Below are 102,195 nucleotides of genomic sequence, written 5' to 3'. Positions count from 1 at the left end.
CTGTCCTTTAGTAAACATTTACTAAAATAAATGTTTTTAAAAATAAGGAAGGATTGCTTCAGGAAATTCCAAATGAATCCTTTATAGATATGTGGTTTAAACAAGTGACTCAAAAGATAAGTCAGATTGGAATTGATCCTGATTATTTATTCTGCAAGGGTATGTCATCAGCATTTCATTTCATTATATAAATGAAAATATTAAATAAAATGCATTTCACTGTATCAAACAAAGATTATGGGATAATTCAGTACAGGAATTAATGGCTAAAGCCAAAGTATCGTGTTCACCTATAACTTTTGGAATTAATTACAGATATGTTTTTCAACTCCCTAAATATTTGAATTGGTTATATTTAAGTAAATACAGAATAGACTTTTCAAAAGCCAGATGAAATGTATTGCCATCAAATATGCTATATGGTAGTTTTCAAAAAATTACCATCTCTCAAAGATTTTGTCCCTGTAATGGTACTGATCCTGAAACAGTGGATCATATTTTATTGTATTGTGAATTTTATAAGTGTCTTTGGCAGGAAGTTATCTGGCCTGTTTTAACCAGGAAAGGATACTTCTGAGTATGTAAAAATTTTACTTGCAGATGAAAATTCTGAGATTATAGTGGCAACAGCCAGATTTTTAACTATGGCTAGAAAAACAAGGTTTTTAGTAACAAATCAACGAGTTGGGGGCTTAAATGCATCATGTAATATTTGTTAAATATTTTATTTGGTAAACTGTTTTATCTAACACCAAGTCTAGATTATATCTGTAACTTGCTTCTGGGCCTTTTGGCTGTAAATAAAACTGACTATCTTCAATTCTAAAATAGCAGCTGTGGCTATATTTGCAGTCACATACATGAATTCCATTGGAGACAACAGTATGTGCATCAGGACGGGGTGAATACTCAGTTCGGAGATTTGATTCAAAGACACTTCTTAAAGTCATCAGGTCCATTTAGGCCACTGAGGCTGTTTATCCTCCACTTGAACACACCCAATAAAGGGGGACATTCACTACCACTCTGGGTAAATGATGCCACTGTTGAACTGATTTTACAGTTAGGACACTTTTTCTAACTTCCTGTCATGTTTTCACAAGACTAAATCCATCTCCTTTAATCTTTCTTCATATGAATTAGTTTCTAGCCCCTGATCATTGTGTTGCTCTTCTCTGAACCTGTTGCAGTTTGCCTGAAACCTTAAAGTGTGTGAGCTATGGTCTCACCAAAGCAGGATAAACTCAAACAATTACTTCAATGCTTTGCTGAAGTCAAGATACTGTATATTGTATCTATAGCATTCCCACCATCGAGGAAGGAAGTTACCCAATTTTTTAAAAAAATGAGATAAAAATTGTCTGGCAAGATTTGTTCTTGAGAAAGCAAAGCTGATTTTTCATAATTACTGCATTGTTTTCAAGGTGCTTTCAGACTGATCTGTTTATGATCTATTCTAGAATCTCAAGTATCAGTGCCAGGCTGGTCTGTATTTTGCTGGATCATTCTTTCTCCTCTTTTTGAACATAAGGACCACATTTGCAATCCTCCAATCATCTAGATTTCATCAGTTCTCCAGGATTTCTCAAGGATAATACATAAGGGTTTGGCCACATCATCAGCAAGTTCCATTAATATCCTAATATGTAATTTGTCTGGTCCTGGAAATGTAACATCACTCAACATAAGCAGGTATTCTATGACCATATTTCTGTCAGTCATAAGCTTCAATCCTGCCTGCTCATCCTGCTCTTCACAATTTCCTGGTGAAATACATTTTTTCTTTTTTGTTGTAGTGGTGAAGACTGAACCAAAATAAGAGTTGAATAGTATTTTGCTTTCTTCATGGAGCAACTGCTTCTTTTCCTTTTATTTCAAATATATCTAAATATTTTTTTATATATATTCTTAACATCATTCACTAACCTCAGCTTATTCCAATCTACTGCTTTCCTGACATCAGTTCTACAGTTTCAGGTTGTTTAAACTTGTTCTTGGTAACTTGGCTGTCTGCCCATTTTCTATATGCATTTTTGTGTTTGTGTTTTGTTTTGTCTTCAGCTCTTTGATGGAATCCCTTTGTGTTTCCAAATTCAGTTCTAAACTGAAGTGACAAGTCACTTAGAATTGTCTAATCTAATTGGGCATTTCAAACTGATTACGTTCAGACCGATTCAAATGCCTTTTGTGCATGTGCACAATCACATTATATTTATTTGGACATTCAGTTCAAATCAGTTCAGATATCCAAAATATATGTCAATTTCCTAAATCAAATAATAACAATGATTTTAATCAGATCAACTCAATTATACAAATAGACTCAACAATCCAAAGTGAATGATTTGAATTGGGGAAGACCAGACCTTGGGGACAAGATAACTGTGGAGTCCCTATGTTTTGCTTGATTTTGTTCTATTTTGGTTTGATCTGTTCTGGTATTCTGCTCTTCTGGTTTGTTTTATTTTTTATGTTGGCTTTTTAGCTGTAATGCTCCAGAGTCACTTTGGAGCTGGACAAACTATAAATTAAACAAATAAATAAATTTGTACCAGCCTAATGTGCATGTTCAATATCACGCTGCTCTAACTTTCCCCTATACCTGGTTCAGATAACATATATGTAAGGTTGTCAAAATGTGGACATGAAACGTACTGTGGATGGTAGTCCGACTTCTTCTGTCCATGCTGTCATGAAGAGACGTTAGGGTCATACAGAGTTTATAAGCATAGTCTTGGACTTTGGAACAAACCGTACTCATAGGTGGTCACTGTTTGAGATGAATGCATGATGGAAATTGGATTCATCAGGCATGGCCTGCCTCCATCTATTCAATGATTAGGCCATATCTATCATAGTAATGTCAACATGTGTGTTTTATTTTTGATAACTGTACTAATTTAACAATGCCATTTCTGAAGACAAATATAACTGCAACTGTTGCCCTGTACCACCTACTCTTTGCTTGGGAATAAAGGCAAGGGTCAGCCTTTTCCATCAAAGAACCCCACTGGGGAATTTGCTCTCCTTCTGACAGCCTAAAAGACATTCACATTTCAGTATGAACAGTGGAATGTAGCTCTTTGGTTGTATAAATAACATGCCAAAGGGGATCTGTAAAGGTGTTCTGAGGTCTTAAGGCTAGTAACCTTTGGCTGTTCTCGCTCATGTTCTCAAGAAATTTCAGCCAGAATGTTCTGGTCTTTGCTCTGTAAAGGTGACTTTGCTGAAATGTGGGAAACAGTGAATGACGATTTAGTAACCTATTCCATAAGCCAGCTATTCATTTTTGAAATGTGATAGTGTTAAATTTACAAGGAGAGAAACGAATTACCCTGTCCTGACATGAAGTCAGTCATGTGAATATGTATAATACCTATGGACTCTTACCAAAGTCACCTAGTTTCTCACTTTCACGTGGGAAGCCATTTACGCTCCTCCTCTTGCATATGAATTACAAGTAACCATATTGGAGCACCTATATTTCAATGGAATATCTTTAACATTAATATGGTGATTTTTCACATAGAGGCAATTTCAGGCAAACTGGTTCCTACTAGGAAATAGTACGTTAAAATGACTGATTGTTTGCCTACTTCAGATAGACCTATTTTACCAATGGAAGCGAATATGTGTAGCTCAGGGTTGAACTGTGGAGTCCTTGGGGTTCTCTGAGCTTGGTTGTTTTCTTGCAAATGTTTCATTACCCAGCAGAGTAACATCTTCAGTGCTAGAATGAAGTGGGGCTTGCTCTCTGTTTATATACTGTGGCATGCCCTGCCAGTGTTGGTGTTGGTGTTGGTGTGGGTGTGTGTGTGGGTTTTGTTTTGTTTTGTTTTATTTTTTCCCTCTGGTAGTTCCTTGATTAGGGTATTGTTTACTGCTTGACTGTACGTCTGGTGGTAATCTTGGTATTAATCTCTGCTTATCTGGGTGATGATTACCGGTGAGGAGATGTTCTGGTCTTTTGTTTTCCTTTCTATTGTCTCTTTTGAATAGTGTGTAAATGTTGCACACATGTTGTTCATCTCTATGTTGCAGCAACCCAGAACAGCAGAAAAAGGAAACAGACCACCTATACAACATCTTCCAACAAAATGGATATCCACACAACTTTATCAAAAAGTGCCTGACCACTCAACCCACTACAGCACAACCAACACAAGCTATGAAAAGGATAACACTTCCATACATCAGAAACATCTCAGAAACTACTAACAGTCTATTACAACCACATGGCATCTCCATAGCACACAACCAACTAAAGCCCTCCAAAACATCTTAAGCAAACCAAAAGACCCAGTAGCCCAAGAAGAAAAAACAGGAGTCATCTACAACATACAGTGTAAGGACTGTAACAATCACTATGTAGGACAGACAGGCAGAAGGCTTGCAGAGCGCATCCATGAACACCAACTAGTAGTCAGAAGACATGATGAAAACTCCTTAATCTCACAATACATGGACAGACTTAACCATAGTTTCAACTGGGAAGCATCTTAGACCAAGCTAAATCCAAAAATGTGAGGGAATTCTTGGAAGCTTGGTATTCGGACAAGGCAGCCATCAACAGGCACATAGAGATAAACAACATCTACATACTATTCAAAAGAGACAACAGAAAGGAAAGACCTAAGAAGACCTAAGTATCTAGTTCACATGTACTACAGGGTTTACTTTAGAAATCTGCAAATCTGTCACTTTTTATTGAATACATTTATATAATCCTAGCTCAGGTACACATTTTTTAAAAAAATTAGCACTATTTTTTACTTTTAATAGAGTGTTAGTTTTAACTAATACTGTATTAAAATTTATTGTACATGTTCTGGTTTAGGAAATGAATATGTTAAAATTAATGGGCTATAATTATGAGATATTTTTGCATGAATATGAAATTTGGTTCCTGAATGTATAAAAGCTATTCATGAGGGAATTAAACCAAGCATAAACTGAATTCTTAGTAAGTGATTAAACCTTGAGCAGGAAATAAGATAAGGATGTAGGATGTTCCCTTAACTGTTTAATGTCTTTATGAATAACTGTGTAAAAAATGCTTGTGGTGACATTAGACTATGTTGATTGGGAATGTGAATGTACATGTACAGTATTTTTGTATGCAGATGATGCCATATTGCTGGATGACAATCCAAATGATTTGCAGAAAATGTTGGATTATATAATGTAACAAAAATACAGATCTGAATATTAATTTAACTGAAAACAAGCTAGTTGTTTTTGACAGGGAAATACAGTGAAAAATGGGAGCAAGTGAATAATGTTTACCTTGTTAGGAAATAAGATGGAAAAAAAGAAGAAATGTTAAGATGTGCAAATACTGGTAGAAAGGTAGGGGATACCATGATAATAAGGCTACAGATGTAGGTAGTGTAATTAGAGAAAATCATGCTTGTTTGGCAGAGGTGCATTGACTGGGGACATAAATATACATCCATTTTTATATGCAAATGATGCCATGTTGTTGGCTGGGAACCAGAATGATTTGTAGCAAATATTAGATAGACTGTATGATGCAATGGACATATTATGCAAAAATCTAGTCATCTGAAGAAGGTTATAATGCTGGGAAAGGTGTAAGGAAAGAGAAGAGGATGACCAGCAGCAAAGTGGATGGATTCAATTACAGCAGCAATGGATGTACTCTCAGAAGACTTGAAGAACCTAGCTGGGGATAGATCATCATGGAGAAAATCTATCTATGTGGTTGCTAAGAGTCAAATCCAAGTTGATGGAACTTCATTAATGATGTAATGAAGAGTACATATCTGAAAATTAATTTATCAAAGACCAAAGTAGTATGTTTGACCGAGAAAACGGAGTGAATTATTGCTAATTATGCATGATTTTTTAAAAAAACTAAGCAAGTAAATTGATTTGTACATCTTGATAGAATGTTTACTAAAAATTGGAAAATTGAGACATTTTAAGATGTACAACTGCTGGTAGAAGGTAGTGGATAATATGCGTCTGAGGAATGAATGTTTGTGGAAAGAAGTGTACAGGTAGTCCTTGTTTACCAACTGCCTCGTTTAGCGACCATTCACAGTTATGTGATGAAAAAGTAACTTTGCTACCAATCCTCACATTTATGACCTTCAGAGGTTTGTAAAGCAAACGAAAGCTGAAGAAAGATTGTAAAATTATGTTTCACTTGGTGACCATTCCACTTAACGACTGTATTGCCAGTCCCAATTGTGATCACTAAATGAGGACTATCTGTAAATGGCTGTGTGTACATGTGTGCTTCTGCCCACTTTATTATATGGAAGTAAGCACTAGGTATGTCACAAGAAACATGGTAAGATGAATGTGGTGGGTTACTTAAGACATGCATGTGGCAAAACAAGAAAAGATGGGTGCTTAGTAAATATATAGTATGAAAGTGAGTGTTCATTATGAAAGAGCTACAGTATATTAAAATGGTTTCTTTGTATTGAGAACAAAGGAAGATTAAATTGCAAAACAAATGGATAAAAGAATGGTGAATGGGTTAAGAGAAAGTTGTGTTTGTATGGAGTTTATGAGTTCCTTAAAAAGAGAGTTTAAGGAACAAAAAGCAATGTATGAAACAGGGCTTTATAATTTTCATTATAAAACATCACTTTGTTAATAAACCTGAGATTCTTGCATCTTGGAGAAAGAAATGTAAAAATGTTTGATGAATCTGGGGAATAATGGAGGATGTGATTGAGTCATTTCTTTCACACCTGGAATAGTTCACACGAACAGAGTCTGCTTTGTGGCAATTCACTCCTACCTCACCAGGTAATTTCAGAGGCTAATGATGAAGCCTTTTGCTTCTGTTTTAATTTTTGAATTAACTTACAGAATATGGCGAAGAGAAAACTACACCCCCTATATGGCCTACCCATAGAGGCCTAGTTCTCGCATACTGCCAGTGGTATCTGCAGCAAACCTCAGTGACATCATCATGCAAATGCCCTCATTATGAACTTGTGTCCTGGTATCTGACACAACTATATAAGTCATGACATTTATGTGCTGATTCATCACACGTTTCAATATTAGTTTCCCTTATCCTCCCTGTAGATGCCTATGACTGCTAAGGTAGAGACTGGCTTATTTTGTCCTAATGTAATGTGTACCCCTAGTCATTCTATGTAGGGTCATGTGCAAGCCAAGCTGATATTATTTGTCTAAAAATCCTGTCTTAGTCTTATGTACCAATGACAACAGAAAGAAAAGGAACATAGTCACTGAGTAGGTATGAGCCAGAATAGCCTTCCCTAACCATAACTGTGTGTCCAGTACACTGAAGAACACAAGGTTGGGAAAGGTTGTTAGAAGCATTCCCCCACTCCAAATTCTCTACAGGAATCATTTTATTCTCATCATATATGTTCCTTTATTCAGTATTAGTACTGCAGGACCAAATACGAAGAGGCATACATGACAATCTTGATATCACAGAAAACATGGTAATTGCTATTTATAGAGCAAGTTCTATATGTTCCTAAAGAAGCTTCTGCTTTTGAAAAGCCACAGCAGTAAAATCATCTCTAAGCTGCAAATCCCATCTAGGAACCATAAAGTTGGATGTCAGAATCAAGTACTGCTCCAGAGCAGAGAATCCAAAACAGAGTTTTGCAAGGATCTGGCTGAAAGAGAAGTAGGGAAAGAGTTAAGATAAAGAATAATTCACAATGAATTCACAAGTTTGTGGCTAGATCTTACTTAGCTATAGCTGATCACAAAAAATATTTCTCTCTCCACTACTCAAGCATACATGCCTTTGATCTAACTGAAATCTCTCTCTCTCTTACATGCACATACACAATAAATTTGATCCTCATATGTGATAAGGAGATTTTCAGCCCTAATCCAGATTACCTCAAGTATCTGTTCATACTATTACATTTCAAAGAAATGAAACAAGGAATTTAGATCTGATTGCCTCTACATTTTTTTAAAAAGATCTTTATCTTTTCTGACCGTAAACCAGGGTAAGACTTAATTCATCTTGATGAGCAAGATTTGCCCATGTGATTCAGAAAGGAAGAACTGGGTTTTTTTGTTTTAAACATAGATAATTAACTATTTTTTCCTGTCTTCGTTCTTCATGTAACTGTATGAATGTAATGTATATTGGTATATCTTATGTTATGAAGGCTTTTCATTTTACAATAAATAAATGGCTTATTTTTCAGGACTTTATGATCTTCAGTCATATTCCAGGATGGGGAGTAGTCTGTATAATACAATACAATACACCCACTCTGCATCTTTCCCTTATTATAGTCTGTTTCTGCCTCAGACAATTTAATGCACCAGCAAGAACAGCAAACGGTGCTGGATTGATATCAGTGCTACCTCTCGGGTCTAAGATGGATTCTTGAAGCTTACATTCAGGCTGATACCTAATGATCTCCAACTGACTATGTGACAATCCATCCTACCTTGTTCTTCATCTGATTTCCCATATATCCTCATTTTGGAACTGCAGAAATAAAAAAACATCATGAACTAGTATCCAAGATTAAAACCCACGGTCCCTTTGTGCAATGTATATCTTTTGCCCTCCTGGCAATATTAACGAAAGAACAAGCTTGTCATTAAAAAAGAGAGAGAAATGAGAGAAATACAAAGCCTATTAACCAGTACTTGTAACACCGTGCAGAAAGATGCCATGACTTTCTCCTTCATATTGCTGGCATTGCAAACAGAATGGCAAGCGCTGCAATTTAATGCTCAAATGCTTGAAATGACTTCACTGAAATTGTGGTTCCTTGGAAGTCAACTATGATCAGCTGCAAATCAGGAAAGGGGAAATATTCCTCACCTAAGGACTTTTTGCTTTTAAGTCTTCTTTATGTGCTCTGCAAGAAGAAAATGCAAAACACAAAAAACTCCTAGGCTGATTCAAATCTGTAGAGGTGTTTAGAGGCAGCCTACTATATTTAACACAGCATATGCTTATTAAACTTTTGTTTCTAAATCTTTCTACTGCCAATTGGCTGTCTGTTTTGCTTCTGCAGTATGAATATCAATGGCTTCTTGAATTTCCTCTCATAGTAAATACGGTATCTGAGCCGAATTACCAGCCCTGCATTCTAACTTTTCCAAGGAATCATTCATGGAAAATTAGCAACATGTTAAGGGCAGAAAGTCATTTTTCCCCCACCAAACTTTGATATTAGCAATATCTCTTTATAAATATAAAAACTTCCAAGAATATAAGCATTATGAAGAGGGATCACTATGATGAATCCAAACATATACGTATATGATACATTCAAACATTACCTTTTTAATATTAATAAAACCAAGAATAAAGAACCTCTGCCATGAGACCCCTTTGGATTGCTTGCAACCCCCATTTTTCCTCCTTTTGCAACTAAACGTACCCCCCCCAAAAAACTTCCTATTTAGACCTATCACTTCTCAGTCTTTTACATAAGTGAAAGTGTAGAGTTTTACTCTGATCCTAATTGTACTGGTTTATTTGCTAAATTTGCATAACTTTTCCATAACATAGTTTTACTAGGCATTTCGCCAAATAAATACATAGTGCCTGATGAGTTTACCTAGTTGGGTAATAAAATGTCTGCAAGCAAACAACCAAGCTCAGAGAGCACCAAGAACTCCATAGATGGAATTTCCTAACACTTAATCAAAACCAACTTTGTTCTAGTTTAACACCATGAACCAAGCTAATATGACAACAAGGCTGGCCTTCCCTTAAGTTACTGCAAGCCACACTGTTCATGCAGCAAATCAGAAAAGATACTAGACTGTGCTCTGATCCACTGCTTAGAAAACAATCATTCACTATTTTTTTATTTTCTTTTTCTTGGAATGATGAATTGTGAATAAAGTCCCTGGAGTGTATCCAAACTGCTGTCTGTTTGCTACAGCAGCAGAAATTCCAGTTTGGGGATGGGTGGATGAGATGGCTGATATGGTTGCTGTAGCAATTAAGGTGATAGAAAGCAAAAGCTGATAGAGGAAGAAGAGAAGACATCTTGTGCCAATCCTGTCAGCAGGTATGGGCAATCTGGTGTCCTCCAGATTCTACGAATTACAACTCGCTTTGATCTTGGCAAATGGCAAAGGCTTGCAGGTGTCATAGTTCCAAAAATCTGGAGGAACCAGATTGCCTGAGCCTGCCTGCATGACATAAAAGATGTCAATTAATATTTGGAGTAATGAAGCCTTTGGACAATATCACCCACTTGATAACCCACAATCTCTCATCCCCATCTCTTGTGATAACAACTTCTAGGGCCACCTATATTAAGAGTTCATGGTGGTGGGAGGGGAGAGGGTGAACCCTCAAATAATCTATTATGGAGTACTCAGGGCTCAGTCCTCTTCCTCCTGCTGTTTAATATCTACACAAAGCTGCCAGTGAAGTAGCATCAATGTGTTGATGATACTTAGTTATATATTTCCACTCTAGGCTGGACAGGAGATGCAGTGGAGGTCTTGACCTAGTGCCTGGAGGCTGTTAGTAGAAACAGGCTTAGACTGAATTCCAGCAAGTGGCTATGGATCCAAAAGCCAGATGAATCCAGGGTTAAGCTCCACTGGAAGGAGTTGGCTCACAGTCTGGTGATCCTCCTGGAATCATAGCTCCTGCTTGAACAGTAAGTGAAGGTCATGACCAGAGAGCATTTGCACAATTACAACTTGTACACCAGTTGCAGATATTGTTGTGGCTGACCACTGCAACTTGCTCTGCATGGAGCTCCCATTGAACACTATCTGAAAGCTTGATCTGGTTTACTATATGACAGCCCAGGTTGTTAGGGACACACAAAGGTTCTCTCATGTAACACCATTACCACAGGAGCTGCGCTGGCTGCAAGTTAGCTTCTGGATGCAATTTAAGGTGCTAGTTGTCACCTTTGAGCACCTACATATTCTATCCCTCCAAGGCTGCCTTCTTTGAGTTAAATCTGCACAGTATGATCTGAGAGACAGGCCTTATGGAGGAGCCCATTACCAAAGGGATGTCATTTACAGGGACCCTGTACTTGAACTTCCTTAGTGACAGCCCCCTCTTCTGCAACAGCCTACCCTCCAACCATCTGGACCACCCCCTTCCTGTTACATGGCTCTTCAGGAAGGCATCTGGCGATGAATGAAGATCATGCTAACCCTGAATAGTGGCACTAGAAGTTTAATTCTGTCAATATGATTTTTAAAATATTAATCTTATTATGTTGTTATATTGTAAGCCTCTTGGAGTCATTGGAAATGGAGCAGCATATAATCCAAGACAATAAATATATAAACAGTTGAGGGACTCCAACCTCCAAAAAAGCACTTTGAAAGAATATTTGAAAGAGTTATGCAATAAGTTAAATATCATTAAGTTAGCTGGCAACAAAAGGCACCACTCGTATTTTATATAAGGATTGATACCACCATACTGTAATATCACTGCTGTATAGTGTTTCCTTGGGAAATTAAGAAATATTCTTTGCATGAGAGGTCATCTCTCCTGGAATCACTATCTGCAATTGATGCTAGTAATTCTGGAGATGTCCTAGAAGGAAGTAACTGTCAGCAATCAAACAAAGAGATGGCACACTGGGCTTCAGCTTTATCTAGGAAACACTCTCAACCTGTCTATCCTATCTCTACAGAAACTGAAGCACGAAGGCATTTCATTCATTTCGTTCATTTTAATTACTGTAACATATTTTTTTTCCTCTTCACTTTATCATCGCCATTTAATGTAGACTTTCTTTTTTTTTTTTGCATTTTACTCTTTTAACTAACTTTTTAATGATAATGCATGGAATTTCTATACCCAAAGAATCGTATGTGGAAATCGCCCAGAGGTTCCACACCTTTATTTTTTTTTGGAACTGCAACAATGCACGCAAGAGTAAACAAGAGATAAAATACATACATACCTTTTATATTCAACTTGCAATCTACAGAGGCTTCCCCCAAAGGGTTCACAGCTTTGCATGTATAGACACCACCATCAAAAGGGCTCGGCTTGCGGATTTCTAGACAGCAAATCCCCTGGTTCATGTGCACTAGATATCTAGGGTCTTCTTGAATCTCCTTTTGGTTTTTCATCCAGATCACTTTGGGCTGAAACCAAGTAAAGGGACTAAAGTGTACAAATATCTCAAAATGCAGTTCAGCAAGATAAGCTCCCCAGTAGTTAGCAATAAGCTGATAAACCATTTCTCTTCATTACTTTTCTATTCTTACCTCCCTTGTCTGTATTCAGTGAGGCTACTTTATACAAGTTATCTCCCTGTATGGCTGTTGATTGCAGCACTCATCCCCTATTTGCTGTGTAATAGCTACACACCTATCTGGATTCTACAACTACTGTAATTCTGGAGAAACTGCTAGGTATCCAGGGAGCCAGACATTTTTCTTTTACATGACTCTGCTAAATAAAACTTTAGAGGAATTGGTGGCTGGAGAGTAGAATGCATCTCTTTCAGTTTAGGTAAATATCGGCTTGAGGGTGGAATGGGAAGCCACACCATTGAGACAGATGCTCAAGGAATGTAACCTTTGCAAGATCTGATGTGAAGAATATGAGGATCTAATATGAGGATCAAAATATAGCTATTCATTAGATTTTGCATTTCCTGTTGTGATGCAGTTCTCAACTCAATAAAGTATTACCAAGAGGTATTGAAAAACATGTATTTTTATCAAAAATACTTAGAAACATATATTTGGGGAGAAAAAAATATTTTTAACTGTAAATTGTCATGAAAACCTTTATAAAAGAAAACACACCATTGTGGAAATATAGGTTAAATACATGACAAAGCATTATAGACCAGAAATAAGAGAGATGCTTATATAATTCTTTTTAAGGGCAAAAGGTATTAGTTATCTCAGTACACCACCCTTCCTATACCTGTTATGGTATCCTGTCTTGTTGCAGAAAACCACAGTTCAGTAAGCATCACACCCCACAACAGGACCCACCTTTGGGAAGCCTCGGACACAGCAGACGAGCTGGGCGCTATAGCCCTGGGTGGTGGTTCTGTCTATCAGTGGCTGAGTGAATTTGGGAGGTTCACAGAAATCTCGGCTACTGAACTTCTCTGGTTCGTACACAATTCCTACAAAAGCAGGGAGACCATATTTTGAGATTTTTGAACCAGAAAGTAGTTGAACAGAAAGTAGGGGCAGATAACCTTTCACTGAGGCTGAGGGTAACGATGGAAAAATGAGTGCAAATGATTTCATAAGGGAGGGGCCAGAATTTTTAAAGAATTGGAAGATTCTGCAGATGAATTTGGGGGTTCTTTTATTTAGAAGTGTGCATAGATAACCTTGAAAAAGGTATGCAGGAACAGTTGAGGCAAGAAAGAGACCACTCAGTCTTGGGAAAGAAGGTGTGAGAAAGGAATTCAAAATAATCATACCTTAAATCAGTTTAGTAGAAGACTGGGCAGTGTAATGGGTAGAAGGAATGACCTTGAGGAACAGGAGGAAGAGCCACTATGAAGACAATGGTCAGATAAAAGAAATCTGAGTCTAGGGCAGAACTGTAACCTGGGAAAGCGTCTCAGATAAGATAAAAGGAGGGTGGGGGGAAGTGCATTCAGACTTGCAAGATTGATGTCAGCTCTTTGAGGTAGACCAGACTAGGAAACCAAAGTCATGCAAGCTAATACTACTTTTATTAAAAGGTTATAGTAACAGAATCTTGCAAGTCTGAATGCAAATCTGCATTTTGGACCAGCTGTAACTTCCAAGTGGTCTTCAAGGGCACAGGCAGCTCCATGTAGAGCAAACTGCAGTAATCCAAATGGCAAGTGAGCAAGGTATGAGTGACTATGAGCAAAGTGTCCCGGTCCAGGAAAGAATGCAATTGGTGCACAAGATGAATCTGTGCAAAGTCCCCTCCCCAGACACAGCTGCCACATCTCCTTATTGAGCAGTAGCTGTGAGTCTAGGAGGACTCCCAAATTATGCATCAGCTCTGTCCAGGAGAGTGCCAGAGTCAAAGATGACATATCACCAGACCCTGGGGGGCCAAAACCCCAAAGCCACTCCATCTTACCAGGTTTGAATTGAAGCCTGTTCCTCCCCATCCAGACCCTCACAGCCTCCAAGCACTTGATCAGCATTGTGACAGCATCACCTGCCTGGCCAGGGCTGGAGATGTATAACTCAGTATCATCAGCGTACCATACCCATATTGGTGATTAACCTCACCCAGCCTTTTATGTAAATGTTAAAGAGGAGAGGAGATATATGATTACCGCAGCAAGACTTTTGTATGCACAATTTTGGAAAACCCAGACACTACCAACAATACAAGAATGGTTGCTAAAACTGATGGAAATGGCAGAAAATGATAAACTGACTTGTTTATTAAAAGAAAAATCAAATAATTATTACCTTAAGGAATGGAAACTATTGATGGACTATTTGCAAAATGCAGGCGGGGCGAAGCTTACATGGGGATTTGAAGATTAGATTATAAATGTAATGGGATATGTTTTGACAAAGAATTATTCCTATTTAATGCATTAAAAACTAGCACCTATGACACTCTTACTATTCTCAAGACCAGAGATAGATTGGAAGCTATCTATTTTTCATGCCTTTCTTCTTTTCCTTTACTTTATCTCACGTTTTCTTTTCCTTTTTCCTATAATTTGTATTTTTCATTTTCTTTTTCATTTCTGACTTTTAACCTTGTAATTTTAAAATTTCAATAAAATATTATTATAAAAAAAAAAAGAGGAGAGGAGAGAGACCTGAGCCCTGAGGATCCTGAATTACAACCTCTTCTCCTCCACCAACACTGACTGAAACCAGCCACTGACTGACATATGTGTGTCAGTCATTTCCAAAGGAGCTCCCAGCCAGATTCCAACTCTGAGCAAAGCTGAGTGACTTTGTCTAGTAGATGCTGTGAATATGCTTCACAGCAGCCCTGTAAGAGCCCCCTGACTTCTCCCTACTCAGGAGGGACCTGATCAGCTGAAGCAGGGCTGCTGGGCAGCCAACTGCAGATGCGATAAGGGCGGAGAGGTAAGCACACTTTGCCACCCTTATCACCACAAGGTAAGTCCTGAAGAGAAATCAGAGTATGCAAGGTAAGTCCTAATGACTTTCAAGATTCTGTTGTTACATGCTACAACAATAAATCAGCATTTCTGTAGTCCTTGTGCTGTCAGTTTCCTGACCTGACCTATCTTGAAGGGCTGATGTTTTAAGGCTTATGATCTTTTTGTTTTCCAGTTCAAAATAATAAGAAACTACTGCCAGTTCCCAGTAGTTGCTGTGAATATGCTGTGAAGAGTTGCTCTGGCAAAATGTGATGGCTTGATCTGAGATCTGGGAGCTTGAATAGGTTTGGGAGCCATTTACAGCCCTGGGGTTTCAGGTTGCCCACCCCTGTGATGAGGAAGGAGCCAGATCCTTATATTGTGGTACCATGCTTCTTCAGCCTTACCTGATTTTGTTATGTGCGTTACATCATTTGTGACAGCAGGCATTTCACTTAGGCCACAAGCATTTTCTGAGAAAACTCGGAAGGAGTAACTGTTGCCAATGATGAGATCAGATACTGTACAGTTGGTATGGTTGTAATGTTCCAAAACTGTGAACCATTGCTGAGAAGCAAGGCAGAAAGGCCCTTAAACATTAAAGCACCCAGTTCAGAGTATTTAACATTTTGCACAAAATAGTCATGCTTTTCGCGTGGCCTAAAAAAGGCAAGAGCAGTGATTTAGCCTTGATTCCCAAATTACATACACAGACTGAAAAGACTTAGCTGTCTCACATGTTACTAGGTAGAAGCATATATATGCTAACCATATGATATATACCTATGCTTTTATGTGAGATGGCACATCTCAGGACATACCCACAAATAGAAAGATAGCAAGGTATATTTCTACCAAACACTGAGTCACATGCCACAACCCCAGGCTTAAAGAAATAGCTGAGGAACCAAGTCTGTCAGAGGGATTTTGAATGGACAGCCAGCAACAACGTCTGTTAAAAAGGCAAACTATGTTCCCCTACTATTATTTCTGGAGGACTGAAGAAGGAAAGGTTCCCAGGGGAAAAATATCCTGGACTAAATATACATTGATTGATTGGTTAGCAGTTAAAAAAAAATCTGAACTATTTTTTTAAACATGATTTATCTTCATTTTCCACATAGAGGTACTGACCTAATTAATTGCATCTTTAAAAGATTAAAACAACTATTCCAGAGTTTTTCCATAATTTAATATTATTCTTTTTCTTTCTCCTAACCTCATTTCCACTCCCTAACCAGCTGGGGGCAAATTCTGTATAGATGGGAGTTAATTTTATGCCAAAGAGGATCTTAACAACTGATGGTAACAAAGGAAGACCAGTAACAAATTTCAAAAAAGGTATAATATTTGAATCAAATTATGTAATGAAAGGAGGGTATTAGAAATCCATCAGAAAAGTCTCTCTGGAAAAAAATATTCTAGAATCAGTATATGGTCCCTTCCCTTAGTCCCAGCCTATGCTAAATCAAGGCCTAAACAGATATGGCCTAAATAAAGAATATTTCTTTTTTAAATATAATTTTTAAGGGAGATTACAATTAGGAAAAATAAAAACTAATACAAACTACAAAAAAATATAAGAATAAAAAGAAAGAATAAAAAGTGTAGAAAAGGAAAAAAGAAGAAAAAGAAAAAAAATACTGTAAAGAAGTAACTTCCCTCTTCATCACAACAAGTATAAGCAATTTTAGTAACTAATCACCATCTCTTAAAATACAACAAATACTCTCTTCATCCCATATCTCATCTCTTAACTATAAACACAATTCAAAAGCCTCATCATTCGTTCCAGCAAAAGTCCAGTAAGGGTTACCAGAAATAACCTCATAATGAAAGAATATTTCTTGAAAGATAAATTGCATCTGTTGGCCCAGACTAGCTAGTAAATAATGCTCTAAGCTTTGGTTAAATCAAGGTAAAAATTGTAATAAGGCAAAATTGTCATAAAGGACACAGCAATAGGTTAGCTACATCCATTGAAGCGTATGCATTGACGATGGCTGTAGGACCACCACTGTCCTTGCAAGTTCTCCAGTTCCAGCTACCCCCTTCCCCACCCCACCCTTTTTTAAAAAAGGCTGTATTTCATCCACTCCATAATTCTTACTTTAGTCTTCATATCTGCTTTTTGGACTGTGTAGCCCTTGAGATCAGCATTGCCTTTATCTTGGGGTGGGCTCCACTCCAATGCCACATTAAAGCCCCAGACGTCTACCACCTTCAGATTCTCAGGAGAGCCTGGTCTCTCTAAAAAGAAGAGAGAGATACACAATATAATCACATTACTCTTGAAGCACAGGCTAATGCAAAAGAGGCACCAGAATACATAGCAAGACAAAATGCTATATCACACCATTGATTTCTCTAACCCAATACCAGGAATGCTGACTGGAAGCAGCTCTCAGGAGTTTCAGTTAAGAGTCTTTTCCAACCCTTTCTGAAGGTGCCAAAGATTAAACATGGAACTTTCTGCCTGCTTTAGCACTGATCGATAAACCATTTACTTTCCAGCAGAAACAAAACAAAATAATGGACAGGTAGTCCTCGATTAATGACGGTGATTGGGACCAGAGTTTCCATTGCTAAGCAATGCAGTCATAAAGCATAATAGAATGTGACCCCATCACTTAGCAATGGCAATCCTGGCACTCCCTGTTGCTGTCATTAAGTGAGGATCATAGGTCATTGAGTCCCAGGTGGTTTGCAAGCAGGCTGGCAGGCAGGCAAGTGGCTGCTGCCAGGTGGGAGAGGGTGTGCAGGTGGCCCATGAGGTGTGGTGTGAGCATGGCGGGGCTGGGGGTGACTGCTACCGAGTGGGGTGTGAGCGACTTACTGGCACAACTTGCAACTTTCCCTGCTGGCTTCCTCATTGACTTTGCTTGCAGGAAGCTGGCAGGGAAGGTTGCAAATAATGATCATGTGACCATGGAACGATGCAACCATCATAAGTGCAAGCTGGTTGCCAAGTGCCCAGATTGCGATCATGTGGCTGCAAGGGTGCTGGGACAACCAGAACTTCGAGGACATAACTTGGAATGGATGCTAAATGAGTGGTCATTAAATGAGGACCACCCGTAAGAATGTTTGAATACCTGCCTCATTCAAAATAAGACACCCTGTTAGCCCCATGTTCAACTACATTTTTTTGGTGTAGTTTTAATACTAGCAAAAACAGCTCCTAATCTTTCACATATAGAGCTTTCATTTAAAGAATTACACAGCAAAGTGAAGAATGTAAATAGAAGGAATAAAAATAGAAAGAATATAAATAGAAGGTCCAGTTAATCCCATGAAAAATTGTATTCCATGGATTCCCACTTTAGAGAAGTTTGCTTCAATAGAAGAAGCACCTATATCATTCAAACATTAAATAATTAATCAACCCCTATAGTTTCACTGTCCTTACCAATCACCTGGAGATCAAAGGTAGCCACATCTTCTAATTCATCTAAGATCTTAACACTTATTTGGTATTTTCCAGAATCCTTGCGTTGTGCTGCACGAATAAAGAATACAGAATCCTTCTCGGTGTTGCGTACAACCACTTGTTTGGGATCTAAAGGTTGGCCTTCTTTAGTCCAGGTCACTTGTGGCTTTGGCTTTCCCTAAGAAATGGACATGGAAAATAATGAATCAAATTAAAATTTATTCTATTTAACTCTCTGCTGAGGTTTACAGAGATTAATGTACTACAGCATCATGCAGCTTGTGGCTTTTCATGAGGATTCAGAGTAGGCCAGTGCTTACTAAAATACTGATGAGCAGGATACCTATGGCTGGGTTTCAAAGATTAAGCCAATCTACGTTTGATGACTAAAAATCTCATGGGGAAAAAGTTATTCACCATGATTGCACTGTAGCCAAATTCTACCCAAGAAACCATAGTTAATATGCTTTCATTCTCTGTGTATGATTTAGCTATAATATTAAATTGCATTTTCCATTATTCAGGAACACATTTTCCATAAGCTCATTCAGAGGAGGAACACTCACAGGAAGGCATTTATTTTATTTTTTTTACATTTTTTAATTTATATATCACATTTGTCACCGCCCATCTCATTAAAAGAAAAAAAAAAAAGACGACTCTGGGCAGTACAGAGAAGCTAAAATCAGTTAAAAATACAATATAAAATAGACCTAAATAAACAAGAAATAAATATAGTCCATGAGTTGATGTTAATTGGCAAGTAGATCAGGGAGCATCATCAGGGTGCCAGCCATTCCCAAGGTTGATTAAAATTCTTGTTGTCCCACGCAAGCTGGCAGAGCCAAGTCTTTAGCCATTTCTGGAAAGCTGGGAGGGTAGGGGCCCACCTCACTTTTGGGGGGAGAATATTCCAAAGGGTGGGGGCAACAGCAGAGGAGGCTCTCGTCCTGGGTCCTGCCAGCTGACATTCTCTCGCTGACAGGGTCTGCAACATGTCCTCTCTGCCTGACAAATTGATGTGATGGGGGTGAGACAGTCCCTCAGGTAACCTGGACCCATGCCTTGTAGGGCTTTAAAGGTAATAACCAACACCTTGAATTGGACCCAGAAGCAAACTGGGACTCAATGCAGCTCCCGCAGTAAAGGTGTTATATGTGCCCATCTCGGGGCACCCAAGATTGTCCACGTGGCTGCATTTTGAACCACCTGTAGCTTCCGGATAGTCTTCAAGGATAGCCCCATGTAGAGTGTATTGCAGTAATATAACCAAGAGATGGCCAGGGCATGAGTGAGTGACTGGGGAGCCTCCTAATCCAGGAAAGTGCATAACTGGCACACCACACAAAGCTGGGCAAAGGCCTTCTTGGCTATGAGCAGGAGTCATGAGTCCAGGAGGACCCAGGACTGTCTGGGGCAGTGCAACTCCCTTCAAAACCAAAGATGGTAAATCCTTGGATACAGAGGGGCCTCCAATCCACAGCTACTCCATCTTACCAGGGTTCAACTGAAGCCTGTTGCACCCCATCCAGACCCGCACAGCCTCCAGGCACCCCAAAAGGGTGGTCATGGCATCACTTACCTTACCCAGGATGGAGATGTATAACTGGGAATCATCTGCATATTGATGATATGGTGGTGGATGATCTCACCCAGTGGTTTCATGTAGATGTTAAAAAGGAGTGGAGAGAGTACCAAACCCTGAGGCACCCCACAATGGAGGGCCTGTGGGCTGGACCTCTCACTCCCAATCAACACTGATTGGGATCAACCTTGGAGGAAGGAAGAGAACCAGAGCAAAACTGTGCTGCCCACTCCCACCTCTCCAAGTCGACCCAAAAGGATACCATGGTTGATGGTATCAAAAGCTGATGAGAGGTCAAGAAGAACAAGGATGGATGCACTACCCCCATCCCATTCCTACCAGAGATCATCCATGAGTGCGACCAATGGCATTTCCATTCCACATCCAGGCCTAAAACCTGACTGAAAAGGGTCAAGATAATCCATTTCCTCCAGGATCCTCTGGAACTGCAACACCACTACCTTCTCAACCACCTTCCCTAAGAAGGGGAGGTGGGAGACTGGACGAAAATTGTGATGGTTTCTTGAGGAGGGGATGTACCAGTGCCTCTGTAAAGGCAACTGGGAACACTCCTTCCCTCAAGGATGATTTTAGAATTACCTAAGTCTTGAATTTCTTAAGCAAGAATATTTCCATTTCTACAATGTCAGTAGTTCTTGAGCTGTTATCAGTTCATAGCCATTGTTTTTGTTTAAATGTTTCTGTATGTGAGTCAGGAGATGGGGGGAGGGATACCTCTTCAGATGAGTAAAAAGCTGCCTCTACTGCAGAATGCAGCACGAAGAATACAGAAATGATGTAACATCAATTTTACAGAAAAAGCATTACCTTCCAAAACATTTCTGGTGATTTAAAGCCACTAAATGGCTCGGGACCCTAATATTTGAGGGAGTACCTGTCCCTGTCTATCCCTGCCCAACATTAAGATACATCAATGCAGTTCTCCTTATATCCCAGCATTGAGAGTGGGACATTAGGTAGAATTGCAAAAAAAGTTGTTTGGGCTGTGAGGCATCAGATATTTAATACGCTTTCCTGGGAGGTCTGGCTAATGGTGCCAACATTAGATTTGGTTTGGTGACAAATTAAGGCCTGGCCATTGAGCTTTAGTGATTATGAAACAGTTGTATTTTGTTTGCTGGGGTTTTTAATACTTTATTATTGTTTTATGTTGAACTCTCATCTACTTTGTTAGGTAGAAGATTTAATAACACCCATTTTGATGAACATATTTGCTGTTTTGATTCTAGAACCACCAAAATGTTTGGTTTGGTTTTGATTGTGCATTTTACATTGATATATGTAGTGGGTTAATTTTACCTCTTTTATTGCTCTTTCCTGATTGCTTGGATGATTTGTATGTTTCTTTTTGCTAGCTAAGCAGCCTGATACTACTTAGATGTTATAGCTATATTTTATGTATTAATTTATACAGCCTATCAAGAGACTTCTGCGGATTTGCTTACTATCTGCAAATAAATGATATACTCTGAATCATGTTATACATTGATAATAATGGTAACAGATTGTAATAAAGTTGTGTAATCTGTTTTCTTGACTGTATCCTGCTCTGAGATCTAGGTATAACTAAATTAAATAATGGAAAAAATATGTTTCCCTAAAATTCCTGGGTTCTAAACTATAAACAACAACACCAACAACAAAATAAAGGTTAGCTAATATTACTAGAAACGTGAGTCCAATGCAATTGGAGATGCAGCTGCTCTTTGAAGGGAGGGGTCTAGATCCATGGTAGATTCAGTCTACAAATATCCAAGAACCAAGGAAATGCATGGAGTGCTGCGCCCTTTCCAAAGCCTCTCTATGCTAATCCACCTGGCTTCCTGTTTTTGGCAGAGAACTATTCTAGACTCTGGGCTACAACCTTCTACTCATTGCTGGATTGAAGAATACTGCATGTGCTTTCTGAATGCAGATGGCAACCTCCTTTTAACAAGAGATAATCTGTTAGGTAAAAGAGGATCCAGTGAGAAAATGTCAGTATTCAGCAATCAGCTGTTAAGAAATGAAGGCTTTTACATGACTAGCAACATACAAATGAAATGCTTTTATGAACCCAAAACTTGTCAGTTATTCAGACCTTGCCTTAAGGTTTCATGGCTTGTGTAGCATTCTGTCTGTAGACCTAACTTGCTCCCCTGAACCCCATCATTTCCTTTTGTCTAAACCCATTAGTTTTTCCTCTCCCTCATCTGCTCATCTTCAAGGGCAGTTAGACTTCTTTCAACACTAAAATTGAGTCAACTCCTCCTCCACTAATTCTGTTTTGCCCAGTGAAATTCCATTTACTAAATTTCAGTGTATATGATGCTGCTATCCGTTTACATTTGTCTCTTCAGTAATGTTCATGTGATTAAAGTGCTAGACTAGGAGCAGGAAGACCCAGGTTCTCAAACCATCGCCAACCATAGAAGCTCACCTGGGTGACTTTGAGCTTCTCACTCTCTCTCTGTCCCAAATACCTCATAGTGTTCTGGGGAAAACAGCAGGAAATGCTATGTATGCTGCCTTGTGCTCCAGAATAAAAGGCAAGATTCAAAAACTTTTCCTCAGACAAGGCCAAAAAAGCAGTGATAATTACAAAGGGATTGTAATTCACATACCCGGAATGGAATCAAGAGATTTATCACATCCCCCACGGTCCTCAGGTACAATTCTCTCAAGTAGCGTGGAAGTCGGATCTTGGGCTCCTCTGGACAAAGCAAAATTACACCAATACGTTACTAATTCTGTAGGACTCTGTTGTGGGAACAACACTTTTGTACAACTTTACTTGGCCCAATAAAGATACTCCCTCTTTTGATTTTGGATTTTTTCCCTTATGATCAACACAGCTACTATTGCTTTTCATTAAAATAGGTACCTTCATGAGTTGCACTCAAGGAAAATTCTATGGCCTTTCACATTTTTTAAACAAAAAATAGAGATGATTACTCAGTATTGATGAAACTGGAATTTGTGATTCAATTTGAATTGTTGAGTCAACTTGATTTAATTTGACCCATGATTTTCCTCAGATCTTTTAAATTCAGTATTGTAGTCCAAATTATAAAAATTGACCTAATGCACAAAAGTCTGCCAAATCTTCAAGCTGGTACAAAGATGCCTGATTCAATGCACCAAGTTGATCCAAAGATTTGATTTGAAGGGGTGATTTGACTGAAATGTCTTCAAACTGAATCTCTAGATTGAAGCTTCCCACAGATGTAGAGAAAAGCCTCTTTTTTGGGTGGGGGGACACTATTTAGAATGAAGGAAAATCTGGACATTTAAGTCAAGCTACGCTATAAGATTTCTTCTGAGTCTCAAGTCCCTTAATCTCTAAAAAAAAAATATGTCAGTCATCTCACGTCTGCACTGACTTTCTATTCTTTTTCAGGCCCAATTCTAAGTCCAGGTTTTGACCTACCAGACTTGGTCTGTAGGTAGCTAAATGTAGGTAGTTCTTGGAAATACTTACTCAAGTGCCCCTCATTCAAGGTTCATAGAGAGGGGTATCCCTCCCCCTTTATGAGAGCAATCTGGCAGCCACAGTGCTGCCAATGTGTTTGAATTATATTAGCATTTCATTTTGAATTTATTTTGTCTATTTGTGCTCAGTTAATATAGTCCTGCAGTTTAATTCTCTAGTTCGGGTCTTGGATACTGCAGGACTGTCTTCTTCAAGGGGTTTCTGCCTATGCGATAAGATCTAGTGGGGAAAAGAACATTCAAGTCCCATCCTTGTGGTCTTGCAGTCATCAGGGGCCCCAATGGCATGGCTTTTTTTGCAGTTGTTCCTCTCCTTTGGAATAGTGTTTCATGTGAGTCACCTCAACCTCACTGGCATTCTGGAAAGCCACCAAGGCCTTGTGGTCCTAGAAAGCCTGTAGTGGGTCCCCTCCCTGCAAATGTTGCTGCTAGGATTGTTTTCAGTGGCTGAGAAATGGATGGAAGTTGGGTCTGGGAGGTTGGTTACTTCTTTTCCTAATTCTTTCTATTTTACTCTCATACCATTTGTAAACTGTTCAGAGCTTTTCTGGAATCAAGTGGCATATAAATTGCAGAAATAAATACTTAGTTTTTTGCATTTGTAGTTGATTTTACATTGCATGCTTACTGTGGGATTGTTACATTTTTAAATTGCCCATCAGCATTAGTTGTTTTTTTTAATTACCATATTAAACTGTGAAATAACACACACACACACACAAAAACCCCACTTTAGGTACATTTAATAAATACAATAAATAAATAACCTGGCTACAGAAGAGTCTGGAATCATAAGAGAGCAAGAAAATGACACCCAAATGTGACTATGGTCACTATAATCTGGGCTCTTACCTTATTTATTCCTATGAAACATTAATACTATTAGTGTCAAAATATGAGTTACATCTATTATATTACATTGAACAGTGCCCACATTATTTTTGTAAAATGGCATGAAATTGAACGCTGTCCATAAAGCTTCAAATATAGATTGTAAAAAATAGGAATAGCACATTTGCTCACATTAGGACTTGTTAAAATGGTCCATCTGCTCAGCTCTGACAATATAAATGCCAATGTTTTAATACTGCCGATGTTTTAAGCGGAATTCTAAATTACATTCTTTCAGATCCAGATTCCAGCACTGCAGACAAAGAATAGTTGCCAACAAAATGGTAATCCATCTGTCTCAACAGTTGTAGCATCTCTCATTGCTTTCACATTATACCTGCTTTATTGTGTACCATTGTCTGGACCTTTTAGTGCTTGCAGACTATTTTAAGTGACTGGCCTTTGGTTGTAATAAAGAATTAATTCATCCATTCTTGTGCTGGTAATCTGTGACAGATCTCTTGGCTTCTTAAAAATTTAAATGCATCACTAAGGATTGCTAGTGTGAGCGCAACAGTGACAGACATGGAAAAAGGTGTGGGGTGTTTTTGCTTTTCATTCCATATCATTTTTTTTTATTCAACTCAATGGGAAGAATGACTTTCTCAATGGATCAAAAGGCAGCTTGATTGGAAAAATTGTGGCACCTTTCCTCTCCCAAACTCTACCCTTGTAAACAAACCCTCCTGCAGTTACACTTCAAAAAAAACCAAACACCTCATCAAGGAATCAAACCCAGATGTTCTCCCAATAACCTATGTTTTAGCCATTTATAGTTTAGCCATTCATGGTTTCAATCCTGCTCTAATTGCTAAACTAATTCCTTTGAATAATTAATGGTAGTGCATATATACAGTTACAGATACATACCAAGAATTTCTCTGATGAGAACTGGCTGGTCCAGAAATGCTGGTTGACTAATTGCATTACCTTTCACAGCTTTCACACGAATATGAAGTTTTTCTCCAGATATTAAACTGCGGATTATGTAACGAATGGAAAGGAAGGGTTTATTGTTGGCTGTCACCCATTCTGTTGCTAGAACAAAAATGTGGAAAAAGATCAGAAGCAAGCAATTCTGTAGCAAAGAACTAATATAAAAACCTGTTCAGGAACAATGAGACCTTTATTTAAACTTTAAATACTTATCTTCCAAGAGGTAGCCTTCTGAAATCTGGTGCTCTTCAGAGGTATTTGACATGGATGCCTGGGGATAATGGAAGCTGTAGTCTAACAGAACTGGAAGTCACCAGGTTTGGAAATACTGAGAAAATCCACTCAGTTTACTTAAAAATGAGATTTGAAAAAGACTGCTGAGCACAGAAGATGTTTTTGACTAAGTATAGAGGAGATTGGGCTCTTTGAAATTATTTGTCACATGGAAGTTCAAAGTCATGTTGTCTAATAAACCTGTTTACTTCTGACCAAATATACATTTTAATTGGTTAGATTTATAAATAGATATATCCCAGCCTTCCCCACATAGCAATCCCTGTTACAATTATTCCCCACAACAACCCTGTGACATCAAATGGCTGAGAAAGAGTGACGGGTCCAAAATTACACAGTGAGCTTCGACAGCCAAGGGTGAACTTGAACCAGGGTGTCCTCAGTCTTTGTCCAACACCTTAACCACTGCACTGCACAGAATCTTAGCTCTCATATTTTGTTCTGTTTTGTTTCTATTGTCTCACTTCCTTATTGTTACCATGAAAACTTTTATGTGTATTTACACCTTCTTTTGCAGACATTTCTATCATGCTGATAAAAAAATGTTGCTTGGTTCAAGGTTAACAGTTTCTAACCAATTAGAAATATAATCAGGAAGCAAATATACAACCCATTGATAATAGGCCTCCAAACATATCAAGCAGCTATGCAATACAGTAATATATTCATACAAGCTGAAACTGGGTGAAATGAAATATTCCACAAACAATTTGGAGCACAGAAACTAATCTGCAAGCAAAACTAACAGCTAAATTCAAAATAATATATTTATGAGAAGTTATTCATCCTCCTGTATTTCTAACACCCTAGCTAATCAATCTATGTAAGCCATCTGCTCTTCAAAATGCAAAAGGAGAATAATCAACTATTTCATCAATGCTATATGAATTTAGCAGATTTCACTCAGACAATCCTTATAAAAAGAAAAAAACTATCAGCTATGATGGAATCAATCTATCAATAACTTTCTGTGTGCAGCTGCTTATAAATGAAATGTCCTAATCCAGGTTTTCCAAAGCAGATTTCATGAATTTTACTGCACGTTTCTTTTTTCATAATATAAATACTTCTCTGTTGTGCTTCTGTAACTCTTGCTCCCCTGAGAAGATCTTGACAAGAGCATATCTGAGCTGAACATCCTTGGATGATCATTAGAGGGCAGCAACAAACACTCACTCTTTGCCACTCACCGGTGGTAATCTGGGTTTTTGCAGGCCAGATATGGTATGCCTAGGAGGGACGTTATTGGCAGCTTCCATTATACGACGTCTAACATTCCTATGTAAGGGTTTGTTACAAAAATTCTATTTGGAAAGGGGGCATAATGATGCTCCACTGATGTAACAAAAATGCAGCAGATAACCAAGATTTGTATTTCCTGGTGTCTCTTATTTGAGTAATTGCACAGTTGAGAGGATTTTCGCACAACATTCCTTGCCCCGGTGTGCAACTTCTATTGCTTAGCAGTTGGACAGAAGCACTTCAACACTTGCAGAGTAGAACTGAGCTCTGTGAAATATCCTCCCACCTTACAGCTCTTCAAGAGAACGTCTCATATCAAATTCTAGAGTTTATAGTCTTATAATATGGTCCTTCTAGCATATCTGCTACATAGCATCAAGGAGCAAGTATATAAATTGGTGATCGGGTGTGCTAAGTGCTAGCAGGAGTACCCATTACTTTTTTTTTTTTTTTTGCACAACGGAGCAACAGTTTTCAGAATTTCAATGAACATTATATGAAAACTCTCTCTCTGCCATCCCATTCCCTTTGACTGTGGCTGCAACTATTAAGAGGAGAAGCAATACACTGCATACTATTTGATACACTAATGCATGCGGTTTTTCATGCTTGCAAGGGAATAAAACCCAAACCTACCTCCATCCTTGCAGTACTCCACTACATATCCATCCAGACCAGAAGGGCCCACATTTTCAGGAGCATCCCATGTTAGTGTCACAGAGCTGTCATTTACATCCTCCACTGCCAGATTCAGTGGTGCACTGAAAGATGCTGGCATTACAAATATAAAAGCATTCATAAATCATTTTCCACCCCTACCAGAGCAACCTTTATGCTATGCTAACTCACAGTTCTCCCTGAAAAGCTTAGCTAGACAATCTAAGAATATTTGCTGGTTACCATGAACACATGTACCACCTCCTTACCTGTTGCACAGAACTTTTAACTACGGTCAGTGTCTCAGGTGAATTTACGAGTAGAGAATTGCACCATGGACTAATTTCTGTGGATTCCAACTGGCAAACGACTCAGACATTCTAGGGGCCCTTGCGAGCACATATCCTATGCATGGGGATTTCCATATAACCAGACACTCTGGTTGTGCTGAGTTTCCCGCTCGGTGAAAGCTCTATGTATATAGTTAAAACTTTCTGTAAGAACAGACCCTTTCTCATATTCAGCTGTACATCCAGTTATTTCAGAGCCACACTCAAGGCAGACGTCGATATCTGTGATTAAGAGTGGCTGCTGTACACACATTTTATTTAATGAGAGCTGTGCATTCCCTAGATCAGTCCTCCCCAGCCTGATGGGTTCTAGATGTTTTGGTGTAGCCACCTCTAGAATTTCCAAGTATGCTCAATACAAAATCTAAAAGCTGTAGTTTTAAACCAACTGCAGAGTTCAAGGATGGGACAGGCTGATGGATATCAAAGACCTGACAAGCACTAGTTTGGGCTCACATGTTGCACTAAGATCATGGGCGTCTGCGGGTGAAGGAGGAGCAAATGACACGTACCCGATGACATACTCAAACAAATGCCACGAATTATGTGCTGGTGTCAGATGTCTTAACATAAGCATCTCCTTGCAGCATTTGTGTGCCTGTGTCATTGTGCACTTTGTCATCGTTTTGGTGTCATTCCACTACAATGCTTATCCTTTCCAGCCAGCTTCAGGGGAGTTGTAGTCTAGCACAACCCTTTTGCTGGAGAAGACAATGATTTAAAAAAAAAAAAAAAAGGGTCACCAGCATCACAAGAAATGATCGGAATATGAGCGTTTTAAATTAAAGCACTGGTTTTCTTCCTGGAACTCGAGTGGGATAATGCCCCCCTATTCACCCGCCACGCCATGCCATCATCGCATCACCTGGCTGGCCTAGAGGAAAGAGGACCACGCAGTCCTCCTCCCCGCCTCTTCATTTCACCGCCTCCCGTCCGCCGCCCTCACCTTCTTCGGGCTTCTGCGAAGCTGCCTCGACGCTTCTTGCTCCGGCCAGGTCAGGCACCGGGGGTTCCGCCGGAGCGGGTGGGCCTGCGGGCAGGGCGGCCTCTGGAGCCGCTTCGAGGTCAGACATCGGCGGGCGGAGGGGTTCCGTCCGCCGAGGGCATCAGCCGGCCGTCTCCCGCCTGTGGAAGCGAGCTCCTGTGGACGTTCTCCCTGTTGCTTCTACCGGAGGAGGCCGGTTTATAGGTCCAGGAGTCGCCCTGCGGACCGCCCCCTCCTCGCTCGCGGTGGCCCACCTGTTTGCACGGGAGGGGGAGCCCGGATTAGAGGGTCCGGCAGCTGCGAGCGGTGGCTTCGGTAACTCCGCGCGGGAGTAGCTGCGGGATACGCCGGCTCTGCTCGCGGGGCAGTTTTCTACGCAGACCTTGGCCGTGAAGTATCTATTCTTAATTCGTTCGGAGGAAATGTTGGAAATTAAAGGGCCTCATATGGGGAAGGACTGGAGCCTCCCACCCCTTTCTTCTGAAAATTCGAGCCCTGCCTTGAAATTCATGGGCTTGATGGATCTTCAGCAGTTTGGCATAAAACTCGAAGTGAAAGAAAGAAGATGGTGGAGATAGTCACTGGCTGGATCAGGGCAAGGGACCAAGGTTCAAGTCTCGCTCAGCCATGGAAGTTCTTGGAGAAATTTTGGGCCAGTCAGGTTTATTGCTGAGGGGAAAACTGGAAGAGCAAATGTTACATAAGCTGCTTGAGCTTCTGGAACAATGATGAGGTATAACTCTAAGAAATAAAATAAATATCCACTTACACACCTGCCTTCAGCCATACAATCAGTCATAACAATACCATTTCCCCTCTTAGATTAAGGTAGAGCCAGCAGGGCACAAGTGGTGTTTCTGAAGCCACTGTAATCATTTTAGTATAGAATGAACTTTTATTTATTTACTGACTGTTTATATACTGCCATTCTTTCAGAAATAACAAATACTGAAAATGAGAGACAGCCAAGGTACTTTGTGAAATACCTTGAAATATAAGGAACTTCAAAGTTCTCTAAAAGAAGCAATTACGAAGTACAATGGGATAACTAAATCAGGTGATTTGACATTGATTGCCTTTGTTGTATTTAATAGTACAGCTGCCTGTTTATTATAATGAAAGTTCTGTGGGCTGATTGCAAAATTACTTTAAACAGGAACCATTTCCAAGAAAAAGAGGAAAAAATATAGTAAATAAATAGCACAGGAAATATGATCAGTTAAAATCAAACTGAGTATAAAACTATAGAAATATCTATTTGATTTTTCTATTTTCCATCAGCCAAGACCCTAAGTATCTTGCATAGGATGAAAAGAGCCTTAACTTTTTAACAATTGGAATTTATATTATCAGAAAATAGGGGACTCAGCCCTTCGTAGCAACCTGTGGGAGAGCCCCTAGTTCAACTCAATAACACATTATATCTGAAAAGACTTGATTTGCCTTTCTGGAGGCTCCCCTATATTCCATCTATTGTGCTTTCCTCCAGTCTATGCTAGCAGGCTTTGTCCTCTTTGTAGAGCTAGTAATGAGGCCAATGACTGATGTTGTCTTTACAGATGTGATACTGGACAACTTAAGGAAATTGATTGTTGGATTCCTTTGGTGTCACCTGCTGGTGGGGAAAACAACCACCAATAGTTCCCTAAGGGAGTAGGAAATATTTAATAGACAACTAGATCATGGGTTTAACCATTTGTCAAAACTTGGTCCTGAGCTGTCAGTATTCTGCTTTGTAAGGCAACAGGTACCCCACAAATCATCCATGGGATGGGTTGAAGCCTTAGCCTGCTCTGCAGATCAGGTCCTGTAGATTTGCGGGTGATCACAGCTTGGTAAAGCAAGAGAGATGATAGCTCTAAACACAGCTAATTGGCAGGGGGTAGTTGATGGCTCCTTTCCCATCATCAGTTGTTTGTAAAGTTATTTTTGAACACAGGTTTAGTGCGCCTCTGGAAGAGTGCAAGATCTATGTTTAAACAGGTGACAGACAAGGGTGGGGGTAGACTAGCCTCTTGCCTGTCACCTGTTTTTCAGGCTGGCAGGAGAAGTGGAGAGTTATTTTGAAACATGGATCTTGCACTCTTCCACAAGAGCACCAAACCTGTCTTTAAAAGTAGTCTGAAAACAGCCTGACTGGATTGGGTGGGCCATGTGGTGAAGCCCTAGTATCCCCCCATGCCCCTAATCTCTTGTCAGCTCTTTTTTGGGCTGGCTGACAGGAGGGACAGAGCTGGCTCTTTACCCAACAGTTCTCTGATTCCATTGTTGGGAGAAGAGGGAAACACTACTTTAAAACTGGATCAGGTAAATATGTATCCGAGGTAGGCTCAGCATGAGAAAAGGGCAGCATCATAACAAAAATTTTAAAGGTACTGGTAAGTTTGGCATGCTCCATTTCCCTTCCGTTAGGAAATGTTATCTTGTGGGACCTGAGTCATGCCTTCTCTGTCATAGCACCTACCCTATGGAATGGCTTTCCCCTGGAGATCCAGCTGGCCCCAAACCTGTTGGCCTTTCATAAGACATTAGAGACCTGGATGTTTCCTCTGGCATTTTGGGCTGGGAAGTTGAACCAGCCCTTGTCTACTTCTCTTCTTCATTAACTGTAAATGGAGTGGTTTTTAGACCGTGGCTAGGTTTTATATTATTGTTTTGGATGTTGATTTGCAAATTATGTCCTGTTTTTTACTTTAATCCTCTGGGGGCCACCTAGAGTCATTGTTGTGAGATGGGTGGTGATAAAAATTGTTTAAATAAATAAAAACAGTTATGGGACATCTTCCTGTCATGGGTAAGGGGATGTGAGGATGAACCCTCAGGATGGCTCAAAAATCAACCTTCCCCCTTTTCTTTCTTTTTGGCATTTAAATATCTTACTTAATGAAGAGTTCCAAGAAACTCAAAAGCCTGTTAACTATTATAAAACTACAGTTGGCATAATAACGTCAATATCGTCTGGGTTATAGTGGGGGGGGGGGGGTTCCCTCATTGCAAACAATTCTACTATTTGTTTTGATTGAATTAATTTATAGAAGGCAAAACAACATACGTGTTTAAAAGCTCTGTATACACTGACATTAGAGTAAAACAAGGAACTATTCTTGTTGAGACAGATGCCGATTTGTTTTGTCTAAGGAAGTTTATAGGGAACAGGGTAGGGACTCTTTCATCTCCACTTCAGTGTTTAATTTCCTAGACACATGTCTTAATATAGTTCTAAAATCCTAACAGGTGTTTGATTTTATTTCCTGAATATTCATCTCCAATAACTCCGCTAAGAAGTGGCCAGCCAACAACTCTGCTATAGCCTGAGAAAGCAGTTGACATGGATATTAAATGTCAAAAAGTTCAAACCTGACTTCTCTGATGGGATAAATCTAATTGGATTCATGTTACTAAGTTGATGCTTTCTTTAATAACATTAGATTAGTCTCAAAGTTTAGCAATTGCCTCAAATGTAATTTGAATTTGCAAATTAATATATGAAGTTATAGTCTTCATTCAACACCTGGAGTACCAGAGGTCCTCCATCTCATATAACAACACTATGAAATCTAAAACCTAAAATAAAGTGTGGGATCTTATCTTTATTGGGACAAAGAATTTTGTATAGTTTAAACTTTTTTTGTTTGGGGAATTTTTTCCCACATTTATTGTGTTCCTGCATGTCTGTCATGTGCATGCTTAATATGTATCACTTGTGGGTTCTGTTATTTGCCCACAGAGATTGTCTAGGTTCACAGAATAAGATAATATGTGGTTTGCTTTTTTGTGACTTAGCATATTCTATAAGCCTGATTATTTTGGTCTACAGCATTGAGTGAACTCAAACAGTTGCATTTTATTCTATAAATCATGGGTAAACTAAGGCTCAGCCCAATGTGCAAATCCAGACACTGAGAATATATCTAAGAAAATACTGAACACTTGATGACTGCATATTGCAGGGGAGGATCACATGGGCAACCTATCTTTCATAAAAGCCTGTTTGCTATTGATAGTCCCATTGACGAATGTTATTTCATACATTTCTAGGCTAATAAGGCAGCATTTCCATGTCTGGTATCATTCATTTAGAGCATGGTGAATCATTGGTCAACCAACCAAGCAGCTTTTCAGCATGTGTATGACACATAATTATTTATCTACCTCACTTTTGATCAATGATGGCAGCTGTGAGCAAGCCTGAGCTATACGAAGAATGTATCATTCAGGGGATTGTCACTTTGGTAAGACAGTGTATTCTGGCCTGTTCTCAGAATTTGGGAATATACTTTATGTATTCTCTTGTTAACAATTTCATCCATTGAAAAACTGAACTGACAGGGTAGGTTTAAGGTAATTGAATCTCACTGAGTTCTATGTGATTTTTCTAAATCTGATCAGAATAGGGAACCCTCGTTGAAATCCTCACTTAATCATGCAGCTTTTGGGGTCTTGAACTTGTCAGTATCTCTCAGCCCAATCTATGTCACAGGATTGTTGTGAGGATAAAATGAGACTCCATATCTGCCAACTTGAATTCCCAAAAGAAAGGTGGAATATAAAAATAGTATATTTTGAACCCTTATTTGAAACAAAAACATTCATTATCAAAGGGGTATTTGTTAAAGTGTAATTAGATCTCTACTTCTTCATTTTTTTCTCTCTCTTAGGCTTCCAAAATCTGTTTTGAAATATGCAGTTTAACTAGAAAATGTTAAGGTACCAGCCTAGAAACCAGAAGACTAAATAAATAAACAAACTACATAATGTCAGAGAGAGCCAGTTTGGTATAGTGGTCAAGGTATCAGGCTAGAAATCGGGAGACCATGAGTTCTAGTCCTGCCTTAGGCACAAAGCCAACTGGGTGACCTTGAGCCAGTCACTCACTCTCAGCCCTAGGAAAGAGGCAATGGCAAACCACTTCTGTAAAACCTTGCCAAGAAAACTGCAAGGATTAGTCCAGGCATTCACCAGGAGTCTACACTTACTTGAAGGCACACACATACAAAAAAAAAAAAACCCCACCTGCCACAGAATTAAGTTAACAAAAGAAATAAAAATTTTACAAGGTATCCAACCAGTAACTGGATTCGTACATTGTGCTAAGCTATAAACCCTTGTTTACAAACCATGCAACTTGCTAAGCCAAAACTAAACCTATCTCATGGTTTAGGGTGTTTTGTGAACCTCAGTGTATTACCAGTGTAAATCTGGTGATTTGTAACTGCCGTGTAGGCCTTTCCCAATCTGATGTCCATAAAATGTGTTGGGACTACTCTCAGAATTCCAGGCCAGCCAAGGCAGTCCTGGGACATCCTGAAAGCACCTCTCTTTTATCATCCTCCTCCTCTGGCCACCTGGGGGAGTTTGATTCTTCAAAATTCCTGGCTCTGTTGCTGCCGCCTCCAATGTTTACTAAGTTAGACAAAGTAGGCTGAATATCCAAGAGCTACTAAATTTTAAGTTTTCCAGAAACATGAGTATCTTTAAGCGAAGATCCTTATGCTGTGAAATATTTGGTGAAACACCTGATGTTTCACCAAGCAAATAATGTGTACATAATATATCCGAATTTGGAGGCGAGTCTGGGAAATCTTCTTTATGGCATACATATATACACACACCTCTACATGTAAACTTACACTGATTTTTAGGGAACAGATTAGATCAAAATTTCTTTGGGATGTTTCTAATGTATATACTTCAATCTACCAGTTGCTTCTACTTCAGAAGCCCCCTGTCTGGGCTTTCCATATGTGGATGTAGTATGTGGTAGAAGCCACACATTGGGCATTGCCATATCCATCCACCTGTTTGTCCTCACACAAGCTACCTCACTCCCCTGGTGTGAGGCAGCAGCTGGGAGCTCTATTAAGGGTCTGACGCATGGAAATGCTGCCAGGCAACTAAACTTTGTTTTTGAGGAGGTGTTCATATGACCTGTGTAACAGGTCAGAGTCTGTCCTCTGTCTCAGAAGTACGTACATTGACTGACAGAAGACATCACTTTCTGTTTATAAAGTGGTGAATGCAAATCCTCTTCCTATTTCTGTTCTCCGTTTCAGAATCCCAACAACAAAAAGGAGACTTACTGACATCTGAGGACACTCAACAAGGCACCGATATGAAGTACAGTGTGTTCTCAGCTCCATAGAAGTATCCTTTGCTTCTGATGTAATGGCACAGGCAGTAGCCACATAATCACAGAATTGGGGGGAAACTCAAAGATCATCTCATCTACCACATGCTACAAAAGGAAATCCTAGTCTCTGTTTTAACTCCTCACTGGTGAGGCACAACTTTAAGGAGCAATGCTTTTAAGGAGCATTGAAAGAATATCTCCTTGCTCTAATTCCTTTCAAAATGTGCAGAAACAATGGGAGAGATGAAGGCCCTGGACAACTTTTATGTGTTAGTGGAGAAGCCTGGAGTAGGTATGTGCATATGCATGGAAATAATTGATTTGGTAGTTTTCAGTTCACACATCATGTTGAGCCACAGTTTGATTTCTTTCTTTTTTTTCTGGATTGGTATGATGTTTGAACTCAGCCAATGTTCACATGTTAATGATGAGTTGCATTCTCCTAGCTTTAAGTATCCATGTGCAATTAATGGTATTGCAGGATCATTTCTCTGTTTTGTTGACTGTAGTTTCTTATATTTAGGAGAATGGTGGAAAAGAAATTGTCCCCCTTTCAGTATCCAGTAGGGTCAATGAGGACTGCTTCAGCCAAATGTTCATTTGTAAAATACATATCATCCTTTGCTTTAACTCATCATATCCAAACATGGGCACTCGCCTGGATAAAATTCTACTACATCAGTTGCATGCAGACACAGTATCTTACAGTACTTGAGTCTGTGAACATTAATTCCTTTGACCTGGTTGATGATATAATATTGTTTATTCATAGCTGCAATTTCAATCACACTTGAACACAGTGGGTCCCACTTTTAGTCAGTATGTGTGGATTTATTCTGTGTGCTCATATTTTTACAAGAACATATTGTGATGCCAAATATATGGGTTAATGCCAAATAATAGAAATGTTTAATAGCTTAAATGACAAATGACAACGGAAAAATTAAGTTGGGATCATGTATCTCTGAATGCACTACCATCTGGAACACATTCCATAAATATTCAAACATGCTTCTGGGTGAATTGCTAAGCTGTAAACATTAAAAGCTGGGGATCCATTAGGAAATGGATTGAAAATAAAATTGCCTAAATTACGATGACCTCAGACAGATCTGTGATATGTCCACATTTGGAATACTGTGTATAGTTCTAATCACTGCATTTGAAAATGATTAAAACAGAGCTGGAAATAGTTCAGAACAGAGCAAACAGAATGATCAGGAATCTCAACCATATCCTTATGAGAAAAGGTTAGAATGCTTGGAATGCCTTTGCTCAGCAAAAAGGTGATTAAGGGGGACATGATCAATGTGTATAAAATCATGAACGTCATGGAGAAAGTGGACAGGGAAAATGGAGAGACACGTTTTTCTCCTTCTCTCAGAACATTAACACTAAGGATCATCCAAGGAAGCTGGAAGGAAATTTGGAACCAACAAAGTAAAACAAAACAAAACACCCTTCTTCACATAGCACATAATTAACCTGCTGCGTTCACCACCATATAATGTGCCAATGGCCACTAACTGGCACAGCTTTACAAGGGGATTGGATAAATCATGGAGGAGAGGCTATCAAAAGCTAGTAACTTGAGACTCAATGTTACCTTCAAGTTGAGGGCAGCATATCTTCAAATACCAGTAGTAGGGGAACAGCAAGAGAGGGATACGTCTCTATCACCTGCATCTGAGCACCCCAGAGCATCTGGTTGGCTCCTGTGAGTAACAAAAGTCTGGCCAGATCCATCAGGGCTAGGGTTAGGGTTATGTTCTTAAAATGTTCTGGAATAAGAGAATGAATGTCAGTGACATTGCTGGTTGAGAAGCAATAGCTCATATCACATGTAAACTAAAATAGCTCCAGAGCAATGTTTTATCTCTTTCTTGAACTGTAACCTCATTTGGATCAGATAATATAAGAAACAAAGACAAATCTTTGAACTCTTAAAAATAGAGGTGGGGTAGGGAGGAGAGAGTCCCATATTCCCCAAAACAGAAGTCCACAACTAAAAAAAACTTTTGAAAAACAAACCTATGATTTTCAGGTAAATTTGGCCTACAAAGAAGATGACACAAATAGAACTTATGATTTTTCTGAAATATGTAGTTTTCCTCCATGAATGGGGTAGGGGTGGGGATGGAGATGAGATTTCCTCAGCTTTGGCTCATGCAGCAGTTATGACTCTTATCTGGATCAGGTGCCCTGGTGATCACATCTTGATCACCACTTGGTTGGAATACTGTAATTTGCTTTATGTGCTTTAGGAGATGACCCCAAAGCTACAACTAGTACAAAATGCAGTGGCAAGGTTATGGGCAGGACAATTCCATCAGTGTAAAATAATACCTATTTTAAAGGCACTGTACTGGTTGCCAGTAGGCTTCCAAGCCCAGTTCAGGATGTTGGTCTTTATAGTTTAAAGCCCTACATGGTAAACCACCAGAGTGCATGAAGCAATGCCTTGCCAGAGTAGAATGAGCCCATTCAGTCCAGTCATCAAGAGAGGGCTTACCAAGGTAGACAAGGAATAGTAGCCCCCACTTTTTGGAACTCCTTGTCCTGAGGCATGTATGGCCCCAGCCTTCCTTACATTCTGAAAGCGAGTAGAAGCGTCTTATGACATTGTGCCTTTGGCCTCAGCTGATTGGGAGCACCAGTCCAAGTTTTTACTGTATTTGCTCAGTTAGATTATTTTATTGGAATTTTGTTTTTGCAGTTTGCTGCCTAGAGTTGTCTGTGATTAGGACAGATTAGAAATGCTGTTAATGCAAGAGTTTATGGTATTGAACTTTGTAAGACTGATTTTGAAAAAGAATTGTGTACAAATGATGAACATGTAGTTGCTAAAATGTATAAACGTTTACTGAAATTTGAAACAGAAGCACAAGTGTAAGAATGTATGATAAAGTGAGCCAAAAATGTTGGTTATAATGTACAGATTGAACAATAGAAAAATATCTGGTTGAAAGGATTGAAATTTACATTGTGTTATAATCTTAAAGATCATTTTTATAAAATTATGTACCGTTGGTATATGACACCAGAGAAATTGTCCAGAATGTATAAAGGCACTTCAAATTTATGTTGGAAATGTGAACAACAAGAAGAGACATTTTATCATGGTTGGTGGATGTGTAAAAAAGCTAGAAAATTTTCAAATACATACACTGATTCAGAGGATTTTAAAGATTAATATACAATTGAGACCAGAAGTTTTCCTCTTGGGACTGATGGACAAACAGTTGGAAAAAAGTCATGGAGCTTTGTTTTTGTGTATGATAATTGCAATGAGATTATTGTATGCACAAAGATGGAAACATTTAGCAATACCTACAGTGGAGGAATGGTTGGTGAAGATGACGAAACTTGTGGAGATGGCCAAATTGTCTTATTTGATTAGAGGAAAGACAATATCTATGTTTATTGCTGATTGGAAAGCCCTTATGGACTTTCTGCATAAAACAGAAAAAATGAACTTATAATTTATAAGTTCATAAGGGTCCAATTGCGGGTCCAATTCAATGTGCCGATTTTGATCTTTAAAGTCCTTCATGGCATGGGGCTGGGTTACCTGAGGGACCACCTCTCCCCGATTACATCTGCCCGTCCCATCAGGTCTGGCAGAGAAGGCATCCTGCGGGCCCCACCTGTCAGGGAATTACATTTGGCGGGTCCCAGGAGGCGGGCCTTCTCTGCTGTGCACCCACTTTGTGGAATCTTTTTATGTATTTATTCTTTTTAGTTGTTGTATGCCACCCAGAGTCACTTTGTGTGAGATGGGCAGCTATATAAATACGATAAATAAATATATAAATTTATGGTTTTGATGATTAGACAGGATAGATAATAGAAAGAAGAGAGTCATGATGTAACTTTAGAAAAAGAGGTAAATTTATAATTGTATTTATAATTGCTATAGAGAAGATCAGAAGCCACTTCTTTGTATCTTTTTTCTTTTCTATTTTTTTCTTTCTTGCACTTTTAGCTTTTTCTTTGATTTGTTTCTTTTTCTTTTTTCTTCCTTACTTCATAATAGTTTGTATTAATTTTTACTTTCATTTTTAAAATTTTTAATAAAATTACATGAAATTAATATCCTTTTATTCTGTTTTATAACATCCTTTTATTCTCTGTTTTGTTTTGCTTTTTATATTTTTAATGTATTTATTTATTGTTTTTAGCTTTGTTGTATGCTGCCCAGAGTTGCCTATGGTAAGATGGGCAGCTATATAAATTGGTTTAATTAATTAATTAATTAATTAATTAATTAATAACTGTTAATGCATGCATGCATGCATGCATACCTCAGGAGAGCACAAGCTAGTGGAAAAACTGCTTTTGAGGAGATGTGGAACAAAACATGTTGCTGAGTTGGGCCCAGACTTGCACATGTTTGGAACAGAAATTGTAAAATGTATTTATTCATTTATTTATTTAGTAGACTTGTCCCCACCCATCTCCCCACAATGGGGGACTCTGGGCAGTTTACATCAAATTAAAACCATAAATACATAATTAAAAGTTATAAAAAAGAACCACACTTACACAGATAGAAAAAAGATAAAAAATCCAAGAGGCCGATGGAGGCCACGCCAGGCCACTAAGGGGCTAGCCAACCCCATTTCTGACAACCTCTGTGCCTCTGTGATATTCCAGGGGTGCTTCCATGTGAGGCTAGTGTTGATATAAATGGCTAATGAGGACAGAGCCAAAGTTTCTTTGCTCCTAATTGCCTTTTCTAATAACTGTTCTCTTCTAAAAGGGCAATTCCTTACTAATTTGTGCATAAAGTACAATTTGATCTATGGGATCTTCTGTGCAAAAGTTCTATTGAATGAAAAACTCTAAGTTAATTATTGCTGTTGGTAGACATCCTTTGGATTTTCTGTTTTAGATACTTAAAAAAATATTGGGTTTGCGTTAGTTTCAGCTGAACATATTCAAAATTAGTGGGGTGATACTAAATTAGTGGGGTGATTCAAAATTAGTGGGGTGGTACTGTTTATTATCAACTATTTACCTATTGTATTTTTATTTTAGACAATTATGTCTTCTTAATCAGCATAGAAGATTGAAAAAAGAGAGAGGACTTATCTTCAAGTCTGCTGCCTAAAAAAGTGAGAACTGAAGAGAAGAATGGAATAAAAGGAGTTTGGTTCTTCAGACAAGTTATACCCGAGCTGAGCAAAGTCTTTGCTAATGTTCTTTATTAACAGTGGTTGGTTCTGCCCTTCAGAGCTTTCCTGCTCCAGAGTAATGTTCTGCAGAAACTGAGTGTTTTATCCAATAGTGATCTTCCTCAGTAAGGACAATTGCATATTAGGAGCTCTTGGCATACTGGTTGATATAGTGCCTGTTAGATTTTGCTCACTGACAGCCCTGCTAAAGGTGAGAGAGTATTAGTTGAAGTAGTTACTAAAGAGTCTAAATGCTGTGGGACTCTGCCAAAGAATGTTCTTGCAAGCATGTGAGGGATGAATTCCACTTCACAGTCTATAAAGTCCTTTGAGGTCCTGTTGGGTGACAACTGCAAGAATGCAAGGGATTCACATTATTACCTAGCCTATATCATTGGGAGCCCATCTTGGAAATCTGGATTCTAAACTTATTAAAATATTTGTTGATATGGAGAAGGAAGGGGAAGAAATTTCCTTGCTGTTTACTTTTAATTATGACATCTTGGCCAGCCATGATGGATTTTACAAAAAAATCCTTGGGTTTCCAGCCAACCAATATATCTAATGGAGAAATGTAAGGCTAAGTTTTCATGGCAGTCTTTTGTTTAGATGTCAGTTTTTCAGTTTATTATTCCTTTCCAATTCATTGATGGTCCAGTGCTGATGAGCACAGTAAACTGCTTAGACACCCCCACACACACCTACAATGCCAGCACAATTTTTTACTTGTTTAGCTTATATGTGGAAATGCAGAGTTAATTCTCCTGCCTTCTCTGTTTCATTCGCCTATAGAAATACTCCATTAGAGCTAACATCTGGGCAGGAACTACTGGGGATAATGGTCCTCATATTTTCCATAGAGATGCTACAGCACTAATCCCCATTATAACCCACTGAGGAACCCCTTTTGAGCATATGACATTTAACAATTTAACAACTGACCCCAACTGTTTGTGAACTACAGCTAGCAAATAGGCCAATAGCTAAAGATAATATATTTTCTAATCTTTTAAAATTCCATAAACAGAAAATAATGCAGTGTAGAAAATGCATACACAAACACAATACTATTGTTTTCCAGCTGCTTTTATTTATATTCAGGTTTTGCTCATATTTATGGATGCTTGAACCCTGACATTGACACAATAATCAAACATGTTTGTTGCCAATTTTGTTTTGACAACTTTTACTTTCAGCAACTACGTCTATAAAGTCTAAGGCAATTTCTGAGATTGTTATGATTGTTCCTCAAGTCCTCGTACATCAAGGTATAGATGACTAACAGTCCGTGCCGTTCCACCGGCCTCTCCCCTATCAACAGGAAAACAAAGAGCTTGTTTTGCATTCTGATCCATTTCCCCTCATCCAGAAGAGAACTAGCACAGCATGTGGTTTATGAGGCTCCAGGTGAGCTACACAAATCAGCCAGGATCTGCAAAGCTAGAGAAGGAAAGAAGAAAGCCATACACAGAGACACTCCAGCTGATACCTGATCCCACAAGCTCCAGAGTAAACTTAGCTTGGCTTTCTGATGGCGAAGCACACAGTAATTTACTGCTTCAAATGCCAACAAATACTTAGGGATTATCAACACTTATTAAGAGGTTCAAAGGAGAGTTTCAAACTGATTGGCCAAGAAGCTCCCCCTCCCTCAGGCTAAATCATTATTTCCTGGCAAACCTAGGCAGGAGGCTTATCCAGCCTTTTCATCGCTGCCATTTGACCAGGGACTCTTGGGGGCAGAAGTAATGTCTTGTAATGACTCTCAGTTTTCCTAGCTTGAAAATGATTCCACAAATGGAAGGACCACAGAATTTCACAAACTCACTGGAAATGTAATAGGATTTGTCTTAGGGCTACAAGTTTTGGGCTACAAAAGCTGGATGACTATGAGATGGTAGCAGTGGGATACAGAAACTCTATTTGCTGCCATCTAGTGCAGCCCAGATATGGTAGCCCTGACTTGTCCCCTGTTGCTGAGACCTTATAACAGCCATTTGTAACAAGCATTCCAATTGTACTTAATACGCAGATACTGTATAAATGAGGTTCATACATTGCATTAAACCATGATTTGCTTTAACTGAAGAAGGTATAGCAGCTTAGTTCCCACATAATATTAAACCATAAATCATGGTTTAAGGCCATACTAAGCCATAATATGGTTTGTTTACGTTTGACTTTATTGTGATTTATTCACCAAACATGATTCAATTATGATTTACTGCAATGTGAAAGTTCAGGAACTGTCTTAGGAAAACGCTGAATATTGTAGTGGTTTTTTGATTGATGAATAATTGTAGTTAATCCAAAACACAATTGGCTGATTCCTTGATAAGCTTGGGCAGAGACTGGGGAATATAATGGATATGATGGAAAATTGTTCCATTTTCTTTCATTCTCAACTAAGATTTCCCCAGCTCTGTCCTCCAGCATCTCTCACAGTCAGGTAAGGAAAATACACCATATATTAAGGTTCTAGAACTGGGCTGCAAAAATATGGGTGACCACAAGATGCAGCAAAGAGTTAGAATTGCTGTTCAGTACAAAAGCACATATCATATATGAAGCATTTTTAGATGTATATTTAAGTTCAGAATAATTGCAACATGGAATCCATTCATGTATTCAGGGATGTCAGCAGTGTGTGGTCAAAAAAAGGCAAGATATAGTGCAAAAACACTATATAACGTAACAGTGCAATTGAAGCTCCACCTAGTTTTTATGTGTGTTGCACATGTGACACACAGAGAAACCAGGCAAAGCTTCAATTGCTCCATCATGGTCACCATCTTGACTTGTTTGACCACGCCCTGCAGACATTCCTGTATGTATTCTTATTATATTATGTTATATTATATTGTATATTATACATGTATACTTTTGTTCACCTTGCCAACGTGCAGTTTCATTGTGGCTACCCTGACATCATGTGGTGAAAAATATAATGCATCAAATAAATTCACTAGGATTGTGTTTTTACATTTAGTAGAGCCCAGTTCCATCAGTTTTTTTTTTTAGTCAGTTATATTTTAATAAGACTTCAGATTTCTAGGTTGATATCAGATGCTTATTTACTAAGTGACACAGCACTGAAAAATATTATATTGGTCATAAGAAAAATGTCAAAATCTGTATTAGGACCATTTCTTTACAGGTAGTCCCCAGCTTAAGAACACCCATTTTACAGACAACCCATAGTTAAGAACAGAGCCTATTGCAGCAAAATTTGAGTTAAATATACAATGGTTCAAATTAATTACACAATACTACTTATACAGTATTATACAATAATACTGTTCCGACTTAATACAAATTCAACTTAAGGACAGACCTTGCGAACAGAACTTGTTCTTAAACTGAGGACTATCTATATTAGTCACAGAATTGACTACCTGTAAACATCTGAGTCACAGAATTGTGAGCAAATGTTTCACTTCTCCAGAACAATTCAAAGAGAGAATGTAAAGAAAATAAACACATATACTCAAAATTGGACAGTGCAGAAAGAAATGGCTGTTTAAGCAGTGAACTGCATTTATTGCTATTTTGGCTTGGATTTGGGATTACAGACATTTGAATAAGATCCTTAGATGCTGAAATGATTGAATTCACCCATCATGGTAAGCAATAATTTGCTTAATTATGATTTATTGAATAGGGCACAATTGGCTGAGTTCACACATCATTCTAAGTCATAAACCATGGTTTAAAATCATAGTAGCTGAGTTTTCACAACATGCTAAGCCAAAACTACAAACATATTATAGTGTTGTATGATGTATAAACCAGGTGCTTCTGAGTTGCACCAAGGACTTTCCCAAGAGTTCTTGAGAAGAATTATTTGTTTAAATAAATAATTATAAATTATTTGTTTTAAAAAAGATTATCTATTGTTCCAGTGTTGAACTGTTCTTACAGAAAGTTTTTCTTATCATTCTGCTAGAATCTGCTTTCCTGAAATTTAAGAAAGTTTCCATATTCTGTACAGTATTCTGGAATGATAGAGAACAGATCATTACCTTCTTGCAGATACTTGAAGAGTGCTATTATGTCCCTCCTTGGTATGATTTTCTCAAGGTTAAACGTGCCCAGTTTCCTCATTCTTTCCTTGAAGAATTTAGTTTTCAGTCCTGCATCATCCTTGTTGCATTTTTTGCATCAGTTCTAATTTGTCTAACTCCTTCTTAAATTGAATTTCTAGAATATGGACTTAGTATTTGAAGTGGGGTTTGACCAATGCAAAGCCACATCCATGACCATGTGTGACTGGCATCAATATAAAGTTGGCTATAAAGTTGATATGCAGATGTAAGAAATGAGTAAAACAAAGAATTAGAGGTTCCTATATTGCTTGGACAATGGGAAAGTATCTTAATTTCTATACCAAGAGTATCAATGGACCTTAAACTACAACTTATACAACAAAAATAATATTTAGAATTTATTGGACTCCACTACATTTGAATAGAAAAGGTCAGTCTAAGACAGCATTTTGTTGGAGATGTAAGAAGGATAATGCTTCTTTAAAACATGTTTTTACAATGTCCTATACTCACTAAATTTGGGGAGAAAGGAGTAGAGTATATAAACATGAATGTGCAACAAAAGCTAAATTTTTCAGAGGATAATATTCTTTTGAACTATATACCATACATAGAATTTGACATCTGGCAACGTAAATGGATTCTCTGTGCCCTTACTATGGCCAAAAGACTGATATGGCAGCACTGGAAAGATAAATGTATGGCCCCATTTATTCAATGGATTGAAGACCTGATTGCGCTTGCCACCTATGAGCGGATTGCCTATAGACCTTTGTATGGACAAGTATAATGAAATATGGAATTCGTTTATACAAAACACAGTAGGTTAATGACAAATGATAGTTATACCAATGTATTAGAAATAAATATATATGTACTTGAATAATACTTACATTAGATAAGTACATATAGAATTGTAACTGTTACAATGATATCTTACACTTTGGGGGGGGTTTCTGTGGATTTTTTCACTTAAAGCAATTTTTATGCATTGTTTCTTTCTCTCTCTCTCTCTCTCTCTCTTTTGAGAACGTATCTGCATTATAATTGTTTTTGTGTTTTATTTCTTTTCTTTTTCTGTTATTATTATAGGCAGGCAGGCAGGCAGGCAGGCAGGCAGGCAGGCAGGCAGGCAACCCATGTATGTCACGGACAATACATGCATCAGTATCTAACCGAGGGGATTATTCCGTATATTTTAGAGAGCTTTTTCAATGGATGGGTTTACATGTTATACTAAGCTGTGGTTTGTTGAATAAATCATAGTTTCGGGGTTCACAAATTGTGCTAAGTCTTAACATGGCTTGTTTGATTTTTGTCTTTATCATGATAATGAATTCAGCCATTGTGATTTATAAATCGTGATTGATGGCTCATGTGACAGGTGAACCTGGCATATTAGCCTGACTCTATAACTGCACTATAACTGCATTTATTATAATTAATAAATGAGCAACAAAATGCTAAAAGATATTTGGTCTCCAACTTTCCCTTTTTAGTAAGGTAGAGAAGATTTAGGCAAGAGAAGATTTAGGTTGAGAAAGTAGTTGGGCAACAGCTTTAGAAAATAATGGAGGAAGTGAATCATCTGGATACATTCCAGGTAGGTTTCAAGCTAAGATACAGTGCTGAAATGACATTGGTTGCACTTGCTGATTACCTTTGGCTGAGCCAGGATGGGTGTGGTGCATCTAACCTTGTGCTCCTTGATTTCTCAGCAGCTTTTGATATCACTGATCATAGTATCCTTCTGGAATGACTGCAGGGATTGAGAATGCGAGGCCCAGTGCATGGCCACAAGGCTTGATGTTTTCCTCCCTCCTGTTCAATATCTGTATGAAACTACTGGGTGAGGTCTTCCATCATTCGTATCCTAATAAAACTCAATTGTACTTCTTGACCCCAGACTGTCCAAGTGTTGCTGTCAATGTCCTGTCTCAGGGTGTGGAAGTTGTGTGAATCTGAATGGGAAGTAACAAGCTCAGGCTCAATCTTGACAAGACCAGGTGGCTGTGGATATTCGCTCCCCACCCCACCCACAGTCCTGGGGAGATTCCATCTCTTGTCTTGGATGGGGTAGTACTTCCCCATTCAAGACTGGTGCACAATCAGAAGGAGCAGGTGGCAGCTATGGTCAAGAGAATGTTGGCACAGATCCATCTAGTGTACCAGTTTTGTTTATTTTGGGATCAGGAGGCCTTCCAGATAGTCACTCATGCCCTAATTGCCTCACAAATGCACTACTGCAATGTGCTGTATATGAAGTTGCCTTGGAAAATCACTTGGAAGCTACAGCTGATGCAGAACAAGGTGGCAGGGGCAGTAATGGTCACTCCATGATATGCTCATGTGACTCTATTGTTCCACGAACTGCACTGATTGCCACTTGGCTTCTGGGTGCAATTTAAGGTGCTGGTTACCATCTGCAAAGCTCTTCATGCACAGAACCTGGTTATTTTGAGGGACCACCTGATCTCTGATAACGTCTACCTTTCTGACAAGATCAGGCAGTGTGGTTGCACTTCTGGTACAGACAGTCCCCTACTTGCAAACTTTAATGTTGCAAACTTTTACCGATATGAACAAGATGGACCCGGAAGTCAGAACTGGAAGTTGGGCTGGAAGTTGGAACCAGAAGGCAGGAGAAGGCAGGAAAGGGCAGGCAATGGCAATGGCACTTCTGAAATCATGCCAAGAAAACTGCAGGGACTAGTCCAGGTAGTTGTCAGGAGTCAGCATTGACTTGAAGGCGCACACACAAAGTCAGAGCATTAGGATCAATAGGAATTTGTAGGGTGGAGGTCTGATGTGTATTTTTGTGCATAAGCAAAATGGTGGACAGATCAAAACCATGCATCTAAAATTGTAAACATCCTGCAGCTAATGAACACTGTTTTGTATTTATCTATACTTGAAACTATGGAAAAGGAGATTGTAGATATGGGACACCTGTACTGTAGTATGCATGCATGTTGTGTGATTTAGTTAGCTTTGACTTAGTATGTTACATGCACAATTGTAATTTATTTGATCACTATGGATCAACACAATGTAACAGGCACCTCTAGCAAAGAAAGCTTCAGAGATCCCCATTAGAGCAGAACAGAAACACAGTTGATTGCAACCTAATTCCTTTCCTCTCTAATTAGAAAACTCAGAAGACACATTGACTAAATTTCTGTATGAGCACAACTTCCTTCCCCTGTGAGGTTAACTACACAGGAAGAAGCTTGCTAGAGGCTTTTTGTTTCAGAGTCTCCCCAAATAAAACTTAAGAGATGGCAGGTCTTTCCCTGAGAAATGTTCAGAACTCAGCAAAGAATCATACACAGGCCCCCCTCTCTCTCTCCCTGATCAGTAAGTAGTTATGCAGACTATGTCAAAATTTTGATTTTAGTTTGGATGTGCTCAAAGCTTTGCCTGGCTCCTTTCATAACTACTTTCCCATGCAGGTTGATTGACATTTTGGATGAACTCAACTCTGAAAATCCTATTCTTTTTCTCTAAGCCTGGCACCCTTATATATTTATCTTTATTGTTGCATGTTTTCAAATGAAATATATACTAAGCAGACATTTTGGTTGCCAGTTTCTGTTCGGGGGATTGTAACTTGCTAGCATGCCTTAGATAGTTAAGTTGTTGCAAACTGACTACCAATTACTGGACTTGCACTTTCCGCTAATAAAAGAAAGTACTAGAACAGTTTAAGGCATTCTCCTCTTTGTTCCCATGTCCTTGGTTGGGGAGGGGATGAAAAAGTTAACTGTAATACCAGTGAAAGCCATTTTCATTGCATTTACCCTGGACTGTCTTGCCTGAGCAGGATAGGCCCAGTTTTGGGGCGAGCTGGCCACCACTTTCATAAACCACTGCATAAAATAGATCATACCATAACATAAGCAACACTTAACCCTTTGGAATAAATTGTTTAGTCTCTAATGTTTCAAAATTTCTGCCTTTGCATATGAGCATTTCATACTAGGATCCTATGCAAGACATTTGTATTTTGCCATAGTGAGGTACTTTGTGCTACAGAGGTGAAGCACAGCAATGATGGGATATGCCTTGCAAGGCACTTTGTATGATTTTGGGAGCCTGCTGGTGGCTGGATGGGTTAGGAGTGCCAGAAAGTGAATCAACGTGACAACTTCTCTTTGCTCTTGGAGGGGAGGGTTTCATTATTTAACAAAGCAGGGGTGTTTCACTTAAGCATCCTTTCAAAGCTTTGCAAAACCTTATTCTATATAGTAAGAAGTAAATCCAGTTACATTCAATAGGTTTTACTGCCAAGTAAATGGGTATAGGATTACATCCTAACAAGATAAGGCTGGGTATGTTTAGGGGTCTACATGAAATCAAAACATGAATCAAACACATTGTGACTTGGAAGTTCAGCTGAATCATTGCAGGCAGGTCACAGTTCAACTGAATTATACCCTGGAACAGTTTGGTTCTTTTCAGATTTGATTATGTGCCATCAAGTCATTTTCAACTCCTAGCGATCACAGAGATAGATTTTTTTCATGATGATCTATCCCTAACCTGTTCTTTCGAGTCTCCCAATGGTGCACTCCTTGCCACAAGCTGTGTAGGGAAAGGCTGGTGCTCCTTGCCCCTCTCTCTTCTCAGCCTCTTAGCCCACTGTTTTTTTTTTCAGCATCTTCCTTTTTGGACCACACCCTGGTTGCTGTTGTGTATTGTTGCCACTCTTGGATTCAAGCACAGCATAGCCAACCAGCCTGGACGAGCCTACTGCATATGTTGCACTTACATTCAAGGTTGGTGGCAACACATGGCAGTGGTTCTGGTTAAGAGAAGATGGGAAAAGGAAGCTGCTGGGCAAATCAGAGGATGATAAGGTGGGCCATTTTTCCAGTGCCTTCCTTTCCTCACTTACCCTTAGATAGCACCACACATCATAGTTAAAGTGTGGTACATCCAGCTATCCCTTCCCTTATCTTCCTGGTGCTTTCATTTTCCTATCACCCCTTAGCCATTGCTATACTCAGTAACTGATGCTCTTCTCTTCCCACCCCAAAATATTTCTGCCTAAAATTTACAGTGTGGATCTACAACCAGTTAAAACACATGAGTTTTAGTCTGGGCATGAACCACCCAAACTGTCTATTCCATGCACTAAATTGCTCATGCATAGAATGTACTATTGCACATCCTTACAACAGTAACCACCTTCTGTTAAAAGGGGCTTACTCCCAGATACACATCTTTAGGGCTGCAGCATTGATTGTGAACTTATTACACAATTCAGAGTGCATGAACATAAAGCATTAGGCCAGAATGTGGTTTGCCTGGTTTGGGCTAAGGATGTTCTGCACACACATCCATTGTCTCCACTGGATATTTGGGCTTTATTTGCCATACAGCAACTGTGTTAATGCAACATGCTAAGCCATGGGTAACTTAACAGTGGTTTATAGAGTAAACTACATGGCAGGGTTAATATAACACATTGAACTGCAAGTAAGGACACCACATTTTAGCTCAGTATATTCTGTGAACTGAATCTGCCCTAGGCTGCCTGAACTGACCTGCTACAACAGTTGTACAGAACCTGAAAGAGGGTTCACACACATAATCTCTATAAATATTGAACTGGATGAAGCCTTTATTTTTTGTTCTTTCGAGTCAGTTTTGACTCCTGGTGACTGCCCCTGCAGTTTCCTCGGCAAGATTTTAGAAGTGGTTTGCCACTGCCTCCTTCCTAGGACTGAAAGGGAGTGATTGGCCCAAGGTCACCCAACTGGCTTTGTGCCTAAGGCGGGGAGTAGAACTCACAGTTCCCAGTTCCTAGCCTGATGCATTAACCGCTACACCAAACTGGCCCCTAGATGAAGGCTAAGCTGAGTCTAACTCCCTACTTGAAACAGGAATCAACATTAAAATTTCCCTGACAGAGGGTGGTCTTTCCTTTGCTAAGTAACAAATACAGCTGTTGAAGCTTTTTCTAAAATTCATTTGGTATCTGTCTTCCTATAATTTAAAGCCATTATTTTGAATCCTGCAATCTGGGACAATAGAGAACAAGCCTTATCCTTCTGTGTGATGTACCTTCAGGTACTAGCAGAATAGCAACATATCTCCATTCAAGTTGTCTTAACAATAAACATTCCCAAATCATTTAAAAACCCTTTATAGGAATTTTTCCTAAGCTGTAGAGCCTACAACTGGAGATAATACCTGAGGTGATTCTGACAAACTCTTCTGCCCCAGAAGTAGATATCCTTGGCCATCTGGGTAGGCAACTATACCAAACACACTACAGAATGACTGAACTTTAAACAAACTAAAAACAGTCTTGAAAGATAATCTGTGCATGCCTGTGGTAAAAGAGCAATGCTGTGCTGGTCTTTTACAGGTCTTGCTGGTAAGAAACAAGCAAATGACTTCATGACTTTTGACCTCTGCTGGAGTAAACTAAGTCATAGAGACTGGAAACAGTACACCAACATATTACAAAATGTAACTATTACTTCCTGTGATTTGGAAACTACCTCTTTTGATGCAATCTAATGTTGCATTTGCCTTTTTTGTAGCAACATCATACTGCTGACTCAGATGCAGTTTGAAATCAACTTTTCCAAGATTTTTTTCACAGAGCCAGATATCCCCCATCCTAACTCAGTGTATTGGAACTCTATTTCCTAAATGAAAGCTTTTGCATTGTCTGTTAGATTTTATTATGCTATTCAGTCCATTCTCTATCAAGACCAATCTGAGTTTTTGGTTTATTTGGCTGTCCCACTCAGATTATATCATTGGCCAATTTGATAAGCATTATTTCCACTTCATCCAAGCCCTTTAACAAAAATGTTACAAATACAGGACTCAGGACCGAATCTTGTGGCACGCCATTTAATACCTCATTCCAAAAATCCAAGTGAGTATTCTTTAAATATAATTGTCAGCTGTGTATCCAATAGATATGCCATTCAGCCCATATATTTTGCTAATCAGCTTGATTAGCTTGCTAATCAGAATGTCATGGCTACAGCATTTCCACAATTAAGTAAGGAAGCTACTTAGTCAAATAATGAGATCAGGTTAATATGACCAGACATTTTCTTGACAAATTTATGATTTGTTTAATCCTAGTTTATTGAATAAATTACAGTTGGATAAGCTTGTACAACATGCTAAGCCATGAACCATGCTCTGTGAACCACAATAGCGAGGTTCACTTAAAGTACTAAGTTGAAACAAACCTATAACTTAACGCATACAGATAACTAGAGATTCCACAGCCAGATCAATCCACTACTGTATATGGGGGGGGGGGATCATACCAATTTGTTTGTCTCAAACAGCAAAGTATCATGGGACAGCTCTCACCTGGGTATGTTACTGTGCATTTGTTTTTGTTTTTTCAAATTTGTGCCTTTAAGTTAGTCTTGAATCCTGGCACTTACATTGACAAGTCCATGCAGTTTTCTTGACAATATTTTTTGGAAGTCGTTTGTCACTGCCTTCTTCCAAGGATTGGAATGTGTACCTTCAAGTCAATTTTTGAGTCATCGCGAATGCTGCAGTTTTCTTGGCAAGGTTTTTTGGAAATGGTTTGCCATTACGTCTTTCCTAGGAGTGAGGGAAAGTGACTGGCCTAAAGTCACTCAGTTCATTTTGTGTCTAAAGCAGGACTAGAAGTCAGTCTCTCTTTCTCTGTGTGTGTGTATGTATGTATGTATGTATGTATGTGCATATATACATACATGCACACACCCATTTTTTAATTGGATATGTGTGTTATTCCCCCATGAGCTGCTTGGTTTTGCCCTGTATGGGTGGAGTCACTATTCAAGAAAAGCTTGGATTTATTTATTTAGATATATAATGGACCATACCACAGTGCTTAGGGTGGTTAGTGTACTTCTCCTGGGAAGTTGTAATTCAACTTTTTATAACTTTTGAATATAATAAAGTAATAAATATGCATGGCAAAATTGTAAAGAGACAGAAAACCAATTTCTGTACTATTGTTTTTTTTTTAATGTGTATTGTTATTGTGGTCTGACACTCTAACCAGTAATAACTATCTCTTTATGTGCATTCTGAGGTGCTGAAACATTTAATTAAGGATAAAGTTGATAAAATCTTTGGACAAAAAGACCAGAAGGTTCAGCTGTTGATTTAGATCATGTGTGTTTCATTTCACATTTGTTAAATTGTTATATTCTGTGCCTCTAACGGAAGAAATGTTAAAGAATAAAATCTTGCAAATTTCATTTCAGTTTAGCCCCACAGGACCCACATGAGACGTCGATGAAATTTGCGTTGTTTTTTTTAATTGTAAACCATTATGCGGTATTTTTTGTTAAAAAGCTCCTGAGAAGCATCGCCAAAGGTAAATAAAACAAGGAAGGGCAAAGACCTGCAGCGGCATACAAATGCGCGAGCAGCTTTCTTGTGAGCCTGAATGACGCCGCTGCGACACGGAGAGCCCGCACCACCCCACAACCAATCCGGGCTTCTGTCTTAATTGAGGCGCGCGCACGCGGCGGCGGTGGAGTTTTCTTGGCAGGCTGCCGTCCTTCAGGTGTTGCTCCTCCAGCCTCCAAGGGCTTCTGCCCTCCGCCTCGCTCGAGAGCCACCGCGCCGCGCGCCTCTTCCCAGCCGCCCCGAAGGCCCCTCCCGCCCGGCGGCTCTGCTGCCGCCGCCGCCGCCGCCGCCGCTTTCACTTTTCCCAGGTGTGAAGTTCTGCTCCACGCCGAGCCGCCCTGCAATCCGAAGCGCGACGAGGCAGCGGCAGGCGGACGCCTGGCGCGGCAGAGAGCGAGCCAGTTAGCAGCATGGCGGGAGAGAGGCTCGTCCGCTTCTTCCGAAATAGCCTGCGGAGGAGATCGTCTAGGAGAGGTGAGCCTGAGCGACCGGGCTGCGCGAGCTCCCCTCCTCCCACTTGTCCGTCCGTCTGGCGCCAGCCCAGCCACTGTCTCCTTCTCTTCCTCCCTTCTGCCTTCGCGCTCCTGCTTCCCCGTGGACCTTTCTCTTAACTGCTGCTCTGTAGTTCTAACTCTCGGGAAAAGCAGCGTGCTCGCGATCCCGTTCGTCAATTCGCGCCTGGGGGTGCGCCGTGCCCACTGCAGAAGTTTGTGGGAAGTGGGGGGGGGGGAATGGCCATGCCAAGCGTGCCCTGGGTCTACCTTAGCCCTCTGCCCCGGCCGGTTGGTCAGACGCTGAACTGTGGTGTTTTCCCCACACGCTTCCGGTAAGTTCACAGTCGGAAAGTCCCCTTGTGACGACATCGGAAGGAAACCTTTGGAAAAACCGGGAAAACTGGAAGAGGCAATTTTGGGAATATCACCGGGAATAAGAATGAATGACGTGCACCGACAATAAAAACAGCCAAAGGAGAATAGAAACTTCCAGACTGGGTTTGGTACTGTGATGATAAAAGTCTATGTGATAATTATTTAGAATAACTTTTAAGGTGCTGAAATATTCTTTGTGCTTGTTTTTGCAACTGGAGAGTAGAGCTGATAATCTTTTCAGAAAATAAGAGACAGGATGCAGAAATGAAGGTTGTTTTGTGCAGCTTAGTTTCCGCTTAACCAGGCTTTAGCTACTTCTTTTTGACAGTCAGAATGTGGAGTCAAGGTGGAGGGAAAATAACAATGAGATCTAGGAGACCTTAAGAAGATTGATTACAGCATTTTCTTTCACTGTATGCTTTTGGACAAGGTGTTGATCCTAATTCTGGTTCCTTGTTTGGGTAAAGCAAGGGAATTAAGGTTATTCTGTTTTATTAAATCAGTGTAAAAGGTCTTGGCCTCTTCAATCTGTGTTACAATGTACACTTGGCCTTTAAGAACACCTGAGACCTGGCAGCTACCTGATTTCTCCATGCTGAATGGCTGTTGAGCAAAGTAGCTTGCTGGGAAACTCAAGTTTCATTATTGAAAAGGATTAAGTGTAAATGTATGACATTGTGTACTGGGCAGTCCAGATGGATTGACTGACTCAGCATCAAGCCTTATGTCAAGTATGAGATCATCTCAGATGTATGGCAACTTTGTATCAGGAACCAGGATGTGCACATGTGGGGCAGGTTAACAACTCACCTTTCTGTTCTGTACACAGAGCAAACCCTTCCTGTCTATTACACAATGGCTGGGTTCATGCAACATTGCACATTGTAAACCATGATGAATAATTCACATAACAGCGAAAATCAAACACACATCACAGTTCTGTGTAAAAGTATTTGCCCCTTTCCAATTTTCTGACTTTGTGCATATCTTTGCCACTTAATGTTTTCAGAGCTTTATGTGGGGCCCACTGATATGTAAAGGGAGCCTGATGAACAAGTAACAGCAGAGTTGGTGGAGAAAAGAGGTGGGTGAAAAACATAGTTTTTGATAGTTACTGGCAGCAGAAGATAGGATGGTCTTCTGCTCTCTGGTCTCCTTTGCTGCAGAGCATTGTTACTCAACCTTGGCAGCTTGAAGATGTGTGGACTTCAGCTCCCAGAATACCCCAGCCAGCATGGCTGGCTGGAGAATTCTGGGAGTTGAAGTCCACACATCTTCAAGCTGCCAAGGTTGAGAAACACTGCTGTAGAGTGATCACTCCAGAACATCAGAGAACTGGCAACAAAGAGTGATGCTATTTCTCTTCTCTTTCCACCTCTCTCCCCTTCTGCCGCCATTCATAAGCAGAAAAGGAAGGGGGAAACAGACACAGCATTTTGGAATGAGTGAGCTGATGTCATGTTACTTAGAAGAAGTCTCATGTTGTGAACAGAGAATACCCGCATGAGGCTAATTCTAAAAGTCCTCAAAAAGGTCCTCATTATTAAAAGCATTGATGGTGTAGCTGGATTGCTGAAAAACAACTGAATCCTTTTTTTTTTTTTGCTCATCATAGTGGGAAGCATTTCGCATGAACAATGTCAATGGCATGAGGCTGACAGTGAAGTAGTTGGTTTAGGAAAAAATGACCAGAGCCTCTGGAAGTCAATCTCCCCGCATTAATGCTGTTATTAAGAACAGACAGAACAATTGTTTATGTTGCTATATGAGGACAGAGTTCTTTTCGTTACTTGGGCTTGAAGGAGCACAAGATTTGCTCTTTTCAGGCTAGGTGGGGTATTCAGCACAGAAGCTCATGGAAGGTAGTTTGCTTTCTGTAAGGCTCCTGTGTCAGCATCAAAGGATTTCTTCAGATTGTCAATATTTACAGAAATAGTTGTTATTTGCTATTACAGTTTGAGCAGTTAAAAGACAATATTTCACTAAACAATCTGAAGGATATGTGTGTATGGTTAGGGTGTTATTTATCTTGAAAGCTGGAGCATCGTTAGAGACGTAAGTTCAAATCCTACCTTCAGAATGGGTGGTGCGCTTACCAGAGGCAATATTTTCCTGGATGTTATTGGTCCGTAGGAGTCTGTTGTCCTCATTAGGGAGAGGAGAGTCTGGCATTTCATCTGACTGCTGGGATCACACTTCAAATCTGTTCACAGGATTCCAGGAAATTAAGTCTTCAGTAGAAACCTTAGAGGTGAGGAGCTAATTAATCCTCGTTTTTTTGCAACCTTTGCTGGTTTCAGAGTTCTAGGGCTGGTTCTGCATTTAAAAAAATTTTTTTTTACCTATAGCACTGGGTGCTTTTAATTTGTGAGTCAGAAGTTTTAATTCCTAAAATAAGTAAAGTATTAAGATAAGGTAAAGTGAAGTAAGATAAAAACCAGTATCAAAAGGAGGAAACAGTAACGAAAATGGATAAAAAAAGAGCTTAGTTAAAACAGGTGCTTTAGTCCATCTTGGGTGTGGGGTGTCTTCTGCTGACTGATCCCCTGGAATGAACCCCCAGAGGGATTTGAGAACTGGCACCATTTCCCCCCCTTCTCTCCCCTCCTTCTCCTACCGTTCATGGTAAGAAAAGTGTTGGGTGTAGAGCAAGGGGCAGTGGGTCTTTTTGGTGGCAATTCTCTTGTGCTTTATCTTTAAATTCACTGGAAAAGAGTGTTGCCCTAGAGTGGCAAAGAAGATGGTGTTCATATTTGGTGCTACTTTCGAATATTTCAAGTGCTCAGTCCAAGAAAGAACTTTGTAAGTCCTCTTCATGCCATTTTAGATCTATTTTCTTGTGAAATAAGATTATGTCTTAATCTTGACTATATCAATGTAATTCTTCAGTCTCTTTTTGGTTTTTAAGCTTATTTTTCAAAATAATGGAGGCTAGAGGTTTCAGTTAAAAGGTATAGCATTATATTAGGAAATCCTCATCTCTTTTGAGATGTTAAGTTACAATAATTTTATATTTATGTGTACCTTTTCTTTTGGAGTAAAATTTTACAAATAATTTTTTACATGAAATTAATTTTTTTCTAGTTAAAAAGACTGGCAATGTCTGAAAAAGTTATAGTAATTTGGGAAGTGTAATGATTTTTAGAGATGCAGTTCTCCTGAATAGATAGGTTTAATAAGCACCTAACTAAACCTGACCTTTAATTTTATGAATCGCAAATTATAATTTAGCATACCAATCTGAAAATATATCCTGGAATTAGCATTTCAAGATATTTTATGTCTATAGTGCAAATCGTAAAGCAAGATTTGTCCCTTAGCTCATTCTATATTTGGGGGGCAATTTTGATGAACATAGCCTCAGTCTTTTAAAAATTTATTGTAAATCCTGCTACTTCTTTTTATTTTAGTATTTCCTCTTATTTTAGTATTTCCTCACTAACCAAAAGGAAATCCTTGGTTGGCTTAGATAGTATCAAAGCCATGTCATGTGAAAAGGCGTTTACAAGTGGTCAACCTATGGAGCTATGCGGTCAATATTTAAATTATTCTATAGTTCCAATAGGAAAGGCTCCAGTGACATTATATAGAATAGAGGAGCAAGTGGAAAGGTATATGTTGTTTATTATTTTTATTTATTTTATTGGATTTCTCCACCGCCCATCTCCCCCACAATAGGGGACTCTGGGCACCTTACAAAAAACATTAAAACTATACATACATCTAAAACACATAAAACATCCAAAATTTAAAACAACACTAAAGAAAGGAAGATCCAAGAAGATGGAAAATCAGGCTGTGGAGAGCTGGCCACTACGGGGCTAGCCATCACCCTGCTTGAAGTATTCCCTCCCCACCCCAGGCCAAGTGGCAGAACCAGGTCTTCAAGGCCCTTCGGAAGGCCAGGAGCGAGGGGGCCAATCGCACCTCTAGGGGCAGAATGTTCCAAAGAGTGGGGGCTACCGCAGGGGAGGCCCGGCTTCTGGACCCCGCTAGGTGGAATTCTTTTACTGTGGGGGTCCGAAGCATGCCCTCTCTGTGCGATTGGGTGGGACGGGTTGAAGACATAGGGGAGAGGCGGTCCCTTAGGTAACTTGGCTCCATGCCATGTAGGGCTTTAAAGGTGATAACCAACACCTTGAATTGGACCCGGAAGCAAACTGGCACCCAATGCAGCTTGCGGAGCAACAGTGTTACATGGGCCCTTCTTGGGGCTCCAAAAATAGCCCACGCAGCCGCATTCTGGACCAGCTGTAGCTTCCAGATAGTCTTCAAGGGTAGCCCCATGTAGAGCGCATTGCAGTAGTCTATCTGGGAGATAACAAGGGCATGAGTGACTGTTCGAAGGGCATCCCGATCCAGGAAAGGGCGTAACTGATGCACAACCTGAAGCTGTGCAAAGGCCCTCCCAGCCACGGCTGCCACCTGCTCTTCAAGCAGGAGCCGTGAGTCTAGGAGGACCCCCAGATTACGCACTGGGTCTGTCTGGGGTAGTGCCACCCCATCGAGCACCAAAGATGACAAAGTCCCGGATACAGAGGAGCCATTAACCCACAGCCACTCCGCCTTACCAGGGTTCAGCCGAAGCCTGTTGTTTCCCATCCAGACCCTTACAGCCTCCAGACACCGAGAAAGGGCAGTCACGGCATCACTTACTTCACCTGGGATGGAGATATATAATTGTGTATTATCAGCATACTGATGATACCTCACCCCATGGTGGCGGATGATCTCACCCAGTGGTTTCATGTAGATGTTGAAAAGGAGCAGAGAGAGAACCGAACCCTGCAGCACCCCACAAAGGAGGGGCCGAGGATGGGACCTCTCACCCCCTATCAACACCGATTGGGATCAGCCCTGAAGAAAGGAGGTGAACCAGCACAAGACTCTGCCGCCCACCCCCGATTCCCTGAGCCGTCCCAACAGGATACCGTGGTCGACGGTATTGAAAGCTGCTGAGAGATCAAGGAAAGCAAGGATGGTCGCACTTCCACCATCCCACTCCCGCCTGAGATCATCCATAAGCGTGACCAATGCCGTTTCTGTCCCATAACCGGGCCTGAAACCTGACTGAAAAGGGTCCAGAACCCTTTGGAGCTGTGAAGCCACCACTTTCTCAACCACCTTCCCCAAAAAGGGGAGGTGGAAGACTGGACGAAAATTGTCCAGTATGGTAGGATCCAGGGAGGGTTTCTTGAGGAGGGGGTGCACCAACGCCTCCTTGAAGGCGGCTGGAAACACTCCCTCCTGCAAGGATGTAGTAACCATCGCCTGGATCCAACCACATGTCACCTCCCGAGCCGCTTTCACCAGCCAGGAGGGGCATGGGTCAAGATGGCAAGTAGTGGCCTTCATAGTCCCTAGGACCCTGTCCACTTCCTCAGGAACAACAGGATCAAACTGTTCCCAGATAAGTGGGTAAGAACGGTCCCCTGGTATCTCCCCAGGCCCTACCCCACGCTCGGAGTCTAACTTGGAATGAATCCGAGTGACTTTGTCCTGCAGATGCTCTGAAAATTCCTCCGCACGGCCCTGCAAATGAACCTTCACATCCCCCTTGCCAAGAAGGGACCTAGTGATCCTAAACAGGGCCGCCGGGTGGCATTCTGCGGACGCAATAAGGGCAGAGAAGTTCCTTATTATGCAAGTATAGAATTATATAATAAATTCAAATAATGGACTCTTACAACCACATTTGGTTCAAAATACAGTTTTTGGATTATATCTAGACATTTAATTTATATTTTTTTCTAATGTCTTGAGCAAAATAGCCATTCCAACATATCAAAGACCTGATATGCATGTAGAGTGAATCAGGCTGATTTTTTTTTTCTTTTATCCCATGTATAATGTTAAGAAGATGTATAATTAGTGGAGCCATCTCTACCTCCACCATAGTGCCTAATTTTGGGAGGGCAGGGTTCTGGCACACATCCCCAATTTTTGGACATATGTCAAAAAATCCCCCCTCCACAATTGAGTTACAGTTATTCCATGGAGGGGTGGCAGTTAAGGAGACCCTTCCACTTATTTTCCTTCACCTATGGGAATTAAAACAGGTGAAGGAGCTCTTCAACCAAAAAGACATACTCCAGCCCTTCCCTTCCCCCTGATTCTCTTGCGATCAAGGGGTGTGTGTGTCAAGAATCATGGGGAACAGTGGTGCCAGTCTCCAATCCTATGGGTCAGTTTGGAAGACTAACCACAGAAGACCTGCTCCCTCTTCCTTACCTTTTGTTAAACTGCCCCCCTGTGATTTAGGCATTGTAGCATCTAATTCACATATCCAGTGGTCTTCTAGAAGAGTGCTTATTACATGCAAAAATGCATCCACTCAGCCCTGCAGATGATCACTGCGGTGCCCCCTCTGCCATGACTGGGTGGCCAGCTTTTCCGTGGATGGTTTCCTCCTCTCCACCCTTCTTTTGCCACCCCTTCAAATCTCAGCACCCTAGAGAATCTTGTGCTGGGTCTGGCAGCGTAGATTAGAACATGGTAGAAATGGCTCTTCAGTGCAGAGGGAGAACTCCGACCTCCCCACTGTCAAAAAGCAAATGACCCTAGAAAACAGTGCTGGTGACCCGGCTGTGTGCGCATGCCTATAGTGTGCATGCCTCAGGTGGTCAGTCGGAACAAGTCCCTGCCCCTTGCCTTACCTTGATACGAGGTGCTGCAGACAATCCAAAGGGCAAGGTTTGCATTGGGAGAAGGTGAAAGACACCACTTTGAAACTGGGCCAGGAAAAGATGAGGGTGGGCTGCCTTTGTCGGGGTCCTGGGTTGTTTCTTGGTTATTCATGTGGCATCTTCCTGCTGGGTTAGCAGACGCTGAGGAAGAGACCTTCATTTATGAAATACATGAAACAAACACCAAACATTGGGAATACTTGTCTACTCAGAGTCCCTTATATATCATTAGGACACAGATAAAACTCTACACTCAAATTTAGAGAATTTTTTAAAAAGGGGGGTGAATACTTTTTCATAGAACTGCATGTCTTTGTGCTTTGTGTGAACCAGGCCATCCCATTAAGCTATAATATAATTGGTTGTTCTGTGCTTAGCGTGCTCAATAACCACAGCCAAAGGAGTCAGTTAAGGGTGGCTTATAGGTTTAGCATGTTTTTCAAACGCAGCTGATGCAAAAGATATCAAGGGTGCTGACTTAATTACACGGCAGCTTGTAAAAGAGCTGGGAAAATCCTTATTGATAGTTTGGACTCCACTTGGTCCAGCTGTTTTTTCTTCTCCCACATTTGTTTGTGCTTTGGTGATGGCATTCCTGCTCATTCATCTATAGAATCAGCTGGCTAAGGCAAACACAGGAGGGGTTTTCCTCTACACTCCTTGTGTACTTGAAACTTGAATCTTTTCTTCTCAGGCAGTTGAATCCACCTATTGGTGCAAGCTACGTTGCATCTCTTCAGCCTCATGAAGTCATTATCTGTAATTAATCAGACTAACTCAGAAGGTGGTCTTTGCATTGCAAAATAGATCTGTTTCTATTTGTATAGTGTTTAGTTCTGTTCCTTCCTTCCTGACCCATGGATGAAGACTTTTTGTTGACTTTCTGGCTCTTACTAGACAGTGGTAAATAAACTTAACTTAGACAAAGTTAAAAACAACATTAATGAACTTTTTTTTTTTGGAAAAATTGCCACCACAAATATTGCACAGTAATAGCAACATCCATGTAAGGAAAGCCTGGAGGAAGCAATAGATTTTAGGTAGTATCTAAAATCTGCCCAGGTTGATTCAGGGGAGTAAATGCCACTGTAGAGGTGAGTGCAGAATGCTCCTGATTCAGAGTGGATTATCTTGAAGGCAGGAATCCTAGGACAGAAATTGTGAGCACATGGTTCAGGTCATCAAAGCTTTCTTGGGGGCATTTTTGTATAAGGGCTGAGGATGTGTGCATAGATTATAAGGGGTGGGAATTGAGGCCAGTGTTAATGTGCCTACTAGCTACAAATGTTTGCTAGCTATGCACTGCTAATGAGAGAAACTGAGGTAAGTGATTATGCATAGGAAGGCAAGTCTTGTATGCATGTTAAGGCTAGTCGGTGTGGGTAGTGGATAGGTTCTAAAGTGGTGAGGGATGGTTTGAATTTGCTGTCTTTAGAGGCAGTTGTTTTCAAGAGAGAGAATTCACTTTCCTTGACAAGGAGTGTCTGATCTTAGCTAAGATTCCACATTTCTCAAACTCTGCTGTAAGTGATAATGTTGCTGTTGTTTTGCATTACAGATGACTCCCAGGATGCAAATCCTACAGAAAGCAAATCTGGTGTTGATGCAAGGGTGGGACAGAGAAGTAGTTTTTCTTACTCAGCTGGACACCCATTTTTTGAATACTTGGTTGTGGTCTCACTTAAAAAGGACACAAAGGGAAATTATGAGCCCAAGATTACCTATCAGTTTCCAAAGGTAAGAAATTGAACATAATGGTTTCATCATTTGTAGAAATTAGAGCATAATCATGAGAAGCCCTTTTCAGATATTTCTCAAAAAGATAAATGTGTGTAAAACCAGGGCAACAACAGTGGCAGGCTGTGCTCCATTTTTGTGTGTTTGCTTCAGCACCTGAGATAAGCCAAGTCTCATGCAATACCAGTATATGGGCACTTCTGTACACAGCTGTTATTTGTGCAATTACACTGCTTCATTCACATCATACCATTACACCAATGCCAGAGAACTTCATCATACACTTGTTATTTTTCCAGTGCTGGGGGACAAAGTAATGGTTTGATAGGATCACTACTCTTTTTGTATCTCATATACTGTACCTGTGTTGTAAAAACCTTAGACCAAAAGCAAATTAATTTCATGTAATTTGCATATAAACTGCTGCTTCTGTCCAGTAAGGTGAGCAAGATGGAACAGCCCCAAAGTTTTTGATTAGTGTTTTGGAATTATTTTGCATGTGTGAAAAAGCACAAGGTGAGAAGAGGGAGACTGCATCTGGAAAAGGTTGGAATTGTTTCAAGCTAGTAAAGTGAATAGCTGGGATGAATGTTAAATTGCCTTTGCTGTTTTCATCGTATAGCAAGAGTGGCCTTAAGCACATATGTGGCTTCCATTGGAGCCATATCCAATTTTGAGGGCATGATTATGAACAATTAGCAGCGTGGTTTCCTGACATTTTGAGGTGGCTATCATATCCCAACTATAGTGTAAGTTTAAAAAATGAAGCCAGTCTCCATAAAAGCACACACATACCCACACGCACACACTCACACATATCAAAGTCTCTAGAAGAGAGCTTAGCCCATGTTGCCTCATTGCACCAGCTCTATAAGTTCTTGCATCCACGAAAAGATCACCCACTTCTGACCTATGGTACAGTAGCCAGATGAAACCATTTGGCTGCTGTGATTCTTGACTCCCAATTTTTTTGAAGTTGTTCTATTATTGCAGGAACGTTCCCCTCCCCCTTTCTCTTAGGCCTGGTTCTCAGTGAAGTGGTTGAATGATGTATGTTTGGAAGGTATCATTTGATATTGCAAGAAAGGGTTGTTTCCCTGATTCAGTGGTCCTCCAAGCACCTTTCTTATCGTATTAAGGAAAAGCATTCTCATTTCTCTGATAGGTTATTTCTCTGTGTAATTTTATGGGTATGGAAGAGCATTTTATCATAAGAGGGCTCAACTACTGTTTGAAACAGTATCATTCATGCAAACTTATGCCAGAGAACTAGATTCAATAAATTAGGATTAAAATGAAGTTCTCCAGAGAGTGGTCAGAAGATTGGAAAGCATTTGCAAGAGTTTTCAGCAGCTGTCGCTAATGCCCAAAGGGACTAGCACACAGGGCTAGGAGTATAGTATCTCTCTTTTAAAGTTATCAATGAATTGGGGATTTTTTACATACTGCTGTTATATAGTTCCCACCAGACTCGGCCAGTGACTCAGCCAGCCAATGAGAGATAATGGGAGCAATAGTGAGAGCCAGTTTGGTGTACTGCTTAAGTCACTGGATTAGAAGCCAGGAGACTGTGAGTTCTAGACCTCCCTTAGGCATGAAAGCCAGCTGGGTGACTTTAGGCCAGATACTCTCTCTCAGCCCAACCCACCTCACAGTGTGGTTGTTGTGGGGAAAATAGAAGGAAGGAGTATTATGTACACCACCTTGAATTGAAATAAAGGCACATCTTTGTTGCTTTTGGAAAGCTATTGTATACAATGAACTTATGCAACTTAATGGATCTGCAGGGAGGAAGGGCCTATTTGATCAGCCCACTCAAGGTGACTGATCCGGTTTCAGAAGGAAGCTCTGGTGCACAATCTGGCTGAGGCTTGAGTTGTGACATGGAATGAACAAACAACAGCCTTGGATTGAATCGCACCTGTGCAAACTCTCTGTGGTCATGGATCCTGTAGATAACTCCTGATTTACAGAGGAACTCTAGGAGATGAAATGATACAAGAGAAGTCTAGAGTGCCACTTGAGGAAAACAAAGAGTGAATCTGACTTGCACAAGTAAGAGCCTATTTAGGGCTTACCTTGTGGTGATAAGAGTGGTGAAGTGGGCTTACTTCTCCACTCTTATGGTGTCTGCAGATAGCCAGCCAGTGGCCCTGTTTGGGTAACCAAGTCTCTTCTAGGTAAGGAGAATCCTGGAGAGCCCTTGCTGGTCACTGTGGAGACAATTCTAGGCATCTGTTGGACAAAGTCACTCAGATTTGACCTGAGTTGGTATCTGGCCAGACAGGTCCTATACAAGTGATTGAAGCACAGTCTTGCTCAGTTATCTGGGAAGAGTTTCAACCTGTTAGTCCTGAGGAAGTAAATGGGGTATTTGGAACTGTGAGCAATCCATTGAGGGATGAATTGGTAGGACAGGGCACACCACAGAATTTGGAAGAGTTATTTCAGCTTTGTGTGGCAATTGATAGAAGGTTGGAGGAGTTAAAGCATGGAGGAAAGACAGCTTCACAGTCTTTTGTCACTCCTTCCCTTCCTTCCTTGGACTCCAGCAGTGTGGAGTCATGCAAATAGGAGCAATGAAAAGATCCCTCTCTGCAGTGGAAAAACAATGAAGGCAAGACCTCAGATTATGCTGTTACCATGGCACACTAGGGCATACAGGAGTGGGTTGCTCCACTAAACTTCCTTGCTCAGAGTTGGCTTGAAAATATACCACCTGAGGTGAGTCACTTTGTGAGTAAATACCCAGGTTTTTCGATAGCTTTGTCCTTGGAAAATTTCTCAAGTCCCCTGCCAAGAACTCTGAAGGGGGCCCTCAGGCAATTAAAGGGTGCTCCAACATCTAATAATTGCATTTTATAATCCCTGTTAGCCTTCATACCTCGACAGGCCCAGAATCGAGTTCTCAGCTCTTTTGAATGCTAGGCTACTGCTGATTTCATAGATCAGGCTATTGTGCAGCAGTTTGGCTAGCCTGCGTAACCACTGGAAAAGCCTGTGCAGGTGAAAACAGTTCTCTAGTGTCATGTACCAATGATACATCATTTTATAAAAATTCTCTTTAAGATCATAACATAATGTAAATGTCAACCCTTTTAAACATATATTTTCTCATCGATCCATCTGTATATTATAACCAAAATTCTTAGCTCACTTTATCATACATTAAGTGGTTCTTCTTCCATTTCAGATTTCAACAAAAGTTTATATATTTTAGCAATTACATGTTCATTGCTTCACAGTTGCACTTCAAATACTGTCTTACTTTGCTCCATACCATAAATCTTTTTATCCATTTTAAATCTTTCTGGTAACTGTAAATGGGAAAACCACTGACAACTATATCCTTCTGCTGTTATTTCCTCTCTTGATTTAATTTTATATTCCCCTTGGTGACTCTCCTGGTTCCTGGTTAATCATTTATCTTTGCCTGTTGTTCCTCTTCTGTAGAATGTTTCTTGTGCTGAGATCCATAGAGGTGTTTTTGGGCACAGCCTGGGTCTCTTCCATATTGTCAGTATGGCATGTCTAATAAAATGGTTTTTTAAAATCCACATTAACTTTAACTTTATCATACCGTAAGTATCCATACCACCCAAGCCTCTGGTCATGCTCTTCTAACTCTAAAAGTCTCTTGTTTCTCAGCTTCACCCATTTTTTCATCCAAACCAAACAACAAGCTGCAGAATACAGTTTCAAATCTGGTAAACCCAATCCTTCTCTTTCCTTTGCATCTTGTAACCCTTTGTATTTAACTCGTGGTTTTTTCCCTTGCCATACAAATTTAGATAAATATTTTTGCCATTGCTCGAATGGTATATCAGTTGCCAAAACAGGTATTGTCTGAAACAAAACTATCATTCTAGGCAAAACATTCATTTTTATCACAGAAATTCTCCCCAACAATGACAATTTTAATTTCTCTCATCTTAACATGTCCTTAATTTTGTTCCATGTCTTAACATAATTATTTTGAAATAACATACAATTCATATTTGTCATAATAATGACCAAGTATTTTACTTTTTTCTCAGTCTTAAAACCAGTTTTCTCCTTCAGTTCTATTTGATCTTCTATTTTCATATTTTTTGTTAACATCTTTGTCTTCTGATTATTAATCTTAAAACCTGCTAGCATACCAAAGTCCTTTAATTTTCCCATTAATGTTTCTACTACCTCTAACAGATCCTCCAAAATTACCACCAGGTCATCAGCAAATGCCCTTAACTTATACGTTTCTTTTTAAATCTTTATTCCCACAATTCTCTCATCTTGTCTTATGTCTCTATTGAGTATTTCAAGGACTAAAATAAACAAGAGAGGAGTGAGCATCCTTGTCTTATCCCTTTTTGAATCTCACAAGGTTTTGTTAATTTTCCATTAACAATTACTTGTGCTTTCTGTGAGGTATAACTTGATCTTACCCATTTAATAAAATTATCTTCAAAGTTCATATCTTCCAGAATTCTAAACAAGAAAATCCTGTTCAAATTATCAAAGGCCTTCTCTGCATCTAAGATCAACGTAGCTTGATTTTCATTGTGTTGCTCCAAATACTCCAGAATATCCAACACATTTCTAATATTATCTCGTAATTGTCTTTTTGATAAAAACCCACATTGATCTTCATGAATAAAGTCCTATAAAATTATTTTCAACTTTTCAGCCAAAAACATTGTAAACAATGTGTAGTCATTACTCAATAAAGATATTTGGTTAATAATTTCTTGTTAAAGTCAGGTCCTAGGCCTCTTTAGGTATTAATGCTACACTGGCCTCTTTCCAGATGTCAGGAATCTTTCCATTCTGTAAAATAATATTCATCATTTATTGTAAAGGTTATAAAAATTGATCCTCAAAACATTTGTAATAAGAGGCTGGCAGACCATCTGGACCAGGTGCCTTTCCTGTTTTAGTCTTTAATAACTTCACAAACTTTTATTGTTATAGGTCCATTCAAAATTTGTCTCTGATTTTCTGTAATCTTTGGTAAATTCTCTTTATGTAAATATTCATCCACTTTTTCCAAGGAAATTTCGAGGACTACCTGTACTTTGTGGCTTTGCTTTATATGGTTCCCTTTCATAGTGCAGCAATTTCATTTTATTTGGCTATACGTTTTCATCACTCAGCCTATGTAGCACGGGGAAGTACACGATTGGTTCTTAAGAGAAACATAAAGGTCTGTCTTGCCTTTGTGCAACCAAAAACACCAGATGTGAATACAAGATGCTTAAGATGTAACCTGCTGTTGCATTGTTCTTTCATTGCTGAGCAGGTGCTCTTAAACTTCACACTATGGATATGGCCTTGCTCCTACGACATTCAGTAGAGGCATTAAACACAGTAGGTCTCCCTTAGATTAATAAGCAACCTAGAAGCCTTTCCCTGCTATTGCATTGAAATGCAGTCCACCCATCTTTCAGCTTGCAGAAAGTATAGCAGGATGGCATTTACTTTTTCCCATCCCTGCCCCATTTCCCGATCCCTGCCCTGCTTCTATTGTTTCTTTTCACATTACTGCAGTCATCTGACTTCCTTCCAAAGTAAGGAGTGACAAAGTCTAATGGATTTTATATATCTTGAAGCTGTCCTTGGACAAAATTAGAGCCATGGGGAAAATAAACTAATGCTAATTTAAGACTGTCTCAATCAAGTGCTGAGGGTGAAATACAGTAAAGGCAACATTAAAGGGACACTGAGGAAGATCAGAACATCTTTGTGCTGTGGTTAGTTGCAAATGGGGAAAGCCCTAGATCTGTTTACATTCTGATGAGGAGAAGGGTTCTGTACATGAAGTTCTTCTGCTTTGTGATGGTGAGTGCATAGAAGAAAAGGTATGCAGGAGTACAGCTAAATTGCTGCAAGCGTTTTGCTGTTTTTCTTTCTTTTGTAAAATCCTGCTAAGTGCTGAGCACCAACCAACCAAGCTGTATGTGTATGGGGTCTAGGAAGCTGCTGTATACAGAGCCAGCCTGTCAAAATAATACTGTTCATTCCGACTAGAAGCAGCTTTCAGGTCTTTCTTGCTCACCTTCTATCTCAGAGGCCCACAGTCTGAGGATTAGGGTTACATGTGGCCTCCAGAAACCTTGGAAGTGACCTTCATGGGCTTCCAAACACTGAAATCAAATTGTAAGTTTTAATGTGACAGAAGGGGAAAGTTATTAAATATACAGCTGGAAAACATCACATTAGTGTATTTAATTAATGTTTGATCATTTATTCAGAAATGCCAGAGATTGAATCTTGGATCTTGTGCCTACAAAGCATCTGCTTTACCACTGAGTAATGATCCTGTCTAAATATGTAATACTGCTTTTTGTTTTTGTTCTTAGAGACAATCATGTTTTTCAAGACAGACCAGTATTCACTATATGGAGATAAATTGTTTTCTTGTTGAAACTTGCATTTGGAAAAAAACAAATCTACAAGTCATTTGGCTACACATTGCTAATAATGATTATTGGATGTCATTTGAGAATGTAAAAAGTGCTTTATAACATTATCTTAGTAATTTTACAAGCATAACCATCATTTTGAGAGTGATATAGTAATATGTGTGTAAAATATATGCAATTATCTGTTTATAAGAACTGAAGGTTTTGCTTCTGAGATTAGTTTTGACAAAAGTGGGTGACCGTGAGTTTTATGTCATGCATGGAAATGCTCCAAAGACACAATACATTAATACACATACCATACATGACTGAATATGCATCTGTAAGTGGTATAAGCAGCCTCTGTCTTTATTTGTGATTTGTCACTTTTGCACCCCTAACAAATGCAGACATTAGTTTGCCTGGGTCAAATTGTGAAGAGAAAGCCAGTCTGGTGCAGTGGTAAGGCATCAGGCTAGAAACCAGGAGACTGTGAGCTCTAGTCCTGCCTTAGGCACAAAGCCAGTCACTCGCTCTCAGCCCTGGGAAGGAGGCAATGGCAAACCACTTCTGAAATCCTGCCAAAAAAAAAAACTGCAGGGACTTGTCCAGGCAGTCGCCAAGAGTCAACGCTGACTTGAAGACACAAATAAAGTTGTGAGGGAAACTTTTTTGCATCTACTTTTTGCTTCTCATTTCAGCGTGAAAATCTGCTGAGAGGACAGCGTGAAGAAGAGGAAAGGTTGCTTCAGGCCATTCCCTTGTTCTGCTTCCCAGATGGTAATGAATGGGCACCCCTCACAGACTACAAGAGGTAACTGTCCTGGGATAGTACACCAGCAAGGATGTAGAACCGTATTACGGGAGACCAAGTATACCCTAATATTGAATGCCAGGAAAACAAAAGCAAACAAATAACAAAAAAGAACTCCACATTTTCCTGATTTCTGTAAAACAACCAGCCCAGAATTGCTGGATCCTTATTCCACTCAATGCTAAAGCACTGTAATTGTGATACTGGTTTAAATCAATTTCTACTAAGGTTAGGAATCACATTTATATTGTTATTTGCAAGGATTTAGGTAGTCGTTGTAACTCTCTGTGAAGGTGGTTTATAGTATTTGTGGTTATTTTTCTTAACTAGTATCATGATTTTTCCACAATAATTTTAAAATTTGACATAGCTTTTTCTCAGTTTAATGAAAATATTAGAGCCTCCCTTGTTTTGCATCTCTGTAATGTACTAAACACTAAAGATAATATATGAACAGGTTTAATTCTGAGTATGTTCTTTGTATCTCTTCTTCCCTTTTCAGGGAGAAATATTATCCTTGATTTTTACAGTATAGCTTGCTTGAGAAAATTTACCTGACAGGTTATTCAGCCAGCAAATATGGCAATTTTCCCACTCTTGCTTGAAGATCTTCAACCAAATGCTAATTTTGGGGACTTCCTTTACGTAGTGAATAGAGTTTTCTGAATCTCTGAGTACAAATGGCAGTTTGGAGGAGAGAGCTGCAAAAATGCAGCCTTATGTACAGGAGCAGTAGTTTAAATGATCTGTAACCCCCAAAAGACGCTGACAGGGGAGAAAATAGGCTGTTTTAACTGAATTCTATTTTTAATGGGCATATTCCTATTTTATTGTTTTCTTTCAAGGGAGCTTTTTAAAATGGATGTTATTGAATAGTTTTTAATGGAAGATGGTCTTTCATGCTTTTTTGTATACTGCTCTGGGTTCCTCAAAGAGGAATAAAATTGATCATGATAGTAAGTTGAATGCTCCTAAGATATTTCTTTTTCTGGGCTTTAACTACACATGGTTGGGTGGGTCATAGCAACTCTTGGCCATGTGGATAGGCTCTTCCTTGCCTGAAGAGTGCATCTGTTGGGCCATGAACGATCAGAATGGCCTTCTGGGAACTTTTGGTATGATAGTCCCAATAGATTTTGGATTCCAGAGCAGATTTTCTTTCTTTTTTCAGTAGCCCTGGCTAAAATAAATGCTATACTCAATAGCTTTTCTTGTATAATTTCCATGCAATATTTTGCAAACTATTTTTATAAATATTATAAATAGTTTGCTGTTGATGTTCTATCCCGGTGCCTGGAGGCTGTGGGGTCTGGGTGGGGAACAACAGGCTTCAACTGAACCCAGGCAAGACTGAGTGGCTCTGGGTTTTGGGTCCTGCTGGTTCTAGGACTATACCATTTTTGGTGCTGGATGGAGTGGCACTGCCCCAGACAGACCCAGTGCACAATCTGGGGGTCCTCCTGGACTCACAACCCCTGCTCAAAGATCAGGTGGCAGTCGTGGCTAGGAGGGCCTTTGCACAGCTCCGTGTTGTGTGCCAGTTGTGCCCATTCCTGGACCAGGAGGCTCTGGTCACAGTCACTCATGCCCTAGTCACCTCCAGATTGGACTACTGTAATGCGCTCTACATGGAACTGCCCTTTGAAGAGTATTCAGCAGCTGATGCAAAATGCGGTGGCATGGGCAATTATGTGTCCCTCTAGAACAGCATATGTTACACCTCTGCTCCGGGAGCTGCACTGATTGCCAGTTTGCTTCCAGGTCCAATTCAAGGTGCTGGTTTTGACCCTTAAAGCCCGTCATGCCCAGCTCAAGAACAACGGAAACAGTCCAGTCTATCACGACAGGTTTTTCTGCTACTCTCATTGGTAACTTTGACTGGTGTTTTTAATTGTAGAATGCTTTTTAAAGTGTTATTTTTTGTGGTGTGTTTTTAATGTATGCTGCCCAGAGTCACGTTCTGTGAGATGAGCAGCTATATAAATGTGATAAATAAATAAATAAAACTAGTAACATTCTATGTCTTTTATTCTTTACAGCGAAACATTTTCTTTTGTCCTTACCAATATTGATGGGAGTAGGAAAATTGGCTACTGCAGGAGACTGTTGGTGAATATTTCCTTTTTTAATTTAATTGTTTTAAAAAATAATACTTGCCTAGTTAAGAGTTTACTTGCCTGAGGTATGAGATTAACTGAGGCAATACGTTCCATGCAGTCATGCCTTGCCTTACAATCAATAGTTCTTTAAAATGCCAGATAAATAAATACGTTTCATTATGATTGAAAAGAAAATTGTTATTGCCTATTTGAATCATGATGCTAGTGCCTGGTTCTTGCTAAATTAGCAAGCTCTGGTGATACATTGCTGACATTTCCCATAAAATAAACATTGTAGATGGGTTCTATGCTGAATTTATTACATTTTTTCCCACTTACACTTTACCCATAGTGATTTGCATCACTGCTCCCAACTCCCAGCAAACTGGGAAAAACCTGCTATTTGGCTAGAGGCTATTGTATTCAAACTAGTTCTTTGTTCTAGGACTCCACTAGGGTGTTGACAAAACAGGTGGCAGAATAGAAAGTGATGTACTCTTCTTCAACCTTAATGTAGTAGTGACATGACCCTGATCAAGAAGTAACATTCACCAGAGAAGCCGCTTGCAAAGGGGCTTGCTTTTGCCGGCTCCACGCAAAGGGGCTTCTTGGCATGAAGGCCCAGGCTGGGCATGCCTTGTCAGCAGCGAGAGGAAGAAGATGGCAAGATGAGCTGGGGCAGTGGAGTGCAGGGGTCTCAGAGTGCAGGATGGCGAGGGCAACTGGCTGGGACTGGGCTGGGGCGGCTGCAGCTTCCTAGGGTGTGGCAAGCAGCTCCAGAGCTGCGCGGTTATGGAGCTGCTTGCCACCCTGCAAGGCAGGGTGCAGGGTCCCAAAAAGGGCAGAGGTAGGGGGAGATAGGTGGGTGGGTGGAGTTGAAACACCTTTGCAGTCGTAAGTGTGGGTGGGCGGCCAATCGCCCGAATTTTTATCATGTGACTGTGGGGGTGCTGCAATGGCTGTAACTTTGAGCACTGGTCATAAATAACCTTTTTCAGTGCCGTTGTAATTTTGAACTATTGCTTGAAGGAATGGTTATAAGTAGAGGACTACCTGTAATATCCAACTTCAGAGAACCTGACTGATTCAGAGATTTGAAATAAGGAGATTGCAAAATATATGACAGAAAACCAGCTTTGCTCCAGCTCCATTCCTGGGTCTGAATTGTCTTTATGACAAATATGCAGTTTATGGCTCTTTAGACAGAACTGAAACTATGTTCCAAAGTTCTTAGATAAGAACATCAGTAGGTTTACTGCACCAATAAGAATTTATAACATTGGTCCTTTGTTACTTCTAGCTTTGCTAATAAACAAAGAATAAATGAGAAATGAGTGCCTTCTGCAAACATGGAAGGGAAAGGTAACAGTTGGTTAGAAAAAAATTGGACTGATCAATTGGGATAGGTAGAGAATACCAATAATAATTCCCTGAGACAGCCAGCTAAAATTTCTGGCTAGAGAACTATAGAAGTACGGTGGTTGGTTTTTTTTGGGGGGGGGGCGGGCGGGTAAATGCATGTTTTTCCTTGATTATGCTTCAGATAAAATGAGAGAAAAGATAAAGAGAGAAGGAGTGAAGGAAGAAAAAGGACAGCACAGGAGTTTAGAAAATCAAGAATGGACACAACCAGTTACAACAAACCACAACACATTGTGGTTGACTCAGGCTTTCTTTGGATCAAAGATACTTGCATTTAGGAAATATCCTACCTCCTCTTTCCATCTGTTTCCAAAAGACTGGAGGATTCAGAAATAAAGATGGGGTCTGGATACTTTGGAGCAAATACTCTTTGATAAGGAAATAGATCTATCAGTCTGGCAGAGCCATGCCTATTCTATTTCCTCTGGAAACCTAGCAATTGAAGATTAAGGACATCTTGCTTGCAAATTCAGGATGTAGAACAAGGTTCCAAAGAAGTAGCTTATGTTAGGAAACAAGACAAATGGAAAAGGTCCAAACTGTGCAGTTAAAAGAATGTTAAAGTTCACTGTATCTCCACCAATTTATCAGTTGCCCCATGAGAGGCAGTAGTTGGCTTGTTTGCTAAATTCCTGATAGTTTCCTCAGGTAGGAAGTGAGTTTTCAATATTATAGGGCAGGCTTAGAGAAAGGGAAAGAATTTTGCAAATGGCTCATAGAAGGTTTGCATGCCTCAAAGTGGAAAGAATCTCCCCCAGTCCTTTGGGGGGAAAAAAGAGAAAGAAGATGGATTGGGTCAGGGGTCCAAGCACTGGCCTTCTAAGGACCATCCAACGTTCTGTATGGCAGCTAGTAGACATTTTTCCTGCATTTGGTGATGTTCAAATTTCAGTCAGGGGAGCTACCAATCCCTGATCTTACAATGTCATGTGCTCCAGCTGTGTGCACATTTCAGATCTGCAGTAAAGGTGCATTATGGAGGCAGCAACATTTGAGATATCAGAAATCTTTCCAGACCCCTAGACAGGAGGAAGAAATAACAGCAAAAGTGGCTGTATAGGTAAGACCCTAGAACAGTGTTTCTCAACCTTGGCAACTTTAAGACATGTGGACTTCAACTCCAAGGCTGGCTGGGGAATTCTGGGAGTTGAAGTCCACATGTCTTAAAGTTGCCAAGGTTGAGAAACACTGCTCTAGAATATAAAACCTTTTTTTTTTTTTGGTTCCTGGACTCTGAAGAAGTATGCAGAGTTTGGAGGAAATAGTGGCATCTGGGTTACATTGTTCCATTTGCAGCTGGACTTCTGGTTTCTATATGCAGTACACAAACTATTTAATCCAAGTCAAACTTTTTCCTTTTTTCCTGTAGCCGCCTCATACGTAACAGTATATTTTTATACCAAGCCCTGTGAGGCAGCCACCCACTTCATGAAGATACCACATTTTAGAAACTGAAGCCAATTGTGCCTCCTTTTTTAACAAGTGGATATGTTAGCAGGTAGTCTGAAGTGAAAGAAAGCACATGTTATATGACTCACATTATGGAGTTCACTGAGAAAAACGAATATAAAACACAGCTGGCGGCCCAGAACACATGTTTTCCCTTCAGTGATCTTTTATCATCCTGTCAGTAGCTCACTCCACCCTGCCTTCAGCTGCTTAGTTCCTCCTTTCGTTCCTTATTTTTCACAACCATCTTATCCCTCACAATATTTAAGTGCTTTTGTCATAAAGAAGACTGGCTTCTCACATGTTTCTTTTACTGCTTCTTGGAGCTTGCTTAGTCTTCAGATATTTATGGAAAACAGACTTTAAAATGATCTCCTGGGGCAAAACCAGAGAAACTGCTTTTTGTTTGTTTTGTAACTATCACCTTGCATTGATTGGCTTGCTGTCCAGGTATTAATTTTAGTCGGACACAACTTAATGACTGAACAGCATTAGAAAAAAACAAAAGTTAGGGCAAGCTTGCAGAGCATGACTTTTGGGATTCTTCCCAAACTCTTAAAAAGAGCTGCCTCTAGATCGGATGATTAGGAAGGAAGAGGAAGGAGAGTTTAGAATGGAGCAGGCGGCAACGTTCTGAGCAGCTGCCTGGCATTCTGTCCCATAAGAATTCTTGAGAATTTTTCTAGATTCTGTTTCTCTGCAGCCCCAGCCGAATCCGGTCCATTTTTGAACTCAGTATTTATTTTCTTGGCTTCACCTACCCCATCAAATTTGGTTCAGTTCTGTTCTGTTTTTGGAGAGTTATCCTGCTGACAGATGGACAAAAAGACTCCCAAGTCCCTTTATGTCATTTCTTTCAATCATTCTGTTGAGCTGGAAAGGCTAAAAAAATAAGTCTCAGGAGCTCCAGCTTGCACAAGGAATAGATTAAAAGGAAATAGCTATTTTGTATGTTCTTAGACAACAGTTTATTGAATGAATGGGATATAAAGATATAAACAAGGCAAATTGTAAAGTATCTACCAATTAATACAATAAGTTAAATAATTATTAACAATTTAAGCCATAGAACAAACTTCTGTTAATTAGTAATCTGCCATGACTCAAGACTCTCTGACTGCATAATAAATTAAGGGTTGATGAAGTGTATATGATTGGAGTGGCGGGATTGGTGCCAGCAAGTGGAACCTTACTCTCCCTGTCCTGTGATTATGTGGGGCACAATATCCCAAAGTGGATTAAAGTGTTTTGCACATTTGAAAGGCTGTGTAATAATTAACAGAAGCTGCTTCTGGGCCAAGGTGAACATTCCTTTAAACTTTGAGCTTAGGCTGGGGAAAAAGTCTCATAATCCTTCAGCTCCAGTGGAATTTGTGATAAATGTTTCAATGGTAGGGGTTCAGAGGAAAAGGAAGGGGATGGCTAGGCATCAAGAAGTAGTCGTTTTAGGGAGCTAAGCTAAGCATGACCATTATACATCTTTGGGTTCATTTAGGTCCAACAGGCATTCCTGTAACTGAACAGGGTGGAGTTTTAAGGTCTTCTCCTCATACCCAGTCCTGCTTGTTTTTCTTTTGGTATGATTCTGTGTACAGAAATATCTCCCACTGAGAGAAAAATTACTAATAAAGTGGCTTGGGTGGGTAAGATTAGAAATGTTTCCCTCCTTCCTGAAGATATTGTACTTTAAAATTGATCTTTGATAGGGATTTAGCACAGCCAAGATTGAGCCGTGCTACCATCATGCCTGGTAGCTTGGTTGGGAAGCTCCAGACTCAGAACCAGCCATGTCCTCATTGAGTGCTTTAGTCTAAGAGGGAAGTGTAATAGACAGTACACCCCTTTCCTCACCAAGAAGATATTAGGTCGCAGATTAGATTCTTTTGGGTGGGGTACATCTGGCTTTTTCCATTTAAAAAACTCATATCAAAACGATCATATTTTCAAAGTAATAGTGGGACTAAACAGTTTGGAGGCTCATTTGATGTCATAAAAATGCTTCTTGGAGAAGATACACTGTGCAAGTTGTTAAAGACTGAGCTGTATTTAGTTGAACTGGCTTGTGAAAAATAAACACTTTTTGTTTTGTTCACTGTAGGTAGACTGGGCTCCTTCCTGCTTTTAAATCCAATGTGCATATTCTGTGGGAGATTGTCAAAAAGAAATCATCCAGAAATGTCACTTTCTTATGTTCTACATTTAATGGGATAAATGTTTAAGAAAGGGAGTGAGTCAGAGCATTCCAATAGCCAGGGTGCTGATCTGTAGCTTGGTTTATTTCCTCTTCGTCCTGAATGATCATATTATGTTTACAAAGATCCCACTGAGGTAGTATAGAACAGGTGTAACCCTGACTCAACAGAGGCCATTTTATGTACTGTAGCTTCTGTATTTGGCCACTTGAAAATTAGTTTAGGGTGCTTAACCTTGCATGTGATTTATGCCAGTAGTTCCTAACTTCTATATTATGCAGCCCACTAAGTCACCTTTAAAAGCTTCTGAAGACCACCATATAATCCAGAGGTCAGCAGTGCAATGCCTGTGGATTCCATAGCACAAATGACCCTTTTTGATGTCCCTTGGAACCCCAAAGTGGAATTTAATGTTTTTTGAATGAAAAAATAAAAATCATACAAAATCTGGCAACATTATCATGTACCTGCCTGAAAGATTGCAAGATTTTGGATGAAAAAGCCAAATTCTTCCTAGATTTTGCAATATACTGAAGTTTTGGCCATAGGCATATGGACCTTCACCAGAGACTGTCAACATTATTTTGGATTGGCATTGATCCCTATATCAAAAGTTGGGAATTTGTGTTAAGCAAATGTATTTACTGCTATAGTATTTTTGTATATTTGCATAATATAGTTGTGAAATTTAATGGTGAAATATTATTTTAATTTAAAAAATAAATTTAATGGTGGCTAACTTTTTCTGTACACAACACTGCTTTTCAGCCTTCTGGACGAGATGCTCGTCTCCCTGAAGTTTACTGCATTGTAAGCTGCCTTGGTTGTTTTGGACTATTTTCAAAGGTATGTTTTCTGGATGGTCAATAGCCCCACTCCCCCAAATACCAAATACATTCATCCCTTCACTGTGTAGCATAGGCAGAAATAAATGTTCTGATATTCCTGATCTTGTTTCATCATAAGATGAACTTTCTATATTTTTTCTTCTTCTGATCTTTCACACAAAAAAGGAGAGAAAAGGAAGTCATGTCCCTCATCCCAGATATTTGGGGATTGGCTATGGCTACTCAGAGAAATATATTTTCATGTAGAGAATTTTACCATTATTAGAATGAAAAAGCAATATAGTATTGTAACTTGAAGATGGAAAACAGTGGCCCAGTTCAGATAATTCAGCTGTTTTGAATAACTTGGGGTGCAAATGAACAATACAGGAAGCCACAGTTAACCGCAGCTTTGAGCTAAATTTAGAATGTCACCTCAATCATAGTTTTCAAGTCCAAATGTAACTTGATTAACTGTGCCTTTTCAATTAGTTTCCTTATGCGAAAGGAGAACAAAAATGACTGGATCCATTGATGTTCTTCAAGCTTGGCTTAGTCATTATCTGATCACTCTTACTATTTCCTGGCCTTTTTGGCCTTACACAATGGTTCTGAGGATGTAATGCCTTTGAAGGAAAAACATGATTCAGGAGGAGATGGTATCAGGTCTTGTTTATCATGCATCACTACTTTGCTTAGGACTTTGTTGGTTTTGAATAATTTCAGAAGGAGGAAAACCACTGTCAGGAGTAGAATTGGGGAGCTGCAAAGTGATGGGTATCCTCTTTCTTCTTACAGATTTTGGACGAAGTAGAGAAGAGACGACAGATTTCTGCAGCAGTCGTCTACCCCTTTATGCAAGGTCTACGTGAATCTCCCTTTCCAGCACCAGGAAGAACTGTCACCATTAAAAGCTTCATCCCTGAGTCTGGGACAGAAGTATGTGCCTTCTTGAAATACTTTTGGCTGGTTCTAGCATGGCTTGTAATTAAGTCAGTCAGTCAAATTTATTATGGTCGTTGACCAGTGATCAATGCAACTTCATAACAGAAATTAGAAAATGTCAGAAAAATTAAGAACCAAAAAAATAAGATTAAATAGATGCACATGAGGAATAAAAGAAATGCATTCCTTAAGATAATAAAAATATTAAAAGAAGAGTAAACTAAAATAAGATATCAATGATAAAATACTGATAAAAGTTAAATTTACTTAAACATTCAAAACTAAATTAAGGGCCGAATAAAATATTAATATGTTAAGAAAACCAATACCAATAAACCAATACCGCCCAACAAGTTTTAAGAAAAACAATCAAACTTCCATAGGATTAATAAGATTGGTTTGGTTAATAACAAGAAATAAGCTGTAATAAGTTTAAGTTGAAAAGATTGGCCTCTGCTTGAGAGAGTGTCTATCAGTAATTGTGATGGTGATTAAAAGGACCTTCCATGTGTTTGGCTATGCCCAATCCCCATAATGCTTTGTTTATAAATATCTAGAGCCATTTCTGTAGTTATTCTTTGTGCCTGAGTGTTTTCTAAAAGGAGTAGTTGCTCAGTAGCAACCATAACCGGTAAGTGTCATCGAAATTGCTGGTTGCCCCAAGGATTGAAATTGGTCTGCCAGGACTATTGGAATCAGTCCTGACAGGAAAAAGTGGCATTTAAGCCAATAAGGGAGTATTAACAACCTTGCCCACTTTTGGTTTCCTCACTGCTATTCTGAGAGTCACGTTAGATATGCATCTTGGCACTTGGAAGAGTGTTTGCAAAAACTTTGTTCATATGACCTCAAGTGAGGCAAACATGATCCCAGTCGGGCACCAGAAAGTATTTGGGCCATAACTTTTCCTATGAAGAATTTCAGAGCTGCTTGTATGCACTGCCTACTCTTTATCTGGATAAATTTCATGATGGCTCTTGCATTCTTTTGTGCTTGTGAAATAATTTGATCAGTATGCATCTTCCAGGCATCTGTGGCCTGGAGCACTACCCCTGAATATTCAAAATTCTTATTCTATTTAATTTCTTTCTCCTTGATAACTCATTTAAATCTTTTAGGTTTTCTGGCAAGAACAACCACTTGGTTTTCTGGTCATTAATTATCAGAAGATACTTTCAGCAGTAATGGGTAAAAGGTCTGAATGTTCATCTAAGTCCTACTGGTATTAATGAAAGGAGAGCTGCATCATTAGCATAGAGAAGAACTGGAATATCTATGCCTGCAGTCTTGGGGGTGGAAACTTGAATCTGATAATCTAATTACTAGGGAGTTTAAATAGAGATTAAATAAGGTGAGGGCTAAAATATAGCTTTGTCTAACTCCCTTTCAAATAGAGATTGGATGACTCAAAATACCTCAAGGATTACACCTAATTCTAACCATGACATTTTTGTAGGTGGTTGAATTGAAAACAGGAGATGCCTATCCATGTTTATATTATTTAATTTCTCCCCCCAAAATGTTTTTGAAATAGAATCAAAGGGTGATTTGAGATCTATAAAGGCTACATAAAGTGTAGATGTCATAGGACCAGGGCATGATCTAATAAAGAACAGGTGGGATGAAAACTCTTTGCTCAGTGTTGATTCTATTGCTATCCAGTCTTGTAATTTACTATTCAAATGCAGGGTATAAAGTTTGCTAATCATACTCAGCAAATGTATAGAGTGATAATTAGCTGGATCCTCCTGCCCCCCTCCCTTTAAATATTGAGACAGTAATGGCAGTGCTGTGTGACCTGTGTGATCACTATAGGAAAAAAGGGATGCCAATTGGAGGCCTACTGATGGGAAAAACTCCCCCCCCCCCGAGCCACATTTACTGAGCTGTGCAGGGGACAAAATACAAAGTTCTGCCTACTGAGAGAGGGGAGGGATGAAGCTTATATAATGGTCTTGTTTACAGGGAAAAGGACAGTCTGAATCCTTAGTGACAGAGCCCACCCAACTCCATATTCATATCAATCTAGTATTTTTAGCCTTTGATTTATTTAGTCAACAAGACTTGAGAAACACTTAGGAGTCTGCAGTGGGTTGACTTCCTCTTCTCCAGTACATAGGCCTTGAGTTTGCAGTTTCAATCCCTTAGTAAGTTATTTGTATTTTATATTCTCAAGAATTAGGCTAAGTATTGAATCATCTTTGTTGTCATTTTATTAGGTCAAACTGTTTTATTAGTTATTTTCTCCTTCACTACCAGCTGACATTTTCCTTCAGCATCTCAGACAGGATGGAGTTGCCACTAGTGACACTGCTTAACCTCAAAGAATCTATAATATTTCTTGTTTCAGTTTTTAGATTTGCCAGTTCTTGCTCATAGGAGATGTAAAAGTCTTTAGGATATGTTTCCCATGCCTCTGTGGGAACTTTACTGATTGGAGGGGCAGATCATTTTCTGATAGCCCACTATGGATTGTTCAAAGGCAGTGGAATTTTTATCCTTGGCTGCTAAAACCAACTGCCTTTAAAGCACTCTTTATTTTTAAATCTCAAAAGGGCCTTATCTTGTTTCTTCATTCCCACAAATTTAGCAAGGGGCACTTGAAGAGGATATTTTTGATGTAATGTGCCAGGAGACTGTAGTAATTTGGATAGCAGAAGAGCTTGCTTTTGGTTCTATTATGGACGTGTCCTGCAACAATCTCCAAAGGAGGACATTCTGAACTTTGGGTGGTTGATTAATTAGTAATTTAATGCTGAGAATTAGTGGAAGGTGGTCACTGTCTGTGCTTCAACTGTCATTTGAATAACATTTTCTAGAAGATCATGGGAAATGTACCAATAGTCAGTTGTTGACATTTGGGATCCTGACCAGTGAATAAATTCTGCATGTCAGTCATCTGTGATCATATTCATAATATGTAAGTCAAGTTGATTGGTTAATTTGGACAGGCAATAGCTTACAAAATTGCTGGTTGTATCTTCAGCCAAATGTATGGGAAGGGGATAGCCCGCACTGGCCTGCACATGATAGTCTTGGAAATGGGCAGAGTTTGGTCATCTGGACTCAATTATGCATTAAAATCACCCCCAACTATAATGTAAGCTTGGGGATGAAGGTCCATGTATCTCTCAATATAGTTTGTAATTAAATCAAGAATGGCAGCAATTCAAGATGGCAGGAGCTGATGCTCATAAAAGGGACTGTTACTGAATGCATATGGTTTCATGTTATATATGACCCCTAAACCTACCTACAAATTATGTTTGAGATTGACAAACTAGGAAATGACCACTGAAGTTTTGAAACCGGTTTCATTGAAACAGAGAGTCAAGAAGCTGCTGCGACATGAAAAACTTAAAAGTAGATATGAAAATAATGTACGAGTTGAGTACTGAGCAGATGAGAAGCTCTGTTTTATGGTTTGCTTCCTGTACATCTGGAAGCCCTACTTGCACTGGACCGGAAAATTATTGTGACTACAGTGCTGGACTTGAACCAGGGAGACTCAGGTTCAAATCCCCACCTGACCACAGAGTTCACTGGGTGACTGTGGCCTCAGCTCTCCATCCCAGCCTGACAAGGGTTTTTGTGGGGATTAAATGAGAGGAAACCCCTATGTAACCTATCTTGAGTTCCCAGGGAAAAGGCAAGATAGGAAAGCAATCAATTAATAAATAGTAAGTTGGACCATAGTGTAGTTTAGCAGTGCGCAGTTTTGTTTGGGCCAAGAGCTGTACTTGTTTTTTCAGTGGCTGTGCTCCAAAAAAAATGGGAGGCCAGAATAAAAAGTAAATTTGATTTTGTTTAATTTCAATGTAAGTAAAATGAAATAAAATGGCATTTGATGTGATCCCATATATTTAGTAATTTTCCTTTCTGTCATATTAATTTGGTGGCCACTTTAAAGCTTATTCTTTATTACACCCACCAAAATAAAATACAGCAAAATGACATAAGAACAATGTGACACCCTGGTACTCTACTTAATATAACCCATAATCAACCCTAAATTAGCAATGCATCAATCTGTAAGCTTCGAATGCAAATTTAGTGACAGCTCAGATTGTTTTGTTGTTTTTGTCTACCAAGAGGAATTTCATGTAAAACTCAACCAGTCATCTAGGGAATGAGGGCTGTTAGTAGTTGCTAAGAGTACAGTAGAGTAAAATGTGGGTCAATGATTCAGTATTCCCAGACTGTCTGGGGAGGCCCTTTCCACATAATTTTCTTTCTATAATCCACAGCTGATGACAAAGTATCAAACTGCAATAATGTGAAACAGATCTTACCATGCCCTTATTGTATTCTGGGTGGTATTTTGCCAGATTCAGTTTGCAATTCTGTATCAAGGGTCTTCGCTTAGGAAAGCTCATGGCCTATTCTTGTCCGTATTCTCCAGATCTTCGAGGGATGCATTTGGCAATTGGTAATTGGTGCAGACAAATCTTTAAAAAGAAATTGGAATGTGTTTCACCGTCAGGTGTGATTTCCAGATACAAGGGAAGCCTATGTATTTAATAGTCATTTTGGGAGAAATGCAGTTTCTGTCCTCCTCGTCACAACAGTGCAACAATCCATCACAAAACACAGACTTGCCTTGCTCTGTTGCGCTGTCTTCTGTGGGCTTTGCTATACCGACTTTTGACTTCCTGTTTTGGTATCAGAGGCTTCTGTCAGCTGTCAGAAGATGAAGTCTTGGTGTTGGTTTCCGGGCCTGCTCAGTGCCACACACAGCTGGAGGAGTTTGATGGAGGGCGGAATACATTTTCCTCAAAAGCATTTGCATCTCTCCATTAGCCTTATATGGGCATAGAAAACTTATTTGCACTAGCCTCGTGTTGAGCTGGCTTTTTGGGAAAACAGATTATTTCAACCATTGAACTGCACCAAGAGCAGATAGTATAGTAATGCCAATAGCAGCAGAAGCCTTAATGAATAGCAGAGAGGGGAGGTGGCATGCTCAGAAGAGGTGCAAAACTCCACTTCCAAAACATTTCCAAATTGTGTATATGCTTCTCAGTGTATATCAAAAAGATGATAGAATGACAGAAGACTAATTTTGTAACCTCGTGGCTGTTTCCTGGGCCGTGATAAATATAGATAGTGGCTCTGTATATAATGCTAAGACCCAGTGTGGTTTGTTTCATTTTATCTGAAGTGTGAACCTAGTCACTGTGTTCCTGCAAACTGTAGTTTATAATTTAGTGTTATGGATTGCTAAATCAAACCATAGTGTGCTGAAGTGTGTGAACACAATGATGTCCCTCCTCCACTTGTGCATCTGCTCTCCCATCTTCTCTTGCATAGCAACAAGGAGGTGATCAAGAGCTTTTTTTTCCACTTAACTGTAGAGTTCTGGATTACAGCTGAATTTGTGAAGGTTGAGGCAAGGATAATTTATTTCCAGGCTGGAGATGACCATTATGTAAATATGCAACAATCACTCAGTTTCAGATCTTCTAAGGCCTGTTCTAAATACACATTTGTTCATAAAGGCAAGAAGCCACAAGTTTAAACCCAAAGGCAATGAAAGTCATTTGCATCTTCTCACTGGCCGTGACCAATCAGCTCATGAGTGTGGCTTCATTCTTATCTTCCATTAAGATTTCAATCTAGTGGAGCCATCTCTGTGAATTTCTGCCAGGCCTGGCTGAAGTCATGAAATGCCAGGAGATCCATGATTTATTGCTGAGTCCAGGCCAGGAGAACCTGACAGACATTGGAGGAGGAGAGCTGTGTTAGTCTATGGTAGCCAAAAATCAGAAGGGTTTGGTAGCATCTTCTCCAACTCAAAATTATGTTAAATGGCATAAACTTTTCTTCTTCTTTTTTTCAAACTTTTATTAAGGTAAAATGGCATAAACCTTTCTGAGCTATAGCTCACTTCATCAACTCACTGAGGCACCTGATAAAGTGAGCTGTAGCTCTTGAAAGCTTATGAAAATTTATGCTTTTTAATAAAATTTGTTCGTCTGAAAAGGTGCTACCAGACACCTCCCAATTTTTGACAGAACCAGAAAAATTCTCATTAGCTCAAACAATGGCTTGTTTGAGCAAACCAGAATAATACATTTTGATTTGATATAGGTTTATGTGAACAAATATTTTAAACTAACCAGAGTTCCCCTGATTTTATGTAGATGAGAGCCTGAAGCTTGTTACTTTCGCCTTGTTGCATTAAGCCATATTTTAGCATTGCCTCCCCAGAGGCCCCTATTTTAAATTTTAAGGATGCAATTACAGCTGTCATAATCATTCATTCAGAACTGGAAAAAAGATATATCCTAATCCCAGTGAAAATTATTATTTTTTAGACAAACTGTACGCAGCCTTGATTACTATGTTAACTTTATCCTGTTATGCTTTTAGCAAATTGAGCTGACCCGGCCATTGGATTCTCACCTGGAGCATGTGGAATTTCAGGCCCTTCTACAGTGCCTCAGTCCTGAGAAGATACTTCTGGTATTTGCCTCTGTAGTTCTGGAGCGACGGATAGTCTTCCTGGCTGATGAGCTCAGGTAAACGCTGAGCCTTCGGCCTAGAGGAAGCAGTTTTGTGCTTGTCCCAATCAGTGAGTAAGTCAGTTGTGCTTTGCCAGTTAGTGGGACTGGAGCGTAGCATTTGCTCTGGATCAGGTTTCCATTTTATAACTTGTTATCACTTTGGTTTATTCATTTGTGAAATGAGTGTCCATGTGGCAGGTGGACAAATACATACAGGCTCCCTTTTTATATGTATAAAGTATTTCGATATGGCCTGATAGTTATGACATGTTAAGTTTTTCAACAGAACATTTAGATTGGAAGGTTTTCTTAACTTAGAGGTTTTCACTATGGCTGCAATGCATTTATAAAACCATACCTTTCCCATTTTGGGGTCACCATCAAGAGAATTCCCTATCTTTGAAGCAACAGGGCAGTAACAAAGAAGGATCCCGTTGATTCAGGAGCTGGCTGTATTATTGTCCAAAGGGCAAAAGTGGGGTGAGAGAGCGAGAGCTGGGGTGCATCTTATTTACAGCTCTGGAGCTATTGGAGATAGGAGGTTTCCCAGGTACTTGCTAAGATTAATTGCAGAATGAAGTAGAAATATATTTGACTGTTAGGAACACAATTACATCTGTATAGTTTTAAAATCAGTAATATTTTTTCAATCCTTTAAGACAGCAGTGGGAATATATTTGAACAATGAAACAATAAAGTTGCAAAGGGCATTTATGCACCACGTTCAACTGATTATTTAGATACACTCCTTACTTTTAAAATACTGCTTTATATTCTAATCTGTAACATTGGCTCCCTTTCAGCTCCCTCTCCACGTGCATTCACTCAGCTGCTGCTCTTCTTTACCCATTTACTTGGGCCCATACATACATCCCGGTGGTTCCAGAGAAGCTTCTCAGCACAGTCTGCTGTCCCACACCATTTATGGTTGGGATCCAAAAGCGCTACCTGGCAGAGGTTCTGGATCAACCTATGGATGAGGTATGGTCTTGCAAGTCTCCAAGTGAGAACAAAGATTATTGAATGGGCCAAACATTTACTATGTCTCTGGGGTGTGTGACAAACACTAGCATGTAGGATTAGCTGTGATGATACTTCTGTATGTTCTCCCCACTGACAATGGTCTTAATCATCCCTATCAATTACTTAGTCATCTATATGTGTTTCTAAAATTAATGTAGGCCTCACCATCTGGTGATATCTTTATTTAAACTGGTACCCTACATATTTTTTCAATATAGACATTTCTGATTTGTTGTGCACCCTGACTGTTGTGGCTGACCTTTTCTTCTTCAGAATGAAGGTATAATTCCATTAATCAGGGAGATCTCTATGGGATCTAGTAGTTTGGCTGTCTCCACCAAACCTTTTCTGATTTGGAAACCCTTTTGTTTTTCTCCTCAGTTTTCATGGATAGATAGATAGATAGATAGATAGATAGATAGATAGATAGATAGATAGAGGTAGTCCTTGTTTAGTGATTGCCTTGTTTAGCAACTGTTCACACTTACAACAGTGATGAAAAAGTAACTTTACAACCAATCCTCACATTTACAACCTTTCAGGTCTGTAAAGCAAAGGAAAGCTGAAGTAAGATCATAAGCATAGTTGTGGTTTCACTAACCAACTGCTTCACTTAATGACCAAGTTGTGGTCCCAATTGTGGTCACTAAATGAAGACTATCTGTACATGTAAATATACATACATATGAGCAGTGGTGTGCTGGAGCTGGCTTGCAAGTTATACAGCCATTCTATGCTTAATAAAGCTAAGTACTGTTTGCCTTTTTAGGTGTTGCTTGTAGATCTTTCGCAAGGAGTGTTCTTAAAAATGGTAAGTTCCATCCAGATCCTGTATTATCACTGGTTGAAGAACTTAGATCTGCTCTTCTAGGCAAGGATGCAAAATTCATCCTGTCCAGTTTCTTCTCAGGATTTTAGCTCTGTTTCAGTTGCTTGGTCACCAGTCATTTTACAGCAGTGTCTTGCAACATTTTTCCTTTGGGAGCTTATCTCTCTCTCTCTCTCTCTCTCACACACACACACACACACACACACACACACACACTCACATACACACGCCTGCCTGCCTGCCTACCTACCTACCTACCTATAATGGCCACTGAAGGCCACAGGGCAGAGTAGGCAAAGATGCAGTGATATCACTAGAGGCAATGGAGATGAAATTTTTGGCCCCCTTTTTAAGGGGCTAGTTTTTTAAAAAAACAAAAACAAAATAGGCACATTAATTTTGTAGATTTGCTACTAAATTTGGGCACCATAATTTTGGGAGGCCCTAGGGTAATTAAAATACTAGAAGAATATATATGCAATAGATGAGACTATCTGTAGCTCAGGGTTGACCTGTGGAGTTCTTGGTTCTCTCTGAGCTTGGTTATTTGCTTGCAGATGTTTCATTACCCAACTAGGTAACATCATCAATGCCTGAAGATGTTACCTAGTTGGGTAATGAAACATCTTCTAGCAAACAACCAAGCTCAGAGAGCACCAAGAACTCCGCAGAATGCATATTGTCTAGCTCTGCTTTATACTCTCCTGATACCTTTTCCTTATTACCTGCTTTCTCCTTTCTTAATCCTTTCCTTCTCTCCCTCTCTTCAATATATCTTGGTTAATTCTTCTGACTTTACTTTGCTCCTGTTCTATCCCAACTTCCAATTATGGTTGTCTGTCATTATCTGGGTTGCCTTGAAAAATGGGCTATTAATATTTCAGTTAGATATCCTCCTTTTACATACCATATCATTAATCTATCACTTTTGCTAATGTTTCCTATGACATCAAAATATTTATTTTATTTATTTTTATTTTATTTATTGGATTTCTCCCCTGACCATTTCCCCCACAATAGGGGACTCTGGGCAACTTACAAAAAACATTAAAACTATAAATATATCTAAAACATATAAAACATCCAAAATTTAAAACAATACTAAAAAATGAAGATCCAAGAAGATGGAAAATCAGGCTGGGGAGAGCTGGCCACTATGAGGCTAGCCATCCCCCTGCTTGAAGTATTCCCTCCCCACCCCAGGCCAAGTGGCAGAACCAGGTCTTCAAGGCCCTTCGGAAGGCCAGGAGTGAGGGGGCCAATCGCACCTCCAGGGGCAGAATGTTCCAAAGAGCAGGGGCTACCGCAGAGAAGGCCCGCCTTCTGGACCCCGCTAGATGGAATTCTTTTACTGAAGGGGTCCGAAGCATGCCCTCTCTGTGCGATCTGGTGGGACGGGTTGAAGACATAGGGGAAAGGCGGTCCCTTAGGTAAGCTGGCCCCATGCCATGTAGGGCTTTAAAGGTAATAACCAACACCCTGAATTGGACCCGGAAGCAAACTGGCACCCAATGCAGCTCACGGAGCAACGGTGTTACATGGGCCCTTCTTGGGGCTCCAAAAATAGCCCGCGCAGCCACATTCTGGACCAGCTGTAGCTTCTGGATAGTCTTCAAGGGTAGCTCCATGTAGCGCGCATTGCAGTAGTCTGTCTGGGAGATAACAAGAGCATGAGTGACTGTTCGAAGGGGATCCCGATCCAGGAAAGGGCGTAACTGATGCACAACCTGAAGCTGTGCAAAGGCCCTCCCAGCCACGGCTGCCACCTGCTCTTCAAGCGGGAGCCGTGAGTCTAGGAGGACCCCCAGATTACGCACTGGGTCTGTCTGGGGTAGTGCCACCCCATCGAGCACCAAAGATGACAAAGTCCCGGATACAGAGGAGCCATTAACCCACAGCCACTCCGTCTTACCAGGGTTCAGCCGAAGCCTGTTTTTCTCCATCCAGACCCTTACAGCCTCCAGACACCAAGAAAGGGCAGTCACGGCATCACTTACTTCACATGGGATGGAGATGTATAATTGTGTATCATCAACATACTGATGATACCTCACCCCATGATGACGGATGATCTCACCCAGCGGTTTCATGCTTTATTGTCAGAAAGCTCTCCATCCACATTCTCTAAATTCCAGCTTGCCTGAATTCTTTCTTTCTTGAATGCTCTGTCAGGGTCAAGGGATTACTGCCCAGATGGCAGCCCTGTCTGTAACCCATGCCAAAAATGGTTTTAGTGAGCTAGTGGCAAGACAAGTTTCTTCTCAAGTAGGCTTTGGGGTGTTGTCAGAAGCTGTGAATCTTTCACTTTGCTCCAAGTACTGGTTTGCAACAATTGGCTATTGATATAACTTCCCTCTTTAATAATTCTGTAGGTCGGAGATGAAGAGAAGATTTTGCCACCCAAGCTAAAGAGTGAGATGTTATACTCTTTGCCCACAATGAACAACAACATCCAGAGTAAGGTCATTTTCTATACCAGCCTTGCCCAGCCAGCTGTCTTCTGTCATTGTTAGACCTCAAATCCCCTAATTCCCTTCCAATATGGCATTGGTTGGGGGATTATGGGAGGAAGTACACCATATTTGGAGGCATCAGGTTGGAGAAAGATGCTTGAAACATAGAAAATAATGGGATTTGATAAATTTGTGTATATGATGAGGCTTGTGTTATGTTTTGCTGACCTAAAGCAGCAGAAGGAGTAAATTGATCATGATTAAAAGATGGAACATTGTATGTGTAGCTTGTCTTAAGTATGCTGTACTGTTTCACTTTGGAGGGATGTCCTACTAAGAATAATTAAAGCTTTCTGATCCATGGTTAGTTGTCATCTCCTTGGAATAAGGAGAAATATTACATGATACCCGTAGTGGCTGCAGATTTCTAAGTTCAGGAAAATTGTAAAAAAATGTGCGGCAGTGAGCAAATGAAAGTGGAACTGAACTAGCTGCATAAAAGAACTACTGTGTGTAGCTTATTTGTAAATGGATACCTTCTTTATCTCGCTCAAGAAATCTTGCAGAAAATTGTAAACCAAAATTGCAGTTTTTTGCTTTATGGAACAGTCTCAAGAGCAGATGAAAAATCAGATATTTTTTAGGTTTCTCTTTTGTTACATGTGGTGGGTTGAGAAGCTGGTGAAATGTATCATATATTGTAACAATCAATAGATGAGTCTTATTTTTAAAAAGGGTCCTGGCTTTATTTAGATCTTATTGTAATCCAAAAAAGACGTTTATGTTTAAATACTTAAAATGTTGGCCTTACCCAATAGTGGATGATGAACAGATAAATTCATATATTACTGTTTGTTTGTTTTTAAAAAAGCAAGGAACTGTGAAGTTGGAGATCAGCTTGTATTTAATGTTAGTGACAAATTGCTGAAATAAATTTTTAAGGAATAGAAAAGTTTGATCTCAGATTTAGGAGAAAATAGAGGCAATAATAGTGAACAAGAAATATATACAGTGGTACCTCTAGTTATGAACCCCCCTCCTTACGAATTTTTTGAGATACGACCAGCTCCGGCCCCAAAAATTTACCTCTACTTGCGAACTCTGCCTCGACTTATGAACCGGATCCGTGGCTATTTTCCCTGCTGCCACGCGGTCACAGCTTCCTGTGGGCGAGATTGTGGTAGCAAGGAGACGTTCGGTGAGGCTTGTGGTGTGTTTTGTGGCGTTTGGAAGGTTTTTGGTGTGCTTGTCAGTATGTCATTTCCGGAGGGTTATGCAGCGCAGGAAAAAACAACTGACTTTAGACAGGTTTTTCCCCAGAACTGAGCCTGCAGCTAAGAGGCAAAGAAGAAAGGAAACCCCTGAAGGAGATCTCCCCGATGTCCCTTTGGAGGGGGACTCTCCTTCCAAACAATAACTGCCTCCCCACCCCATTCTCCGTCTTCATACTGTGCTGTACTGTACTTTTTTTCATGTTTTTGAGGTTTTAAAATAAAATGCATATGTTTCAGAACTGTTTAGCCATATTTACATTGAACCTTATGGGAGAAATTTACCTCGGGGTGTGACCAAATTCGGAGGGCGGATTAACCGTATTTACATTGAACCTTATGGGAAACTTTACCTTGACTTGAGACCAACTCGAGTTGCAACCAGAGTCACGGAACGGATTAAGTTCGTAACTAGAGGTACTACTGTACATGTAGTTCTCATTTAATGTCCAGTTGTACAGCAACCATTTGAAGTTATGGCGGTGCTGAATGAGGGGTACTTGTGATGGGTCCTCATAGTTGCAGCCGTTGTAGCATCCCCATGGTCACATGATCATGATTGAGGCACTCAGCAACCAGCTTGCAATTACAACATCTCAGCATCCTGTGGTCACGTGATTGCCATTTGCGACCTTCACTGCTGGCATCTGATAAGCAAAGTCAATGAGGAAGCCAGCAGGAGGTTACAAATGGCGATCATGTGACTGTAGGATGCGGCAACTGCACATGATTCACCTAACAACAGCAACTGGGACTGCGAGAACTGCCATCCTAAGTTGGCACAGTCATGTTATGATGCATCTTACGACTGTATCACTCAGCTACAGAGTTCCCAGTCCCAATTACCATTGGTAAGTAAGGACTATCCGTATATGGTCTTTGTGATAAACTTAGTCTCCCGTGAGCTTATCCAGCTTTTGGATTAAAGTGTTGTAAATGTGGAAAAAAGAATCCCCGTTCTTCATTTTGTATGGCAAAAGGTGCAAAAGAATAAACTGTCAGAACTTGATTGTGACCATTTTTAAAATGTCATTTCTCAGAGGTCCGGCTTGCAGTACTAATTCAGAGTCAGGATAGTCCATCTTAATTGTTCAAAGTGCCCCCAAAAGTGTAAGTTGGACACTGGAGCTGAACTGAAGCAAATATTCCTCAAGTTCATTTTTTGAATGTATTGCCTGCCTCAGTAAAGTTAACTTATTCTGATATCATTCTGGTTCCATGTGATAGTTCATGATTTGATTGTGTGAGGGAGCTTGTTTTAAGAGTGAATGCAACCAAACAGGAGGCTGTTTTTCATTTTTATGTTACCAGATTATCTGCTAGTCCACTGCTGAGAAGGAAGCATGATTTTCAGTTAATATGTAGAATTTGAATGATGGAAACTAGTGCATTGTTGACTAAACTGTACCCTATAGTTTGTAAAGGGTTAAGATAATTTTGTGGAAAATGCCAGAGAGAGAGAAAGAGAGAGAGAAAAATGTAGCAGACACTTCTCTGATTCATGTTTGCAGAAATATATCTTTTGTTGTGCAAGAGAAGTTAAAGGATACAGCAGTTACATACAGAGCAAGCTTTGTCAAGAGCAGAGGCCAAGTAAACAACAAAAACACCCATTGTTATCTCATGAAATTCTAGATGTGATGTGGGGTAAAATAGCTGCTGGAATTTTTTTAATTTGGTGGACAACCACATAACATTCTTCGTATCAAGCAAAAATAATAGTGCAGAGAGCTGATTGACAGATACGGCCTGAAACTGCAGTTGAGCAGAAAAGCCAAATTACATGTCTACTTGATTGGAATCATGGCATTGGAGAATCCAGTCTAACAAGTTAACCTGGATGAATTCTGCCTGGTACACTATCTAAAGTTTCCAGGAATTCATTTGCTTCATTGGGTATTTTAAAAAAATTTAGATGTATTTGCTAGGTACGTATTCCACATGACGCTGTGTGTGCTCATATTCCATTTGTCAGTAGAGTGATAGCATAACTTGCAAGGTCTTGGAATAATATTAATACAGTCCAGTCCAAGAAATCCTCAACCAAATGGAATGGAGGAGTGAACAATTAACAGTGAACAACTGAACAGCAGCTAAATAATTAAATGGTACTTTACAAAACTGTAAGGAACAGGTAAGAAAAGTTTATTTAGTTTTATTGGAACTTTGGAATAGAGTATTGATTGGCCTGGAGTACTCATTGGAGCAGTTATTGATGGGCCATATATTGAGGACAACCCTTTTGTTTGTTCATATAGCTCTTCAGCCTAAGATTCCTCAGGGCCTGTTCTGCTTACAGCGAAAGTAGAGACAATATTAAGGTCCAAAGCAAAATTACTTCAATAGACTTTAAACCATGAGACCGTGTGTTTGTGGAAACAGCAAAAAGTTGTCACCTGACAAAAATAAAACTATGACCAGAGCAGCAATCATATTATATTGAGAATTCAAAAGGAAATAGGTATTGACAGAATACCTCTGAGGGACAACTGAATAGTCTCACATTCAAGACAGGGAAGGCTTGAATTGGCAAATAGGGTTTGAAACCTAGCTGCAGCAGACAGTCAACCATATGGCTTCCAACAGCAGTGTCTTCAGCAGTTGGCTCTAGTTCACAATTGCCAGAAGCTGAAAGAGGTGAAGGTTTGGGACAAGTTCCAGAACACCAAACTCAGAATTGGAAGCAACAAAGGCTAAACATAGGAGAAGTGGATGCCAAATTCAAATTCCTGTTCATTGTCCAGAATCAAGATAGTTTAAAAATGTTTAAAGTATATTAAAGTATACTTTGAACCTATTTTAATAATTTATGTAAATATATAGCTATTCATGTAGAATAATGTAATATTAACCTTGCTTTATGGGATATAATGAAAGTGGAAATATATGGTATGTTTCCGTTACGTTAAGGATGTCTTTTGAAGTAAATAGGTCATGATTAAAAAGAAGGGTGGAGCAGTGTATGTGCAGCTTGCTGTATGTGGTTTTATTTCATTTTTTGGAGACTGCCTGCTAAGAATAAGGAAAGCTATTTGATACGTACCAACTGAGCTCTTCCTCTATTGCATTATGCCTACTTTGGGGGGTGGGGGTGGAATTATTTGCACGTAAACCACATAAAATTCTTTGTATCAAGCAAAAATAATGATGCAGAGAGCTGATTGACCAGATACGGCCTGAAACTGCAGTTGAGCAGAAAAGCCAAATTACATGCCTACTTGATTGGAATCATGGCATTGAAGAATCCAGTCTAACAAGTTAACCTGGATGATTCTGCCTGGCACACTATCTAAGCCAAACTTGTAGTGATTCACATCCTGACCTACCTACACGTTCCTCAGCTATCAGGGAGACAATCACTATCCCTGCTTATTCATAGTAAAAAAACTGAAAAAGCCTCCAACTTAACAAGCTGAGAAAAAAAATTGAGTTCTAACATGAAAACAATATAGTTGCTCAGATTTCTGTAACCGTGTTCCATTCCTTTCCAATAAATCTCGTTGAAGGAAACTCTAGGAAAATCTTGTTTTCAGTTGTAGCCAGCTGTCAAGAAGTTGACATTAAATAAGAGAGTTGGTGTAAAATATAAATGGTCATGCCAGTCCCCTATTTTACTTTAGGCACAGGAACAATTGTGCAACACAATAAATGATATATTCAATGAAGAAAAACCCAAACATGAAATAGAATGTATTTCTGACATTCATTTTTTAAATTCATTTTTTAATCACTCAGCTTTACTTCTGATAACATATCCCTTTTGGGTCTAATCCATCCAGTATAAATTACTTGTAGCCTTGTAGTATGGAATAGAACTCATCCTGCTGCATATTTGTCCTTTACTCAGTGATATTAAGACAAGGGAGAATGAGAAAGATTTCTCCAGTTCATGGCCTAAATAAAGTGTACAATTCATAGAGACTAAGTCATGGAGATAGCTTTTTATGTGTGATAATTATTAGCTACAATAGCAACATGATGAGGGTTTGATTTGTAGCTTGAAATTAAGCCTTGGTTATAGAACCAATAACATGATGCTTTTAGGAAAAATGTATTGCAATGATAGCTCCTTGAAACATCATGGCAGGAAGAGTGAGGAAGCATTTGTAGAATTTCATACCCTGGAGTTGATAAAATTGGAAGGCTTTAAAATTTTAAAGCTAAATATTTTTTCTACTGCAGATTATAGAGCAAACTAGCAAAACATGCAAAATCTTCCTTTTGCAGCCATGTGCTTATTTATATTAGTATTTTCTTAGCTCTTTTATCTCCCAAAAGGGGATTTTATGTCTCAAAGAAGAATTAGACCTGAAGAGGAATGCTGTGTATATGAGTGTCTATCTCTCTCTCTGTCCCTACTATATATAAACTGCATTGTGATCGTTGCTGTTAATGAATGGATATAATACGCCAATTAAAGTTGCTGTAGGACTGCATTTCTTTGTTGACATGAATTCTCCATAATCTTATTGGATACTATTATCAGAAGTCTCTGGAAAAGCAAAAAGCATGCTACTGAGAATTTAATATTTAATAATTCTGCAGTAATAGCCACAGAAATTTACTCCATGTAGCTGATAGCTTTTGCTACACAGTAAACCATTGGCGGATATGGAGATTCTTATACCCGCATTGCTACCTCTGGTGCATACAGTAGATCACAGAAATAATTCTAGATGAGGCTTTTATCATGTTGTCAGTCCTTAAAAGTGGAATTTATGAAATAAAGTGGGGTGAGGTCCAGATGACATTGCCTTTCATGTCGGAGTCCCCTAACTTTCACTGCTTCTTCCATCTTTTTATTTCCCCCAGAAAACTGATTGAAAAGGAAAGGGGGACCAGCTTCATGATTCTGGAAGCAACCCAAATCTTCATTCTGGGCCTTGTACCCAATTTATTTGATGGCACCTGTGTGAAGGGATTCTCAATCAGCTTCCATGTGACAGCTCTGTCGCTGCCCCAGTTAATGTGGCTTCTAGAATTTTCTGAAGCAGCAGTCCAAGTATTAAGATAGGGAAAAATATTTCTGTTGGATATGAAGGTTATATACTCTCTCCCCTTCTTTTTCAAGCATCTGAGGAATTCAATGCACATGTCTCGGACACCTTTATACAGTTCTTTGTGAAGATGATCGGTCACTATCCAGCCCATATCAAATGGAGCAGAAACGGCAAGGGCAACTTCCAGGAACAATCATTTTGCAAGGCTCTCACTTCCAAGACCAACCGCAGATTTGTGAAAAAATTTGTGAAGACTCAAATGTTCTCATTATTTATTCAAGAAGCAGAAAAAAGCAGGAAGTGCATAGAAGGTAAATTCCTAGGCCATAGTGGCCATGTACCTTTTTGCCTTGGCATAACGTTCCACCCAAAAGTACAGATGATTACTTGCCTGGTGGAAACTTCCCACAGAATGGATTGAGGATAGCAGTGATGCCTAACCCACCTTCTAAAGGTGATAAGATCCTTAGAGAATCATCTTCTTGCTGAGGATATAATCCTCCACCATCTGCTAGCCTGGCATTGTTTTAGCTGCTGCTTTTAGCTCTTCAGGAGTATGGGAACAGTAGCAAATGGCAAGGATCTGATTGTGTGAGCAAAACTAATTATGCCAAGTGTTGGGGAAGGAGCTTTCTAAAATGCATCTATCTATCTATCTATCTATCTATCTATCTATCTATCTATCTATCTATCTATCTATCTATCTATCTATCTATCTAGTTTGTCGCCACCCATCTCACTGCAGAGCGACTCTGGGCAGTTTACAGTAAAAAGAATAAATATTAAAGTAGAATAAATATGAATTAAAATACATACAAAAAGACTTCCTATATAAATAATAAATATCTTCCAAGGAGTTATTAGATTTGGGGAGTGTCTTCAAGGTGCTAGCCGCACCTAGGGTTGGTTATATCCCCTCTCACCCCATGCAAGTTGGCAAAGCCAGGTCTTCAGCCCTTTCTGGAAGGTTGGGAGAGTAGGGGCCCACCTCATCTCTGGGGGAAGAGTGTTCCATAGGGCAGGGGTAATGACAGAGGAGGCTCTCCTCCTGGGCCCTGCCAATCAACATACTTTCATAGTCAGGGTCCACAACATACCTCTTCTGCTTGAACGGGTGGGATGGGTCAACATAATGGGGATGAGACAGTCCCTCGGGTGACCTGGTCCCATGCCATGTAGGGCTTTAAAGGTGATAACCAACACCTTGAATTGACCTGGAAGCAAACTGGCACCCAGTGCAGCTCCTGCAGTAAAGATGTTACATGTGCCATCCTTGGGTTATCCAAAATTGTCTGTGCAGCTGCATTTTGCACCAGCTGTAATTTTCGGATACTCTTCAAGGGTAGCCCCATGTAGAGCACATTGCAATAGTCTATATTATATTATAGTCTATTATTATTCTTACTGCAGGGATGCTCACATGGCCAGGCAATCTGCATCAGACATTCCTTCCTAGTTGTTATAGAAGTCACAATTTGTTATCAAATGAAAATATTGACCTATGGAACATTTTCTCAAAGTCATGCTGTGGAGATCATCATAAGGGATGTTTACATGTACCAGACATAATAACTAATGCACTTTTTGTTTCCGCTGCAGGATATTTTCAGCAGAAAATAAATGAATATCAAGACCAAAAGAAGTACAGGAGACTCTCCTGAATCTGTGCTTTAGAGGAGAAGATTGCTTGCTAGCAGATAGGCAGGCCTGCAACTAATCATCTGCATGGATCAGGCCCATAGATGAAAGATACCTTTGGTATTGTTGGCTGTCATGGAAGTACCTGTGCTTCGTATGTGAACCATGAAGAGTCATGGGGAGCCTTGGGCACTGTTTTCTACATTTTCTTTTTTCTTATGGCTGGCATTACAAGCTGCTCTTTATTTGCCTGAAATTTTGTAGCCCAACTGACAATCAGACAAAGCTGCAGTTCCACAAACTGAATGAGCAAACAATCCTATCTTGATGAAAATAGGATTCTACATTTTTTGGAAACTTTGCCAGATACAGCAGACAATGCATATGACAGAGAATGTAGGGGAAAGAGTGAGACAATTGCATTCATTGGAAACATTTTTATTGTCATTAAACTGGTTTCCAGTCCAAAGACTTTATGCTGAACATTTGTACTTGATGGGATTATAGAATGGATGTTAGATTTCTGTATGCATTCTATACTATGCTATATTCTAAGCAGCAGTGCTTGTCACACAATTTATCACATGAAATTTCTCTTACTGAGCAGTCTAAAGGAGGGAGGTAGAACAACATGTAATTAAAGAATGAGTTGAAGAGAATAGGAAGAAACAGAAAAGCAAACATATTCTCAGTGACCATATCAACTTAGTAAAGGAGGTTGTAGTCCGACTGTCCATCTAGTTGAACCCATTCCACCACCATAAAATACTAGCAATGAATTCGGAGTAACACGCATGCTTGCACTGGACATTATGGTTCCAGTAGAACAATAGATCCATAGGATGCTATCATTGAGGGACTGTTGGTATTCCTGCACCTCTATAGCAATATAGTATTGTGGTTAGAACAAGAAATTGCTGGTGAACTGCTGTTAATTAGACATATTTGAAAGTTCCTATTTTAATGAAATTCTTAGGGACCTAAATCTTGGTGAATTTCCAGGACTAATTTGGAAAATATTGATTAAACTATCATTTAGCCAGGAAAAAAAAATCAATTTCCTACATCCAGTGTTCATTCCCAGGATGGGTGACTATCTTGTGGTTCCCCATATTTTCAGTGAGTTCGACAATCTCATTGTTAGCTAGATGAGTTACGATTAGGCTGGTAACTGAAGCTTAACACAGGTGAATGGCAGCAGGTTGCCGGTTTTTAGTTTATATATAAGCTCTTCTTTCTATAGTTTCAGTATCCAGTATCTTCCTCTAATGTTACAAATAAGAATATAGACACTGAGTAGGATGGTTCCAATATAAGGGCATAATTCTGTGATCCCTATGAGAGTACCTCAGGAGTTGTAGGATTTTGCACATCTTTTCCAAAGATAGAAAGGTTGTCTTTTAAAGCCTTTACTTTGCTCTCCCCAAAATATTTTGTGGCCATGCTTAAAAAGAGAATGCAAATAAGGAGTAGTCTGGAGAAGACTGGATTGACCAAATCTACTATCTTCCCATTTACCCAACATGCTCTGCCCCAAGAATAAGAACAGAAGTGCCCTATCTTTACAAGAGCTAGAAAATAAGAAAGGAAAAAACTATGCCATGGGGAAGGGAGACGAGGTGTCCTTTTTGCGTAAGTCCAGCAGAGTTTAGGATCTGAGAATGTGATGGCTTCTCCCTGCTTGGTAGATGTGTTTCACCACATAGTTAAGTTTGTATCCCAATTATTTCAATCTTGAGTTCAACTAATGTGATATATACAAGATATACATACAATTAAAAAGATAAAAAAATATTAAAAAATAAAAGAATAAAAACAAAAAATAGACAATGCAGAAAAGAAGAAAAAATAGAAAAGAAAAAAAGAGTATAGTAAAGAAAAAGAAAATATATAAAGAAGTGACTTCCCCCTTCATCACAAGTATAAACAATTTTGGTAACTTATCACCTTCTCTTAAAATACAGCAAATGATCTCTTCTTCCTGTATCTCATCTCTTATCTATAATCCTTAAAGCCTCGTCGTTCAGTCCTGATCAGCAAAAGTCCATTAAGGGTTATCAGAGATAGCAACATACCTATTTTAATCTTGATCAAATAAACCTTATTTGAAATATATAAGAAACTTATATTTTTTTCTTTTACTTTTAACAATCTTGATCTTTAGTCCCTTCAAATAATGTTCTAAAATGTATTGTTGAAGGCTTTCATGGCCAGAATACAATGGCTGATGTGGGTCTTCAGGACGCGTGAACAATTCACACAATGAACATGCTAATCACCCTCAGCAGCCACTTGTTAACAACTCAACACAAAAAACCCTGCCTAACCCCCAGGAAGATACACACATATGCTGATCACCAAAACAAGCAGCCACCCATTAACCCACAACCCCCCCCCCCATAGGCACCCTCGCTGATCTCTATAAATACCCACAAAAGGGTCACATCATCCTGGGCATAGAGAGAACCGCTCCTGTCTCTGCTTCTGTCCTCTGAAGATGCCGGTCTTAGATGCTAGCGAAATGTTAGGAACCAAAACTTCCAGAACACGGCCACACAGCCCGGAAGACCCACATTAGCCAATGTTTTAAAACATTTTTCCTTTTTCTTTGTCCCTTCTCACAAAATTCTTCCAAACTTTGAACAAATTTCTTTTGTAAATCCAATATAGGGAAGTTATCCATGTCACTCTTTTGGTTTGTTATTTGTATATCCCTTTTAATTGTTAAGACATCAGCCAGTTTTGTTTGTATATCCAGTGTAGCATCTTTTTCCATATCATTCTTGTAGTCTGTCATTTTTAAATCCACTTTCAAATCAGTCTCCATCTTGATAAAACTTGTTCCTCTTCCATAGCATCTTTTAAACACAGTCTATCTATAATGGCAGACACTTTTAAAGTTAACTTCTGGGTCTATTGTCCACAGATATCCTTCACTATGTCCAATGTTAAAGTATTTTGCTCTGTTCTGTATTAGTAAGTCAAATGTGTTCTTCTCCTTTAATGGTAATCTTTAGTTCCTTCTGGTTCCCTCTAATGTCTAACCTTCAAAGGGTAGTCCCAGTTTAAGAACAAGTTCTGTTCCCAAAGTCTGTCCTTAAGTCGAATTTGTATGTAAGCCAAATCAGTGTTATTATATAATACTGTTTAAATAGTATTGTGTAATTAACTCAAACCATTGTGTATTTAACTTGAATCATTGTGTATTTAACTCAAATTTTGCTAGAATAGGCTCCGTTCTTAACTATGGGCCATCTGTAATCCCGGCCGTCTTAACCCAGGGACTACAGATAGTCCTCACCCAACGACCACAATTGGGACTGGAACTTCCGTCGCTAAGTAATGCAGTTGTTAGGCAAAACATCACATGATCACATTACTTAGCAACTGCAATCCTGGTTGCCATTGTTAACTGAATGCCCTGGTTGTTAGGTGAGGCAACTTCCTGCCAGCTTCCACAATCAAGTCAATGGGGAAGCCAGCAGGAAATTGCAAGCCTCAGGTGTTGCTGGGTGGGGGAGGGAGTGTGGGAGGGTCAGGGAGGGTCTGTGGGGCTGCAATGCAGGTCGGGTGCGCAAGGGCCTTAGAATCACTTGGATTTTCAACCCCAGTGGAGAGGCTTCTGAAGCCTTTCCACTCTGGGGCTGAAAATCCTCCGTGGCTAAAAATCCTGCTTGGATTTCAGCACGAAGCATTTTCAGGCAGCCCCTAAACCTCCATACATAAATGCCCCATGCAGGGGCATTTAGAGCAGAGAGCTTTGGGAGCTGGCTGAAAAAGGGGGCTAGCTGAAAAAAACTGAAAACTCTGGGGCTGAAAATCTTCCATGGCTGAAAATCCTGTTTCAGCACTGAGCATTTATGCACGGAGCTTTGGGGGCTGGCTGAAAATGACCCGTGCCAAAATCCTGCTTGGATTTTGGTATGGACATCTATCAGCCAGCCCCCAGAGATGAGAGAGTCCTCTCGGCAGGTGGCAGCGGCTTGCAACCTCCCCTCCCAGCTTCCCATTGACTTTCTGGGGAAGCCAGCAGGAAAGATTGCAAATGGTGATCACATGATTGCAGGGGCTTGGCAACCGGTCGTAAGGGCAAACCAATTGCCAAGGGCCCAGATAACCATAAATCCGGGTACCAGCCATAAGTCCCTTGGTTCAGCACCATCGTAACTTCGAACAGTTGCTGAACTAATGGTCATTAAGTGAGGACTACCTGTGCCTGTATTTAAAACTTCTTTAGCTAAGGATCGAAGGAAACTCACCCAGTGCTATAAAACATGTCATTCCAAAGGTTCCTAATAGTTGAAAAGCAGTTAAGAAACAATTTCTGAAAGTGATTAAGAAATGAGGCTCAGCGAACCTTATGTCCACATAGGCTGCATTATGGCTGTGAGCTTGATTGAAATCCCGTGACTCCCAGCTGCTCGACTCATGAGCTGACCACAAAAATCTCAGTACCTTCAGTCTACTCAGGAGGAGCAGCTGTCCAGAATACAAGTGGGCAATCTCATGATCTCTCCTTCGTCTGGAGAGACCACTGGTCAGAATTCGCCATCTGGTCGCTGATCTCCTGCAGTGCCATCCCCACTCCTTCAGGCACGTCTAGTTCGCCATGAATCCTCACAGAAGTCCTGACTGTGGTAAATATTGAGTTGAATGTCATGTCAAATTTTACAAAGTGTACTTTTTAAGACCCAGCTTTTAATAAGTTAATTTCATAAGAGTGTACAAGTCAAGTCCTGTCAGAGGAAAAGCTAGGATTAAGCTTATTTAGTTACAGGAAAATTAACTGAATATGCTATTGCAGTTTCTTTTATAAAGTTTTCAGGTTCTTCAGCTAATGAAGAACCGTCTAATGTCCGCAATGAAGTGCAATGCTCTATTCAGAATTATACAGGAAGCTACATCAGCTCAGCTGTATCTAGTATTCTTACTCTGAATTATGTAAATTCTTTTGCACCCCGGAGAAAAGCTGTACCATCTGTAACAAGACAATTTAGTGTACAACTCACACATGTGCTCCCCATCAAAAAAAGAAAAAAAAATTTAAAGAGAAAAGACATACAAACTGGGAAAAAAAGAAAGAACAAAAACATAATTACATACAGATAATATTTCAGCCTACAAGCGTGCCATTAAACCTCGACTGCACAGAATAATATAATCAGCCTTTCCACTACATTGATAGCCTATTTCTAAATGGAAGGCAAATTCATATTTGCAATCCCGGATTTTAAATCTGGGGTCCCACCATCTTTCCAATATGGAAGAGTAACCTTTTGGTTGGCTGCCCCTCCCATGCTCATTAAATCCATTATTCTTTATGTAGTGATAAATTCAAAGTTTTTCATATACAATTCAGAATTGCATTCACAACTTTAAAACACTGTGATCTTTGTAATACCTTA

The 102,195-nt window shown here is 39.7% G+C and overlaps 2 protein-coding genes and 1 long non-coding RNA gene across 4 annotated transcripts; 2 read left to right on the top strand and 1 right to left on the bottom strand.

Annotated features, from left to right (window-relative positions):
* Positions 1 to 7,328: 7,328 nt before the first annotated feature.
* Positions 7,329 to 29,001, bottom strand: MYBPH (myosin binding protein H). Of its 2 annotated transcripts, none has more exons than XM_025166927.2 (11): positions 28,862 to 29,001; positions 27,545 to 27,679; positions 25,307 to 25,474; positions 22,678 to 22,766; positions 18,448 to 18,646; positions 17,149 to 17,288; positions 15,446 to 15,605; positions 12,958 to 13,094; positions 11,907 to 12,093; positions 8,439 to 8,479; positions 7,329 to 7,640 (listed from the first exon to the last, which is right to left on the bottom strand). In XM_025166927.2, the coding sequence occupies exons 1-10, from the start codon at positions 28,986 to 28,988 to the stop codon at positions 8,469 to 8,471; spliced, it is 1,353 nt and encodes a 450-aa protein (XP_025022695.2). In that variant the 5' UTR covers positions 28,989 to 29,001; the 3' UTR covers positions 7,329 to 7,640; positions 8,439 to 8,468. The 2 variants fall into 2 exon arrangements, with proteins under 2 accessions (XP_025022695.2, XP_025022696.2); XM_025166928.2 differs by having other exon boundaries at positions 7,329 to 7,636.
* Positions 29,002 to 29,462: 461 nt separating this feature from the next.
* On the top strand, positions 29,463 to 46,148 carry LOC112540685 (uncharacterized). Its single transcript, XR_003084757.2, has 3 exons — positions 29,463 to 29,633; positions 34,954 to 35,322; positions 40,071 to 46,148. It is a non-coding gene; the product is annotated as an uncharacterized LOC112540685 (long non-coding RNA).
* A 6,843-nt stretch (positions 46,149 to 52,991) lies between these two features.
* DENND2D (DENN domain containing 2D) lies at positions 52,992 to 99,980 on the top strand. Its single transcript, XM_007428691.4, has 12 exons — positions 52,992 to 53,121; positions 61,761 to 61,939; positions 69,024 to 69,136; positions 71,176 to 71,245; positions 77,067 to 77,144; positions 77,924 to 78,064; positions 84,443 to 84,591; positions 85,380 to 85,557; positions 86,369 to 86,410; positions 88,801 to 88,885; positions 95,224 to 95,463; positions 96,752 to 99,980. The coding sequence occupies exons 1-12, from the start codon at positions 53,058 to 53,060 to the stop codon at positions 96,811 to 96,813; spliced, it is 1,401 nt and encodes a 466-aa protein (XP_007428753.1). The 5' UTR covers positions 52,992 to 53,057; the 3' UTR covers positions 96,814 to 99,980.
* Positions 99,981 to 102,195: the final 2,215 nt, after the last annotated feature.

The sequence above is a fragment of the Python bivittatus genome, unplaced genomic scaffold (assembly GCF_059951505.1).
Source record: "Python bivittatus isolate LINGU-HERP-01145 unplaced genomic scaffold, Pbiv_v1 ctg000700_np1212, whole genome shotgun sequence".
In the NCBI taxonomy this organism is placed as follows: Eukaryota; Metazoa; Chordata; class Lepidosauria; order Squamata; family Pythonidae; genus Python; species Python bivittatus.
This window is presented reverse-complemented; position numbering and strand designations above follow the sequence as displayed.

Coding starts and splice junctions, on each gene's coding strand:
- DENND2D (XM_007428691.4), top strand. CDS start 53,058: ATGGCGGGAGAGAGGCTCGTCCGCTTCTTCCGAAATAGCCTGCGGAGG. Junction 69,137..71,175: donor CCCCTCACAGACTACAAGAG/GTAACTGTCCTG, acceptor TATTCTTTACAG/CGAAACATTTTCTTTTGTCC. Junction 78,065..84,442: donor TCCCTGAGTCTGGGACAGAA/GTATGTGCCTTC, acceptor TTATGCTTTTAG/CAAATTGAGCTGACCCGGCC.
- MYBPH (XM_025166927.2), bottom strand. CDS start 28,988: ATGTCTGACCTCGAAGCGGCTCCAGAGGCCGCCCTGCCCGCAGGCCCA. Junction 17,289..18,447: donor CTTTGATCTCCAGGTGATTG/GTAAGGACAGTG, acceptor TCTTCTTTTTAG/AGAGACCAGGCTCTCCTGAG. Junction 15,606..17,148: donor AAGCAGATATGAAGACTAAA/GTAAGAATTATG, acceptor CTTGCTTCTCAG/CAATGGTTCACAGTTTTGGA.